At 40.4% G+C, this 144179-nt stretch overlaps 1 protein-coding gene across 1 annotated transcript; it reads right to left on the bottom strand.

The window, feature by feature from the left end:
* Nucleotides 1–67640: 67640 nt before the first annotated feature.
* Sdhaf3 (succinate dehydrogenase complex assembly factor 3) lies at nucleotides 67641–115968 on the bottom strand. The gene is made up of 2 exons (XM_041675683.1): nucleotides 115702–115968; nucleotides 67641–68195 (listed from the first exon to the last, which is right to left on the bottom strand). The coding sequence occupies exons 1-2, from the start codon at nucleotides 115873–115875 to the stop codon at nucleotides 67992–67994; spliced, it is 378 nt and encodes a 125-aa protein (XP_041531617.1). The 5' UTR covers nucleotides 115876–115968; the 3' UTR covers nucleotides 67641–67991.
* Between the last annotated feature and the right edge of the window lie 28211 nt (nucleotides 115969–144179).

The raw sequence follows: 144179 nt of genomic DNA, 5'->3' as shown, positions 1-144179 counted from the left end.
AACACTATTCAATGCAGCCACCATCTACACAGCCCTGTTCAATGCAGCCACCATCTACACAGCCCTGTTCAATGCAGCCACCATCTACACAACACACGACACTGTTTAGTGCAGCCACCATCTACACAATCCTGTTCAATGCAGCCACCATCTACACAATCCTGTTCAACGCAGACACCATCTACACAGCCCTGTTCAATGCAGCCACCATCTACACAGCCCTGTTCAATGAGGCCACCATCTATACAACCCTGTTCAATGAGGCCACCATCTACACAACTCTGTTCAATGAGGCCACCATCTACACAACTCTGTTCAATGCAGCCACCATCTACACAACCCTGTTCAATGCAGCCACCATCTACACAGCCCTGTTCAATGCAGCCACCATCTACACAGCCCTGTTCAATGCAGCCACCATCTACACAATCCTGTTCAATGAGGCCACCATCTACACAACACACAACACTGTTTAGTGCAGCCACCATCTACACAACACTGTTTGAGTCACTGACAGCGTCATGTGGGACAGAGGTCTCCTAAGTCTCTATTACCTAGTGACTATGGAGCTGTCTTGGTGGGTGTGTTTACTCCCTGGGCCATGCATACAAACATCCATCATCTCTAGCCAAGGGAACTGAACCCTGAAGGTCAATCCTGGTGTCCCCACATTCATAGTATGATAAACTACTCTATTATGGGCCCTGCAGCATATTCAATGTAAGTCAACCAATCAGATTGGTAGATTGTATGAAAGAAAATTATATATTTTAATTAAATAAATACTAATTATGTTCAGAACTATTTTAGGTACTGAGAATTCCACGACACAGGGTGGAGGCTGGTAAGAAACTGTTCTTACTCAAATACATCTACGTAATAATAAAAACAAAGGAAAAGAAGTAGGATGCATATTCACTAATTGAAAATAATGCTATAAGGAAAACTACAACAAAGAAAAGGAATCAAAACACTGGAGAAAGTCAAATGCCAAGAGGGCCTTTGAGAAAAGACTGAGCAATGCAGGTATCTGTACAGAAAGCGAGAGGAAGGTGTATACCTTTGTTAGGTCTGAAGAATGGCAATGTGGCCACCAGGGCTAGAATGGAGTAAGCAAGAAGAGGGCCGCTGAAGAGGAGTCAAGAGAAAGGGCCACACTGACCAAGTTTGCTGTAGGAAACAAGGGAGGCCACTAAGGGTCAGCACAGACTTACTTTGTCATCGAGACTCCTGTTGTTTAGATGAACATAGACTATAGGAAGAAACAGAGAGAAGGACAGAGATCCGGGGTGTTGGCTTTGTTTTATTTTTCAAAATCCAGACAAATGCAACAGTGACTTTTGTTAGTACAATGGGAGCAAAATTGTTAACTTTTAAAACTGTTCAGCTCAACATACCATGTATTTTAGCCAAGACTACAAGGAGAAGGGACTGTTTGTGTCCCAACTCTACCCTTAGTCCCTACTACAGGAGAAGCTGAACAGAAGACGCTCTTCTGTTCTGGTTAAATTTATTATAACATGATCAGTAAAGCAATAATCAAAGGGGTAACTGATACCAGTTAGATGTAGATGTTAATACAATTTCCTGCAGCAAGCACCCAGGGAGAGCAATAATTCCCTGTATCCTGAAAGCAAACAGGCAGCCTAGGCTCAAGGTTAAGGGCTATATAGCAATAAAATAGTGGCTCGGGATTGTTTTGCAAATAAATAGCATATGCCTTATAATGGTGATTTACATAAAAGATAAAACCCTGAAGGAGGAGAAAAAGCAAACAGCAGGAAGCAACTTCATCTAAAGCAGGTAGCTGGTTTACAATGAACTGGAGACTTCACCCTGACCCGGAAGGAGATACAAAAGCTTGCTCCTGCGGAGTGCAGTACAGTGGGGTTGAGAGGCTCTTAATTCTTTCAAGGTTCTTTATACAATGCTACATCTACCATCAACTCTAACTCTGCCCAAGACTTAATCAAATAATCTGATGCTCATGACATTTAGTTGTATGACTTTGGTGTGTCCAGTTGTGAGTATAGGCCGTGCAGATCAAAAAATGACTGAATTCTCGCTTTGCGACTTTAAACTGGGGCAGCTGAAAAGGTTGGACCACTGAGCAAGTACGGAAAGGGAAGCAGCGAGAAGCCGTGGAGCTGTATTAGTGGAAGGACAGGTAACAGCATGGACACACAGGTGCCTGCCAGTCCCCCGCTGTTCTCAGTGAAGAGTACCATGTGTCGGTCGTGATCTTAGCTTCCTTTCCTATTGCCAGAGGAATCCTGGCTTGAGGAGAGCTGAGTGAGTTAACTCCTTGCAACTACAGAGCCTGCAGGGCACTGGGGAAACACAGAGTATACACCGAGGCCTCATTTCAGTTTATGATGGAAAGACGCTTTCAAAATCATTTTTGTCTTCCACCTTTCCTCTCCAGTCTTGGAACTGTACATGAGAAACAGTGTTTGTAGGAAGGGGTGGGCTTGCTCTCAATTAGTGGTCCTCATCCACACAATGCCTGACTTATATCTTACAGGAAAAGAAGTGCATCTTCAAACACAACACGGAAAAAAGGCTAGCCAGGGTCTGGTCCTCTTGTAAACATTCTGAGCACTTGGAGTGCGCTTGGGAAATCAGCTCTTTGGTGAACTGTGCCCTTCTAAGTACAGAGGTTTGCTATTGGCCACCACAAGAGTGCAATGTACGTAATTATTTGTTGGGACCTGTGCTGAGAGATTTATGTACAACATTACCGTTAATCCTCAGAATTGGTTTAAGAGGTCATTTTATCCACCTTTTAGGAAGGAGTTTATGAATTGAAAAAGCTGTGTGAGTTCCCTGTGACACAAAGTCTCAGCCCGGCTATGCCTCTGGACCACTTCCGCATTCCCCGCCCACAGGGCAAAGCTGGAGGAGCAACAGAAGTGTAGGCTGGTGGGTTAAGGTTCACGGGATCTGAACTGATGACTTCATAGTGAGTACGGAGTTACTGAATCCCAGGGACACACCTCTACCTGCATCCACCAATATTTAGTAGAAATGTTCAGTTTAATTCCAGTGCCCCAGTTAGTCTCAATATTTAGATGTCTCGGTATCTCATGATGAATGGTGAAGGAGACCGGAAAAGAGAGACTAACAAGATCTCCTGGTTCCAGCTTGGTACGCACACAGTCGTTCTCTTCAGATCCCCCACTGGACCCATGTGGCCATCATCTAACCTGATGGATTAATTTCTCCTTCTGTCTACAAAATTACTCTGAATGTGTAGTAGCGATTCTTTCTTTAAGCGAGTTATTTTGTAGTCTACTCCAAACTTTAATACATCTTGTTTCTCAGATTTGTGCATGCCAATGTCCAAATAGGACAACAGAAAATACTGTTAAGAGCGTTTGCTCATAAAAAAAAATTATCTTGTATGATTATGCTTTTATGAAAATAGCAAGAACGACACAAAAAGTTTCCTGGCTCTGGGTGGCTAATTGGGAGCCAGGAGTCCTCTTTCTCAGGTAACAATCCAAGACACTAAATTATTCATGGATAACTTCCCCAGATTCAGAGGCTGAGTGCAAGCCCCAGAGGACTCCAGGGAAAACCACTAGCGGTTCTCTGTGTATCTGGCTTAATTAACTATCTGGGAGAAAATGTGTTCTACATTTGCTCATAAAAATTACTGTGTGAGACAGAAGTTGAGCCAGCAATATAATTCATGCCCCTACTGACTGCTCTGTCATCTGCTTCCTCCCCACACAGTTTCCCCTCCCACGTTCACAGGGCCTGCAGCCCCTGTTAGGAGGGAAGGGGAGCTGAAAGGATAAAATACCCTGCAGGGTGTATGCCTTCATAGAAACCATGTACTGGGATGCTGGGCCCAACCAAGCTCAGAGTTTGCCTTACAACACTATTGGAAGGAGTCGAGCAAAATGGTGGACCATCCCTCTCTGCTGGGCCTCCTCCTTCCATCCCTTACTGATGAGCACCCAAATTAGCCAAAGATGACCTAAAGAAAGTTGTTTGTTTGGATTTGACGCACTCCTGAATGCTATCTTCTACATATACTCCACCTTGGTTTGCTCCACTTTGATTGTGACAATCACTGTGCAAACATGGCACAGGACAGATCTGAAAGCCAAGTCCCCAGTGCCCTCACTTCAGATGTCATCAGGCTGCTGCCTTGCTGGTGCGATCAGGCTGTGCCCTCCTCTGAATTACTCTGTATCATGTACCGGATTTGTCGGAGCCAAGAGACTCCATTTGCAAGAATCATTTGAGTCCATTTTCACAGTAGGGGATGACTCTGCATTCAGGTGGACACGAAACCAGCTCCATCTGACCAGCCCCAATCACAGGGCATAGGATGATAATGACTTCTTCTCAAAAGTAAAAAGGATGCTATCCCGAATTTATCTAAGTTGGAACTCTGTGAGGGGATGAGTGTACTAAAATCATGTCAGGAATACCAGACCTAGGATTTCATCAGACATGACCAGACCTCACTGGGACCCATGAAGAAGAGGACACCTAACACGGAGATGGTGACAGAACTGGCTGACCTGAGACCGGAAACGTCACTGTGTTTTAAGGAACTGGCATTCAAAGAACTCCCAACTAACCCAGAGACTTTAGCTTAGCCCCGCCCCCACTATCGATATATCCTACTCCAATTGTTGTCTGTCTGTCCTCTTATTCATTCTTTCAATCTCCTATCCATTCATCTGCCTATCTGTCTATGCAGAATCAAGCCTGCCCTTCACCTCCACAACCTCCAAGGTCCTGCCACCCACTGTTCAGCTTCTTGATTCTTGAGCCTTGGCTCAACTCAGCTCCGCAGCAATCCTCCAGCAAGGCTTGTCACTGCTACAGTTGCGCCCCATCACCATTGCGCTTGCCTCTAGTTAGGCCTCTCTGGCCCTCACCGAATGTTGCTGTGGCCTCCTTATCCCTCTGCAAGCATTCTGTAACTGCACATATATGTTTATAGATATAGTCACTGTTTGATGCGCAACGTGTGTTCTAAAAGTTAGTCGCGAAGGTTGGAATAAAGAAACCTCTGTTTGCTTTGGCCAGCGAACCACAACAACTGAGGCAACGTGACAAAGGAAGAGCAATGGGGCCAGCACAGCTTGTGAATTTATTGTTGCTCACTGCATTCTGAAACTGGGAAATGACACGCGTGTTTGTCTGTGTTTCTGATCTGGCACAGTCACAGCCCTTGGCTGCAAATCCCTGCTCGGGGCTTGATCATCCTCTGACGTCCTCTCAGAAGCCAAGGAAGTGCTCTGCTTGAGATTACAATTGTTACAAACACTGGGAGGATTCTGGAAGGGTTCTAGATGTGGCATTTGCAAGCCCTCAGCTAAGATGCCGGGGCACTGCAGGCAAGTCCTTGCGTGGTCAGCTTCTTGACCACAGAAACACCCTATTTTTCTTGCTATTTCTTTTGTAGATAACACTGATAACTATTAGTTGGGTATTTGTACTCATTCTCCATCCCTTCTCCTCTCCCTGAAGTGGGGTAGATTTCTGAGGGGGCTTTCTAGTGAGGGTCTCATTATAGGGTTGTTTAGAGGCCCAACATCGGACGCCACAATTGACATAAAACCTGTCGGGACCACGAGAGGTGCACCCACCCACTGAGACAGTGGAGCTGATCTATTGGGAGCTCACCAAGGCCAGCTGGACTGGGACTGAAAATGCATGGGATAAAACCGGACTCTCTGAACATGGCGAACAATGAGGGCTGATGAGACGCCAAGGACAATGGCACGGGATTTTGAACCTACGTAATGTGCTGGCTTTGTGGGAGCCTAGCCAGTTTGGATGTTCACCTTCCTAGAAATGGACGGAGGGGGGAGGACCTAGGACTTACCACAGGGCAGGGAACCCTGACTGCTCTTTGGACTGGAGAGGGAGGGGAAGAGGAGTGGGGGGAGGGGGAGAAGGGTGGGAGGAAGGGGAGAAGGGTGGGAGGAGGGAGAGGGAAATGGGAGGCTGGGAGGAGGTGGAAACTTGTTTTGTTTTTTTTTTCTCCTTTTCTCAATAAAAAAATGGAAAAAAAAATAAAAACCTGTCAGTTACTGAAATTCTGCCAAAACCAAGACAGGGTGGACCAAACTAAACTGCGATTCCTCCAACGTAGTTTACAAGCAGTAACCAATCTGAAACACAGAACCATTAAACATGACAGATAGCAGTGGAGTTGCGGTGAGGACTTCACTGGTTGCAGTTATAGGAACCACCTGGATGAGGCTGTCTTTGCATTTGGGACTGGAACCTGAGGTTAACAGAGAGGGGAGGATCACTGTGCAGTATGGATGACAGGAAGAGCCAGGGAACTGAACCATGAAAATGAGCTATGTGAGTCCACACTAGTCTCTTACTGTCTCCAAGCCTCCAGCATACATGATGTCCATGGCCCTTAAGAGAACCTGCCCGCCTGACCCTACCCATGAGTCCCATTTAGGAACTACATTAGCTCTAGGGACAACTGGCAGTTGCTGAAGGAACTATATGCCTAAGTGCTGACCACGCAACAATGGAGAAAAGACAGCAACATGCCTGAGCCCAAGGATCCTCTGCTGCCTCCCTACCCATCTCTCAGCATAGAAAGAACATGCCTCATTTTAACTTTCACTTCCCAAATGCTATGCAAAATGGTCCATGTAGCCTCTGCTAACTTTGAACTGTTAGGGATTGAGGATTCTGAAAACTGTATTTCAGCCAAGCAGACATACTACAAATAAACAATGTAAAGCCCAAAACAGTTATTTCTCCTGCTATCCTATCCTTCCTTGAAAGAATCCATCATCACTAGATTTTTGAAGGGTGTAGAGATGGGGATCAAACTCAGAGTCTCATGGATGCCAGGCATGCATTCTATCAATATACAACGTTACATTACATTGCATACAATCATAATACACACATACATATCCATCTACATATCATTCCTATGATATGGATATCATACATATTCATTTATGTAGATTCTTTAGGTCATAAAGAGTGAAAAGCAAACCTTCTTCCCCCACCTATTCTTTATCTAGTCGTCTGCAGCCGTTTCTACCGTACTGTCTGGTAGTCCCGTCTCTCGATAGAGGTTGTCCAGATCACTGACCCTTGGGGCTCCATTTGTGCCTCTGTGCATAATGAATGGCCTCTGAGCTGAGTTCCCCACGCCAAGTTCAGAAAAGATCAAGGCTTCTATCATTTCCAAGGCTTGCATGCTCTTCACACTGGTTACTGCTTACCCTGCTGCCTCCACTGCTCCCCTGGCCTCACAGTTTCTGCTTCTGCCTCGGTGACCTGTTTTCCCACAGTTTAGCCTCTCTCTTAAATTGTCCTGTTACTCCCTCTCTAAGGGAGCTGAGAGATTCAAGTATTTACAGATTTTCAGATTTTCAGGACAGAACATCCAGAGCCAAGCTCATTGCACACATATTTCTGATTCCAATGAGGAATCAAAAATAAATAATGAAAACCAATCTTTAAAATGTTCCCGGACAGCCTAAGATACTCTGTAGAAAAACACAGTACACTATAACACTGGGTAAAAGACACTCAGGCTTGAAAGCTATCTTGAGATATTGAATCTTGGCTTCATTCTGATCTAATGTAGAAATATGTAATTGAAGACAATTACAGCAAACGTAAAGACCCAAAGAAAAGTGACAAAAATCCCATGCTAATTGCAAGTGAAATATGAGAAAGCTGAAATTGCTTATTTGCAGATTCTATGACTCGATTATAATAGTAACTGTTAAAATAGTAACTGGCTAAAATTAAAGTTTCATTGATAAGATATAGGTTAAAATGCATTAATAATATTGTTGGGCATCTACAATGTCCAACTCTGAGAAGATGACTTACTGGCACGCACTATAGTCAGAACAGAATTCCAAAGTGTCCATTTTGGCATAATTATAGCTGTCAGTGTAAGTGTTGCATGCTCTTAACTAATCACACCACCAGGGTTAGCTCTGGAGGTGTTGTCATGGAAATTGTTTCAAGCCATTTGATTCTCAAGGGCTCCCTAACATGCTATTATTTAGCTAAGGAAGATGAGCCATGATTTTTCTTTCTTTAGTGTCTAGGCCTGGGATACTGTTTTATTCACATTTTCCCCAAATTTGGACTTTATATTTATAATTATTTAACACAAATTAAGAACTTTCATAAGCGCTTTTTAAAATTACTTCCTCTAAGGCAAACAAAATTATCAACCCTGAAGTATTAGTTATGGATGAATTAATGTTTTGGATGCCAACTGCATAGTCCATCAAAGTGAAGTTTAACAAGGATGAGCAGATTGGTTTGACTGATAATTTAGGAGATAGACTTCAGTAATTTATAAATATTCAACTCTACCAAGAGGCTAAAATCTGGTGCATCCAGTTAATACTGTTAACTAATTTTAAATTTTTTGTCTTCTTTTGTCTGGGCTTTTTATTCCTTTGGAAAAGGATTTCACCAACTGCTTGTTGAGGACCTGCTTGGCTTATTGGGGAGCTTGGCTTCCCCAATGGGGAAGTAAATCACTTTTCCTTCTCTGCCAGGCCTGCCCTCTGCAAATCACCTTCCTCTCACAATCTGCTTCAGTCTAAGGTCCAATCAGAGAAGTTTGCCTCCAGAGTCTTCACTCAGAATTGCGTCAGTGGCACCGGCCTACAACTCTGAGCAATGCTGTTTCACCCTAATACAGCAGGAGATGCTAAAGAAAGAGGAGGGTGCACCATGGGCTCTGTGTGGTATCCGTGCTACATTCCCACTTCTAAAGACCCAGGGCAAAGGCAGCGCTAGCAACAGAAGTCACCACTCTGTGATATCTCACTCTGTGACAAACATGCTGCTAGGCAGTGTTCACGCTTTGTCACATCTGGTAGCAGTAGCTACCCTGTGGAAAAAGGCCCTGTGTTGTTTCATTTTCATGCATATCAATTATGATAGAGAAAGCTTAAGTCTTAACTTACTAAGACATAATAGAAGCAAGCAGGCAAAACTAGGTCTCTTAGCCCCCCCACCCCCAAGCAAGCATGCACAACTAGGTCTCTTAGCCCCCCCCCCAAGCAAGCATGCAAAACTAGGTCTCTTAGCCCCCCCACCCCACCCCCCAAGCAAGCATGCAAAACTAGGTCTCTTAGCCCCCCCCCAAGCAAGCATGCAAAACTAGGTCTCTTAGCCCCCCCCCCCCCCAAGCAAGCATGCACAACTAGGTCTCTTAGCCCCCCCCCCCAAGCAAGCATGCAAAACTAGGTCTCTTAGCCCCCCCACCCTGCTTAAGCTGTGGGTCTCAATCTCATGTGCGGTTACATAAATTCGGTAATGGTAAATGGTTTCTGGACAGACAAGAACCTTGCAACCATTAAGTCCAAGTGAATTTTGTGTTTCTTCAGACCTCTCTATTAGAATCTGAGGTTTAAAATTACACAGACTTCATTTTTCTCCAATTATTAGACTTATGCGCATGCATTGCTCTTTGAAGGCCAGTCCAACTTGCTAACTCCTTTAGTGGTGTTTGTTTGTATAGCTTTAAGACCGACCACTTGGGGCACCTATCTCTAAGGGAGACGGAGTCTCCCTCTCTCAGCTCTCATTAACTGTCATCAGTTCTTCATCTAGCAGTGGGGCCTTGTGATATTTTCCACACCTGTATAGACTTGTAACTAGGTATTTTCATTGTTTGGATCTTGTTTATGTCATACTGTTGAGATTCCACGACTACCGCTTCCCTGTCTCACATAGAAGACGCAATCTCACAACAGATGTCTTGTTCCTCTGGCTCCTGCAATCATCCACCCTCTTTTCTGCCTAGTTCCCTGAGCCTTCTGCGCATGGATTATGCTGCAGACATACCTATGGGGCTGAGCATCCTCGGTCAGTTGTTATTGAAATTATGTAGACTTTTTAAACACTTTTTATCTTATCTCCTTCCATTTCTGATTTCTGAGGATTTTGGGATTTGTTTTTCTCTTAATATATAAATCATTTTCTGTAATAAGATTATGTATGCATAAATGGAGAGCTTGCTATACATGTATTTAAAAAACAGATGAAACAGAACAAGGAAAGTGATCATAGAGGTAGAAGACAGAGCCTTAGGTGAATTAGGGAGGATGCTTTTGTTATAGAAAGAACGCCTGTGTAATGAAAAGCATTTGTCTTTTGTGGGGCTCTAAATGTTAATGTATCAGGTGTGCTTTAGTAAGCATGCTTGTGTAGGAAGCAGAACATTGTTTGTTACTCTATACTTTATCAATGTGTTCACCTTACTACATGGTTCATTTGAAAATCTATGATAAGAATTATATCTGGCTGTCTTTTCCCCCTGTCTTTACAGAAAGGATTTTAAAAGCATTTTTAAATTATTTTTATGAAATACAGTGCTTAGAAAAAAAACATTATAAAGGAATCCTGGTATGATTACTTACATGAACTTGAGTTCCACTGTTTATATAGTGTTCTCAAAAACAGCTTGGAGACTGTGGACATAGAACAAACTCAGTGGAAGAAACTCAGTGTAAGCTGGGTATGGTGGGAATCCCCCAGATCAACACTCCGAAGTGAGAGCCGCAGTATCACAAACACAAGACTATCTTAGGTGAGGTTTAGGCCATCCTGTGCTGCATGGGGAAACCTTGGCTCACAAAGGAAAGAAAACTCAGTATAGTTTTATGTAAATGTAAACTGTAGGGAAGAAAGAACAAAAGGCAGAAAGGTTAAGGAAGACAGGCAAGATCTTTCCCAACATCTCATCACTTTTGAGTAAACATTCAAATGTAAATAGGTATATGGACCATATTACTAAACAAATTTAAGTAAATATCTGCTTTTAAACATTTAACAAGTTATCAATTACTGTTATTAGCTTTGGAGATGAAGAAATTGAATTTAACTAATTTATGTACCTTAGGGATATAATGAAGACTTAGAGCTAAAATGATAGTTGAAGCCCTAATCATACTTCTGGTCCTAACACTAAGCCTAGATTTATGATTTACCCCAAACACAACTGTGAACTTAACACAATGCAGACCCCAATTTAACCTGAAACCTAGCCATAATCCTAATTATAGCTCTACCCTAACCAAAAATTGCCTTGAACCCTAAACCTTCATGAACCATAGCCTAGACACAAACATAGCTCTAAACTTAAAATCTCTCAAACACTAAACATAACCACAGTACAAGATAAAATCATAACCCTAGACCTAACTACAGTAATAAACATATCTCAAATTCTAGTGAAGCACTATTCCTAGGACGAAGAGTAACACTAACCCTAAACCCTAATCCTAACCCTAACCTTAAACCCTAGTCCTAACCCTAACCCTACTAGTAATTCTAGCCTTAGCTCTGGCAATATTCCTAAGTCCAGGCTTAGCCCTACCCCTAATCCTAGTGCAAGGCCCAGCTGTAGCCCTAGCCCTAGCCCCAAATTTATACCTAACCTAGCCAGCCCTAACTCTCACCACATCCATGACCTAAACCCTAATCCTAAACTTAACCCTATTCAGCCTAAGTTTAACCCCACTCTTAACTTTAATATAGCTCTTGTCCTAACACAAACCTTAACTATAAACTTTTCCCTTAACCTTAAGACTGAGTCTAGTCGCACGCAAATTCCAACCCTAACACAAACCTGAGATCTGACTGTGACCCTAACCTAGCCCTACTTCTAGTTCTAGCCCTAACAAAAACTGTATCCATAACCATAGCCTAACTTTAGCCCTCAAAAAAGCCCAGGGGGGAAATGAATAAGTATGTCTATATATCAGAAAGAGTAAGGTCTTTTACACCATAATACAAAAGTCCAAATCCAAAAGAAAAGTTTTGTTTAATTTATACAAAAACCTTTCAAACTGTGAATTATTTGAAATAATAACCAAAGTCAAAAGACAAAGAAGATCTGTATATTTGCATCCTGTGATTGATGAAAAGTTATATCCAATACTAAAATAGTTTTAAAATGTAGATGGAAAAGAAAGGAACTGGGTAACATAAAAAACTGTCAAAACACAGTAATAGACAGCTAAAAGAATTAGAAATACAAATGCTTAATCAATACATGAAATTATGTAAATATTCCTTCAAATTAAAAGGTTCTGTTTTCTACCAATAAGACATTGATAAAAATTTTACAAAGCATTAAAAGTATCCTGTATTATTACAGCCGTATGGAGACTTGAATAGGAATGACTTCCTATAGACGTATGTGTTTAAATGATTGCTCATTAGAGAGTTGTGCTACTTGAGAGAGATTAGTGGGCATGGCTGGGGGGTAGGGCACAACAATGGCCTTGTTGGAGGAAGAGAATCACTGGGCACCAGTGGGCTTTGGGGTTTCAGACCCCCAAGCCCGACTCAGAGGCTCGATTTCTCTTTCTGCTGCCTACAGATCCAGATGTAGTACACTCAGCTACCAAGTCTGCCTACATGCTGTGATGCATTCTGGTATGAGAAGAATGGACTAAACCTCTGAATCTCTAAGCAAGACCCAATTAAATGCTATTCTTTATAAAAGCTACCTTGCTCATGCTGTCTCTGCACAGCAATAGAACACTGACTAAGACCAGTCGTGATGAGATAGGATTCTAATATACCATTGATAAGAATATGTAAGGCAAGTGGGCCTAATCAACTAAAAGTTTCAATATGTATGACACCTAACCCAGTAATTCTACTGCCAGATACTTATTCTACAAACATTGACATCAAAACATCTAATCACTGTGATATTCATCTATTTCAGAAAATTAATTGCACCATTATACATAAGAAAAATGTGCAGAAAAAGCTAAGCATACATAATTATGAGATTGATTGCATAGAATATTGTGCATACATCTTTTTCAAGTAACTAATTTTGTAATGTTACAATAGCAAATACCAATAATAATTATTAGAGGCTATTTATTAGGTTAAAAAGCAAAGTGTAGAGCAACATATTTAATGCCCATTTTTACAATAACCCATTTATGATGACTTATTTATACATGAATATATATATATGTATACATATATATATCACATAAATGTGAATTAGCACACATTTTCATGGTGTTGAGGTTTAAAAGAATTCAGTAGTTTTATATATATAATGCCATATAAAATATCTCTGATATCTTTATATTCATATTATCATAATTGATAATAGGTTAGATGATAGATGAGACAGATGATATATAGACAAATATACAATATATAAATGACAGGTAGATGACAAAAGATAGATAGAGGCAGGCGGATCTCTTTGAGTTTGAGGCCAGCCTGGTCTACAAAGCTACTTCCAGGACAGGCTCCAAAGCTACAGAGAAAACTTGCCTCAAAAAAAAAAAAGAAAGAAAATGGACAACAAATAATATAGATAGGAAGGTATATGGTAGAAAAATAGATGATTGATTGATATAATTTTCTTCCTCTTCTTCGGCTTTTGTCTTTTCCTCAGTTCTTGGTAAGGCAGGGTAGAGAAAAAGGAATTGATTGAGATGGTGACACCTTAGGCTGACACTGTGAGAGATGGTAGAAATTAGAAGAGAGGGATGCCCCATAGCTACTCCATCATAAAGAACTGAGAAGACTTATGCCTCATTCTTATGAGACTTCCAAGAGTCTTGCAGTGGGGAACCAGTCAGCACTTTCATAGCCTATGAGAACTGTCCAAAGAAAAGAGCTGTCTTCACAGGCCATTGAAGACAAACTCTGAATAGATTAAAGATTGGTGTGGGAGGTCCTTCTGTCTCTGTGTTGCTTTTCTTGGTTAATGAAAAAAGAAACTGCCTTGGCCTGTTGATAGGACAGAACTTAGGTAGGTGTGTAAGACAGAATTGAATGCTGGGAGAAGGAAAGAGTCAGAGAGATGCCATGGATCCTCAGCCAGAGGCAGATGTGCTGAAACTTTGCTGACAGGCCATGACCTCATGATATACAGATTAATAGAAATGTGTTAAATTAAAATGTAAGCGTTAGCTAATAAGAAGCTAGAGCTAATGGACCAAGCAGTGATTTAATGAATAGAGTTTCTGTGTGGTTATTTTGGTTCTGGGCAGCTGGGATGAACAAACAGCACTTCCTCCTACAAAGGATAGCAAAGGATTGTGTTGAACCTCTAGAGTCCATCTTCAATGGTTTTTATCAAAGGATGGGAATAAGGGCATTGTTTTTGTAACAGAGTGTTCCTGAACACCTCTCTAGATGTTTTAGAAGGTACTTGAGACATCTACCTGTCTATATATTATCTATCCACCCATCCACCCACCTACCCCTCTCCTCTCCTAAATTGCTAATGACAAAGAGAACAGGGTGGGAAAGAGTGCAAAATTTTTCTACCTCATATACTCTATATTTTTCAATTTTTTTAAATAAATAATAAATAGGGAGGGAAAATTAATGCCAATCTTTTCTCTGGTTCTGCTTTTCCTTTGGCAAACCTCTCAGAAAGACAGAGATTTGATCTTCACTAATTGATTTCATCTGTCTTTAGGAGAGATGTACATATAGCTATCTATCAACACTTATTTATAAAGTGCACATTATGTGAACAGCATTCACTCTGAGACATGTAGAAAAAAATCAATACTGGATTTTGATTTGGGGAAACATGAGAAATGACTGATATGAAGCAGACGTTCTTGGTCTACAAAGAGCAGTTTCTCTCAATGAGCCAACGTGAAAGTGAGGTGTCTGCTGTCTGAAAGAGACACAGTTTCTCTCAATGGTCCAACGTGAAAGTGAGGTGTCTGCTGTCTGAAAGAGACATTAGTGTAACCAGGAAAGGCACTCAGATCATCACTGCAGGCCGATGACCACTTGTGAGCTTTGATATCCCGTGAGAAAGATGAATCTGTACGTTAGTTATTAGAGAGTGAAAGAAGATAGAAAAATATGAGCAGAAGAAAGCTGATTCTAAATCAGAAGCATTTGAAGACCTTCCAGAAAGTTTTCTTCATAAGATCAGTAACAATCTGACCAAAACAATCTCTCCTTTCCTTCTTGTGTGTGTATAGGAACAAGGACTGGAGAGGTTCATTATAATCAGTCAACAGTCATGTAGTCATGAGTTAAGGCTCCAATTGACACCCTCTGAACCTGTTACCAGTCATGGGAATTAGTACATATCTGTGAAATCCAGACTGCAACATGTACTGATTTTTTGTCAATTATTTCACATTTATTGGATAAGAGATCAAAATTGAAGTCTCATTTAATTATATGAAAATAACAATAGATACAGATCTAACATTTGTCTAATGTCTATTTTTCTTTCTTCCTTTAATCTATCTACATAACACCATGGTATTATAATAGATACAAGTTATGAGGGTTATGAGGATGTTACATAGTTTAAGATACTATATATCTTTTTAATTGATTTTTATTGAGCTCTACATTTTTCTCTGCTTCACTCCCTTTTAACCCTCTCCTGGGTCCCAATGCTCCCAATTTACTCAGAAGATCTTGTTTTTTCTACTCTCCATGTAGATTAGATCTATGTATATCTCTCTTAGGGTCCTCATTGTTGTCTAGGTTCTCTGGGATTGTGATTTGTGGACTTGTTTTCTTTGCTTTATATTTAAAAACTGCTTGTAAGTGAGTACATGTGTTTGTACTTTCTGGTTCTGGGTAACCTCACTCAATATGATGTTTTCTGGCTCCATCCATTTGTCAGCAAATTTCAAGATGTTGTTATTTTTTCTGCTGTGTAGTACTCCATTGTTTAAATGTACCACATTTTCCTTATTCATTCTTTGGTTGAGGGGCATTTAGGTTGTTTCCAGGTTCTGCCTATGACAAACAAAGCTGCTATGAACATAGTTGAGCACATGTCCTTGTGGCACAATTGAGCATCCTTTGGATATATACTCAAAAGTGGTATTACTGGGTCTTGAGGAAGGTTGTTTCCTAATTTTATGAGAAAACAGCACACTGACGTCCAAAAGGGGCTGTACCAGCTTGCGTTCCCACCAGCAATGCAGGAGTGTTCCCTTTTCCCCACATCCTCTCCAGCATAAGTTGTCATCAGTGTTTTTGATCTTGGCCATTCTTACAGGTGTAAGATGGAATCTCAGAGTTGTTTTGATTTGCATTTCTCTGATGACTAAGGATGTTGCACATTTCCTTAAGTGTCTTTCATCCATTTTAGATTCCTCCGTTGAGAGTCCTGCTTTCTCAGAATCAAATTCACTGAGGCTGAAACTGAATTCCAGGACTGGCAGCCCCTAGACAATCTGCTCACATGCCTCGCAAGAGTATTTATCCAGATGTTACACCACCCAGATGTTCTGGATGTAGATTCCCTCCAGGGTTTACCTGTTCCTGCTACTTCAGCACACAGGAGGGAGAGGTGCCCATGGTTGGTATCAAGAATTATAGATGAGCTACATGGAGCTGTCCAGGTAATTTTTCGGGAAGCTTACCTGGAATTCCTGCCGCTGGTTTTAACCACTTTGGAAAGGTTTAATACCTTTCCTAAAACACTTAGGCTATTGTAGAATATTTCACTATGTAAACATGCATCACATTTGTTTATGCAATAGAATATTCCTTTAACTGTGTAAAGGTTGGTTCTCTTTGTTTATGCTGCATTTATTTAATGGCATAATGATATGATATGTTTATTTGTGCTGCATTGGTTTAACCATATAAAGATGTGTTGCTGTTTTACCTTGTCTGCCCAAGGCACCCACTTGGTCTACTAAAAAGCTAAATGGCCAATAGCTAGGCAGTATAGAGATAGGGAAGGCTGGTAGGCAGAGAAAAAAATAGGAGGAGTCATCTAGAATGAGAGGAGGGGGAGAAGGAGAAAGAGGAGGAGGAGGAGGAGGAGGAGGAGGAGGAGGAGAGAGGAGAAAATGAGAGAAGCCAGGCAGTTGCCATCCAGACACAAGACGCAGTGAAAGTAAGATATACTGAAAGCAAAAGAAGAGTAAAAAGCCCTGAGGCAAAAAGCAGATGAAGAAAAATAGGTGAATTTAAGTTAAAAGAGCTACCTGGAAACAAGCCTAAGCTAGGCTGAGCATTCATAACTAATAAGATGTGTCCCTGTCATGATTTGGGAGCTGGCTGGTGGCCCAAAAGGAGAACCCTGGTACTGACTGTCACGCTGCAAATGAGTGACTCTCAGCTCATATTTCCATCTCACAGTCATAATGTCTTAGGAATTCAGAGAAATGTGTTAATTTATAGAGAGAAAAGGATTCATAGATAGTATATACGGAAAACATATAGAGAGAAATGGATTCATAGATAGTATATACGGAAAACATATAGAGAGAAATGGATTCATAGATAGTATATACGGAAAACATTCCTTCAAACTGTCTTTCTCAGAGTTCATCAAAAATTATGAAAAATAATCTGTTTGTTGTTCATGATTACCCTGCTCTGAGCACAGGGTTAAAATTCCTTTTGACAGCTGTGTTACACAGGCTCCCATGAAAACCAGAGGAAAGTAAGCAGGCAAGATTTTATTTAACGTCTATATACAGAATTACTAACTGATTTAAAAAAAAATAAGAATTTTGCCAGTTAGGAATAAAGAGAATGTTGAAGAATATCGAACCAACATCCAGGACAGGAACAGGTTTGGAAAGTCACCTCCAAGATCTAGACTTCACTGGACAGAGCATAATTGTGGGTCACCGGGTGGCAGGGCTTTTCTCTGGGGTTTCACGTGAGGAGGCTGTGTTAGAGACAGTGACCCCTTGCTGAGGTGACAATGGAGATGCCACAGAAGCTGCCAAGGGGAAATTCCATGTGCCATTCACCATCAGCTACTCCTGGATCCTGGCCATTCACCATCAGCTACTCTTGGATCCTGGCCATTCACCATCAGCTACTCCTGGATCCTGGCCGTGAAGAAAATATGTTCAACTCCAGGAGTTTTCTTTCTCTCACTGTGTTCCTCCAGTCCTCATTTCTGACAAAGCCTGACATCATGCCAGCTGTCAAAGGAATGCCCATTTCCACTGCTAAAGACAGAAAATCAAAGTTAATATTCAAGTTGATTCAACAAGTTTCTAAAGATAGGCTCTATTTGGTATATCTGCACAAAAACTTTTTTGTCCCTGTTAAAATCACAAACTCTTATTTAGGTGGTATTAGTTTTGGAGCATGGGGTCTCCTCTTTTCTTCACTTATGTGTCCGTGGAGAAGAATCTTTCTGGTCTCTCCACTGCTGCATTCATCCTCAAAAGTGGGAAAGGAATTGGCTACTTTGGAGGAGTGAATGAGGTCACGAGCCCAACATCCCCGACTTATCTTTATGAGTCATCTTGCCTTCACAACAAGTTCATTTTCATCACCGTCTTGTGAGGCTTTGTGAGATGCTGCCTCTGCAGGGGATGTGCCAATGACTGGAGGGCACGTCAATGAAGTGAGACAGATATGTCAAATCAGGGCAGAGGGTGGGATGGAAGCCATCTTCAATTCAGCGTTCATTGCTACTAAGAGAAGTAATTTCAGCCTCTAATTAGGTCTGTATGTACACTTTTCAGTGGGTTCTAAATTCTTATAAGAAAGATAAAAATCTAATGTGTTGGTCTAGATAAGAGCCCATTATTAAGCCAATCAATTTCTTTTTTGTTTGGTTTTTTTTTTGTTTTTGTTGTTTTGTTTTGTTTTTGTTTAAGACAGTGTCTCTCTAAAACCCCAGGTTGTCCTGAAACTCACTATGTATACCAGCCTGGCTTTGAGCTCATAGAGATCCACCTGCCTCTGCTTCCCAAGTGCTGGAGTTTAATGGTGTATTTAATGGTTGATTTTAAAGTCAGGTTCCAACCAATTTCTTTTTTTTTTAATTTATTTATTTATTAAGGATTTCTGCCTCGTCCCCACAACCGCTTCCCATTTCCCTCCCCCTCCCCCGATCAAGTCCCCCTCCCTCATCTGCTCGAAGAGCAATCAGGGTTATGAAAGGAGACAGAGACAGAGATCCAACCAATTTCTTAAGGAGAGCAGCTCTCTGAATTCCCAGTGTAGGCTTCCAACTGTGCTTTGAGCAGGCTCTAATCTTAACCCTCTGCCTCCAAGCCCCCTTAACCGAGTTGGTATAGTGCACATTTCCCCTAAAGGAGTATTTACACTGTTTGCCATGCCTTCTCATCTCCAGTTCTCCATTCCATTCCTGTCCATACACAGGCACAAACACATGAAAACATACATGTGTCACTTTCTAAAATGTTTGTCAAGACCTGTCACTAGACGTGGCCATATAGTAAAGACGCGTATTAGCTCTGCCACAGGGAGAGGAGATTTTACCCTAAAGCAATGAGTAAAGTATCCAGCATCAGATCCGACAGTTGCTTAAGAGGACAGCCGAAAGCAGAGGCACCAACTGCTACCAACCTGCCTTCCGAGCTGGCCAGATGTTGTCACATGAGAATCATAGCCCCTCATCTCAGGGTTCCAATGCATTTTTACATAAATTTGCTAACTGTGTCCTACCACAACCACCAATAGTCCAGGCGAGAGAGAGAGAGAGAGAGAGAGAGAGAGAGAGAGAGAACGAGAGAGAGAGAGAACCATTCAGGATTTGTCTAAAAGCCAAAATAAGCACATGAAACCTTATTATGCAGAGTGTGGCAAAGATCATGGAAGAGTTACAGAAACATGGGGACTCATCAAAAGGGGAATTCTACCTGCTTAGAGACAACAAGAAGGGCTTCAAGGCAGTCTGCATCCGAGAAGGCTTTATAGGGTAGATATATATTGGGCACCTGGAAAGAGTAGAGGCCCAAGTAAGTAGAGAATGGGGGGTAATCAAACATCTGGTGATCTTAAAGCCCTGATACCTATGCAAGCAGACTGTAGAGACTGTTTGCTATGAGATTGTAGTGCAAGACAGCTTCCCACACTGGGCAGAGGACAGGCACTCAATGCTGGTGAAAAGTAAAGTTCCAAGATCTGGTGGTGTAACTCAGCAGCGGAGCACTTGGCCAGGAGATCCTGGGTTCCATCGCCAGCGTGATGTCATTTTGTAACCCACTGGCTTTTGTTGGGTTGCTTACGTGGGCATGAGTGGAGGGCTATCTACAGGAGCATGGGCAACTAAACAGTGCCCACCACTGTGGCATGCCCATTGCTGCTGGATTTTTCTCCCCTTCACCATGATTCAGTAGCATTTTATATACAACCTAAACTTAGATCTCTTGACAGATACAGAAGCCATAAGTATCTTTTCCCAGTGTGCTCCTCGTTCCTCATGTCTGAGGCAACCTTCGCTGAGTAGAAACCCACGTTTGCTCGTATGGATGATGCTGCGGGTCTGACTTAAACATTCGTTTATCATGCTGGGACTCTGCAAAGCTAACATTTCTTTTTAGAATGCGAGTTAGACTCTGGCACTAGGGGGCGCTAAAGGACGCGTGAAAGGACGAGAAAAAGGGTCATGCTCCAGCCTATTTACTGTCCCTGTTAGCAGTGGTCGACCAACTTCCCCACCCTAACAACCACAGCTCGACTCAGTGGCACAGATGATGCCAGTTTGCATTGGTGCCCGCTCACTAAAATGAGTGTTATGACACTCCTTCCCACACGCCAGGACCAACAGGCTGAGCCCTGGGACACCTTTCACAACAGGGGTGAGCCAGCTCCACACTTCCCCCCAAACTTCAAGTTCCTCTTCTTTGCCCAGAATCGTATTGTTTTCAGTTTGCTTCCTAGCAGGCTAGGAAATATATGTTCTTTATAATTCTGTATTAAAATGTTGCTACGCGTCTTAAAATTTCTGACTAAATCCCCATTAATAGTGATCAGAATCTATGTAAAGTCAAAAAGAGAAATTCTGTGGTATTTGTAGTGCAGGCACTTTAAAGGTACAGGTTAATTTGAAAATAACTCATTTTGGAGCAATACTAAGTTGACCGTCTATTAGAACGGGGTAGCTGTAGCTGTATGGACTCATTGCCAAGTCCTTTATTCCAGGGCTCCTTAAACTTCTGCCACTCATGGCCCCTTCTCACCTGAGAAATTTTGTACAGTCCTGGGAATACAGATAAAATAGGTATGCAAATCAATCAAATTTGGGGAACTCTGGGCTGGTGAGCTGACTGACAAGTAGGGAACCTCACTAAATTCACTTGGTTAACTTTGAAGTTTGGATGAACCTGAAAAATTAATTTTTTTTAGACTTTCCAAATTTAAAAGGAGCTTGGATATTTTAAGTATTCCACTAAAAGAGTCTGATTTTTTTTTTTTTGGTATGGGCTGTGAGATTTCCCTGTTTACTTGTGATTCCCTTAGTTTGAGTTGTCCGTTTCTTTTGGTTAGATGAGCCAAGGGTCTGTCAATTTTGTCTCCTCAAAGAACCAGCTCTTCAGTTCATTGATTTCTGTATCGTTTCCTTTGGTTCTGTTTCATTAACTTCTGCTTTGATTTTTTTTTATTAATACTTTTTGCCTTCTACTGGGTTTGAGTTTGGTTTGTTTTTCTTTCCCAAACTCTTGAGTCGCATCAATATGTGATTTATTTGTCATTTTCTGATCTTTTTTAATGTCGTCACTTGGGGCTATAAACATCTCTCTAAGCACTGCTTTTCATGTGTCTCAGGAGCTTTGTTGTCTTGTTTTCATTATTATTTATTTCCAGGAAATTTTTTTTATTTCTTACTTGACCCCTTTCATAATTTAATAATGAATTACTTAATAGCCATGAAGTCTTGTACTTACTAGAGATTTGTTTGCTGTTGTTTTGTTTTATTGTCTTAAAGTCATAAAGAAAACACAGAACTATTTCAACTTTCGTGTATTTTTTGACTTTGAGATTTGCTTTGTGTTCCAGGATATAGTCCTTCCATGGGCTGCTGAACAGAACATACATTAACTGGCGTTTGGATAGAATATTCTGTAGAGCTCTCTTTGGTGCATTTAACATATGACATCATTTGATTCTATTATTTCTCTGCTTATTTTTTTGTCCGTATGACCCGTCTATTGGAGAAAATGGAGTAGTGAATTCTCAAATTACTGTGATCCTACCACAGTCAGGGTGTGTATTGATGCCCGTGGCCTAGGGTGACACCAAAGGCCACATGAATGCCTGGGGTCTAGACCACAACCTGTGGCCATGTTGGTAGCTGAGGACCATGCCACCACTGTGGCCATACTGTCCTGGCTAGCCACCTATCCACACAGGCTAGCCATCCTTTCCACATGGGGCCATGGTGTTGTTGAAGCCATGGCTGCTGCCTAGGGCCATATCTGGGTCTCCATGGCCATGCAACAGCCAGGGTCTGGGGGTGGTGTCTGTGGCTCCTGTTACCATCAAGGACTGGGCAGATGCTGAGAGCTCAAGAGCCACCTGAGACCATGTTGGTGTCTGCAGTGGTTTGACAGAAAATGACCCCCAGAGGGAGTGGCACTACTAGGAGGTGTGGCCTTGTTGGAGGAAGTGTGTCACTGTGGGGGCGGACTTTGAGGTCTCTACTGCTCAAGTTTCTTGCAGTGTGACAGTCAAGATCATGTTACCTTTCCAGCACGTCTGCCTGAATACTGCCGTGTTCCCTGCCATGATGATGCTAGACTAAACCTCTGAAACTGTAAGTGAGCCAACCCAATTAAGTGTTTTTTATAAGAATTGCCTTGGCCATGGTGTCTCTTCACAGTGTCCAAGGCAGTATTACTGCCAGCGAGCCATACTGCTCTGGATGGCCTTTGCTGCCAGTTGGGCTATGGTGACATTGGAGCCCAAGCTGCTGCTAAGGGCCATGCCTGGGCCTGTGGTCCTGTGCAGCTGGGGCCTGTGATTATATCTATGGCCCGTGTTACCACAGGGGCTCATAGGAACCATGCATGTTGGAATCTGTGAGTCGTACTGACCAGCCCTGCCCCTTACTGTCTTTGCGATGGCCGGCTCTGCCCATCCTTAGACATTGCAGCAGGAGAGCTGGTCATGCCACCCATGGGAGAACGGGTCCCCACATTCAGGAGAGATGGCGCCACCCCATCGCACAGGCATGGGAGAGCTGGCCGCTATGACATGGACCTAGGAGAGCTGGCACCACACCTTGCCTGAGGGTCGTGGTTCCAGTGTCCCAGACCAACCAGCTCAGCTACCACCCAGACCCACACTCTGGGCCTTCAATTGGCCCACGCTAACATCTACCACATCTATAACCTGCCGGGATGTGTGAAGGGACGGGTCCTGCTGAAAGATAACAGCAGGATCTCCATGACTTGGGGCAACAGCAGGATATCCGAGAGGCATTTCAGTGAGGGTCCAGTGACGATGGTGTGCCAGAGGCCTTGAACCAGAATAGTGACTCATGGGTGGAACTGATTGGGCAAAAGGTTACACAGCATGATACACTGCAGCAAGCATTGCTACTGGATGAATGAAAAGGTGCTGGAAATATGGAGGAGCAGGGTGGGTTGGTGTGTGTGTGAGCGCGCGCATGCGCGCGCGCGCGTGCACACATGTTTGATTTGGGGAATTCTTTGGAGGATCTTGCAGGGGTAAGAGGAGGATATGGAGAGACTTAGAGGTGAGTGGGATTGGGATGCATGAAGCGAAATTCCCAAGCAATAAAGAATTATGTCTTTAATAAAAGAAATAAAAGGGGAAAAATCCCAAAATACTATCGGGTTGTTATTAATCTGTGTCTTTAATTCCAGTGGCACACTTTTAAAGACCTTGGTGCACCAGAGTTTAATGTATATATGTTGAGAATTGTAATGTTTTTTTCCTTTATTGAAAATAGATTTTTTTTTCATACACTATATTCTGATCATTGTGCCCTCCCCAGCTCCTCCTCCCAGTTCCTCCCCCACATACCCTGCCATCTGGATTCAAACCCATTCTGTCTTTCCTTAGAAAACAAAGAAACGTGAAATGAATAATAATAAAGTAAAATCAGGTAGAATAAAAACCAAAAATGTTGGAATGGGATGAAACGCCAGCAGAAGAAAAGGAGCCAAAGAAAAGGCACAAGAAATGTATATGGATGAGGAGACACCCATTTGCACACACGGGAATTCCTTAAAACACAAGTCCAGAAACCATAATATGTACACAGAAGGCCTGCAAGGATTTAAAAAACAACAACAACACCCTGCCTTAATATTATCATTTTGAGACAACGAAACCTCCAAAGATGCAATAGAGCCCATTTCCCATTGGCCATTCTGTTAAGCATGGAGCCTAAACTTAATAGTGCTTGGCTTCCCCAGTGAGACTTCCTCGGAGAAAACTAATTTTTCAATTTCAAGTAGAGATCAATTGGAGATAAATTCTGGGTTAGCAATGGGGGCGTGTGTCCACTTCTCCTTTCTGCCCTGGGACCCTAAATGGTACAGACCTGTGCAGGCTGTATGCGTACTGCCACAGTCTGTTAGTTTACACATGCATCCATCATGCTGTGTCTACAAGGCCTTGTTTCCTAGGTGCCTTACACCCCTCTGGCCTTATCATCTTTCTGCTTACCCTTTTGCAGAATTTCTTAAACCCTGAGGGGAGAAATTTGATGGAAAAATAGCATTTAGAGCTGTGTGGTCCAAGGTCTTTCTCTCTTCTGTCAGTTAGCCTAAAGCCTCAGCAGAAGCCAGGCTTATTCAAGGTTTCCCATGGTACCCTATTGGTCAACAACTTGATCAGGTGAATCCTGATACTGGAAGATTCACTTGGTGACAAAAGATGTCCAGTTGGGCTTCTCTCCCATGTTATTTGGCAATTTCATTTAGACACACTTCATATATGTAAATATTTTAAGAAACTTCTATTGTATTGGGTTTCCATACTCTCCCTCAAATGGACCTTAATTTTAACTGTCTTTCCACATAGTCCCTCCCTCATCCCCTCATCCACTCCCCTTCCCCACTTGATCCTCCTTTTCCAGGCTCCCACCATCTATAGCCATCTATTCTATTTTCCTCTCCTAACGCATTCTATCTGTTCTACCTAGTCCCTTACTCTGTCCCAGAAATCTATGGTTCTAAGACTATAGCTTGTTGATTGACTTAACAGCTAGCATCCACATGTAAGCAAATGCATTCAATGCTTCTCTGGGTCTGGAATACCTCGCTCAGAATGATCCTTTTCTAATTCCATCTGTTTATCTGAAAATTTCAAGATATCAATTTTTTAATGGTTGAGCAATACTCAATTATACAACATTTTCTTTATCCATTATGATTTACATAGTGGCTGTACAAGTTTGCATACCCAGCAGCAATGGATGAGCTTTCCCCTTAGTCCACATCCGTCAATAGGAATGGTCACTGTTTCATTGCCTTTAGTCATTTTGACAGGAGTAAGATGATATCTCAAATAATTTTGTGGTGGTGAAATTTTTACTCATTGGCTCTTTTGGTGGATCCACCACCCAGCTCCCAAATAAATCACATGGAGGTTTGTTCTTTCTTATGAATGCTCTGCCTCAGCTTGGCTTGTTTCTTGTCAGCTTTTCCTAATTTAGATTACCCCATCTATGAACACAGTTGAACAATTGTCCTTGGTATGATTGAGCATCCTTTGGGTATATGCCTAAGAGTGGTATGGGAGTCTTGAAATAAATTGATTCCCAATATTCTGAGCAACTGCCTTACTGAGTTCCAAAGTGGCTGTACAAGTTTGCACTCCCATCAGCAGTAGAGGAGTGTTCTCCTTGCTCCACATCCTCTCCAGCATAAGCTGTCATCAGTGTTTGATCTTCACCATTCTAACAGGTGTATGATGGTATCTCAGAGTCATTTTGATTTGCATTTTCCTGATGGTTAAAGATGTTGAACAATTCCTTAAATGCCCTTTGGCCATCTGAATTTTTCTGTTGAGAATTCTCTATTTGGATCTGTACCCCAATTTTAATTGGATTATTTGGTATTTTTGGTGTCTAGTTTCTTGAGTTCTTTGCATATTTTGGAAATCAGTCCTCTGTCAGATGTGGGATTGGTGAAGATCTTTTTCCATTCTGTAGGCTGTCATTTTACCTTATTTACTATGACCTTTGCCTTACAGAAGCTTTTCATTTTGGGGGAATTCCATTCATTGATTGTTGCTCTCAGTGTCTGTGCTATAGTTATAATTAGGAAGTGGTTGCCTGTGCTAATGTGTTCAAGGCTACTTCTCACTTTCTCTTCTATCAGGTTCAGTGTAACTGGATTTATGTTAGCATCTCTTATTCACTTGGACTTGAGATTTGTGCATGGTGATAGATATGGATCCATTTTCATTCTTCTACATGTTGATATCAAGTAATGCCAGCACCATTCGTTGAAGATGCTTTCTTTTTTCCATTGTACAGTTTTGGCTTCTTTGTCAAAAATCAGGTGTGTGGATTAATGTCACGGTCTTCAATTTGATTCCATTGGTCCACCTGTCTGTTTTAATGCCAATACCAAGCTGTTTTAATTACTATAGCTCTGTAGTACAGCTTGAAGTCAGGGATGGTAATACCTCCAGAAGTTTCTTTGTTGTACAGGATTGTTTTAGCTATCGTGGGTTTTGGTTTTTCCACATGAAATAGAGTATTGTTCTTTTGAGGTCTATAAAGAATTGTGTTGGCGGGCTGGAGAGATGGCTCAGCAGTTAAGAGCATTGCCTGCTCTTCCAAAGGTCCTGAGTTCAATTCCCAGCAACCACATGGTGGCTCACAACCATCTGTAATGAGATCTGGTGCCCTCTTCTGGCCTGCAGGCATACATGCAGACAGAATATTGTATACATAATAAATAAATATTAAAAAAAAGAATTGTGTTGGCATTTTTGACGAGAATTGCATTGAATCTGTAAATTGTTTTTAGTAAGATTGTAATTTTTATTATGTTGATCCTACCTACCCAAGAACATGGAGATCTTTCTATTTTCTTCTTCAATTTCTTACTTCAAAGACTTAAAGTTCTCCACAGCGCACTATTAATAATATCCAGAACCTGAAAACAACCTAGATGCCTTTCAACCAAAGAATAGATAAAGAAAATGTGGTGCATTTACACAATAGAGTATTACTCAGCTGTAAAAGACAATGACATCATGAAATTTGCAGGCAAGTGGATGAAACTAGAAAAGTATCATCCTGAGTGAAGTGATCCAGACTCAGAAAGAGAAACACAGAGTGTACTCACTCATAAGTGGATATTAGATGTAAAGTAGAGGATAACCAGGCTACAATCCACTGCTCCAGACAAGCTAGGTAACAAGGAGGACCCTAAGAGGGACACAGGGATTGCCCTGGGAGGGGGGGGGGAAAGATGACATTATGTTTTAGCATCCAGTTTAGTTTGTTCTTTTTTGTTAAGCCCCCTTTCCCACAAATCCCATCTCAAATCATTGTTACCACCATTCCAATTGGTAGAGAACAGTGTAGACAGACTCCTTTGCCTTCTTTCTTTATTTTTAACGTTTATGCATCAGTATTAATATTTTGCATATGTTGCATCCTTATTTTGAAAAATGCAAACTTTCTTTTTCCAAACTATGGACATGCCCATACATGAAGGTGGTGGATGGCTCAAAAAGAAATATCAAATGAAGTAATGGGGGCCACTATAAGAAATTGAAGCAGTGTGCAACATTGCCCAGAAATATGCCACTAGGAATATATGAAGCTTAGGGGTTTTGTTTGTTTTGTTGTGTTTTTTTATTGTTTGAAAGAAAAGTATTGCAATGCATTTTGTGAGGCAAGTTTACAACACTACAAGTTTTGAATAAGAAGAAAAGAGAAAATAAATAAATAAAAACACCAATACTCAGATTTATAAGAAAGATCATAGTCTCCTAAGTTCATCTAAGCCATAGGAATGTCTCGCTTATCCCATGTTAGCTGCGCCAGTCAGTGATTACAGAGAATTACAAGTTGTAGAGGCTTTATTGTTTATTGCTGGTTATGATCTTAATAAAGTATAATTATGTATTACCAGCAGGGTGTTTTTAACTGTGACTATTGTATAGAAACAAATTTTGGTATCTTTCAGAAGCACATGAAGTTTTTAACCCTCTGCCCTGCCCATTGTTGTATAACTTCAGTCATATTGGACCTTTTAAACACAAATTGTAAACTCAGCCAAGCTGTGATAAGTAAATTGCTTACTGTTTATACTGTGGTGAGCTTTTCATTTCAGCAGACAATGCTTTCTTTTCCAGAGAATAAAAGAAAACAAATCTTCAGATGCAGTGGTCTTCTGTAGCATCTCATCTATGGTGTTTTGTAAATTCTGGAGACATTTTGACTAATTTGTCTTAGAGCTGAGATGTAAACTTTGCTTACAAACATTGCTAATTCAACTCCTGCTTATGGTATTCTAATTTTCTGTGAGCACACTAAAAGCAAAAAAATAAATGTGAATAAAATGTTTAAAAAATTATTCCATCTACCTTTTGCCTCTGGACTTTTACCTTTCTCTATTTCTACACATCTTTCTTTACTTCCTACTCTGTAGCTTGCTGTGTAGTAGGATGGCTGACTCCTGGTGTTCTCCTCTCCTTGTTCTTTCTCCCTTGCTCCTTACCCCTCTTTTCTCCTTCTATTTATTCTCTCTTCCTGCCAGCCCCACCTATCATTTTTCTTGCCTTGCTTTTGGCCATTCGGCTCTTCATTAGACCAATCAGGTGTTTTAGACAGGCAAAGTAACACAGCTTCACAGAGTTAAACAAATGCAACAAAAAAGAATGCAACACATCATTAAACAAATGTTCCACAGCATAAACAAATGCAACATGGGAAGTCCTTCTGTATATGTGTTGCTTTTATTGGTTAATGAATAAATCTTCTTTCAGCCAATGGCTTAACAGAGGAAAGCCAGAGGAAAGCCAGAGGAAAGCCAAACAGAGATATAGAGAGAGAAGGAGGACGCCATGTAGCTGGCGCTGGAGCAGACAGATGCCGGACACCTGACAGAATCTTGCCAGTAGGCCACAATCACATGGCGATACACAGATTAATAGAAATGGGTTAATTTAAGATGTAAGAGCTAGCTAGAAATATGCACAAACTAATAGGCCAAGCAATGATTTAACTAATACAGTTTCTGTGTGACTATTTAGGGTCTGAACAGCCAGGAAACAAAAGAGCAGCCTCCCTTTACAAAAATAAAATTCTGCAACAGTTTTGATTTGCATTTCCCTGATGCCTAAAAACATGAACATTCTTTTAAGTGTTTCTTAGCCATTTGAGTATCCTCTTTTGAGAATTCTCTATTTAGCTCTGTATCCCATTTCTCTTTCACTTGGAATTCTATGTCTGATTAAATTGCTTATCTGATCTTAGTTTAACTTTGGTATGTGGTATATATTGATAAAATTATCCATTTCTTTTAGGTTTTCCAATTTGATGGACTGCAGGTTTTTAAAGTATGTCCTTATGATTCTCTGGATTTCCTTGGTGTCTGTTATTATGTCCCCTTTTTCATTTTTGATTTTGTTCATTTGAATCTTCTCTCTCTGTCTTTCAGTTGATTTGGATAAATGTGTGTCCTCATCAAATCTTATTGATAGTTGCTGTGGGAGCACATTCCAGTCCTTCAGCCAATAGCCTTTAAGATACCAGCCCACTTGGGCGTGGTCTCTGATACTCTAAAAGCAGTTGTAAAGCATGTGCCTGCTCTCTTGCTTCTGGCTTCTGCTTCTTCCCGCCTGCTAAACTCTGTTCTTTGTGAAGAGGACTGTTATCTAGGACAGTTATCTGTAAGTTTCCTTTAAATAAATAACCCTCTTATTATTGATAATTCTGAACTGGTATGGGATTATTTTGTGACTTCCATCATTAGATAGACACAATGAATCAACTCTTCTTAGTTTCATTGATTCTTTGCATTATTTTGTTCCTTTTATTTTTTTCATCCCTGAGTAAGTATTTCCTGCTGTCTACTCCATTTGGGTGTGATTTCTTCTGTTTGCTCTAGTGCCTCTTAGAACCATTTTCATTGTGTCCTGTAAGCTTGGGTATGTTGTGCATTTGTTTTCATTTAATTTAAGTAAGTTCCTTCTTTATTTCGTTCTTGACCCATTTTTCATTCAGTGGTGAGTTGTTCAGTTTCCATGAATTTCTAAGCTTTCTGTTGTTGTTGTTGTTGTTTCAATCCAGCTTTAGTCCATAATCTGATAGGTGCAAGGTGTTATTTCAATTTTTTTTTATTTTTATTTTTTGAGACTTGTTTTGTGTCCAAGAATGTGGTCAGTTCTGAAGATAGTTCCATAAGGTACTGAGAAGATGGGAAGATGGTACATTGTTTTGTGTTTGGGTGAAATGTTCTGTAAATATGTTAGGACCACTTGTTTTATGACATCACATAGCTCTAGGATTTCTACTTAGTTTTTGTCTGGATGACCTGCCTACTGGTGGAAGTAGGGTATTAAAGTCATTCACTATCACTGTGTGAGGGTCAATGTCTGATTTAGCTTTAATAGTGTTTTTTTTTATGAACTAGTTTGGTGCATGTATTTTAACAATTGCAATATCCTCTTGGTGGATTCTCCCTTTGATGAATATGTACTGTCATTCCCTATCTCTTCTGGTTAGTTTTGGTTTGAACTCTACTTTGTAAGGCTGTAAAATGGCTACATTAGCTTGCTTCTTAGGTCCATGTGCTTCAAATATTTTTTTTTCTGTCCTTTTTCTGTGCAATGATGACTATCACTGACCATTAAGTCTGCTTCTTGGATTCGACAGATTTTGCATCCATTCTGTTTGTCTGTATCTTTTTATTCAGGAATTGACACCATTGATGTTGAGAGATATCAGTGAACTGTGTTTGTTGATTCCTGTTACTTTGTTCTTGTGGTGGGGTTTTTTCCCCTCTTTTGGTTTGCTGGCCTTATTCCTTGTGATTGGGGGTGTTCTTGACCTCTTCATTTAGTTTCCCTCCTAGAAACTTCTATAGGGCTGGATTTGTAGGTAGATTTTGTTTGAAATTGTTTGTTCATTTATTTGTTTGTTTTTATCATGAGTTGTCTTTCTCCATCTATTGCGAAGGATAGTTTTTCTGACTTTTGTTGCTGAGCTGGCGTCTGTGGTCACTTAGAGTTAGTAGAACATCCTTCAAGCCCTTCTGGATTTTTAAAGTCTCCATTGAGAAGTCATGTATAATTCTAATAGATCTAAATTTATATGTTATTTGGTCTTTTTCCCCTTGAAACTTTTAGTATTCTTTCTTTGTTACTGTTTTTACTTTTATGTGCTGAAGGGAATTTGTTTTTTGGTCCTATTTGGTGTTCTACATGCTTCTTCTACCTTGATAGGCACCTTTCTTTTTAGGTTAGAAAAAATTTCTTCTGATTTTGTTGAAAATGTTTTCTGTGCTTTGACATGGGTTTTTTCTCTTTCCTTTACTCCTATTATTCTTATATTTGGTTATTTCATAGTGTCCAAGATTTCCTGGATATTTTATGCTAGGATTTTTTAGATTTAAAATTTCTTTGATCAAGAAATACCCATGTCTTCTCTTATTCCTCAGTGTCTTAGATTCTCTCTTTCATTTTTTGTATTTGGTTGGTGAGGTTCCTGTTTGAGGTCCTAAATTTTTCATTTCCATATTTCCCTCAGCTTGTGTTTTCTTTATTGATTCTATTTCAACATTCTTGTCTTGAACTGTTTTCTTCCTTTCATTCTGTTGTTTATATTTTTTATAGATTTCATTAATGGATTTATTTATACTCTCTTTAAGGATCACTAATATATTTTTAAAAGACTGGTTTAAAATCCTTGTCTTGTGCTTCAGCTGTATTGGCTTTCTTAAGGCCTACGGCAATAAGGTTGCTGGACTCTTGTAGAGACACATTATCCTAGATGTTTTGGTAGTTTTTAAACTGGCTTCTAGGCAACTAGGTTTGGGTAAATTACAATTCTAGGTGCTGATGTCTGGTCTTGTCTTCGTTGGGTAGGTTTCCATTCATTGATCTCTGTTGCTCTCACTCTTAGAAGAGTATGCTAGCTGTGGGTTGCCTGGTAGGGAATACTTGTGATATCCTGCCAGGTGTGGTACTGGAGGGTTCTGTGTAGAGTATGTTTCTAGGTACTGGGGGCTGAAGCTGAGAAATGAGACTATTGTACAAGGGGATGTGGCTGAAGGGGTCCACGGGAAAGAGGAAAGTGGGCAGTGACACCAGGATGTGCAGAATCTCCTGGGAATGAGGACAGCTGAGGACAAATATTGACAGCTGGGAGTCTGCTACAGAGCTGAAGATGAGGTTGGGGGATTGGATTTGGAGGGGAGGAGGAAGCGCTAAGATTGCCTAGCTATGTCCCAGGTCAGCATGGCCTGTGGGTTCCCAGGGAAATGTAATGTCATCTTGGCTAACTTTCCTTGATCAGAATTCTATGCCCTTCTTTATAACTTCTTATCACTTTTAGTTTGGTATTGATTTTGCCACATATTAGAATGGCAATTCCTGCTTGCTTCCTGATCCCATTTACTCAGAATATTTTTCCATCCTTTCACTTAATTCCCATCTTTAAAGCTAATATCAGATTCTTGTAGACAACGGCAAGGTGGTGTTTTCTTCCTTAATCCATTCATTCAGCGTGTGTTCTTTGATTGAAAAGTTGTGGCCATTGCTACTCAAGCACTGTTTAAGTTATTATTGAAAGGTCTGTGTAAAGAAAGACATTTGGTGGTTTTAGTTTATTTGGGATTTAGTTTTCTCTTTTTGCTGTTTTGTTATTGCTACTGCTGTTTTTGCTTCTTCTATTCATATCTTCTGTCATAATTTGTGTCCAGTAATAATAATTTCATTTGTTTTTCCTCCACATTATCATAAGTACATTTATTGCTCTGACTGACTTGGTGAACATAAATTCTTTTCTTCCTAATGTTTTTAGTTTAAATATAATTATATAACTTTCCTTCTTCCTTTCCTCACTCTAGTTTCTCCCAATTACCCATCCTCAGTGCCCTCCCATGTCCCTTCAAGTTGATATCTCTTTATTTTTATTATATGTGTCTATACATAAATTTATAAAAATAGAACATACTGAGTCTGTTTTTGTTAGTGGTGTATATGGTTTCAAGGCTGACCGCTTTGCTTTGGACAACTAGTAAAGAGGCTCAGCCCTGCAGAAGCTAATTGTCCTTTTTCCAGCATCCATTGGTTGCCTGTAGTTCAGTCTGGGGGTGAGTCCCTGTCACAATACCCCTTTCATGTTAACATGCCCACTGATATTTCTGTAGTCTTGTTTATGCAGCCATTTCTAGCAGAGACTGTTTTTATAACAGACTCCCTGGTATTCTGGCTCTTACAATCTTTACATCTCCTTTTCGGGAATGTTGCCTGGGCCATAGACACAGGAGATGTGATGTAGATATATCCACTGAGCCTGAGGTCCCTGAGATCCATGATCTCTGCATTATTGGTAGACATGAATTCTTTTAGCCTGTTTGTATAATGGTAAGTTTTCCTTCCTTCAACTATGGCAGATAGTTTTACTGGGTACATTTGGGTTGGCATTTATTACCTTTTAGAACTTAGAGTACATTTCTGCAGGCTTTCCTGACTTTCAAGTTTCCATTGAGAAATTATTCTGATGGGACTTCCCTTATATGTAACTTGTGTGTGTGTGTGTTTTTTTTTCCTTGAAGCTTTCGATACTCTTTCTTTCTTCTGTATTTTCAGTGTTTTAACTGTGCTATCCTGTGGGGGTTTCTTTTCTGATCTTGTATTTGGTGATTGATGTGCTTCTTGTACCTGTATCTTTCCTTGGTTTGAAAAGTTTTCTTTCATGATCCTTTTGAAGGTCTGATTCATGCTACTGATGCAGGATTCTTTCCTTCTTTGCCTACAATTTGAAGTTTTGGTTTTTGTAGTGTATCATAGTCCTTGCATGTTCTTTTCCTGTGACTGTTTCCCTTTGTGTGTGTGTGTGTGTGTGTGTGTGTGTGTGTGTGTGTGATCTAATTCCTCTATCTTATCTCAGGCCCTGCTATTCCACCTTCAACTTGGTCCATTCCACCTGTAAAGCTTTCCCTGAGTTCTCTATTGAGTTTTTCAACTTCATCTTCACTTCTCTTGAATTATCTTCAATATTTCTATTTCTTTATTGAATTCCATTTTTAAATTCTGGATTTTCTTCATCAACATTTCATTCATCTTTATGATTGTGTTTTCTTGGGCATCGTTCTGATCTTTATGCTCCTTGAGTTCTTTGAGCTGCTTGTGTCTTCTTTGAAATCTCTGAATTCTTTGATGAATTCTTTATTATTTTTTTAGGTTCTGTGTCTTGGAGTTCATTCAGGTACTTCTCATTGGAGAATATTTCTATGGGACTAGTGGATTTGGGAGGACATACTTCCTTTCATATTGTTTTGTGTGAACTTGTTTTGTTCTTTGTATGTTTGATGTGGATCCAGAAGGCTGGGTTAGTACACAGGATTGCCAAACAGCCTGAACCTGGAGGTTGGGAAAGGAGCAGTCCAGGCTCATCTAGACCGGCTTGTGAGGCCAGAGTGGGTTAGGCGATGGAGGCGGGTATGGGCAGGGTGGAGTCAGGCAGATTCAACAGGCTCCATGGGAGCACAGAATGGACAGTTGGGACTGCAAGGTGGATCTGGTGTAAGCAGCCATGCAGTAAATGCATGGGTCTAAATGGAAGATTCTCTGTCCCACCCTATCCTGCTGCCACTTCTAAATACTCACTCAGATGCTTATATTAATTATTAATGCTCAATCGATAGCTTAGGCTTATTACTAGCTAATTCTTACATTTTAAATCAACCCATTTCTACTAATCTACATTTTAACACAAGGCTTGTGACATGTTACCTCATTTTCTATACTTCCTGCTCATTTGGTGACTTGCTAGCCTCTCCCTGACTCTGCCCTTCTTCATCCAAGTTCTCAGTTTGATTGTTCTGCCTAACCTTATCCTGCATGGCTATTGGTCTAACCACTTTTATAATTAACCAATGAGACATTTACACATTTACACATTTACAGCACACGTAAAGATCATCCCACCGCACACAGGGGTTAATGAAGAGAATGCAGGTAAATTACCCAAGTCTCCACGTCTCATGGGCATGCCAGAGGGTTCCTGGTATGGAGGAGCCTGTGATCTGCTAAGTACAAAGAGGGGTAAGAGAGGGACTAGGAGGAGGTATGATCCCAGGCAAGCAACTATAAGGTGACCAAAAAGGAGACATGTGCAGTAGAGCACAAATAGGTTGTCTGTATCTCCATACCACATAGGTAGGTTATGAGGTCTCTTTCAGGTCCTTGATTTTTATTGGTTTTCCTTTATCCCATTTAGTTTAACCAGGGCCCATTTATATGATTATTGGGTTGAAAGTGTCCATTAGATTCTAGTAGGGTAATCTGTGGATACACAAGTAACCAAATTTCCCTGTTCACTGACTCTAAGAATAAGTCACCAATAAGGGGTCATGTCCCTCCTCCATCTATACCTGACTTCAAACAGAAAATTTTGAAATAAAAAAAAATGTTAGCACAACCCAATCTGAAGATAAATTACATTCTTGCATGGAAGAAAATATGGTAGAAAAATATTAAAAATATTTTTTTCATAATCTAACTAGTATGTTTTATAAGAGCGAAAACCACTGTGTGTACAGTGTTCTCACACGTTCAGCTACACTGCCTCATGTAGGACCATGCCCCACCTCTTCGAAAGATGGACTCTATCCCAGTCTATTTATCTTTTCTCTGATGATTTTGTGCCAGTACCATGCTGCTTTTGTTACTACAACTCCATAGCAGAAGTAATTACTAGAAAAAGACACGGCGGTATACACCTGCAGGAGGATTGTATAGCCTGGCCTAGGCTATGTGGTAAGTACCAGATCCACTTAGGCCGTGAGTTACCTTAAAAGACGAAAAACAACAAGCAAACCTTGATGTCAGCAACTTCAATACCTCCGGCGTTGTGCTTTTGTTTGGGATTGCCTTGGCTGTGCAGGGTCTTTTGTGCTCCCGTGTGGAACCCGGGATTGTTTTTCTAGTTTCTGTGAGGAAAGTCATGGGAACTGAAATAAAATGCGTTTGACTTTGTAGATCGCTTTCAGTCTTCTCGGTTGTTTCAAAATATGAATTCTGCTGATCCCTGGACATGGGAGGTCTCTCAACGTTCCAGTATCTTTTTAATTTCTTTCCTTTTAGTATTAAGGTTTTCATTAGAGAGGTTTTTAATCTCCTTGTTCAACTTTATTTCTATATATTTTATTTTTAGAATATTGTGAGGAATGTTAATGGGATTGCTTTTCTGATTTCTTTCGCATCAAGTCTGATATCAATATATAAAAAAGGCTACTGGTTATCCTATATGGACTTTGTATCCTGCTACTTTGCTGAAAGAACTTATCAGATTAAAACATTTCCTAGTGGAGTGTGTAGGGTCCTATAAAAACAGGACCACATGATCTGAAAATATAGACTGTTTTATTTCTTTCTTTCCTATTTATATCACTTTTATTTCCTTTTCTTGTCTCGTTACTTTAGCTAAAAGTTTTTTATTCCTACTGAATGGAAGTGGAAAGAATGGATATTATTGATCCCTTTGTGATAAATGTTAACTATGTTTTATTTCACATGTAGCCTGGGGTACATCAGAGGTACATCCTTTCTGTTTCTATATCTTCTGGGAATTTATCACAAAAGGATGTTGAGCTTTGTCAAGGTCTTTTCTAGAACTGCTTAGATAATCACAGGTACATTTTGCATACTAACTTACTCAAATGATTAGAATGAAACCAACTTAGCCATGGTAAATGAACTTAGTGGGTTTTTTTTTTTAATTCAGTTTAAAAGCATTTTGTTGAGAACTGTATTGGGATTTATCAGGGATGCTGGCCTCTGTTTTTGTTGTGTCCTTACCCAGTTCTGTAATTAGAATAATAATGGCTTCATGAAGTGAGCTTCAAAGGGACCCTTTCTTATCTTCAGTATAATAAGTTGGGAAGAACTGGTTGTTAGTTTATCTTGTATTATCTGGTAGAATTCAGCAGTATGTCTATCTGGTCCTAGCTTTTTTTTTCTAGACCTGCTTGTGAGGCCAGAGTAGGTCAGGAGATGGAGGCAGGTGTCAGCAGGGTGGATAGATTATTATTACTTCAATCTCATTGCTTATTGTCAGTCTGTTTAAATTGTTTAAATCTTCTTAGTTTTTATTTTTGGTATGTCATACATATGTAAACATTTACCATTTCTTCTAAATTTGCCAATTTATTGAATCATGGGTTTTTAAAGTATTCCTTATGACATTCTCCAAATGTCATTATTATCTGTTACTATATCCCACTTTTCATTTTTAATTTTCTTATCTTCTCTTTCATTTAGAAGGTTTGTGTTGGGGTTTGTCAGTCTTGTCTTTTCAAATAGCCAGCTTTTAGCTTCATTGATTCTTGTGTTGTTGTTCAGTTTGTATTTCATTAATTTCTGCCCTGATTTTTATTATTTATCCATCTACTAACTTGGAGTTTGTTTGTTTATTCTTAGACTTTGAGAACACTATTAGGTTGCTCATTTGAGGTTTCCATGATTTTTTATGTAGGTACTATGAATTTCCCTCTTAAAACTGCTGCATCTCAAATGTTATATTAAATTGTGACTTTATTTTTATTTGTTTCTAAGGTTTTTTTTTTTTAACTTCTTCCCTGGTTTCTTCAATCATCCGCTGGTCACTGAAGACTGTGTTGTTTGGTCTCCATGTGTTTAGATAGTTCCTGTTCTTTCTTTTATCATTGATATCTAGTTTCATTGCACGGTGATTTGTCTGATAAGATGTGGGAAAATGTTTTGATTGTTTGTGTTTATTAAGACTTGACTTGGGCTGGAGAGATGGCTCAGAGGTTAAGACCTGCTCTTCCAAAGGTACTGAGTTCAATTCCCAGCAACCACATGGTGGATCATAACCATCTGTAATGAGGTCTGGTGTCCTCTTCTGGCCTACATACAGACAGAAGATTGTATACATAATAAATAAATATTTTTTAAAAAAAGACTTGACTTAAAGATCAGAATGTAGTCTACTGTATAGAAAGGTCTATGGGCTACTGAAGTGAATTTGTGGTTAGCAGCTTGTTGGTGGAATGCTTTCTCAATACCAACCCTATATTATCTATTGTGCAAATCAAGGCTGAGGTTGCTTTATTGACTGTTTTGCTGGGTGATCTAGAGTTATTTTATTTAGATCCATATCTGTTAGCTTATGTCTAAAATAAACTTTTTGTTTGCTTTGTGAAATCAACTTTCATATATATAATGGTGTGTGTGTGTGTGTGTGTGTGTGTTTTATCTTCTTGCTGGACTTACTCTTCACTGCTGTGCAGTGACCTTGAGCATCTGTATTCTTTAACTTTGGTTGGAAGTCAACTTTACCACACGTGCGTAGGACTGGACACACCTACTTGTTCCCTGCTTCCATTTGCTTGGTATACAGTTTTCCGCCCTTTGACTGTGTGACTATTCACCAATGAGTTCTGGTTTATTTTCAAACAATCAATTTTGACTTTTGATCAAATCAGTGGGTGTGCATTCTTAACTGAACAGTTAAATCCATTAACAACTGGAATTATTATTGAGAGACACTTGCTGATTCCTATCATTTTAAAATTTGTTTTCACAGCTGGCTAACATAAATTGTTTATCCTTTATTAATCTGAGAGGCTTGTATGTTTCCAGAATTGTGCTCTTTATTCTTTTCTAGTTTTCCTCTGTCAATCTATTCTTCTCAGAAGATTTTGTTTTGACTCTGCCCCTGTGTCATGACTGTCTTTCTCTTTTCTGTCTATAGAATCTCTTTAAGTGTCCTATGATCTTACATTAGTGGTTATGAATTTCTGTGGGTTATATTTAACCTGGAAGGTTATCTCTCTTCATTTATTTAAAAAGATATTCTTATTATAAAGATGACTATTCTTAGATGAATATAGTCATCTTTTGGGCAGTTATTTACTTTCAGGGTATGAAATCTATCACTCCATGTTGTCCTGGCTTTCAGAGTTTCTCCTGAGAGGTTTGATGTGATTCTGAAGACATCCCTTTGGAAGAATTGGGCCTCCTTCTTCTCTTGGCGCCCCTTTATGGTGCCTTTTTTCTGTGTTCCATTAGCTGTTCAACCATGTGGCTGGAGAGATTCTCTTCTGGGCTTGTCTCTCTAGGGTTCTAAAAGCTTCTGGCATGTCCATGTCTTTCCCCATATTTTGAGAAACTCGATGCTATAATTGCAATGAGTACTTTTTCTATACCTTTAGGTTTTTTCTTCTTAGAAACTTAATGTTTTCCATCTATTGTTTGAAAAGTGTATGCATGTATGTAATGTGTTTTGACTTTGTTCTCCCCATACCATGTTGTAGGAGCTGCGGGCTGTGTTCCTGCCGCCCCAGCTCCTGGTTGCCTGGCTAGCTTTAAACCCGAAATAACAACATACAAACTATATTCATTTAAACACTGCTTGGCCCACTAGCTCTAGCCTCTTACGGGCTAATTCTCATATTTTGCCTAACCCATTTTTAGTAATCTGTGAAGCACCAGTCTTACCGGGAAAGATTCAGCATGTCTGACCTGGCGGCTTGCTTCATCGCGTCTCCCCAGGAGAGGGGAGCATGGCCTCTGAGCTCACTTCCTCTTCCTCCCAGCATTCTGTTCTGTTTACTCCTCCCACCTATGTTTGAACCTATGAGGCCAAGCAGTTTCTTTATTACTTAACCAATGACCTTCCTCCATCAATACCACCTCTCTCCAGTGCTCCCTAAAATGCACGAAAAAGCAATTAAGTACTTCAGTTATATCCTAAATAACTCTCAGAAACAATGGAATTAGGATACAGTTAAATATACTTTAAGAGTATTAAAGGAAAAAAAATTGCTTTTAAAGATATCTCCCCTTCTTTCTTGTGTGTGTGTTTTTCTCTCCCTCTCTCTCTCTCTCTCTCTCTCTCTCTCTCTCTCTCTCTCTCTCTGTGTGTGTGTGTGTAATGTGCACAAAGGTGCCCCTGGATGCCAGAGTAGGCATCAGATCTCCTGGGGCTAGAGTTGCAGGAGTTGTGGGCTGCTTTACATGGGTGCTGGGACCTGAACTCAGGTCCTCTGGAAAAGCAGCAAGTGTTCTTAACTGTTAAGCTATTTCTTCACACACACACCCCAAAAAAATATTCTAAGGAAATAAAGCAGAAGAGGGAATCAAGAAAGTGAAAAGTGCCACAGAAATAAGAGGGAAGTGAGTTGAAAACAGGAGGAATAATGAAATCAAAACAGGAGTAGAAAATGCAGAGCAATCATAAAAATCTAACAGCAAAAAATACAAACCAAAACAAAACAACTAGGAAGTAACAATGTAAAAGAGAAAACACGTAACAAGATTTTTGGAAATACAGAGTAGGCCTATATTTCTCTTTTGTGGGATGCATTTGGAGTCTCTTAGTCCCTGGATTGTTCTTAGGAGTTGCCTCTGCCGGTGGAAGAGCAGGCTGCTTATGTGTAAGTTCTGGCTTGTTAAACTGCAAGTCTGTGTATGTACAAGCTGCAATCTGTCTGTCTCCCCTCACAGGCTGAATCTCTGCACAAGAGTCCACCCTCCCACGGGAGCGTCCCCATGCCCTTCATAAATTGCCAGCACAGGACAACAGCTACACTGATAGCTACTGTCTTCCGCGTGTGTTGAGGGGTCATACTGTCTACACAAGGCTTTCCGGGTCTGAGGCTCCAACAGGGCGGCGCGTGTATTCGTGTTTACCTTGGCAGCTGGATGCTCCTTCAAGGCTCGGGCTGAAGCTGGTACTTTGTAGCTGTGCCGGAGTGAGTTTGTATCCAGTGAGTTGATTTTTAGGTCTGCTCTGGTGGAGTGTTCAAGCAGTTCACAGGAACCTTGCCCTCTTAGTACACAGAATGGGGTGCCTTGGGGAACTGAAGACAGAGTAGCGTCAAGCTCCCTACACTCTTCCCGACAGAGTGGTTGAATTACAGCTTCTCTTAGGACCAACTCCGTGCTTGTCCTGGTGTAAAGGGCAGACTGCAGTGGCTGGTACCAAATCCCTTCTCTTTTGCCTGCTTTACACAGCTTGGGATTATGTCTAAAACTGTTTTTGTTTTTACTTGTTTTTTTATTGAAAATATTTTTATTTTATTTTCTCTCTCAATAGAAAACAGGAAAAGAAACTTGGTTTTTGTTGTGTTTTCTTCTGGAAACTCCTTTTCTCTTTCGTCTGTGGAACAGAGTCTGGAGATAAGGGGTCTTTTCTTCTCAAACCCTATGTTCCGTGCTCGGAGGCAGATTTTGAGGTTCCCACACAGACCTAATGGTCCGTGCTCCTAGGCGGGATCTGTGGTTCCCACACAGATTTAATAGTCACGGTTTCTTATCTGATATTTGGCTGGCTGTTGCTTACCAGGGGCCTGGCTTTCCTTTCAGACCTCTCACCGGTTTCTGGCATCACAGGTCAAAGGTGACCTTACAGCTTTCTAGGAGAAGGAGAGGGCCCTTAGTCCTGTAGTCTTGGCCTTATAGGCATCAGTGTCCTGGCCTCACAAATCCTTTTGTCGTGAGTTAGTTTTGCCTTGAGAGTGTATAGTTAGCACAGGAATATTCAGCTCTTTTTACGGGGAACATATATTTCTATTTTTAGTTACTATACATTCTTTTGGTTCAGATATTGTTTTATAAACTAATAATTTTATTTAAACTTCAGAGTATCTGTCTTCTCACTGATGTTTTAAACATTTTTCCATATCCATTATATTATTGTCTTATTAACTTTAATTTCTATCTCCTTACTTCTACTTACCATTCCTGTGTTTTGTTACATTTTATTTTCTTTTCCCTGCCATCTACTGAGTGGAAAAACTTTTCTTCTATTTGAAACTAAAGGATCAGCTTAAGTTTCTCAATAGTTTTTCTTGGACTTTCTTCGTAAGATGAAACTCTTGGTCATTTACCCCATGTCCTCTGTGTTCTGAGAGGAATGGGGACAGTTCCAAGAAGAAATTTCAGAAAAAAAGAGTAGGCGTGGCATCCATTAAACTCCTAGTGAGGGAAGGGAGCTGAGGGCAATGTGAAACCAAGGCAGGGACCGCAAGATCAAGGCTGTTGTATCATCTCAAGGAAACCACAATCTGGCCCAGACCTGGGGATGAAAATACGATGTAGATAAACTGATAGGTGTCAATAAATTCTCCTGCTGAAATGGACTTCACATGAGAAACTCATGGTTAGACAAATTTTCCTTTTGTTAATTGAAAACTTTTGATAGGTCAAATATGAAGTAGCAACTGTCTTGTTAGAATGGAATTCAAACCTGAGAGAAAGGGTTTAACAAGGATATTATTACCTGTAGTGAGCTGGCACTGTTGCCAGTGGACTTCCGAGAAACTAAGTGATTGAAGTACAGTGTGCTGGGGTGAAAAACAAATACCACCAGGAAACATTCAGTGTTATGGAAACCATTGCCTCAAGCCTGAGGAAATATATTTCTAAGTAATTCTATCCACATTCAGTCTCATTTCATAGATGCTATGCCAGTGATTAAATTTTGCCTGTTTTCCTTGCTGGGGGTGCATAGCCAGCAGTTAGAATGAAGGAAAAGTAAAATCACAGAAACCAAAGGAATGGAAAAATTAATCATAAATCAAATATCATTTACCCTCAGGAAAACAATGTAATAAAATAAATCCCATTTCTGTAGTTACTGTTCTAACCACCTAGAAAGTTTTGGAGACTACCTCAGGATACTAAATATTAGGTAATAAATGTTTAACTCATTATTCCTGTGTTACCATTGTTATGGATTTTTCCTTCCTTCCACGTTATCCAATATGATATGCTGACAGCAGTTAGGGGTTTAGAAAAGAGCATAAAAGCATGCTCCATAGTGACAGTGTCAAGTCCGAGCTGAAGCCCCACCGCTTCCTCTGCTCTGACTGCATAGAAGTCCATTGAGATTCAAGGCTTTGGGTCTGGTTAATTTCAGTGTGTGATACTCTTCTCTTGCACGTTATTTATAATAAACTTTTAATGCTTAAAATCTTAAATGGTTTTAATTTTGTTATGACTCCATAATTACAGTCTTCAAAGTCAGTATTTATTGAAGTTTTTAATTCCGCTGGCATTGCTGATCTCCACCATGGCCTGCATTACCCTGGCTGATGGGTTTTAAAGAATATATCTGGGTTCCTACCCTCAAGGTTGTTGTGAGCTGAGTATAGGAAATACGTTGGGATAGAAATTTACGTGTACATTTTTCAAGGGAGTACAGAGGACTCAAATTGTAGAGGGATGAACTCTACGACACCTCTACCCAATGTCAGATGGAACCCTTGTTCTCTGTAGTGTTGCCCTATGAAAAATGTCAGGACTTTTGACAAGCATCACAGAGCGAATGTCAGAAACAGAACAACAATTCAAATTGGATCCACCTGTGAGCAAGGTAAAACCCAGTTCATTAACTCTCCAACTCCAAACCTCAGATTTCTCTGGCTCTATTCTAGGAGGGAAAAGAGAGGGAGGGAAGGAGAGAGAACTTAAGTCAGACCCACCTACCCAGCTCCTCATTCTTCTACATTAATAAGCAACCAGAAATAACCAGGCATACAGAAAAAGGCAGCCGTGTGAGAGACGTCTAAGGTACTTATCCTGCACATCAGGTGAGGACAAAAACAAGGAAATGAAGTGGTCAGCCCCTAAAGAAGCCAGAGAAATGTCACAAGACTTCTCATCCATAAAGTAAGAGCAAGATGTTAAGAAAGGGAACTTGATGGTGGAAGGTCATTGGCTAATAAAGGCACTGCCCTGGCCCATTTTATTGGTTAGAGGATAGGTGGGAGGAGTAAACAGAACAAAATGCTGGGAGGAAGAGGAAGTGAGCTCAGAGACTCCACAGCTCTGCTCTCCGGAGCAGACGCCTCAGCAGAGATGCCTGAGAGAGACGCCTGAGAGAGACGCCATGCTCCCGGCTCCTGGGCAGACGCACGCTAAGAAGCTCCGACCCAGGATGGACTAGGCTAGAATCTCCCCGGTAAGTGCACCTTGGGGTGCTACACACAGATGATTAGAAATGGGCTAAATTAATATGTGAGAATTAGCCTAGAAGAGAATGGGCCAAGCAGTGATTAAATGAATACAGTTTGTGTGTTGTTATTTCGGGGCATAAGCTAGCCGAGCAGGCGGCCAGGGTGCTGAGAACTCAGCCCCGCCGCCGCCCATACTACTTCAGGAACTAGTTAAGAGGATGGAAGAAATATAAAAAGTTTAAGGACCTGGATGGAGGTGGGTGGTCCTTGGACTTCCCACAGGGCAGGGAACCCTGATTGCTCTTTGGGCTGATGAGGGAGGGGGGACTTGATTGGGGGAGGGGGGGAATGGAAGGTGGTGGCGGGGAAGAGATAGAAATCTTTAATTAATAAATAAATATTAAGTAAAAATGATTGAGGATGGGGAAAAAGTGAAAATAACTTGAAAACACAGAGTAAAAAAAATCAGATATAGAAAATATGATGCTTTTAAAAAGACAAATAAAAGATGGGACTAATAAAGACCCCCAAGAAAAGTGGCTGGAAAGTGTGAGACTCCTTCTTCGGGGATTGTTGACCGCTGGCCCATGATGGTGGAGAAAGCGGAAGTGGGGAACTGGATTCTGCCAGCTGTTGATATCATGGTGATAACCCTTCTGAAGAGGACTTCAGTGAGACAACTCAACTTTGTTCCAGAATATAGGAAAAATATAGGACTGGGAAGCCAGGGGAAAAACCCTAATTTGAATTAAGTGGCCTGCTCCTATCCTGTTGGTGGATTAGTAGAAGCACAGCCCCATCAAAATGACTAGAGCATTAACCTAATTATCATATGGGTAAGGGAGAAAAGAATTTACAGGGAACTTTGTGAAGGGTTTATCTTGAGATAAAACAGGCATCCAGGCCTAGAGATATCCGCCAGATAAGGGTAGGGAGGGAGCAGGAAGCTCCTCTAGGTGGGGAAGGACTCCTCTATATTGCCAAGCTTGGAGAGAGCTGCCAGGTCTGAGATCAAATAAGCAACACACTAGACCAAACTTTAGGCCCTTGTTATACAACTGGATGGTTTGTTTTTCTTCTCATATTTTTTTGAATGAGAGCTCCTGAAAAGAATTTGTGCTTTCAGAGACAGACTGACTGATTAGAACTACCCTACTGTCTCATGGGTCTTGGTCCAAGATGCCACATGAGGCCCCCTGGAGGGTCGGGTTCTATCTGATTCCAGTGCTGAAGACTACTGTTGGATCCCGAGATCGGGAATCATGGGCGGGGTGACTAAAAAAGAAAAGTCAGTCCCTCATCTGGTCAGATGTGGAGAACAAGAATTCAGACAATGATTGGTTCCAACTGGAGTCCAACAAGGAAGGACCCAGTGGTTTGGAAAATGTTGGTACATCCATTGTTGTGCTTTCCTGTTGCTTTAAGGGACAAGCCTCGCCCACTCCCATTACCTCTGACCTACCTGCCGCCATCTTGGGCCCTTCCTTTTCTGCTTCCTTGACGTGCGCTTTTTATTATAAGGAAGACCTGGGAATGTTATGGTTTTGGTCCCTTTAAGAGACAAGCCACACCCATTCCCCTCCCCATCCGCTGAGGCAGGCTGATCTTCAGCTTCCAGCCTGAGCTCGCTCTCTTTTCCATCTTCCTCTCGGAGAGGCAGCTTCGCTTCTGCCTCTCTCCCCACTTCTCTCTTTCCCCCTTCTCTCTCTCTCTCTCTCTCTCTCTCTCTCTCTCTGTCTCTCTCTCTCTCTCCCTCTCTCTCTGTCCCCCCTTCACCCTTCCTCCTCCATAACCCCCTGAATAAACATTCAACCTCGCCCTGCATGTCGTGTCCATGTTTCTGTCTTCTGCCCGCCCACCATGTGTCTCCCTGCCTGGAACCAGCCATTGCTCGGGGACCAGCAGCCGTCTCTGCCTGGGACTGGCTGCTCCCAGGGCCTGCTATCTGCCGCCACATGGCCCGCCGCCACCACTCAGGCCGCTGCTCTAGGACCGGCAGCCATTTCTGCCTGGGACTGGCTGCTCCCAGGACCCGCTGCCTGCCACCACATGGCCCGCCGCCACCATTTGGGACTTACAGCATTTCTGCTGCCTACTGCCATGGGGATCTTGCAGCATTTTTTAAAAAAGAACAACATCCATGACTTCCTCAAATTAGTTGAACATTGAGTTTGAAATCTCTATCACATATCCCACTACCACTCCAGACATTGCAGCCCCTGGACTGGACAGGAAGGCAGCAAAGATGTACAGGAGTGGCAAAATAGGTCTGACCAATCATTTCAAAACTGTGTGGATCAGAAATGTGGCCCAGTTTGGACTAGCTCATTCCCTGGCCCTGGGACTGGACCTGGCAGTGGAAGGCCCTGATCTGATTTCAAAGAGTGTGAGCACAAAGAGAAAACCAAGCAATGAAGGTTCAAGCTACCGAGGAGGACAGAGGGACTTTGGATAAGCTGTGTTCCTGCTTTCCTGTGACTCATGATTCCTTCACAGGTCACATCTGGTAGGTACAAAGTAGCTATAGCTGGAAGCGGAACACTCAACATGAGACAGTAGGGTAGTTCTAATCAGTCCATCTGTCTCTGAAGGCAAAATTCTTTTCAGGATCTCTCATTCATAACCCACTCTTTAATAAAAAAAAATATGAGAAGAACACTCAACAATAAGGTCACAAAGTTTCTAAATTATTCTCTACCAGGAGGTGAAAAACCTGGGTCTTGAAATAGGCAATTTGTATCCCTTAGAGCCCTGGCAGCTCCCAAGGCACAGGGCATAACATTGCTTTTCTGGTTTCTGAAGACAACCTGTCAATAAAAGCTGCTTCCAATGGAGGAGGGAGGGAGGGGGAAAGAGGGAGGGAGGAGATCTGTTGTGCTGTGGAGAGATTGGAATGTTACAGGTTCAGAGACTAATTACCTTATCTTGGATTATCTTTGTTCCATAGAACAGTCCTTCCCACCTCAGAACTAGCATCCTACGGCTAATAGATAAAAACCTTTGGAATCTATTAACTTAGCAGAACGCTAGCCTCCATTAACCCAGAAGCTAAGAAAGGTATTGAGTAGCATCTCATAGGAATTGAAAAGCTTCTCCCACCTTGCTGTAACCACTTCTCTGGTCTACCCACCAATCTGTTTAAAACTTGCCTTGATTAATGATTTTTTTATTATGTAAAACTATAAAACTTCATGAAAATTCTTCCATGTAAGAACATGGAATTTGGGGTAACCCAAATATATATTCCCAAATCAAAGTCACTCCAAATGACTCCTGAATAAACTATTTTTCCCCTTTAAGATGAAAGCTGTGGTTTATATGTTGACAGCCGGTAAAGACATTGTCAAACCTGATAAACTGAGTTCAGTTTCTGTGGCTCATGTAGTGGGATGGGAGAATTGATCCCTTCACATTTTCCTCTGCATGCACGCATGTCTTACAGCATGTGGGCACGTGTGCATCAGCACACACACAAATAAATTTGGGGCAGATAGTCTTTTCCTTTTCCAAATTCGGTCCAACAAAGCCATCCCAGCCAAGCCTCTCTGGCCCCGGCCTCAGCTATCATTACGAACCCTTCCATCTTCACACACAAGCGCTGGAGGTCAGAGTGAGGCCACACATTCTCCTGGAACTTTCCAGTAATAAAAGATTTTGTTACAGGACAGACAATGATTCATTTAATGGATGACCAATTTAAACTGGAATTAACACCAAAAGCAAGAGTAGAAATCCAGTCAGCTGTAGCTTCACACACTCATGTTAACTGAGTTAACTCATGGGTTTTTTATATTATTATTATTATTTTATTTCAAGTTCGGGCACTCTTGTTGGTTTTCAATCCAGTGGCCTCCTCAGCTCAAGTGGGTATCCATTTGGAATGATGCTCCGTCCCATAACAAGGAGCTTCAAGGTGAGGAGATGATCTCATCCTTATACTAAAGTCATCCTGAGACACAAGTGACTGGCTCTCCTAAAGTACACTTTCAGCTTTTCTTCTTGGATGTACTCTTTGATTAGTCTGAGAGCCTCACATCAGTCTTGGCTCACTTCAAAAATTCACTCCTCTACACTCTGGTCCTTGAAGGCAAGTCTGACAGGTGTTTCCCCAGAGTCAGCTGTGTCTCAGGTGTTCCTGGACTGTCGGTCTGCAAATAATGACATGGAGACTGATTATGAATTATGAAACCTTTGTCACTCTCATAACTTAATTAACTTATACTTTTTAATCCACATTCTGCCACATGGCTTGGTTACCTCTCCTGGGTATCGCATGTCCAAGTTGGTCCATGTCTCCCAGCATCTTTCTTCCACCCTTCTTCCCAGAGTTCCCTCCTTCCCTGGAAATCCTGCTATTCTCTCTAGGCAGCCTATTATTGGTCATTCAGCTCTTTATTAAGCTAATCACAATGACACATCTTCATACAGTATAAAAAATTCTGCAACATTTTCTCCCTTTTGTCTAAATAAAAAGAAAAGGGTTTAACTCTAACACAGTAAAACTATTTATAATAAGAACAATTATCATGTAAGAATTATATCCAGTCCATTTGTATTCTGCAATTTCAGAGAAAATACCTTATCACCTATCCTATCTTAATGAGTCCAAAGTTTTAGACCTAAACTATTCTCTATCATAACGTGTCTTACCAACCCAAAACTATCCTTTTAGACCTCAAAACAATTTCTTAGATTAACAACTTAAGCTTTTATGACTCTCAACCTTATTTATTCTACATCTTTGTTGTGAGGTTTTTAACAAGGAAAACTGTACTATCTAATCTTCAACCCCCATCAAAGACCCAAGAAGGATATAATATTATCTGAGTAAACAGGAAGTGCAGAGCAAGCAACTTCCAAACTATAGAAATGACAGAGACATTTGGCTGCCTGGACAGTCACCATAGGTTCTCTGCACTGTTGAGTCATTCATTTTTAACTTACAGACCTAGAATATCTGACAGACTTTTCTGTGAAGCAGGAATTTTGAAGGACTGTCCAACCTTATTTTGGCAAAGCTCAAGAGTCACCTTCTTTTGTGTCCTTTTTGTCCATTTTGGACAGCATACTGTCAACAGTTGAGGCAAGGACAGTTTCTTGGCCAAATGACTAGTTTTGCCATGTCAAAAGCAAACTTTATATGGAGGTTCTTTGATGCCCAACAGCCTTTTCTGAAGTATATTGGTGATACCAGGAGTAGATGTATCTCACGTCATGAAAAGCCTTATGTTATTAAAACATCTTAAATGCCACATTCTGTAGGTCTCTGAAGTCTTTGAAGACCACCTACTATTTAAAATATATGTTTAATCATGAAAACATATCTAACATGACTGTACATTTTATTTTTATAGATGACTATTAACCTGCATTTCTTTTTTATATTGTTGATTTATTAATACTAGGAATCAAAATTTCTACTTTCTCCCTTCCTCCCACTTCCCTCCCACTCCTCCACTCAGCCTTCCCCTCCACTCCAGTCCTAAGAGAAGGTGGGGTACCCTGCCCTGTGGGAAATCCAAGGCCCTCCCCTCCATCCAGGCTTAGGAAGGTATGCATCCAAATAGACTAGGACCCAAAAAGCCAGTACATGCAGTAGAAACAAATCCACATGCCATTATCATTGACTTCCCAGTCTGCCCAATTGTCAGGCACATTCAGAGGGTCCAGTTTGATCCCATGGTCATTCAGTCCCATTCCAGCTGGCTTTGGTGTGCTCCCATTAGTTCAGGCACACTGTCTCAGTGTGTGGATCAATCCCTCATGCTCCTGACTTCCTTGGTCATATTCTCCCTCCTTCTGCTCTTCAACTGGACCTTGGGAGCTCAGTCCATTACTCCCATGTGGGTCTCTGTCTCTATCTCCCTCTGTCGCCAGACAAAATTTCTATGGTGATATTCAAGATCAGTCTGACTACAGGACAAGGCTAGTTCAGGCACCCTCTCCTCCACTGCCCAGGGTCCTAACTGGGGACATCCCTATGGACATCAGGGACTCCCTCTAGAGTCAGGTCTCTTGCCAACCCCACAATGCCTCCCTTAATTAAGATACCTTCTTTCCTGCTCCCATATCCGTCCTTCCTCCATCTCAACCATCCCACTCCCCCAAGCTCTCCCCAACCCTCCCCTTCTCCCTTCTCTCTCCCCCTCTCCTTTTCCCCCACCCCATCCCACCCCCATGCTTCCAACTTTTTCCTGGCGATCTCGTCTGCTTTCAATTTCCAGGAGGATCTATATGTCTTTGTTTGGGTTCACTTTATTACTTAGCTTCTCTAGGATAGTGAACTATAGGCTCAATGTCCTTTGTTTATGTACTCACTAACGAGTGAGTACATACCATCTTCATATTTTTGGGTCTGGGTTTTCTCATTCAGGATAGTGTTTTCTACTTCCATCCGTTTTCACGCAAAATTCAAGATGTAATTGTTTTTTACCGCTGAGTAGTAAATGTGTAGATGTGCCACACTTTCTTTATCCATTCTTCCATTGAGGGGCATCTAAGTTGTTTCCAGGTTCTGGCTATTACAAATAATGCTGCTATGAACATAGTTGAACAAATGCTTTTGTAATATGATTGGGCATCTCTTGGGTAAAATTATGCAATGGGAGAAAGAAAGCATCTTCAACAAATGGTGCTGGCATAACTGGATGTCAACCTGTAGAAGAATGAAAATAGATCGTATCTATCACCATGCACAAAACTCAAGTCCAAATGAATTAAAGACCTCAATATAAATTCAACCACACTTAGCCTGATAGAAGGGAAAGTGGGAAGTAGCCTGCAATGCATGGACACAAGAGACCACTTCCTACATATAACCCCAGTAGCACAGACAGTAAGAGCAACAATGAATAAATGGACCTCCTGAAACTGAGAAGCTTCTGTAAAGCAAAGGACACAGTCATTAAGACAAAAAGGCAACCCACTGAATGGGAGAAGATCTTCACCAACCCCACATCAGACAAAGGCCTGATCTCCAAAATATATAAAGAACTCAAAAAACTAGACATTAAAATTCTAAATAGCCCAATTAAAAAATGGGGTACTGAACTGAACAGAGAATTCTCAACAGAAGAAGTTCAAATGGCCAAAAGATACTTAAGGACATGTTCAACTTCCTTAGCTATCAGGGAAATGCAAATCAAAACAACTTTGAGATACCACCTGTCAGAATGGCTAAAATCAAAAACACCAGTGATAACCTATGCTGGAGAGGATGTGGAGTAAGGAGAACACTCATCCATTGCTGGTGGGAATGCAAACTTGTACAACTACTTTGGAAATCAGTGTAGCGGTTTCTCAGAAAACTGGGAATCAACCTACCTCGGGATCCAGCAATACCACTCTTGGGAATATAACCTGCATTTCTTAATTATCCTAAACAGTTTGTAATGATAGCTTTCAAAGACTAGAACTTTACATTATGTTTTTAAGTGAACTGCATAGGTACAATACTTTAAATAATAGTAGAAACATATATACTGTATGTATGACAAAAATGAGTTTAATTTTCTACCAATATACAAAAATCCATATCAATGTAAAATATTTGAGGCTAGTAATTGTTTTTTAGTTTAAAAGTAGATTCAATAATCTACCCATTTATCCTATAATTTCTATATCCCTTTTTTCTTTTTTTTCAGAAAGAGATTCCTGACTATAACTTTCCTTGCTTAGTTTTTTTCTGACCATGATTAGCAACAAACTTGCAATCAACACCCCCTAAACAATGACAAACATTCATAATCCACTGAGTGATCCAAAAAGAAAAAACCCACTCCATCTCTTGGGAATGTGGGTTTTGTGTTCTCTAGAATGCTTCCTGTTGTCTGGGGGTGAGGCATTTTGGGGGGACCCTGGAAAAATAGAGATAATGGTAAAGTCCTGATAGAGCTAGTTGTATTATTATTTAACTCTTTGTGTGATGGGAAAGTGTAGAGTTTATCTGACTTCCTGACTGGAGTAGTCTAGGAGGCCGGACCATTTTAGCTGGCAGCATTGAAGTTGTTCTGGATCCAGAATTTTGAGGGAAGTGCAACAGAGGCATTTAAGAGGTTGAATCACCTGGGACAACCACTTGCCTTCATTTGTGTCTGATTTTTTTTTTCCTGAAAACACACAAACTTTTAAAGGTAACATATATATCTGCATTAACACAAATATGGGATATGTGGTATACACAAGTCAGCTAAAGATAATTTCCTGTTGTCCATTTGACCAAGTAAAAGGCATATGTTAACTTTATTAGTTTGTTTGGACTGTATAACCAAACCTCTATCCATGAAATATAAAAAGAAGGCATGTAATAATAAGTCATGCCAACAAAATTTATCATGTCTCATTCAGTCTCAGAACTATTCCCATGTAGAGAGATCAGTATATACATCACCTGCCTTGTAGCTTTTACTTTTGGGTTATTTTTACATCTGTAGCCAAGATTTTCTAGAAGGTTTCCCCCAATCAAATCTTATCTTTATTAATTTTGAAGAAATACACAGCTTTCTTTCCCTATGGAAACAAAAGCATAACTTCTCCCCCAATACAACACATTTTGTGACTTCCATTATAAAGTTAAAATATTCTTAAAATATATAGGTTAATTTAATTTAGCAGTTTTTCTACACTTCAATGCCTCTCATCAGTGTTTGTCCTTTGCCCATCAGCATTCAAAAAAATAATGTCAACAAAGCAACATACAGGGTCCAGGTGCCCTGTGTTATGGTATTTCCCATCCTTTTGTGGCTTAATCCTTTTATGTTACTTTATTCTCTTTTTACAAACTCCACTTTATTATTTTTAAACTATTTATTTTTTTCTATGACTGTCTATCCCCATTTTCTTTTCTTTTTTCAGCACCTAAGCACCTTTTTAAACATTTTATATCTGATCAGAGGTTTTCTCAATCTGTATCTGACTTCCTGCATCTCTGCAGCATTGTCTGACTGTGTGAGTCAAAATTTAAACAGCTGGTGGGTACTGTGGGAGCTATGTTTACAGCCCCAGCTCTGGAAGTTTCTGAGCCTACTTTCTGGAGTCCCTGTGAGCAGCTGCCTACCGCTGGGAGTGCCGCAGGGGAGGCGCAGGCAGTGACTGCTGCAGCACCAGCTGGTGTGACTTCTTTAGTGTGGTTGTACCACACGTTGAAGTTGCGTAACTGCTCTGTGCCTTTAACGCCTTTGACATCCAGGGAAAGACTACCTGCCCCTTGAAACCTTCTCCTGCTACCCTCTCCAACCTTTTTACTGTAACTTCCTGCTCTATTTCTCTGATTACAACCACTGCTTCCCCTTGGTGACATACAATACTCTAATCTTCATTATACTTCATTATACTTGGTTTGCAAGCTCCACGAACATCACTACCCTTCTAAACACTTCACTGTTTAAATGAGACTATGCTGCTTGTAGCTAATATGTCTGCCACTCAAATTAAGACTGCCTTACAATTAAAAAATGATACCAAGGCACCAGGAAGGTCATGAATTCGTTTCATTTAATTGCAGACTCAGAATCAATTTTTTAGTGACATTAGGTTGTTTGAAACCCTATAGTAGGCCATCACCTTTGATCAAGTTAAAACTGCTCCTTCCTGTGTGGTTCTTTGCAATATGTCCCATATGGTCTTCATTTCAGTAAACTCTAAAGCAAGGTAGCCGACAGCTGCAGACCATGAAAACAACCTAGCAGTCCAGGCCAGACCCTTGTTAAGAGATTCTGTGCAGCACGTGGGACCTTTAAAGGAGCCACCTTGCTGTCAGAGGCCTGATACCATGACCCCTGGCCACTGCTCTTCTCCACGCCTCAGTCCTTCCTCCCAAGCCAACTGAGCCCCCGGTCACATCAGCACCCATCAGCACCCCCAGCCTCGCACAGACTTGTAAGTGCTTCTGTTGGTACATTTTGGTTCCGTATCTTTATTGTGACTATGAAAGCCCCAGTTTCCCACACCAGGTCTCTCTTTGCAAGAGAGAAGCCTCAAAGTCAAATTTGAAAGAAACTAACATCTAGCCTTCTGAGCTTTTCAGCTAGTAGTATTTACCTGTTCCCTGGCTCAATTATTGTGACAGCTCTCTGAAGCCATGGTACAAAGTATTATAAGAGAACAAAATGACCACGTGCCAATTAGATAGACGTGAATAAGGACATTTAGAGAGCAGTAAGAACTAGGAAGGGTAGCCTTTCTTGAAGTCATTTAGAAACACAGCTGGGGGAGAAAGCATAGTTCCCCCAAAGTCTAACAATTCCAACCAAATACAACCCAGCAGGGGGCATGAATCCTGGACAGGAGTAGAAAGAGGCATCAAAGGTTCCCCAGGGAGAGGTTTGGAAAGGGAGGGACCATATGCAACTGATGAAATGTATGAGAAGCAAGCCCATGTATTTAATTGGTACCCAAACTACAGTTCATCAACTATAAAGCACACTAAATGTCTTAGTATACTTTCGAGCCTCACGCAGTAGCCAGCAATCCACAGTTCCTCTCCTAATACATATATACAAACACAGCCACTTATGCGTATATTTACCTCCCAAAGAATGCTGGGTAACATTTAGTTTCTAATAGATACGGTGACATCTGGTCCTTGTAGTAATCCAGCTACATGCAGTTGTGGCATAAAAATAAGTCTTCCTTTAACCTTGGTTCACCTATGCTCTTTAAGATACATACACTGTGTTTTTGGCTGCCAACTTGACTACATCTGGAATTGACTCAGTCCCACCAGTCTGGGCATAGTTGCAAGGGATTTTTTTTTTCTTAATTAAATCATCTAAAGTCAGAAGACCCACATCTAGTCTAGATCTTTTAAAGGAAGGAGATCCACCTTAATCTGGACCGGCCTTCTACTGACAGCCTATATAAAGGCCATGGAAGAAAAATGATTGCTCTCTTTGACTGCTTATTCTCACTTGCAAGCCCACCATTTACTGGCATTAGAGACTACTTCTTCGGGATTCTGGTGTATATTGAAGACCAACTGAGATGCCCAGCCTCATGAACTGGACAACTACTGATTCTTGGACCTTTTATTGGTAGACAGCCATTATTGGACTAGCTGGACCACAACCTATAAGCCAGTCTATATAGTCTTATATATAAGCTCTGTTCCTTTAGAGAACTCTAATACATAAGCATGTAAGTTTTTATATCTCTGTTCTAATTAAAAATAGACTACACATGTTCCACAAATGTTTTGCATGTAATGCGTATTGACCAGTGTTCTAAGTCCCTTGACCACATATCTAAATCATGTACACCAAATGCTATGGTTTGACTATGGTGTGTCTCCCTGAAAGTGTATATGCTGGACTCGGGTTCTAATGCAGCAGTAGTATGTTGAAATAGGAGCGGCGGGTTGCGTCCCCAGCACCCGGCCGCCCGCACGGCTAGCTTTACCCGAAATAATTACATGGAAACTGTATTCTTTTAAACACCGCTTGGCCCATTTCTATCTAGCCTCTTCTAGGCTAGCTCTCGCACCTGGACTAGCCCATTTCTAATAATCTGCTGTAGTCCACGAGCTGGCTTACCAGGAATGATCTTAACCTGTGTCTGCCTGGAGTGGAAGAATCATGGGGACTCACTGATTCCGCTTCTTTCTCCCAGCATTCTGTTCTATTTACTCCACCCACCTATGTTTTATCCTATGAGGGCCAAGCAGTTTCATTATTGCTTAACCAATGAAATCAACAGATTGATATATGACACTCCCACACCAGTAGTAGGAAGTGGAGTCTGGTGGGGGGTGTTTGGGTCATAGAAACAAAGCCCTCAGGAATGGACAGATGCCTCTGTTAGAGGAACCAAGTTTTCCTACCAGAGAACGGATTCATTTCCACAAGAAGTCCAAGGAAGCTGTGGTGGTTTGAATAAAAAAGGCCCCCATAGGAGCATAGGGAGTGGCACTATTAGGAAATGTGACCTTGATGGAGCAGGTGTGGCCTTGTTGGAGGAAGTGAGTCACTAGGGGTGAGCCTTGAGGTTGCAGATGCTCAAGCTACACCCAGAGTGGCAGTCTCGTCCTGCTACCTGTGGATCATAACGTAGAAATTGTAGCTCCTTGTCCAGCACCATGTCTGCCTGCACACTGCCATACTTCCCACCATGATGATAATGGACTAAACCTAAGACAGCGCTGATTAAATGTTTTCCCTTTTAAGAGTTATCTTGACCATGGTGTCTCTCCACAACAATAGAAACCCTAACTAAGACAGAAGCCTTCTGAGACTGCTAGCTGTCTAACCTCTTCTTGTTGCCCTGCAACATAGTTGTTCCCAGAAAATATTAATATAATTACATGAGATGTAAGAACATGGTTTTTGGGTTTTTGTGAGATTTTCAGTTTATAATAGTAGAAAAATTGGTCTCTCTTACAGTTCCATCATTGGCTCTTGGCCCTTGCTAAGACAGTACGTGATAGTTAAGGTGAAAAGTTTAGATACAGATTCCTTTGACACAACTCTTGGCTGCAGCAGTTAGCAACTGTGTACCTTTGGTCAAGTTATTTAATCTTGATAAACTGTAATCCTCAATTTAGAGATGATATATATAATTACCCCTGACTGGTTCATCTGAAGAATAAATGGTCTAACACATTTGTGTTTAACACAACCTGCCACCTAGAAACCTCCTAATAAGTGGTAGCTGTTGTTGCTGCTATTATTAATTTTGCTCCTAACATCAGGCTCCAGTTTTCTCATCTTAACGTGGTAGTGGGTGGGAATGACTTAATTGCTGTCTCCTTGGAAATGTGTACATGTAGATGCTCTCAGTCAGCCTTCCCGGCTCAGGCTTATCCACAGCTATTTTAAATATTGAGAACGTGCAGTTCTTGTTTCCTGACTTGGCTTTAGCTTCACCCCTGTATCCACCACTGCAGTGCCCAAGGCTTCAATTCACTAATTGCTATAACGCACAGGACAGAACGCTCTCCTTAACTCTGCCAGCAACAGGTCTCTGCTGCACTTTTCAGGGAAGGGCCCACATGGTTCTGCTTTAAAACAAAATGAGGCTTTTAAGCCAGACCTAGTTCTGATCATCTGAGTCCTGTATTGTGGTATCTTTGGCAGTAGACACCACCCTCAACTCCTGAGAGACAATCAAGGCCTATACTGATAGTCTATATTGTTTGGATTATCCTGACCAACCATTCAAAAGGAGGGTTTCTTGTGCCGATACTGGGGGTTTTGTTAGTCTATGCTTCTAATAGGTAAAATTGTCAGTCCAAGTGGCTTAACTTCCTTTAAGATATAGATAGATAGATAGATAGATAGATAGATAGATAGATAGATAGATGATAGATAGATAATGTTTATAATTCTACGCAAATATAAAATAGCATTATTCCTTGAGGTTTTATCAAACAAGCTTGCTGTTATTTGTTCTTTATCCCCCTTCTTCTATATTAGCCTCCTCTACAGATGGAGTTCCATGCATCCTTCCCCTCTTCAAATCACTTATATCTTTCTAGTTCTCTCCCAAACTCCCCATCCCCTTTATATTTTCCTGGCTTCTGTGGTTACTCCATGCCATAGATTCACATCTGAAGATTTTGAGCTAGGAACTGTTGATAATAGAGAACATGAAATGTTTTTTTTTCCAGGTCTGGATTACCTCACTCAATATAATCATTTATAGATTCATCTATTTACCTGAAAATTTCATGATTTCAATTTTCTTTATACTGAGTAGTACTACATTGTGTATATGTTCCACATTTTTATTACCCATTATCCGTAGAAGAATGCTTAAGTTCTTTCTACTTCCTACCAATTGCAAATAGGGAGGTTTTGATCATTGCTGAGGTAGTATATGTGGAGTAGGATGCCAAGTCCTTAATAAGAATTAAAACTGAACTCAGGTGGGGTGGAGGAGTGCATACCTTTAAATAATCCAACACTCAGGAGGCAGAGGCTCCTGATCTCTATGAGTTCAAGTCCAGTATGGTTAAGTTCTGAGTTCCAAGACAGCCAGGGTTAAAATAAATAAATAAAATAAAAATGTCTTATAAGTGAAAATTAAACTGAGTTCTGAATTTATATAAACGCCAAACCAGCATAGCAGAAAGTTGATGATTTTTCATAAGGGGAGTGAAAACTATAATTATTAATAAGATATGAATTAGAATAAGGAGGAGGAGGTGGAGGTGGAGGAGGAGGAGGAGAAGGAGAAGGAGAAGGAGAAGGAGAAGGAGAAGGAGAAGGAGAAGAAGAAGAAGAAGAAGAAGAAGAAGAAGAAGAAGAAGAAGAATCTGTTTCTTGAGCCACTCTCTGCAGCGCTCAGTTACAGCTGCCCTAGAAATTAGCGCATCAACCAAGTGATAGCTTTGCCAGCGATGCTCTAATCTCTTTATTCAACAATGACTGACTGGGTGTCCACTGCTGTCTCTCAAAGTTTATCTGCACAGAGATGAGTGACATGGTCCCATTGTTCCCATTAAACTCTAATCCCAGGAAAGGGCTGGGCACTGGGCACACACACCAACAGCCAGCCTGAGCCTGAGAGATAAAAGCTCTAAACAAACGCATGCATGGTGCCTAAAGGAACTGGGGAACGCATCATAGAGGTGACACTTGCCCTGCGTGTAGGGACAAGTTAGAACTGGGTAGAAATAGAAGGAAGGAATTAATTTGAGACAAAAGTAATAGCATTCAGGCCAAAAAAAAAAAATCACCTCAACATTTTGCTAGCATAGCCAAAGGGATCACTGGTCACATCCAGATCCATGCCCATGGCATCCTAGAGAAGCACTGGGAAACAAAGGATGTAACCTCTGCCTTCTGATACGACAGGCCCTTCAAGTAGCCTGTCGCTTGCTCAGGAAAGATATGCCAAGCAGCAGAGACCGAGTCCTTCAAAGACTTCATCATGAAGTCTGGGTCAAAGAAGGTTCAATTCTACTCCCTCAACTTTTCACCTTAAAGAACTATTTTAGCATTAAATGTCTTCTATAAATACCAGGACCCAGAGTCAGGAGTCGGGCTCTGCTGCTGAGGCCCAGGGGACTGCTGCTGCTTAGATGATGAGAAGAGGACCCCCTGTTTCTTCCGTCGGGCAAAGCAGCTTTCTCTCACTAGCAACAGCTTTTGGACTACCTGAGAGTTAAATGAGTATGTCAATCCATACAAGATTGGTTCATTTGCTTTTTATGCAGAGCTCAGAGAGAACTATGCCAATTACTTCCACAAATAGCAAGGAGCAATCCTGTTGAGGAGTGCCTTTAATATAGCTATTCCTTCCAGAAGAAAGCCTTTCTACCTTCCCTTCTCCCTCCCTCCTTCCTTCCCTCTCTGCCATCCTGCCCTTCCTCCTGTCCTCTCTCTTAGGAAAAACTATTCTAGGAATTAAGAAGTTACAACTCAAATAGGAAGATCCCACTCTTCCTAGGCTTTTGCCTCCACCAGCAGCATGGTTAGCAAGAACAATTCTTAACATTTGCCGACTGCTTTTTTTTTTAATCACAAATCATACTTTGTGAGACAGATATTCACTTCTGTTGTGTAGCAAATGGGGAAACTGGACCAGATGATGTTATGTAATTTACAGTGGCAAAGGTCCATCTCACATCATCTCCACATTTTCCATAGTGCTCCTTGGATTGGTCTTAGCCTGGTTAAGATCTGGCTACAGAGGTTTGTTTCTCACAGGCACCAGGTGGTGCCATCTGTGGCCTTCTTCAGAGCTGAAATGCCATGCTATTCCCTGGCACACTGTCTGCTCTTTCAAAGGGGTGGGTATCCCAGTTTCCAGAAGATGAAAGTCTAAATGCATGCTCAGCTCACCTGCCTGATTTCTTTGATTCTGAACCAATCAAGAAAAACTAATTTTCTTCTAAAATTTTAACATAATGTTTTTAATGTACAAGAAAGGAACTGAGCACTGTTCTCCAGATGAGTGTTTGCTGTGGCTTTGGTATTCTAATAAAATGCTTTGTTGATATTTTTATGAATGAGAGGGGTATTTCCTTTATTATCTGATGTTTTACAGGAAAACCAGAGACATATATTTAGTGCATCTGTTTATCTGTGTATTTACTCAAAAGCACTATAAATACTCCATCTGAAATTCAAATTTAAGCAAGTGTCTGCTTTGTTGTGTTTTGCAGTTTTCCTGAATCTGTCAAGTCTCTCCACACTATCCTCCTTGTCTTCAACACCACCCCAGAGGCTGTTTTCAGCCCAGCTGCTGGTCCTATCACTTCCTGACATGATGGTACCAGCAGATCCCTGCTGGTTTCCATTCCCTTCTGTATCCCTGCCCAAACAGCAGATATCAGGATGCTCTGCCCTCAGGAAGGAAGTAGCAAAAGAGTGTTCTTTTCAAGACTCTTGCCTTGCTAGGTGTGGTGGCACACACCTCTTGCACTTGGGGCGCAGAGGCAGGCTGATTTCTGATAATTCAAGTCCAGCCTGGTCTACAAAGAGAGTTCCAGGACACCCAGTGCTGTTATGCAGAGAACCTAAACACAACAACCCTGTCTGAAAAAAAAAAAAAAGAATCTTTACTTGACACCCCCGCCCTTCTAGGTATGAGTTCAAGATTTGAGTTTGAATATTAAAATCTTTTCTTATTGATATGAATTTTGCTACTGAGTGTTCAGTTTGCCGCTCATCTTTGCCCATCCTGAAACCCCCTTTCAGATTGTCTTTGCTTCAGGAGCAGCAGGATCTTTTTTGTGATGAAACATTTTTTGAGCCAAGATCATAAAATACAAACTATTTGCTCAGCTACTGACTTCATGAAGTCCTCACAGTTGGGTCTTTGAAATTTTTTTCAAAGAATAAAATGACTAGACATGTGGCTCTCAGGAAGTCTTGGGGTTGTTTTCATGTCACTGTGGTCACCAAGTGAAGGGACATATTTTGTAAAGGTTTTCCCGGAAGTTGATAAGGTTTCACATGGCTTCTCTGAGCCCCAGCTTTTCTGGTCTTCCCACATCTTCCCCATCCCCACGACAGCAGAGGTTCTCAGATGCTTTCAGGTAAAAAGCACTGGTTGATTTCTTGTATGGTAGCCTTGCTGCTGAAGGAAGTCAAAGAGCAAAACCCTGCACGCCACTTTAAGATCTTTACCAGGTTATTGAGTTCAGAACTGGGGTCAGAGGGCACAGAGAACAGAGAAGATGGGAACTTACACACAAAACTTTGCGCTCACCCTTAGCAACTGCATTGCTTCAGCAGAGTGGGGTTTCAGCTGCACAGGAAGTCAGCCCCCTTACCGCTGGCATTTCCTATAAGACGCTCTGTGGTCTCACACTAATCATCTGCTGTACTCTTCAGACTTGACTGTTTTCTTAAATTAAACCTACCTCACCCGCAAGTAGAAGGCTCGGAGGTGCAGACTAAACCATGCCTGATAAATATTCAAAAGAACGGGATGAGTGTGTTCTTTCCTATCTCCCCTGAATTATCAGTGTTCTCTGAACTATATGCCTCGACACAATTAGCTTCCAATCCACGGAAGTTGTTAAACTATGCTTTGGGTGGATGGGTTTTTAGTAACAGTTACAGTGAAGTGAGTCTCATTTGTCAGAGAGAGGCAAAAGAGTTTCCTCAGTTTAACTAACACATCTTTCTCTGTTGTTATATAACAATTATGTCCCTTCCTATGCCTTTCTGAAGTCTGTCATTCTGAAGATTAAATGAGCACCTGGCCTTTCCTATAGCAAAACCTGAAGAACCTGTGAGGAAAGCGAAGCCAGGTGAAAGATGGAACAGTAGGAAATAAAGAGCACGTGTGCTCACCTAATGTTAGTTCGTGTGCTGCATGTTGTGTGTACCAGAGTTCCTGCAGGGGTCTTCAGCTACAAGCAATAACACAGCCGTTCATTGCAGTGTGGCTTCAGAGCACACTGGCTTAATGCTGTGGAGTGAATCCTCTTGACATCTTTAACCACTCCTCTATTTGGGACTTTCTACATTATTAAATTTTCTCTGATTCCTTACCAAGTTACTAGTTCTATACATTACTAAACATATTTACTGAGAACTTACAATGGGGTCAGAGCACAAAACAGCATCCTCCCCCTTACGGAATGTGCAGTGTCTATAGGAAACAGACTAAGCAGCAGCTAAATGATGCAGGGTGTTATCTTTGGCTCTAAAAGACACAGGCTAATGTTGGAGGTCGAACGCCCACCTTTCCTGCTCTAAAGAAGGATGTTTTCGTTTGCTTAGCTGTGGTTGTTTTTTGTTGTATTGCATGTGTTTTGTGTATGTATTCTGGGAGAAAGAATGAAGTTGGGGAGGTGGGTAAGAGCTGAGCGACGTGGGACGAAGGAGAAAACATGATCAAAATTAATTTGATGAAATTTTTTAATTAATAAAATATATATTATTAAAAATAAATGAATAAAAATTGTTATAAAGTATCAATCAATCTAAATCCAATTCATTTAGATGTTTTTAGACTTATGTTTAACTCAAATGGCTTTCAAGTGAGTTCGTCTACATGTTCATTATGACATACATTTTACATGTAAAATCATAGGTTCATGCAGCTCCAGTTTTGATTTTTTAATGTGAGTGTCAGTCTGAACTGACTATGCATTACTATGCCCTTCATTATTTTCTTCTAGTTGCTTGGCAACAATTATTTAACACTTGCCACCTTTCAGTTTTTAGGCTAAGACAATTTGCAACTCTCAAAGGATGTGCAATTTGAAGTGTCTGATATTCAACACTATTTTATTCTTTCTAAACCAATATGTTAACCTTATAATTTGTTCAACAATAGCATATTTTTTACAGGCTCATAATTGTTTCTAACCAGCTTCAGAAATTTCCAAATCAGAAAGGAGGCCGGATAAGTGGATTTTGTTTTGAATTCACTAAGGCTGAGAGTCAGGCTGCATTATTTGAACGAAGGGCACTCTGGAAAGGAAGGCATGGGAAGCATGGTGAAAGATTCCACTTTATCTTCCTCACATAGACAACTCCGGAACTAACTGAAGCCAATTCCGCTAGAAAGCCTGTCATGGTTTCTTCTATCAAGTCTTCCAACGAGAATAAATAGTGACTAGGAGTCATAACATATCTTGCTTATGGTTTCCCTACCTCTACCACTCCAAGATCCTCTCCACCTCCCCTCCCATCCAGAGTCACCTGCTTTCTGTCTCTCATCAGAAAACAAGCTTCTAAGGGATTATAATATAATATAATAATATAAAGAAAACAAAAGCTAACACATTAGAATTGGTTACATGCCTCACGGCTAACCTGGAAGTCATCTCCAATTGATCTCATTGGGAACAAACCACTCTCAAGAGTATGTCCTGTGCCAACACAAAACTAACTCAAAGGCATATTTGGAGGCTCTTTGTCTCATAATGTCATCTCAGGGCATCTTTTTAACCTTCCTTTCATATTATGGTCTCCAGTTTTGTTTTTTTTTTTTTTGCGGGATTCTTATGTGTGCAAATAGAATTCTTATGTGTCTCTGCATCTGTATGTGTTTCTTATGATATCTCTTTGGCTCCTTTTCTTCTGTTATTTATTTAGTCCTATTCTAGTTTGTTTGGTTTCATTTTATCTGATTTTATTATTATTCCTTAAGATGCCTGTTTGTTTTCTAAGGGGGTATGCATTCAGACAGAAGGGGAGTTGAAGAGAAACTGGGAGGAGTTAGAGGAGAGGAAGCCATAATTAGAATATATTTTACAAAAAAAATCTCTTTTCAATAAAAAAATCTTATTTTAAAAAATGACTTTGATATTCCTTGTACTTTACAGTTCTATACAATATTTAAGGAGAATATCAGTTAAGAATGAAAAATTGCAATTTTTAATTAATGTTTTAAAGTATACAACATTTGAAGATAAATTAATATGCTTGTAATTTTCAGTCTTTTAATCTTGAAAACAAAGTACCTCAAAGTCTTCAGTTCTTTCAAGAAACTTATACAATTTCCTCCACAAAGATTTATATATCTTTTAGTAAATTGGTTTCTAAGTAGTTACTATTTGTTGACAAAAATTCTTTTCCATATTTGCTGCATTTAGAGCAATGCGGTTGACTTTTGTACAGCAATTTTTGCATCTAGCAAACATTAGAACCTTATTCATTCTAGGAATTTGTAACTTGAATTTTCTACATTAAATCTCATGTTATCAGACATTGCCAATTTTGACTTGAAAGGAAGTAATGGCAGACCTTTCCCTGAATCTCACAATGGTGACTGACAACGGTTCCTATTTGCTGGACATCCTCTAATTGGACGGAAGTGCCCTTCACACCCAATTTAAGAGCATTTTTTTTTTACGTTTAGCAAATGCTTTTTCTGTATCTCTCAGCTGATCATAATTAATTCACCTTTATTTTGATTATGTGGAATGTGATAGCAATTTATATTCTAATGTGGAAACAGCTTTGGATTCTTGGCACAAACCTGACCAGGTTGTGAGTTGTCATTTGCTGGATTTGTCTTGATAATACTTAATTAGGATTTTTGCATCCATATTCCTAGGTGAAATTGGCTGCTAGTTTTCCCTCCTCATTCTTCACTGGATGTGTGATGAAGTCAATCAGGAAGTCCTCTTTTCTTTCTGCTCAGTGAAGAAATTTCAGTGTAGGATTGTTTCTTGATACTTGGCAACACTCTTCCCAAACTTACTTAATTGTTCATTTTTCTCTCTGGAATCACTGTAAACTTGTGACCAAATAGCTCTGATTGCTGTAAGAACTTTTGTGTTTTTGTCTGTGTGTGTGCTTATCCATTTTGGTAAGCTTAATTTTTGGAAAGTTTGTCAATTTCTTCTGGTAAATGTATTACTTTTAAGTTGTTTGTAATATCTTATCAGCAGAAATAGTTGGATCCTTCTTTGCTCCTGTATAGTTACTTTTTCCTTCTGTTAACATTTCTAGGATTTTTCATAGGATATGATCCATTATAGATTGTTTTTAAAATTAATATTTTAAATTTAAACTTTTTGGTTTAATCTTTATTACCTTCTGGTTTTGTGTTTTTCTAAATTACTAAGCTAGGTATTTCCTTTTAGTTTTTTGAGATAGGGTCTCTCATGTAGCGAAGGCTGGCCTCAAACTTACCTTCTAGCTGAGAATGACCTGGAACTCGATCTTCTTGCCTCTGCCTCTTCCCAAGCACTGGAATTATAGGCGTCTGCCATCCTGCCTGGCTAAGTTGCATACTTCTCGGATACAACCTTTCTTTGAGCCTGCTAAACACGCTGAAGTGCACCGGTTCACTCCATGTGCTCTTTTAGATGCAGTCCATATATTTTATTGGACATTTTCACTGTCGGAGAGTTCCAGTTACACTCCTGGTTTCTTCTTTGACATGTGATTAGTTGGAATTATTAGCTTTCTCAAGTATGGGGCTGCTTAATCATTCTCTTACCATGTAAATGAAACTTTGAATTATCTTCCTAGTAAACTTCTAGCAGTGTTCTTGCCATAACTTTTGCCACACACCCACATATATAAGTATCCACATGAGTATGCATGTGTGTATGTATTTGTACATATAATTTCAGCTTTCTTTTGGTTTGTATGTTATTCAATCTTTATATTATGCTTCAAATACAATTTCTCGTAGCAGCATAAGCCGGCTTCATTCTTTACCACTTAAAAACTGCCTTTAGTCAGATAACGTATCCTTTACCTTTAACAAACACAATGACATCTATCTTGAGTTGTCTCAATCACTGCCGTCCTTCTGTTATCAATGTGGTTACCTTTAGAGATTTACTTCAGTTCACAGTCCTGGTCGGAGGTGGAGGAGCCATAGCTGGTAATGGTTGGCCTTACTAACAGAATCCTGAGGCAGCTGAGTTATCTCGTGGAGAAGAATGCCTTGTATTCTGCCTCTGTCTCTTCTTATAAAGTCATGAATATTCAGTCATGGGAGCTCCATCCTGCAGCTTCTGTATAACCCTTGAAACCCTCCCTAAGGCACACTGCCAGTTCTTTCTTCTTCCCAGCAACTTCTGAGGATCAGCCTCCAGCACGAGTTTTAATGGAGACAACCATTATCAAATCAGAGCATCTATTTACTCTTATTTTTCTATTGATCTAGACCCTTTACTGTTTTCCTTATTTCATTTTCTCTTTTACTAGCTCCAGACTTATATGCTAATTTCTGCATGGCCGTTTTAAATGGTTATGCCACAAATCAGTCATCTTAAAGCTAACCAGCATTACTGCTTGCCTTTCAGAGTATCCAAATTTACATGGGCTGCATTGCTACCCTTGTACTATTCTCCATCTCTGTTTAAAACCCAGAAGTGCGCCGGGCTTCAGGGTCTAAAACATGCTTTCGTTCTTTTGAGCAAATCAAGTTTCAAGGGCAGCTCAGGTGAACGTAGGAGAAGCCACAAAGTTACAACAGACAGAAATGGTTGAAAAGGATGGAAGAGACCTAGAGCTACATGGCGCTTCAGAGGGGGAGAGGAGTGGGGGGAGGGGGAGAAGGGTGGGAGGAGGGGGAGAAGGGTGGGAAGAGGGGGAGATGGGTGGGAAGAGGGGGAGAAGGGTGGGAAGAGGGGGAGGGAAATGGGAGGCTGGGAGGAGGGGGAAACTGGTTTTTTTTTTCTCCTTTTCTCAATAAAAAAAAAAAGAATTTCTAATAAGCAAGCCTCTAGGGAAATGTAAAATCTAAGGTGAATTAGATTAGCTGATACATTAGGTTTATGTTAATATCATTCAGTTATTGAGAGGGGAAGAAAAATAAATTTTTAATATGATTGGAAATATATACAATTTGAAAAACAGACTTGAATTTTAGAAATAAGGTTTAGTTCTGTGTAGGAGGCACAGTGGTCCTTGTGCTCACAGATAAGCTAGGAGAACTTGGAAGGTGAACACACTGGGCTGTTCCCTCAAAGGAGGGGATGCACAACCTGTTATCAGCCTGTGGGGTCAGACAGGGTTAACAGCCTGGTGACCTAGACCACACTGCAGCTCCCCAGACCCTTTTTGTCTATAGAACCTTTCTTACAGAAGGGGTCATGTAGTCAATCTATAGAACCTACCTTACAGAAGGTGTCACATGTAGACAATCTATAGAATCTACCTTACAGAAGGTGTCACATGTAGACAATCTATAGAACCTACCTTACAGAAGGTGTCACATGTAGACAATCTATAGAACCTACCTTACAGAAGGTGTCACAAGTAGACAATCTATAGAACCTACCTTACAGAAGGTGTCACAAGTAGACAATCTATAGAACCTACCTTACAGAAGGTGTCACATGTAGACAATCTATAGAACCTACCTTACGGAAAGTGTCATATGTAGACAATCTACAGAAGGCTCTTCCTCTATTGATCTCCACTTTTTGGAAGTAGGTCTCACTGATCCCGGAACCCACAGGCTGGCTGGAGAGCCACAGGGATGTGCATGTCTCTGTGTCCTCATCCCTAGGTTCACAGCATGCAGTCCCATGCCTGCTCTTCATGTAGGTTCTAGAGATCTGACCTTGAGTCTTTGTGCTTTCCCAGAAAACATTTTACCAATGGAAACAGCTCCCTGGTCCAACTTCTATTGCTCCAGTATCCAATCAGTTGCCCAGCTTACACTCAGGTCTTGATAGGTATTTTATTTTTAAATGTATACATCAACATAGTAATTTTCATCTCCCCACCCTTTAGGCAATAAGTGAAATTCTCAAGAAATGAATCTTAAAGCTCTTCTTAAAACTTGCATTCTAAGTGACTCAAAGAGGACGTTCTGAGTGTAGCCAGGAGTGCACCATTGAAGGAGACATGGTGGGACGTTCAGAATGACAATACACCTAATGATAAACTTACTGAAATTCACATCTACTGGTATCATGATTTATTTATTTAACTGATGAAACAAACCACGAGCTAATGCTTGATGGGAACAGAATTTAAAACATTCCTATACAAAAGAGAAATTTTCAGTACAATTCCAAAGTGTGTTCTTCTTTACACCTTTTAGTCCAAAATTTAAATTCCACAAAATTACATTCCACACAGCAAATACATTATTCCAGTGACAGCAGAGTGTACCCTTTGTGATCTTGATCAATGAATCATTCAGACTGTCCAAAAATAAGATACTATTTCACTAAAGCGGCAGTGATATGTCTTAAAGAGCCAATGAGAGACGAGGTATAAGGTTATAAATTTAACATGCTTCTTTAAGATTTATGTATCACAATTTAGGCTTCGTTGACTCGGTGATACTAAACTGCCGATTGGGTTTAGTAGCCTCTTGCATCAGCTCTTGCAACTGTCCAATCTGCTCATCACGAAAGTCATTGAGTTTTTCTTCTGGGAGAGAGGTGCCGAAACAAGCTATTCCTGTTGAACTTTGTCTGCTGTCCTTAGCTTGTTGCTGTAACACCGCTGCATAGGCCTAGTAAAAGAGACGGAAAAAGGAGACATTAGAGAGTGGAAACACTGCGGCTCCCAGGGTCATGGAGTACTCAAGTTTCCAGTTCCTAGGTCACCAGTTGGGCTCCAGCACTACATTTACTGCAATTGATTAAAAAGATACAAAGTCATGGTTTTAGTCTTCAGACATAATTTCAAATATATCTTATTTTCAGCATTCTAAAGGTTTTACACACATTTGGGAGAGTCCTTAATCTGCAAGCTAATAGCAGAAGTCTACTGTAGAAACATTCAGTGCCACCTGGTAGCACACACCTTTAATCCCAGCACTTGGAAGGCAGAAGCAGGCGGATCTCTATGAGTTTGAGGCCAGCCTGGTCTACAGAGCAAGTTCCAGGACAGCTAGAACTACAAGCACAGTCCATGCCAGATTCTAGGGCCAATTCTAGATCTAAGATGAATCCCAGTGCTGACAGGAGAAACAGACATGGCTCCTATCCCTAACCCAGAAGCTATCTCCAACTGACAATCACTCAACAAAGGGAAAATTAGTTTCTTCAACAGAGTCTCACTGGGTAGACACATCATCGTTAGGGGAAGGCCTCGTGTCCAGAAGTAGATGGGCACCACGAAAGGAACTCAATGGTATTTTTAGTCTCAAGATGCTTGTTTAGGCATACATTTTTTAACCTTACTGGTCTTTGCTTATATACTATGGTTTGTGTTTTTTATGGGTTTGGTGTATGTGTTTCTCATGCTTTTTGTTTGTTTTGTTTTAATCTGATTTGTTTTGTTATTGCCTGTCTTCTAAAGAGATAAAAAGAAGCCACGGAGTGGAAAGAATGGAGACGCTGGAAGGATCTGGGAGGAGATGAGAGAGGGAAAACAGAGATCAGAATATATTGTATGAAAAAAATGTTCAATAAAAAGTAAATTGAAAAATGGGTTAGGGGTCTGAACAGAGTTCCCAATAGAAGACATAAGACTGGCCAAGAAATACCTCAAAAAGAGTTTGTCATCTTTACCAATTAGGCAAAAGCAACTAAAACAACCTTGCGATTTCATCTCACGCTATCAGGATCTAAGATCAACAAACCAACCGAGAATAAACACAGGTGAGGTTGTGGGTAAAGGGATCCCTCGTTCATTGTTGCTGGGAATGAAACTAGTACAGTCACTCTGGAAATCAGTATGGAGAAGAAAGTAAATTTACCATATGACCCAGCTCTAGCACTCCTGGGCAAATGCCTAAAGAACTCGACATCCTCCTCTACAGCCATGTGCTCAGCAATGCTTACTGTCACCCTTTGACAAGAGCTATGAAACTTAGGATAATGAAGATGTGCTTCATGTACACTAAAGAATAATATTCAGCTGTAAAAACTGAATCATGAACTTTGCAGGTAAACGGATGGAACTAGAAAGGATCACATTGAGTGAGGTAACGGAGATCCAGAATGACAAATGACTCTCTCTATTTCCCCTAGGCCCAATCCCCGAGTCTCACCGCAGTTCTGCAGCAGAGCACCTGTGACAGCCTTCACTGCACCCCATCTTATCTCCTGTTGATACCACAGACCTTCCCTTCTACCCTCCATACCCCTACTTGTTGCTTTGGCCCAGTTCCCAACTGCAGTAGGTACCACCTGCTAACACAACCAAGGTCTGCTCTTGCCAGGAAACAAGTAGGTCCAGGGTGGATATACATACACCTCTACTCCTGCTCCTCTGGATCCAGTACCCCTGTCTCATCCCTGCTCTGTAGCAGAAAACCTGCTCCAGTCTTCCTTTCCTCCCTGATCCCATCCCCAACTGAATCAATTAAGAAAACACAAACAGGGGATAATGGAAATGAAAGGTTTGAGAATTTGAACAAGAACTACAGAAGTAGGCTTTACCAACAGAATACAAGAAATTGAAGAAAAAAATCTCAGGCACAGAAGATACAATAGAAGAAATAAATACAGTGGTCAAAACTGTAAAATCTAAAAAGTTCTTGACACAAAACATCCAGAAAATCTGAGACACTGTGAAAAGACCAAACCTAAAAATAATGAAACTAGAAGAAGAATCCCAGTCAAAGACCCAGAAAATATTTTCAATAAAATCATAAAAGATTGCTACATTCCACAGAACTATACAGTGAAAGTACAGCTGGCGAAATCTCTAGGCTTACCCACAGGAATCACAAGGATTCCAGTGGAGGAAACCCAACTTCCAGAGCTTTGTAGACTTCCAGAGCTTCTAAAAAGTTGCTGTCATTTCTGTAAAACCCCTGTGAAGCCAAGGTTGTCCAGTCTCTTCATACCTATTCAATATAGTACGTGAAGTCTTAGCTGAGGCAATAAGGCACTTGAAGGACATCGAGGGGATACAAATGGGAAGGAAGAAGTCACAGTATCTTTACTTGCAGACGATACAATAGTGAACATAAGTGATACAAAGAAACACTGGGAAACTCTACAGCTGCTCAACACCTTCAGCAAAGTAGCTGGATACAAAATTAAAGCACAACAATTAGTATTCCTCCCATATTCAAATGACAAAAGGGCTGAGAAAGAAATCAGGGAAACAACACCTTTCACAACAGCCTCAAATAATATAAAATATCTTGTGATAACTCTTATCAAGCAAGTGAAAGATTTATATCATAAAAACTTTATTGAAGAAAGAAATGGAAGATATCAGGAAATGAAAAAAATCTCCCATACACATGCATCAGTAATATTAATATAGTAAAAATGGCCATTCTGCCAAAAGCAATCTACAGATTCAATGCAATCCCCAACAAACTTCCAACACAATTCTTTACAGATCTTAAGAAGGTAATTTTCAGCTTCAGATGAAAACACAAATGACCCAAGATAGCTAAAACATTCCTGAATAATAAAAGAAGAGTGGGAAGTCACACTATCCCCTATTTCAATTTGTACTGCAGAGCTATAGAAATAAAAACAGCAAGACATCGGCACAAAAACAGACATATTGATCAATGGAATCAATATGAATATCTAGACAGAAGCTCATGCACCAATGGACACTGGTTTTTGATAAAGAAGACAGAAATATGCACTGGAAAAAAGGAAGCATCTTCAACAAATGGTACTGGTCAAACTGGCTATGAGTAGTTAGAAGAATGCAAAAAGATCCATATCTATCACCATGCACAAAACTCAACTCCAAATGGATCAAAGCCCTCAACATAAAACAAGATACACTGAACCTAACAGAAGAGAAAGTGGGGAATGGCCTTGAATGCAGTAAAACAAGAAAAGACTTTCTGAACAGAACACCATTAATGCAGGCATTAAGACCAACAATTAATAAAAGGGAACCCATAAAACTAAAAAGCTTCTGTAAGGCTAAGGAAATAATTATTCAAACAAAGTGGCACCCTACATAATGGGAAAAGATTTTTGCCAACTCCACATCCAATACAGGTCTAATATCCAAATTATAAAAAAAAAAAGTTCAGGAAACTAGGTATCAAAAAACATAATCAAAAAAAAAATGGGATAGAGTTCTAAACAGAGAATTCTCAATAGACGAAACTCAAATGGCTGAGTAACACTTAAATGTTCATAATCTGATGATGGAAGTTACAAAATAATCCCACACTAGTTCAGAATTATGTATAATAAAGCTTTATTTATTTAGGGGAGACTCAGAGATCACTGCCCTAGATCACAGTCCTCTGCAAGAACGGGGGACAGGAACCGAATCTAGCAGCCTGAAGCAAGAGCCATAAGCAAGACAGTAAGTGTATGCTTCACAGCTGCACTTACAGTATAAAAGACTGTGCCCAATTAGGCTTGATCTTAAAGGCTATTGGCTGAAGGAGCTCCCACAGCACCTCCCCCTTTTGTTTAAATAAGAGAGTTCCAAACCCAATACAAAAATTATGTACATTAGGAACAGATATCAAGTATAAAGTTAGAATTACAACCAGCATAAACAATATTAAGCAAGGAACTTTTTTTTTTTTTTGGTTTTTCAAGACAGGGTTTCTCTGTAGCTTTGGAGCATATCCTAGAACTAGCTCTTGTAGACCAGGCTGAACTCAAACTCACAGAGATCTGCCTGCCTCTGTCTCCTGAGTGCTGGGATTAAAGGCATGCACCACCATCACCTGGCCATATGCTAATGTTTTAATAAATATTATATCCTAAGGAGTCTAAGTCTTGTATTGGAAATGGTTTGGCTAGATCATAAGAAGAAAGTAACTAATTAGATTAGATAGTCTTCAACCCCATCGAAGGCCTGAGAAGGGATATAATATTACTTGACTAGGCAGAAGGTGCAATCAAGCAGCTTTCCAAAATGTGTAGTAGATCACAGAAACAATTGACTGCCTGAGCAATCACCCAAAGTCTCATTTGCAATGTTGAAGCAATCAACTTTGGCTAAGGTCTAGCGTAATTGACAGACCATTTTCAGAGGCAGGAAAATTTTTAGAACCATCTTACCCTAACTTGGCAAGATTTGGCAGTCTTTTTTCTTGTACCCTACTTGTCCAGTCTAGACATCGTGCACTTTGTCAGTGGTCAAGGCATGGGCAGTTCCTTGCCCAAAGGCCAGTTGTACCAAGAAAAAAAGAAAACCCCAAGTGGAGTGTCTTTGATGCTTAACATTCTCTCAGGAATAGATTGGTGCTGCCAAAGGCAACAGTGTTTTGCATCAACAGAACCCCAAGTTATATAAATGCCATATTCTACAGATCTTGAAGTGGCTGAGGGTTTACCTATCTATGCAGAATACAATCTCTATGTATTTAAAGAACCTAATTAGTCTGACTAAAAGTATTACAAACATGAATGACTATTGACTTTTAATACTTAATACCTAAATAACTTATAGATTAAAGCTTCATATCAGAATATTAAACAATGTTTAAACAACTGTGCAGTAAAGGAGGACACAGTCATTAAAATGTAAACAATGTATAAATATCTTGATCAGAGGTAGAAATATATAATACAATATGATAAATGTATCCTAAAATTGCATCAATATACAAAATGTCTTAACTAGAGGTAGAAGCATGAATGCATACAATATGATAAAATACATAGGTGTACAAATATTGTAAACAGAAATAGGCGCATATTCAATATAACAAATACAATTTAAACTTGTATCAATATACAAAGATCTATACCAATGTAAATTATCCATAAATAATGGCTCTCCACAAACTAACAGCAAGGCCCCAATTGAGGACAGCACCCACACAACTCACTGGAGAAGTTGAGCTAAGGCCTACACAGTGCCCTCAGCCCCATGTTCTACTGTCTTTGACAAGGAAAGGTACTCTGCAGGCTACCTAAAGAGAAGCTTAAACACAAATTCAGCCACGAAATTTTGATCTATAATCTGTCCTGCCTGCAAAATATATTAAGACAATGGTGGCACAAACCTTGTGGGAGGGATCAACCAATGTCTGATTTAAGGCCCACTCCATGAGATGGAACCCATAACTGACACTCCTTGGGTGACCAAGAACCAGACACTAGATAGCTCAGAGATCCAGGGTAAGTCCAAACACTACTAGTCCAAAACAATAAAATGACTTGTACTGATATTCTGCTACCCTCAGGACAGTGCCTTACTCAGCCATTTAGCCATTGTCGGAGAGGACTCCTCCTCCCGCAGATATACAAAGACCTGCAGCCAGATATCACACAAAGATTCCCTCAGAATGCATACCTCTAACGGAAATGTCTCTACCGAATCCTTCCTCTCAGAGCTCAGGGTGCCTGTGGAAGAGGAAGCAGAAGGAGGGGGACAGAGGGTAGCAGGTAAACAAGGCCCTCTAAAACAACTGAGCGAAGCTCACATGAACTCACAGAGACTGAAACAGCAATCATATGGTCTACACAGGTCCACACCAGGTCCTCTGTAGACATACTATAGCTTTCCGCTTAGTGCTTTCATGGGACTCCTGAACGTGTAAACGGAGGATCTCTGATCCATGTGCCTTCTCTTGGAGCTCTTTTATTGATCTCATAGCTTGGTTTGTCTAACTTCAATATGACTGTTTTTGTTTTATCTTATTATACTTTGTTTTGTTTTGCTGTCTCTTAGAAGCTTTCTCATAAGAGACAGAAAAGAGTGGATCTGTGGTGTAGGAGGTCCTTTGGGCCTGATGATAGAGCAGAACTTAGGTAGGTGGGGAGACAGAACTGAATTCTGGGAGGAAGAAAGGAAAGTGAGAGAACTGCCATGGAGCCGCCAGAATCAGACATGCTGAATCTTTCCCGGTAAGCCACAACCTCATGGTGATATACAGATTAATAGAAATGGGTTAAATTAAGATATAAGAGTTAGCCAATAAGAAACTAGAGCTAATGGGCCAAGCAATGTTTTAACAAATACAATTTCTGTGTGGTTATTTTGGGTGTAAGCTAGTCAGGCAGCAGGGATTAAAAGCAGGCCCTCTCTCCATCAACAGATCTGGATGGGAGAGGAGGTGTGGAGGAACTGGGAGGAGTGGAGAGGGGAAACTTTATTCAGATTATGTTATATGAGAAAAGAATCTATGTTCAATAAAAGGGGGAGGGAGATAAAGACAAAGGTCATATGTGATGTCAGGGTGATGGGTTGAGGGAGCAATACAAAGGAGAACAGCAGAGTAACAGTGATCTAATTGGGGAAATGGGGAAAATGGTTGTGGGTTGTCTTAGGGCCACTACATCCATGACGAAACACCAGGACCAAAGAAACTTGGGGAGGAAAGGGATTATAGGGCTTATGCTTCCATATCATTGTTCATCAGTGAAGAAAGTCAGGCCAGAAATACAAGCAGAGCTGGATCACGGAAGGCTACTGCTTACTAGCCATGCTCCCCATGGCTTGCTCAGCCTGTTTTCTTACCGAACCCAGGACCACCAGCCCAGGGATGACACCACCCACAATGAGCTAAAACCTCCCCCATCGATCACTAATTGAAAAGACTCCCTATAGGCTTGCCTGCAGCTCTATCTTGTGGAGGCATTTTTTAAATTGAGGTTCTTGCCTCTCAGATGACTTGAGCTTGTGTCAAGTTGACATACAACTATCCTGCACAGGGGAAATATAGAAGGAGGGAAGAGGGTAAAATAACAGTGAGGATGTCTGAAAAAGTCATAAGGACTTTTTCAAGAAGTCCTATCAATCTACTTTTTAAAAAAAATCTTATAATACACATAGGCTGTGTATAAATACACATATATGAAATTCTTTCATCTGGGCTAAGGCTCCATCCAAGAGTAAAAACCCATCCAATAAAAACCCTAACACCAGGCATGAGAAGTACTCTTTTGAGTTGTCAGAGTTATCCAAGAGATTCTCAATACACTATAGGCTCTTGCTACTACCCTTGGTTATCCCCCTATTTGCTGAAGGCATCATGCGCTGCAGACGTAGGGGTGCAGAGGCCCCTGAGCCAAACAGTTCCTGAAAGGTTCCTGAGTACTTACAGTTCCCAATTAGGGAAGCAGCCAACAGTCCTACTGAGCTATGATGCCTATGAAGTACAACAAGGATTATCTGACACAATAACCCTATGGGGACAGTGGTGGCATGCATATGTTGGTGGTAACCAGCAGCTCTCTCATTGGACTTCAGGCCCACTCAACTGGTAGTAGAGACCTAGGAAATTACCCAGGGTAAGTAAGGTCATGGATCTTGGAAGAAAACATACAATCACTACTTTACTAAGCCAACATAATCCCTAACTACAGTCTAAATAATTGTCCTTATACCCACAGATAGGTGTAGTCCTCACCCCCTCATCAGGAAAACTTCTCTTTGTAAAAGATGGAGACCACTACAGAAAACCACAGCTAATCAGGATGCAGGGTTGTGGTGTCACTACTATGAAATAACTCTTACAACTAAGGCTCAAGGAATGTTCCAGAAAATGGGGTGGAAAGATGGTAAAAGGCAGAGAAGATTAGAGAGCTTGCTGTGGGATTGTATCTCCTAGCAATGTCAGAAGCTACACCCAAAAGTCTCATCAACACAGCTGCTTAGCATGAGCTCAACAAGGACAAAAATAGCCATGCTAACCTGGATCAGGGAAAACCTAAGAGGCCTCAACCCTACATAAAGAACCAGGGACAACTTAGAAATGCTGAGAGCAGGAGAAATAATTTTTCTCAGGAAGAACACACTAATTGTTATCCAATACCAAATGATCATCCCTGAAAACACACACACAAATAACATTATACAGACTTAGCAGATTGTATTTATATATTTAGAAACATATGTTTATACAATATGTAACAATAATTAATGAAAAAAGAAGTCATGAACTTGAAAGTGAGCAAAGGGGGGCATGGAGGAGGTTTTGAAGGTAGGAAAGAGAAGGTGGGATGATGTAATTATAATATCAATTATTTTTTAAAATGTAATTTTGTTCTAAAGCAAAAACTGCTTATTGTTTAAGAAAGTATAAAATTAAACATACATAAGAAAATTGTAATCTTTAGAAAAAGATTCATAGAATATAAATATAAATTTTAAGTATGCACAAGATACTCCAAAGGTGGTGAGGAATTGAAGGGAATTATTTCCAAGTTTTTAAACACTGAGCATTGATATAAAAACACTGGTGAAAAACTGAAGTCTGGCTTATGTTCAAGGTTTCTCAGGGCATCCGTGAGTTAATGTGACTTTGTGTACTCATTTTTCGAGTCTTTCCATTGTGCCTCCTCTTAAATGAATGTTAGTAAATGGTTTCACAGTAACATGTGATCATATTTACTCAAGTGTCTTAAACCTTTTGATATTTGATAACTTCTAACAAGACCTACAGCCAGTCCTTTTTGGCCTCAAACTTTAAGAGTTTCTAGATTGGCCCTGAAATATTTCAAAAGAATCAATTTCTTCTTATAAACAGCAGTTATATGAAATTCTCAGACATCTGATAGTACCAGGATAAGGCTATCAATAATAGTTCTGGGAATAACCTTAAAATACTGTGTCACAGAATTCATTCAAGTTCAAACAAATACAAGTTCAAACAAATATATGTATATATATATATATATATATATATATATATATATGTGTGTGTGTGTGTGTGTGTGACCCCGTTTTTTGATATATATATATATATATATATATATATATACACATGCACACACACACAGTTTCCTGCTGAGTCCATGTAGTTTTGCTTGTATGTATGTGATTTCAAGATTGTAGTAGTTTGAATGAGAATGGCCCCATAGGCAAATATATTTAAATACTTAATCCCCTGTTGGTAGAACTATGTAGGAAGGCTTCAGAGGTGTGGCCTTGTTGGAAGAGGTGTGTTCCTGAAACTACCCCAGTCAGCAAGCAAGCAAGCATGCGCTCGCTCTCTCTCTCTCTCTCTCTCTCTCTCTCTCTCTCTCTCCAGTTAGCAAGCAAGCAAGCGTGCTCTCCCCCTCCCTCCCTCTCTCCCTCCCTCCCTCCCTCCCTCCGTCCCTCCCTCCCTCCCTCCCTCTCCCCCTTCCTCCCTCCCTCCGTCCCTCCCTCCCTCTCTCCCTCTGTAATGATTTGAAAAAAAAATGGCCCCAGAAGGGAGCATCACTACAGGGAGGTGTAGCTTTGTTAGAATAGGTATGACCTTGTTGGGAAAAAAAATTGTTAGGTATGACCTTGTTGGGAAAAAAAACTTGTGTCACTGTGAAAGTGGACTTTGAGGTCTCATTTGCTCAAGGTTCTCAGTGTGACACTGGGACCACTTCCTGTTGCCTGCAAGATGTAAAACTTTCAGTTATTTTGCCAGCACCATGTCTGCCTGCATGCCGCCATGCTTCCTGCCATGATGATAATGAACTGAACCTCTGCAACTGTAAGCGAACCACCCCAATTAAATGTTCTCCTTATAAAATTTGCCATGGTCATGGTGTCTCTTCACAGCAATAGAAACCCCTAACTAAGACGCACACTCCCTCTCCCTCCCTTCCTCCCTGATGTCTCAACATATACGTTCTCAGATACTGCTCCAGTGCCACGCCTTTCAGCCTGCTTCCATACTCCCCAACATAATCGTTATGGACTCTACTGACCTCTGAAACCAGAGCTGCACATTAAATTCTTTATTTCAAAAGTTGCCTTGCTTGTGGTGTTTTGTTCACAGCTATAGAAAAGTAGCTGAGGTAAGGACTAACAACTTGGTATTGGATAACCAATGAGGGATGCCTCTCTGAGGAAGACTAATTCTCCCTATCACAGAAGCCATTAGTTTATTTCCATCTCATTCATTTCTGGCATGAGTTTGATTATTTCTTCTGTCTTACTGCTTTTGGGTTGCTTTTATTTCCTTGCTTTTCAAAACTCTTGAGGTTCATCACTAAGTTATCTATCTGTGCTTTCTGACTTTTAAATACAGACACTTAAGAGTTTTGCTTTTTGAACTGCTTTCCTTCCCCGGAGGTTTGCTTATGTTATATTTTCATTTAATTCCAAGAAATTTTTATTTCTGTCTTAATTTCTTCAATAGTACATTCCATCTCCATTCACTAGCATGTTTTTTAATCTCCATCAGTTTGAAGATTTTCATCTGATTCTTTTGCTACTGATTTCAAGTTTTAATCTGTAATTAAATACAATACAATCAGATATCATAACAAAAATAATAAGATCAGTAACTTAAAACAGATCTGGAACATAGAAGAAAAATAAATAAACACATTCTTCCAACTGAAAACAAAAACAAACAAACAAAATAGCAGCTGAGCTTCAGAAGAATTTACAGTAGAAGTCTACCAGACTTTCAGAGATCTGTAATCAACACTTCTTAAATTACTCTAAAATAGAAGGAACACTCCCAAACCCCTTCTATTAAGCCAGTACTACTTTAATATCAAAACCAGATAAACACACATACATATAAAATACAAAACAACTGAAAACTATAGATCCTAGATGAACATAGATACAAACATTCTCAACAATATACTTGCAAACCAAATATAAGTACATATCAAAAAGATCATTCACAGTTATCAAATTGGCTTTATCTCAGTGACTTAAAATTGCTTCAACACATTCAAATAGACAAATGTAAGAAATCAAAAATGAACAAAAGCCACATGATCATCTCAAGGGATACAGAGAAGACCTTTAATAAAATCCACTTCCTTCAAAAGCAGGAAGACTTTTCTTTAAGGATATGGCCCTTGTAGACAGACTGTGCTGGAATGGATGGCCCACATAAAGGAGGAGGTGAGCAATATAAATTGGACTTGATGGGCTAGTTAAAAAAGTGCAGGGACATGAAGTTAGGAGGATGAAGTGGGAAGTAAATATGATCAAAATCATTGCATAAAAATTTCAAGAGCTCAACAAAGATAACGTATTTTTTAAAACTAACAAGGATCCTAGGCTAGAAAAGTCAGCTAAATACCTTTAGGAGAAAATAGTGACATAGATTTAAACCGTTGCTTAGTATAAAAGTTAAATCCACCAGAGGCAATGAGAATCCATGAGTAATTTTACTTTTAAAAATTATTAGCAATAACTAAAATAACTATAAATTTCAAGGTTTACTTGGAAGGCTTTTGCATTTTTTCCTATTTTGCTGTATCTTAAAGTTCAAACCCTTGTAAGAATATTTGTATTTATTCTGTGATTGTTAGTGTGTAGTGTGTACGGAAGTCAGAGGACAACTTTGTGGGCTCAGGTCTCTCATTCCCGCTACATGGGATCCACGAATCAAACCCAGGTTGCTGGTTAGTTCAGTTTAGCTTTGTTTGGGGTAATATATTTAGGTGATATAAAGTGCTTGAAGGGAGGTAGGACTCCTCACAACAGAACCTGGAGCTGGGCTCACAGTGGCACAAAGCTGTATTCCTAGCATTTGGAAAGTAGCGGCCCCAAGAACAAGGATTCAGTGTCAACCAATGATACAAACAAATTTAAGAACATTCAGAACTATGGGAAATCAAAAACCAAAGAATCCAATTCCTTGGCTGAGTGTGTGGTAGCACATGCCTGTAGTCCCTGCATTTGGGAGATGGAGGCAGGATGAAAGTTTGAGGCTAATCTGCACTACATCAGACGCAGTCCCAAAAACCAAAAGGAGGGATAGAGAGGCGGCTGAGCGGTTACGGTCCTGGCTGCTGTTTATAACACACACTACTCTGTTGAACTGGGCCTTTGGATTTGGCTACAAAAGTACTCTTACCTGCTAGACTACAGGACGTAGGGTTTTTTTTTTCTCACTGTGTGTGTGCAGTACATGAGACCCAAGCACTTACTGTACCCTATAGTTTAACTATAGGCACAATGAGCCTCAGATTTGCAGCACATAGCCACATTCTTTCACCTTGCCCCCATCGCAACAACTGCCGCTCTGGGTCCCAGTCTTAGGAGTCTGTTGTAGACACCTGTGTAAAGGCTCGGGCAGTGCGTCACCTGTGCCTAGTCTTTCTCAACTAGCACACTTCCTCCAGGATCATCTCTGTTGCTACTGATAGCAGATCCGTCTTCGGGAGGCTAAACACTGTGAGAGTCTAGACATCTTCGTACCTCTTCACCTAAAGAATGCTACCACACCTCGGGCATTCTGACTGGTCTGCAGTGGACACAGAAGTGCCAATATCTTCAAGAGTTTACTATCAACTCTGAATAAATGTCCATAGCTGAGATTTCAGGATAGCACCGTATTTTGCTATTACTTTGGGGCACCACTACACCGTTTGTCACAGTCGCTATACTTTGCCTTTGGAATATTTCATGTGCAAATAAATATTCTAATTGCTTCACATCCTCACCACTATTTTCTGAGTCTTGCTAATATCCTGTCCTTACAGGTATACCATGAGATTTCACTGTAGCTCGGCTCCCATTTCCTTAGCGATCCTGATGGTGAGCCTCTTTTCTCTCCTCTGTCACTGCATATTACAGAAATGTCTACCAAGAGTTTGCTCTATTTTTTAAATTGGGTTATTTGGCTTTTAGTTACTGATTTGTAGGGCCTCCTTACACACTATGAACATAAATCCTTCATGAGAGGAATGGTTTCCTTCAATTCCTTAGGTAGTCTTACCATTTTATGACTATTTTCTTTGCTGTTCAGAAGGAAGCTTTTGGATTTATATTGTCCCACTTGCCCAGTTTCAGATTTATAGTGGGGATTTTTAGTGTTATTGCCGAACGTTCTCACTACCTCTACTTCTAGAGGTCTTACACTATCTGGTCTACTGCAGTGCCCGGTCTAGCTGACAAGTCTTTAACCAATTCCGAGTTGGTAATTTTTGGATGGTGTAAGATTCCCAGTTTCATCCTTTCCTCTGTCGATCTCCGGTGTTTGTCCAACACCCGCTGCTGAAGACTGCCCTCTCTCCACTGGGCATTCTTACTGCCTCTGACAGACACACGGGGTTTCCATCTGGACTCTGCTCTGTCTTTATGCAGTATTACAGTATTTTGATTACTGTATCTTTATAATGTAATTTGAAATCTGAAACTGTGTTGTGTCTGGCTTTGCTCACTCTCAGAATTGGTTTTGACTACTCAGGACATTTGTGATTCCATATGAATTTATGATTGTATTTCTCTATCTGTAAAGAAAGTCATTTATTGACCCTATCCTATAGCAATACTGATGAATATCTTGCATATCACCATAGAATCCTCATCTGGTGATGGATGGAGATAGAGACAGAGACCCACACTGGAGCACCGGACTGAGCTCCCAAGGTCCCAATGAGGAGCAGGAGGGAGAACATGAGCAAGGAAGTCAGGACCACGAGGGGTGCACCCACCCACTGAGACAGTGGGGCTGATCTACTGGAGCTCACCAAGGCCAGCTGGACTGTGACTGAAAAAGCATGGGATAAAACTGGACTCTCTGAACATGGCGAACAATGAGGGATGATGAGAAGCCAAGGACAATGGCACGGGGTTTTGATACTACTTCATGTTCTGGCTTTGTGGGAGCCTAGCCAGTTTGGATGTTCACCTTCCTAGACATGGACGAAAGGGGATGGACCTTGGACTTTCCACAGGACAGGGAACCCTGACTGCTCTTTGGACTGGAGAGGGAGGAAGAGAGAAGTGGGGGGAGGGGGAGAAGGGTGGGAGGAGGGGGAGGGAAATGGGAGGCTGGGAGGAGGCGGAAACTTTTTTTTCTCAATAAAAAAAAAGAAAGTCATTTATAGTTTTCATATTTTTTTAGATTTATTTATATAGAAATACTTTGCCTGTATGTGTACTTCATGTGTGCCTAGCACTGTCAGAGGACAGAAGAAGGTATCAGACCTCTTAAAACTAGAGTTACAAATGGTTGTAACCACTATTCAGCGCTTGCAACTGAGCCTGGGTCCTCTACAAGAGCACACGGTGCCCCTAACCGTTTAGCCACATCTTCAGCCCCATCACTGAAGTTTTTATAGGAATTAGTGTGTAGATTTGGGTAATGAAGATATTTTAACTATATTAATTTTTCCAGTCCATGAACCTTTCTGTTTATTTTTGCTTTCAATTTCTTTCAGCTTGATTTTTTCATATTCTTAGTTTATCTTCAAGTATTTTCACTCTTTGCTGCTGCTGTAAATGGGTTCAATTTCAAATACCTATTAGGGCACAGAAATGTCTGATTTTTATGTGTTCATTTTGTATTCTATGACTTGGCTGAATTTGTTGATTAGCTCTAATAGTTATTTGGTAGGTGTTGAAGGTTTTTCTTACAGTCAAAGAACTTTATAGTTAGAACCGCACAATATATACTGTCATTTGTAAAGCTTATTTCACTAAGCAAAATAATTATATTTCATCCATATTGTTGTATGCATCAATAGTTATTTTTATTATCAAGTAGTGTATGAAGGTATGTTATTATACTCACATATTGGCACTGAATGCTTAACTTGTTTCAAGCTATTACCAATAAAGTCACTGTAAATTTTTTTTTTTAAAAATCAGTTAATCGATAAGTCAAAATAATGTTCCTTCTCCCAGTCTGATTTGGTTGTACTTCTCTCTCTTGATTGTTCTGTCCAGGTCTCTCATGTTTTAAATAAAGCAATGAGAATGTGATCCTGTTGAGGGGAAGTGCTCGGTTCGGGCATTGAGATGTACTCCTTGTCTAACATGGCCTAACTGATTAAAGCAGACCGCAGCTTTCAACAACTGAAATGAGAACCACAGTCTCACACTCATTCCTCCAATAACAACGCAATGACGGAACAGGCTGAACTGCACACCAAGAAGAGCGCCATCAGGACTCACAAGCTCACGCCCTTCCTACTCCTCGCGTTCAAGGTCCTGTAAAGACGAGAGCAGGAGAGAGGCGGAGTGCTGGAGAACACAGGGTCCATAAGAAGTTCCTCTGCTTCACACAGTCTAATCTGCAGTGTTGATACCATTAGTCAAAGTAGTCATACAAATTATTAACATTCTCTAAAGCAACATGCTAGGAAACATGTTTCCAATATCTTCCCTTGCAATGAGTAGTCAACACACTGTCCCCCTTTTACAATTAAAAAGAAAGTTCCTTCGGTAAAATATAAAATACTCTTAGGGAGCAATTAAACTGCTTTGATCATATGCTTCTTTTTCAAATCAATTATGGACAGATATTTAAAAGAATAATAATTTACACATCACAAGATAAAATATTTTCAAATTGCCAAGAGGTTTACATTTTAAAATACATTTTTGAAATTGTATTTTAAAATACAGTGGGATTTTTCAGGCTTCCAAACACTGAAAGCCTCTGTCTAGTACAGGAATTAGCTTCATACTTGGAAGTTTAGATAGATCCCACCTTACTGCCTGTCCTTAGAATGTCTGCAGACCTGAACACAGTGTCGCATAGGAGAGATGTGGTGGTCAAAGAGGAAAGAGAGAAAGAGGGTCAGAGAGGGGATAAGATCAGCTTATTCTAAGGCTTAAGATTTAGCAAATCTCTCCGCCTTCAATAGGGAAAATAAAAGCCATATTGAATATAAGCCCTACTCTTAGTGACAGGAACACTTAGGTGATTTGGATGTTGTGCAAAGACCACAGATATATTCACACACACTAAGGGATCTATATCACTAAGTAACATAATCTTATTGGACCACTGTCATGCTTACAGTTATCAATTAAAATGTCATCATGCAGTGCATAATTATACTCAATTTTTTCATTTTATTACACATATACATATCCATTTGCATCCTATATTATATATGAAAATATTTGTTCAAATCCTTTTTTTCTTTAGACAGGGTCTCACTATGTAGACAAGGCTATCCTCGAACTCACAGAGATCTCCTTGCCTCTGCCTCCTGAGTACTTGAATTAAAGGCCACAATGCCTGTCCTCTCATATACTTAGCACAATTAGTAGTTCCCTGATAAAACCTAAGCAAAAGAAACTTACTGTTTTAATTATTCCTTCCTCTGAGTTAGACCAAATGTGAGGTGGAGTCTCACAGACTAATCATTTGGGTCTTTTCCTCAGGAAACATTCAGGTGAGGGTACAGATCACCTAGAATGTACCAAACCCTGGGAAAGAGGAAAGAAAGGAGAATAGAATAAAAAAGAAAGAAGGGAGGAGGGAGGAAGAAAAAGGAGGGATGATGGGAAGGAGGGAGGGAGGGAACATGAACTAAAATCCCAGAAGCGCCATGTGTGAACCTTCTCCAAGCGGGTTGAGGAGCACACCAGTGAGAGCGGGCAAGCTGGAAGGCAGCAGATCCAAAGCCATGTGATCTCAGCCCACTAACAGTCACTGAGTGACTGTGTCTGCCCCAATGCCGTTACAACCGGAGTATGTTAACTCCACAGACTCCTAGCTCAGCCAGCCCGCAGGCTAAGATGATGTCAGCAGCTGACCACTGTGCTGCAGCCCCTCTGTCTGACCTGTCAATGTTTTTCAAGTCTTTTGACGTCTTTTTTTCTTTTTGTATGTGTGTTCTAGGTTGCTTTTCTGTTGTGGTAAAACACTGGCCAGACTCAGAATGTCCAGATCTAAAAGGAACAAAGACAACACACCCCTTCCTCTAAAGCAGAGGTTCTCAACCCTCCTAAAACAGTGACCCTTTAATACAGTTCCTCATTTGTGGTGACCACACCCACAAAATTGTTTTCATTGCTATTTCCTAACTATAACCTTGCTACTGTGATGAACTATAATGTAAATATCTGTGATTTCCGATGGTGTTAAGCAACCCCTATGAAAGAGTCATTTGACCCCCAGGTTGAGAACTTCTTTAAAGGCTCAGACCCCACTGCAGAATAGGAGGTAGGAAGAGTATAAGAGCCAATGAGGTGACTGACTACATGGAAATGTTGTCTTCAGGGCACAGCTGGGCAGCTGCACATACTCAGAGCGGCTGTGAGGCTGATACAGATGTGTGCAAGCTAACCTAATGAAAGCCCAGCACGGAGAGGGAAGTGGGACACCGAGTTCTACGCTAGCGGAGGACCTACTGACAGTTCGTAACTGCTGCAAGAAAAGGGGTCAGCTTTCTCTGAAAATGTGCTCCACACATCCAGGAATATTTGGGCAGCATAAACTGGACTGGACTTGAGGAGGGAGGACACAAGGTTGGGTGGGAAGGGAAGTGGGGATGAATCCAGGAAGATTTGGAGAGGGAGAGTGAATATGATCAAAACGTACAAAATTTCCAAAGAATGAAAAAAACAGTCTGAGCAAAAGCAGCTTAGGGGAGGAAAGGGTTTCTTTAATCTTACCAAGTCATAATTCACCATCAAAGAAGTCAGGGCAGGAACGAAAGCAGAAGCATGGAGACACGTGGCTCGTGGCTTACTCCCTGGCTCACAATCAGCCCAGGCCCACCTGTATTCTGCTGGCTGAAAGGGTCTGGGCCCTCCTACACCATCACTAAAACCACCAGTTCACAGGCAACGCCACAGGCCAGTCCCTCAAATTAGCTCTTCTCTTCCCAGGTGACTCTAATTTGTATAAAGCTGACAATAAAGCCAGAACATTCTTTTACTATAAAAACTTCATGAAATTAATATGCTAGAACATGAAATTTGGGGTGACCTAAACTTCTGTCCTTCGGTCATGGTCAACTCATATTTGACTTCAGGAAAGTCTATTTCTTAGTCTCTTTGAGGCAAGAGCTGTGGGGTTTTTGTTTTAGTCTGTCATTTCTTTGAGGGTTTTTTTTGCTTTGGGGATTTTTGTTTGTTTTGCTTCTTTTATTTGTTTGTTTGAGACAGGGTCTCTCTGTACAGCCCTGGCTTAAACTCAGATCTGCCTGTCTCTGCTTCCTGAGTGCCACCAAACTAGCTTTTTGCGTTTTTACAGCATCAATGGAGAAGGAAAGGAGGAGGGATGGAGATGAAAGGAAATGAAAAGAAAGGCTTACAGCAGCAGAAATTAATGTGTTAATCTACAGCAAATTACAAACACTTTTCTGCGTTAAAAAAAGTCTTATTTAGGCAGGAAAAGAGGGCAGAAAGTGAGATACAGAGGGTCTGCTATAAACTCTTACAAAATTAGTATATAAAAAAATCCAGTTGGTGAAAAGCAACTTACAGACAGCTAGACACCTAGAACAGGCTGGAGGCACTGCACAGAGGTACTCCAGAGTCTAAAGATGCCCGTGACTCATTGTATAATAACACAAAATACACATCCCTGCATGAGTGAGGATTTAAGATGCTTACTGGTTATTTTAAAAATGAAGTCGTATGCAGAACTACATATAACAGATATGTACATGCAAGATAAAGCCCACACTATACAAATGAGCCCAAAAGCCCGAGCTATGTGATATATAAGCCTAACCCTGTGCAGAGTAAGGCTGTCTAAGCTGCTATTTCTTCTCTGGCCTGCTGCCTTCTTTAGAAACGTACCTCCTCTTACCCTGTCCCTGCTCAGTTCCTTGTTCTGAGACGCACATACCTGGACAGTACTCTGGAGGTACCCTGACACCAGCAGATGCTACTACTTCACAAATTTCTTAATATCTTGAATGCTCTTGTTTTCCAACACTCAGCTCACCCCACCCCTTCATTATCTGCTCCAGGAAGCCACCTACAAATTCAAAGTCTAGTTTCAGAGGCAGAAAGCTCTCTTTCTCTCTAGTATCATATTTACAATTACTTACCATGACTCTCTGCTGGAGGTTTTCTGTTAGACAATGTTTAGCACATCATCAAGATAGAACTATGTTCATACAAAATCTCGGTACAACATCAGCAAAAATGGCAGAGTGGAGAATTTCAATGGGATCTCTCCATAGAGCAAGAAGCAAATGGCCACAAACTGTAAATACACTTTCCCAGAATTCCAGAAACCAATGGAAACTTTAGCAATCACGTGTCTAGTCAAGAAGAAACAGTAGAATCTTGAGATTGAGCTTTGAGATGCTCTAAGTCTCATTCCATCCCATGTTCTCCAGAGAAGCAGAGGATTTCAAAGACCTTGGCCCAAGATCCAGACACAGGTACAAAGTACCAGGAAAAATACAACAGACCTTATTCTCAAGAACTGGACTTGTCTGTTCTGACCAGTTTGGTGACTGCACGGGGTGGGGGGAGGGCAGCATAAAAAGACTGCCTTTCTCTTCCTCTCCAGGAACTTTCCCAATGCTGAGGGAAGCCAAAGAGCAGTTCTGTGAGAAACATGTCAAGAATGTAGATGTCCCTGCTCCCTGGGGCAAGGGATAAACTGCCAGGAGCCACCACCAGGCTAACGAAAATTAATGACACAAAGGTGCAGCCTAGAAGCCTGAGAGAGCACGGGCTTAGCATGCACCTCCATATCTCTGGAAGTCTGATGTCCCTGCCGACATTTCTACAGGCGCAGCCTAGAAGCACCTACACAACTCTGGGAATCTGATGTCCCGGCCTACATTTCCACAGGTGCAGCCTAAAAGACTTAGCACGAGCTTAGAATGCACCCACACATCTCTGGGAATCTGATGTCCCTGCCGACATTTCCACAGGTGCAGCCTAGAAGACTTAGCACGGGCTTAGAATGTACCCACACATCTCTGGGAATCTGATGTCCCTGCCGACATTTCCACAGGGCTTGGAGGAGTTGATCCAGTGCACTGCATAGAAAGAGTCCTCACAGGAAGACTCCCTAAACAGGAATTTCCACAACGCACTCTTTAAGAGTAGATTCATTTTGTATCATTGTAAAACATCCAGATGTTGGGACTATTACAGAGGCTGGAAAAATTACATAAATAGTGTACAAGAAACTACAGAACCTGGAAGACAGGCATGCTTTTTTGCTAAGAAAGGAACTTATTTAATGGAAAACGAGTGACTGCTTTATACTCTGTTATGTTGGTATTTCAGCAAGCAGATTTCCTTTATACAGGGGAATTAACAAAAACGTTAAAGGAAAGCCACGTATATGGACTTCAATTTTTCCAATAAGTAATGTTTTGCAATACATGTTGGATGCTACCTATCATATCTTAAATTTTTTAACATAAAGCAATAGGTAATGGAAGTATATATTCAAGTTCTTTTTATCATTCCCTTCTCTTTTAATCAGTATACATTCAAGTTTAAGTTTCTTAGAGTATGTTCATTCCACTAAATCAAAGAGTTTTAGTATTATCATGTGAAAATTTACTGAAAAAAATAATGGATATATTTTTAAGCTAAAAATACACAAGCCAGTCAATAGAAATCCATGCAAATTGTATCTAAGTCTATGCAATTATTCTTATGAATGCTAACGCCTCTAATGGGGATTGTAAGTAAGTGAACAGCCTTGGACAACAAAGAGAATCACTTGAAACAATAGGAAGGCAATCAAAAGAAAAACATACACACTTTAAAGCTGGAAGAGCAGGGGTGGAGGCCCTGCACTTGCATTTCATTCTAAATACCCAAGCTCCACCAGCAAAAACAGCAGCCTCACAGATGGCTAAGATACATATACGACATACCAAAGTCGGTCAGACATAAAATACCAACTTTCTTAGTCCACCACAGCACCACAACAAAACCAGAACTGAATCCCTATCACTCGTTATCACACACTTAAGTGTATGGACACATGAAAGCCTACACTATCCAAGTACTCCTTTACAGAAAATCCACTCACTATTACAGTAACATAGGAATCTGTCAAAACGCCTAGATATATGCCCCATTTATAACAATTTTCAGAAAATCCTTTGAATCAAATCTCTACAAGTTCAAATAAAACTGCAGAGGAAAATGACTTATTCCTAAAAACTTCGTCCAGGTTAAAAAAGCTCTTTGGAAAGGAGCAGAGGGAAAACATTTTTTGGAAATAAAACCATTAGTCTTAAAGGGGTCCAAATGTACCAGGCTTTAGTCATCGTCTGTACACCACTTCCTTATAGAAATCGCCTCACCTTGGTGCTGGACAAGTGTCTGTCTTCCGTTATCTTTATCCTCTATCGGTGCTTATATTAATTGTATCCATAGACATGGCAGTGTGAATGTGTTATAAACCGGCACTGAATTAAATGATTTACAACTCGTACTATCTAGATTAATTAAACTGACAACAAAATGAATAAAGAGTTTAAAAGACACCTATCATGAACAATCTGCAGCACGAGGAAGCAGGGGAAGAAGGGTTCAAAGTCTGAGACAATCCTGGGCTACAAAGTGAGACTCTGTCAGACACACACGCACATACACACACATCTTTGGATCAAAATGAGATGATTAACATAAGCACCACTAAAGGTAAGGATAAGATGCCAGGCACTTGTCTAGCTACAGAATAAGCTGACCAAGCATTAACAAAGTAAAAATAACAGCACTAACGTTCCCTTGATATCAACGAGGAGAATGGCCCTTCACATCCGTGGTCTCCTCAAACACCGCACTTCCTATCTTCATGATTTAAAAAAAAAAAAAAACTGTCAGAAAATGCCAACAAGAGAATATTCTATAAAATAAATAGTACCCTCTGATCTTATCAAAGTCATCAAACACAGAATATCTGAAAAATTCTCGCTGTTCAGTGGAGGCTAAGGAGACAAGACAGCTAAATATCGTATGAGCGTCTAGATGGGATTATGAGCCAGAAACAGGTCATCAGGTAAAAACCAGGCCAGTGTGAATAATGGACTTTAGTTAAGAGCGAAGTATCAATGTTGCGCCAACACTCTTCACATGTGTACTGGTACTGAACCCTTTCAAAAATGGCTATATAATCAGATCTTTTAAAAAAACTCCACCTATTTCCTGGATAGCCCAGTAAAGTGGTTTTTGCTTGTGTGTAAGGAACTAAGTTCTATCAAAAACGCCAAGAAGAGCAGCAGGTGTCTATGACATGGGTCCTGGAGAGGGAGACACAGGATGACAGCGGGAACCCAACGGCCAGCCAGTCCAGCTGAAAGGTGAGTCCCAGCTCAGTGAAAGCCCTGTCATGATAAAAGTGGTGGAGGGCTAGAGAGATGGACCGGTGTTTGAGGGCACTGGCTGTTCGTCCAGAGGACCAGGGAGACCGTGACATAACTGTCTGTTTCACAGGATCCAACGTAGTCTTTAGCCTCCAGAGGCACCACACATAAAAGGAGTGCATAGATGAACTCTGGAAAAAACATACCTATGTGTAAAATAGTAAAAGTTAAAACAAAAAAAAAACTAAGGTGGAGAACTGGGAAAGGCACTGTACGGCCACACTGCCAGTCCAGCCAGAGAGCATGTGTGCCTGCATAAACATGTGCACACAAAGGGCCACCTAGCTGTGCTCACTCAGCAAAATCTCAGCCCGATCGGAAATACCTGGGGTGGAAATTTACATTCACTACTGATAACAATTCTTCCCTTCAGTAGATGTCAAATTCTTTGACATTTCAGAATTTATAAAACAATAAATATTCACATAAATGATACATGCTTCAAAAGTATGGAGATAGAAAATAATAATAGTCACCATAAAAATGAAGAGATGTGACACTTACTGTCCATATATCAGCAATTCCTTACTAGATGGACTCTCACAGTAGGGTATGAGGGATACAAAATGACCTCACAATTTCTGATTCAAAGCAGCTTATAATTTAGTGCTGCAGCAGACAAGGGAGAAAGTAATTACCACTGAGGAATAATGAAAAGGAATGAGTGTGTAATACTTGCCATAAATAGAAATGGACACAGAGTGCCATGGGAATGGTTCAGCTGAGAAATGAGACCTGGTACAGAAAAGGTCTCCAGAACAAAGTTTCATCTGACCTAAATCTAAAGGAACAAGAAGGAAGAAATAAAGGGAATCAGTGAGATGGGGATGGGGCATGGACTGGGGGGGTGTGGAGTCGGAGGCAACAGATGACAACAGGCATAATGATACATGTGAATTGTCATACTGAAATACATCACTTTGTATGCATGCTAACCTAATTTATATGAGTATTATGCTAACCTAAAAGTTAATTTGACATTAACAGATAAGGAGTAGGCTGATGTGGCATTCCCCTCTGTATGTTGTGAATAACGTTGGTTAATAAAGAATCTGTTTCAGACAGTGGCTTGGCAGAGTAAAACCAGGTGTGAAAACTAAACTGAATGCCAGGAAAAAGAAGGCAGAGCCAGGTAGCAGCCATGTGGCCCCTCCAGAGACAGACACCAGATAGAACTTTACTCGGTAAGCCACAGCCATGTGGTGATACACGGATTATTGGAGATGGGTTAGTTTAGGATGTAAGAGCTAGTCAAAAATAAGCTTAAGCTATTGGTCAAACAGTATTGCAAATAATACAGTTTCTGTGTGATTATTTCAGGAGTCTGGGCAGCCAGGAATGAACAAGCAGCCTCCAACAACAGATTGGCACTCCAGCGTGGTCAACTATATCCACGTAGAACCTGACAAAGCTTAAAAAGGAATTCTAGACACAAAAGAACAGAGTTAAGCACGGCTTAACACTGTGGCTCCTCTAGAGAGGTTTTCCTGATTCAGCGGTAGCAGAAAAAAATGCAGTTTCGAAACCGCAGCTTTCTGGGCCCTGTTGCCATTGAAACTTTGGCTCTTTCAGGAGGTTGAGCATTTAAATGGGGTTTGTGGGCAGCGTGCTGCAAGTTATTTGATGACAGCATGGGCCAACTGGTTACCAGAGTTGAGGTAATGATGGTGTGGCTCCCACCTGGCAGTCTCAGAGGCATTGAACAGACTTCCGCCATGTTGAACTGGGCAGAGCAAGCAGGCAGGGCCTTGTTTGCCCTAGCAATGCCGCTGCTTAGGTTTTTGAGAAGCACTTAGCATTTTAAGAAGCAGTCCTGGTCAGAAAAGGTTTACAGATATGCAATAAGGACAGATTCAGACATAAAAGTTCTCTAAATGAGACACAGTGTGTTTAAAAACTGTACATAGGCTTGGGATAGAGAAGAAAAAGAGTATAGAGAGTTATAAAAAGAAGTAAATGGTTTTTTAAAAAGCAAAACAAAATCTTTAAAGAAATAGAATACAGACAGTCATAAATTAAAAGGAGTGAAGAAAAATAAGGCACATAAAGATAGAAAATGCACAGAGTCAAGATTATGTATATTATTGTGTTTTCTTTGAATTTTTTTTTTTTTTTTTTGATTTTCGAGACAGGGTTTCTCTGTAGCTTTTTGGTTCCTATCCTGGAACTAGCTCTTCTAGACCAGGCTGGCCTCGAACTCACAGAGATCCGCCTGCCTCTGCCTCCCGAGTGCTGGGATTAAAGGCGTGTGCCACCACCGCCCGGCTTTCTTTGAATTTTTTTACTGTTGAGAGACATTTGATTCTGGGGACTGTAAAGCTAAACCAAGATATTTATTTTAAAGGTTTTTTGACTTCAAAATTTGAGTCTAAGGATATGTTGCTTTGGAAAAGAGGTTCTTCTTTTGTTTCCTCAGAGGATGAGAACCTGTGGATTCATTCCAGGCTAATGTGGTTTTATGGACCAAGACCCCCTAAAAGGTCACCATGAAGACCCCCCCAAATTACCTTGCCCAACAAAAAGCAGGAAGCAGTTTGGAGAGAACTATACCCAAATTCCCAAATAGTGTTTATAAATGTTTTTTTTTTTTTTACATTTAAAGAAGAATATGGATACTTTTCATTGGTTTAGATCTTGGTTTATTGATACAAATTTAAGATCAATTTTGTTTTATATATATATGTGTGTGTGTGTGTGTGTGTGTGTGTGTGTTTCTACTCTTGATTAAGGTTTTGTGTTTATACAGCCCATTTAAAAATGTGATGTATAATCAAGAAATGAAGGTTAATATATAGTCATCTATAATAGTTAAGCTTGTAGTCATGTTAGTTAGAGTTTCAGTTAGGTATTCTTCAAATCTTTCAGAGACCTTCAGAATGTTTTAAAAACTTAGGACTTGGGGCTGGAGAAATGGCTCAGTGGTTAAGAGCATTGCCTGCTCTTCCAAAGGTCCTGAGTTCAGTTCCCAGCAACCACATGGTGGCTCACAACCATCTGTAATGGAGTCTGGTGCCCTCTTCTGACCTGCAGGCGTACACACAGACAGAATATTGTATACATAATAAATAAATATTTTAAAAAAAAAAAAAAAAAAACTTAGGACTTTTCATGACAATGAGACACATCTGCTCCTGGCAGCACCAATCTACTTCAAAAGGAAGATGGGAATCAAAAAGGCTCCTATGGAATCTGTTAGCCATTTGGGCAAGAAACTGCTATTGACTGGACTGCTTTATGATATGCTGTGTGAATCAGACATGCAGGACTCACAGAGAAATAACTGCTGAACTTGCCTAAAGGTGAGACAGTCCTTTGAGGCTCCTGCTTCATGAAAGAGTTTGCAAGACATTCTGAAGGACACAGAAGAAAGTGACTGACAATCTGCCAATATAGGTGAAACTGTCTTTGAAATTTCTTGCTACATGGAAAAGTCTGCTAGATACTATGGGCCTGTAGGCTGAAGATGGATGCCCCAATGGTACAGAAGAACTTTGGGTGACTGTCCAGGCAACAAGATGTCTTTGTCAATTCTAGAGTTTTGGAAGTTGCTTACAATATACTTCCTGTTTACTTAGGTAATATTATATCATTCTGGAGTCTTTGATGGAATTGAAGAATAGTTATAGTTTTCCTTAGTTATGATAAAAGATAAAGTAGATATAAATATTGTAACTGAATTTTTGCTTGATGCCTGTCTTGTTATATGTAATTTTTCTGTGTTAAAGTTAAAACCTTCCTTTTGATTTAAACAGAAAAGGGGAGGTGATGTGGGATTCCCCTCTGTAAGCTGTTAATACCATTGGTTAATAAAGAAACTGTTTTGGCCTATAATAGGGCAAAAGAGTAGAGCTAGGTGGGGAATACTGAACTGAATGCTGAGAGAAAAAAGGCGGAGTCAAGAGATGCCATGTAGCCACCAGAAGGGAAAGACATGAGCTGCCGAATGGAACCTTGCCGGTAGGCCACAAACCTCATACTAAAATATAAAATAATGAAAATGGGTTAAATTAAGATGTAAGATCTAGCCAATAAGAAGTTAGAGCTAATAGGCCAATCAGTGACTTAATTAATACAGTTTCTCTGTGGTTATTTCAGGGCTGAGCAGCCAGAAACAAACAAGTGGGGCCTAAAACAGTAGGCCTAAAAACAGAGATCAGTAAATAGAGGTGATGCAAGCTACCTTGTCCAAGGCAATGCCCACAACTATCAAGACTACTAAGCAGCTAGCACACAATTTTGAGACAAACAGAGAAATTGGATTTATTTTGCTTTGTCTTAATTTTACTTTACCTTTAAAACTGGAACATTTCAATACAGTAAACTTAGAAACACATCATGAATTTGACACGTCTTTCTAGTAAGTCACAAAAACAATTCGGTGCAAGAGAAAGAGCCTTTCAACAAGTGAGACTGAAGTAACTGGACATCCAGAACAGTAAAGCAAAGAAATCCGAACTCAACCCTGTATAGCACATGCAAATTAATTCAAAATCAATTGCATCAAATGTAAGCTAGAAAACCCTCAGGAAAACAGGGCAATAATCTTCAGGGCAGGTGAAAAGTTGATACACTTTACACCAAAAGCCTGATGCATGAAAAGAAAAACCTGATAAACTAGACCATCAAAAGTAAACACTTTTGTTCTAAAAAGACTCTTTTAAGAGAATGAAAAGTAAACTGTAGAAGAAATCAACGCACACCACTGACAGGACTGGAATCCAAAACGTAAAAACTCTGAACAGCCAACAACAATCTGGCAAAAGGGGCAAAAGGTAGTAGACACTTCACCAAAGCAAACAAGCAGACAACCAATGCATATAAAAACATGCTCATCATTTTCATAGTCTGGCACAGCAAATAATATCCCTAAGGTGATTAATCTTGTATTTCAACTTAATGGGACTCAGAATTATTTACAAAAAAAAAAAACTTATATATAAGAAAGGTAGAGTCAACATTATAATGGGGAAAAAAAACCCAAAGAGAAAACTCAAAACATTTCCAAGGAAACCAGGAACAAGAGCATGTGAGATGCCCTGAGTCCAACACCCAGGAGCACATACCAGTATTTCCTTCATAAAACCATAGCACATTTCTTGTTAACAAAAAAAAAATACTGTTATCAAGTGTTGAATTATATAACAATCCTTCATCTTCTGGTTTACAGAGACTCATTCACATCACATTCAGTTTAAAATGTCTCATGAATTTCTATTTGAGGCCTTTTGTGTTTTGTTTTTTTTTCCATTTTTTTAAACTAGGAATACACCTTTATTTTTATTTTAAATGTATGCTGTTTGGTTGTATAAGTCTGTGTATCATGTGCACACCCACTGCAGAAGATCAGAAAAAGGAGTCAGATAATCTGGAACTGGAGCTACAGATGCTTGTGAGAAACCATGTGGGTGCTGGGAGTTGAAACTAGACAGTGCTCTTAACAGTTTAGCCTTCCCTCTAGTCCCAAGAGGCTCTTGTTTTTTGTTTTTGTTTTTGTTTATACCAGTGTTGGGTCCCAACAGGCCTCTGGTATGCTGGATGGAATAATCCACCTCTGAGGCAAGCCCAAAGTAGTAATAATTTCATAAGACAGTTGAATTAGTGCTGTTGTCACGGTGTAGTCAGTAGTACATGAGACACAGCACACACAAGGTCTTGATTTAATAAGCGGTTAAATTCAGAAGACAACCACTGACAACCCCAGCCTCTCTTTCCCAAGCCCTTCCTGACTCAGTGTAGCTAACACCGTCCTTCTAAGACGGTGTACAAGGTGATGTTGATGCAGCACGTTTACTCAGACACATGCAGCTCCGGGCACAGAACACATGGTCTAGAATAATTCAAGTATTTGTCTTTACTGCTCTATCAGCTACTTAGTCTTCTAGGCATTTGTCCTGTGATATGTTTTTGCCTATAGAACATACAAAGCAGTCAGTCAGTGCATGCATGTACATGGGAAAGTACAGATCAGGTACATGTGAAATATGTAAGGCAAACTGAGAATACAGAAAATACGTACAATCATTTGTTCCTGCGACAATCATTTTGCCAATTAGTATATGATGCACTGTAACTATTTACTTATTGTTTGATAATACTTTTAATTTTACAATTCTTTTGGGACTCAATAAGCTAGCAAAAATGGTATATCTTGAATGAAAAAGCACAAAATCTCCATTACTAAACAATTTCATGGATAAACACACAATACAGTGCAAATCACTGGCCACATACAAACAAACACATTTCTACCGAGCATCAGTAGAAAGGTAATTTGAAAATATTTTAAGGTTGTACATAGTCAACATGTACAGCTACTACTGTGTGAGAATTTCCTGGGGAGATGCAACATTCATACTTACTCATACCAGACACAGAACCCATGGCAGACCAAAGTACAGATACTACCGAACTCCAATTTTGTGAACCAATGGGTTTTATTGGGGTTACTTAGGAGAATATGGGTGAAGGGCCCTAGCAGGTCCAAACATGGCAAACATGACTCTGGCAGGCCTTGCCCTTCCCCTCATTACCTCTGCCTTTCTGAAAACAGTTAAGATTACATTCCTAAAGCTAGCCACCAAGGTCTACTCCGTGGTGGCCACTTCCTCCCCTAAGGATGACTAAAAACTTCTAGCTATCAAAAGCATCAAAGTATTGAAGTACAGCAACTAAAAATTCCCCTTTGGCTGCCCTAATTAACATGTCCAAGCAAAATTCATCCTAACTCAACCTAACATAGGGTTTCCCCTTTTACCTTTATAAACTGTCATTTGCCTAAGGGTCACGTCTATCTCCTCTCTATCCAGAGGTAGTCCTTTGTCCCCTTGGGGTAAATATCCCTTCCCATCTCCCTGGTTCCTTTTCCCTTCTCCCTTGTCTTCTATCTCCTGTTTCTGTCTCTTATTCCTTGCCCCTTGCCCCTCTCGGGCAAATAAATCTCCTCTGTGCTGAGAACTTGGTCTTGTCTATGTCGCTCCTTTCAGGGTTTACTTGCAGAAGTAGAAATGACTCACAGACAGCTGGATCACCGAAGCCCACCCCAGCATAGGACAGCTCAGAGCTGGGAACCTGGAGCACACTGCTCAGCCTGCCGGCAGCTCAACAAGTTGAAGAGTGTCCTTTCCAGGAGCCTCAGCTGGGCTAAACGGCTTCCAGGCAGCTTGTCTAGCCTCAGAGTCATCTTTGACGCTCAGCTTCACTTCACCTGAGGTGGACACTCTCAGCTTTCATTGCTTACTCTGGCAGGGAGCTGCCTAGTAAATCTGGTCAGTTTCAAGGACTTCTTGAAGCTCTTTTGAGTTGTTTACCTTTCTGCTTAAGGAGCATCCCTGCAGGAGGGAACATTTCAACCTCAGAGGAGGCTGTCACAGCACAGCTACAAATAGAACACTTGCATATTACAGTGGAAAACATACTTTTTAAGAATCAGATCGACTTACAAGCTTGACATGAAAGCTAATTTCTGTCATTTTTATCCTTGCTTTTGTGCACATAAAAAAATAAATGAATAATTGCTAAATTGATAGTAGAAAGAGCTGTTTGGTAAATATTTAAATGATATATTCTAACAGCAGTACAATAAATAAATAAAATTGCTTAAATAAAAAGCCAATTAATTAGCTTTAATAACATCTTGATTTATCTTATCAAACTCATGGAGTCGCAGATAAGCTGTTAGAAACAGTACTGTGAATGCTGCTGTAAATTAAGTTTTTACAAGCTTAACAATGAAGACAAAATTATTTGGTTTTAAAGTGGTAAAACCAACACACATTTAAAGAAGAATGCCAAGAGAAGTAACATATTCCTACTAAATGGAGAGCCCTTAGAGAGGAAGCTATTTCATCTGCGTTGCAGTGTATGTATTATTCAAACTGTCACAGCCCCAAACAATGTATTGTCAAGTTGACATCTTCCTAAAATCTGTCCTCTACTACAGCACAAATGCTCTCTCAAGATTTCGCACCAAGACTGTGATGGGTGTCAGCTCTTCAGCATGGCTGCAGACTCTACAGCATCTACAGAATTCATCTGCAGGCCAACCTAAATGGCCTACAATGAGACTGAGCTTTTTATAACCTAGCAACCTAAATTTTAGGTGCATTTTGTTCAAATCATTGGTCACTACTTAACCAAAATACTGGACAAATAAAGAAACAAAAAGTTGATGATTCCACCAGTCAGTGTTTAAGAGAATACTTTTAACCTGAAGACTGAGTCACCACTAGAGGCCAACCAGTTATGAACACACAGTTTAAGAGACTTAATCTTGAAACATTCCATAACTGCGCATTCAGCTTCAGGGAACAGTAACGGTGGTGGGGGTCTGGCTCTTGTTTAAAATAGGACATGTTCACATGGATGCCAAAGTAGAAGAAAACCGAAAAGCATGTGATTTGGAGCCTTCATAATAACCCTAAACAAGAACAATTGATCAGACAATTTGTTTTGCAAAACTTCCAAAGAGAGTTCATCAAACTGGAGACAAAAAATAATGCCTGTAAAAATATTTAAGTTTGGGTTGGAGAGATGGCTCAGTGGTTAAGAGCACTCACTGCTCTTCCAAAGGTCCTGGGTTCAATTCCCACCCACATGGAAGCTCATAACTGTCTGAGGCCCTCTTAGGGTGTGCAGATGTACATGCAGACACTGTACTTATATACATATATACATAAATAAATAAATCTTTGAAAAATTAGGTTTAAATGTTTAGTACACTTAAATACACCAAAGAGGCTGGTACCAAAACATTTCTATTGAGAATTGATCCTGAGCTTCTCTGCCTGTCTCAGTAATCTCATGGAAGTCAATTTTTATCAATCGTAAAATGTACCTTCAAAATGACTGCAGGCAATTTTAAGCAATTTGAAAAAAAAAAACATATTGCAAAATGTATATTCTTCAAGAGAAAAAAAAGGAATAGCATTCTAGAAATAGCTAAAAGAACAGAGGTGTGGTCTATGAATAATTATTTTATATTTTTGCAATGATCATGTAATCATAAATTTTACCATAAAGTACCCAGTTATATTTTCATAACTTAAAATTTTACTTTCAGTAACAATTTTCCTAAATAATTACATTACAATTCATGCAACAAAGCCCAGTTTTCTAAGTCAGCTGACACGTATTTCAAATGTATGTAAATGATATTTTTGTGCTTGTTTCATTCCCTATGTGCATCCTAACTTGACAACAAATTATGCAGAAATAAATGACGGAAGAGGGAGACAGAGGACAGGCCAAAGGTAGAGTGGAGGGGTGGGAAGGCGGTGGGGAGAGCAGTTATGAGAGCAGCTGGGGGTCTGGATGAGAATGGCCCCATAGGCTCACAGACTGAAATGCTTGGGCATCAGGGAGGGGCCCTATTTGAGAGGATTCGGAGGTGTGGCTTTGTTGGAGGAACTGTCACTGGGAGTGGGCTTTGAGGTTTTAAAAGCCCAAACCAGGCCTGGAGTCTCTCTGCCTGCAGATCAGGATATAGCTCTCAGCTACTTCTCCAGCACCATGCCTGCCTGCATACCGCCATGCTCCTGCCATGAAGATAATGGACTAATCGTCTAGAGCCGTAAGCGAGGCCCCAATTAAATGCTTCTTTTCTAAGAGTTGCCTTGGTCATGGTGTCTCTTTGCAGCAATAGAACACTTGCTAAGACAGGAGATGAATACGTTCAAAACACATTGTATGAAATCCTCCAAGAATAAAAATACTGTTAAAAAAAGAAAAGACACCCATCCCCTTGACCCTGCCAGCTGTGGTGGGCAAGGGAGCTGACCCCTGCCCCTTACCAGCTATAGCACTCTGGAAAGAGGACCCTGTGACTCACCTGGGCAGCACAGTAGAGCTGACCCTATTGGCAGAGGTGTGGGGGAGTCAGCCCCACAGCCGAGCATGGGAAAGCTGTCCCCATTCCTTATCTTCCATGTGGCAGCTTAGGTGGGGGAGAGATGAGCACCCATCAATGCCTAAGGCAGGTGGAAGAGCTGGCCCTGATGTCAGAAGAGCAGGAGAGCTGTCCCTGCCCCACGTCAGCTGCAGCGCTCAGGAGGGTGAGCCTTACACCTCACCTGGGCACCACAGGAGAGCTGGCCCTGAAGGTGTAGGTGTGGGAGAATCAAGCCTGAGAACAAGAAAGTGGGAAAACTGGCCCCCAACGTGCTCATCGGTGCAAGGGTGAATCAGCCAGGTAGTGCAGGAGAGCTCACCCTAGGTAATCCTATCTGTCAGAACGCCACAGCCAACAATCTGCCGTGCCCAGGTATAGCTGCATGTGTACTCTTCAAATTTTCATGGAAGATATATTTTGTTCTAAAAACATGACAAACATCAACTCGAATACAATTTACACTTGATGTTTATTACCCGCTGACTGGAAACAGCAGAAGACAGAGCTGAAGCTGAAGAAATGGGTCCGGGACTCACGGCTCTTACTGTTTTTCAGTGTCCAGCACCCAACTGCCTGCACCTCCACCTTCAGGGCATCTGACACCCCTTCTAGCCACCAAAAGTATCTGCACGCTCATGCACATACACACAATAAGACAAACAAAACCCTATCTTGTTAGGGTTTGCTTTTCTTGTACTATTAATCAATTATTAATGTATGTACATGTGTGTTATTAATTCATGCACACACGCTCTTGTGTGTGTATGTGTGTGTGTGTGTTCTCTGTGGATGTAATCTCAAACACAGTCTGTCTGACCTGACCACAAGGGCCTTGGTCGGCCTACAGAGCAACTCTGCCAGCCTTATTTTAGTATTTTTGTTGTTGTTTGCTTTTTACTACACACAGTCATTAGTGTCTAGGGGGTACCTCAAACACAGCGGGCATTTATATAAAAATACATTGAATGAACTAACTTCTCCAATTAAGACCAGGAAAATAGAAGGAAGATTTCTGACAGGAGTGCAAGAAAAAGAACGGAAAAATCAAAGTAGTAATGAAACCATAAAATGACTAAGCAAAATTCTAGGTAGCTTAACACTACAGATCACATTGAACCAATTACTAATCTTTAAAATAAAATCATTTCACACATTACACATTTATCTAACCGATATCAAGTAACTCTCCTCAGTTTCTCTAAGAAAAGAGATTTATTAAAACAGTTGCATAAAATGCTACTCAGGGATACTCATGAACCCTTCAAAATGGATTAAAACTAAATAGAAGACATAGAAAAAGCAACTTCATTTCAAAGTCAGTAAATATACGTAAGCTATGTAAAGAGAAACAGCATATCTTAAATAATTCATGAATATTAGTACTTGAAATAGGGTAGATAAATATTACAAATTAAAACCAAGTTTTCTGACTGCCTGGCTGTTTTTCTATACAAAAGGATTTTCTGCCACCGTGTGGAAGGTTGTGAAATTACACATAATTTAAAAACTACTTTAACTAGTTTAGTCCCAGGTTCAAATATATCTAAATCCAGTTATAAACTACTTCAAAGCAAATGTCAAATCCTATGTAAACCTGTGTACAGGATCCATCTCTCTTCTTTCTGAATAAAATTGTGTTTTATTTATAATAAGGATTTTATTTCTAATAAGGATAGATACTATATGACTAACACTCAATTTCAGGTTTTACCCATATTACATTTTTTTGGGGGTGGCGTGGTTGATACAGGGTATCTGTGTAACACCTCTGGCTGTCCTGGAACTTGCTTTGTAGACGGCTGACCTCGAACTCAGGTTACAGGTATGCTCCACTACCACCACCTGGCTTCCATATTATTCTTTAAATACTGTTATTTCTCCCTACATCAGGCACTTAAAATACTAAATTAGATAAAAGAAAAGTAATACTATACTACTCAAACTTACCCTGAATAATTAGGAATCTCAGATCTCTGGTACCATTTTTTAAATTTGGTTTATTTATTTTGCTTTATGTGTATGAGTGTTCTGCCTATATGTATGTATATATACATAAGCACCATTCATGTTTCTGGTGCCCTCAAATATCAGAAGCATCATATTCGCTAGAACTAGAGTTACAGATAGTTGCCAGCCTCCATGTGGGTGTGAGAATTGAAACTGGTTCCCCTGGAAGATCAACCAACCTGGAAGATGGCTCTTAACCACCAAGCCAATCTCCACCCCCTCCCCACACGAGTTCTTTAAAGATCAAATACGTATTAATTTCCACACAGCAAGAGACTAAACACTGACCAATCCAGGAGTTGAAGTATTTGGGGAAAGCTCAGTATTGTGTAAAACATAACTCATATTCTCAATTCTTGATATAAATTTTCAATCTTTATAAATGCTATAGTAAACACAACTGATTAGTTAGCTTTTGTGCAACTGGGGACATTAGCATAGTCACTGGCTTTTTTCCTAAGGGAAGAAAGTTTTTTTGTTGCTGAACCTGTGTTGTAAATAAAAATACATCCCTAGTAATTTTACAGCACGAACTGAAGGAAGTCGCTGTTCTTGTCCTCAAGGAGCTACCGTATACTAATGACAAAGTGCGCACAGCTACAGGACAGTGCCGGAAGCAGTAAAGACCAGATGAAAGCAGGCTTTTAGGAAATCAGAAGACACTTGACTGTCAGTGGAAGACGTAAAAAAGACAGCATAAAATCATGGAACTAGGGCTCTTTTGAAACCATTTTGGACTCAAACTATAGAGAAAAATCTAACCATTTAGGCCGAGTGAATTGTGAGAAACAAAACTACTGGGTCAATTACAGAGCAAGAATCTCAACTGAATAACTAACCACAGAATCTATGACAGCAAGTACTCATCGACAGGAGGGAAAGGTACTCCGGGGTCAAGAGAGGTCAGTAGGAAAACAGAAACCAGTTTTTTAAAAGGCAGTAACATGATCAAAGTCACACTTTTTGACAGGCAAAAGAGAGTATTGCAAGATCACTTCCAAACCTACCACACACATTTGGAGGTACAGCAACTGGGGTGAGAACAACAGATCGGAATTCTGAGATCATAAAAAGGGGTCACAGGATTTCACAACTCGTTGGATATGGGAGAGAAACACGAGTAACAAAATTACGTAATCTGTTTTCGTTGCAGGACCCTCGAATCTCTTGTGTCATCCCCACTTTCTTACTAACCCTCTTCCTACTCCACATGAGCACCAAAGTCACCAATATTCACTAGACACCACCCGCAGGGCCTGACCAACTAGCATCAGGATAGCAAATACTATCTTATTTGATTCTCAACCTTAGATGCCGTATTTACAGAACACTGTGACTTGGAACAGTCTAATTGTCCAACAACAAACACTCAGTGACTACCTGTTAAACAAGGTCAAATAATCACTGATCTTGAGATTCTCCTGCTCAGTCTCCCAAGTGTCTAGAAAAACAGGCTACATAAAACACAAAGCATGCATTAATGGACTACTCATATTGTTTTAAGACTTCTTGTCAATAGAAAATCATTAGTAATTCAATTTGGGAGAATCCAGAAGTTCCATGTGGATCTTTTGATCAGAAGAGGGTAGAGTCCCTATAAGACTACCTAGTTCAAGAATTAATTATTTATACTTCTAAAAGAAAGTAGGAGATAGTAGAGTCCAAAATCCAAAGCATAAAAAATAGTAGGCGCCTAAACAAACCTACGGAAAGAAAGAAAGAAAGAAAGAAAGAAAGAAAGAAAGAAAGGGAAAACTTCCACTTAACCGACAGCGCAGTTAAATTTAATATGGCAATCATGTTTCTCTCTTTACATTATAATCTATCATACTTAGGTTACATTAACAAACAGTTGTAGCTATCAGGGTGGTGTGCATGCCTTAATCCTAGCACCTGAGAAGAGAGAAGCAAGGGCAGGCTGATCATTCAAAGTTCAAGGTCATCCAGGTTTATGCTTGGAGTCTCAGGTCAGCCAGAGCTATACAGACAAAGTCTGTCTAAAAGAAGAGAAAGAGAGAGAGAGACAGAGACACAGAGAGAGAGAGACAGAGAGAGAGAAAGGAGAAACAGCTGTGTTTGCATATGGTGGTGTAATAGTCGTCCATTTCTTTAACCCTAGCACTCAAGAGACACAGGCAAGCATAGCTCCTTAAGATTAAGGTCAACCTGTTCTCTGCATAGTAAGACCCTATCTTTAAATAAAGCTGAGCAGTACTGGCTCACACCTTTAGGTAGGCAATGTAGTGATTGTTTGTATTTTCATAAATAATACTTGCCTGAAGATCAGCGTACAAAGCTAAGCCACTAAGGGAAGGGAGGGGTGGCACACACCTTTAAATCCAGGACTTGGGAGACAGAGATCTCTGTGAGTTGAAGGCTACCCTGGGCTACTCAAGATCGATCCAGAAACAGATCCAAGTGGTGGCAGCTCACACCTTTAATCCCAGCTCTAGGGAACTGGAGACAGGAGTGATGTGATTGGGCAGAGAGAGGAAAATAAAGAGGAAGAGAGAGGAACTCAGTAGAGTGTGGAGTCTGAGGTTTGGTGGAGACACAGTGCAGTCTGGGCAGTCTGAGGATGGCCCCTTTGGTCTGAGCATTGGTAGTGGAGTGTGGAGTCTGAGGTTTGGTGGAGACACAGTGCAATCTGGGCAGTCTGAGGTTCGCCCCTTTGGTCTGAGCATTGGTAGAAGTAAAAGGTCTCTTTAGTGGCTTACTGGTTTGCTTCTCTGATCTTCAGTTTTAACCCCTATATCTGTCTCTGGGTTTTATTCCTGCTACAAGGCAGGCAGATCTAGGAGTTTTAGGCCAGCCTGTTCTACAGGGCAAGTTCAAAGAAAGCCAGAGAAACCCTGTCTCAAAAACACTAAAAAGAAAGAAAAGAAAAGAAGAAGGAAGGAAGAAAATAGTTATTTATGACTAATTGTATTTCAGTATTCAAACTAAGAGGAGCATAAATTATCATTAACATCTTCTAAATATTAAAAAAATCAATAAGCTCCTTATTGATATAATCAGATTACTTTTAGTAAACTAATAAACATATTCAAAAGTATCATATATAAGCAATTTTATAACTACAGATTATATGCAAAATTTTAAAGAAAAAGAAATTATTGAGATACAGGAATCCTGTTGTGTTTTCTAAAGACAAAAGATAACCCCAGTTGGGCTGGAGAGATGGCTCAACCGTTAAGAGCACTGGCTGCTCTTCTAGAGGACCAGGGTTCAATTCCCAGCACCCACATGGCAGCTCACAACTGCCTGTAGCTTCAGCTCCCTGGGAACTGACACCTTTACACCAAAATGCACATAAAATAAAGTTAGAAGAAATTATTAAAAAATAACCCCAATTAACACTTCGCACTCTGTACAATTTCACCCTCCCCCCTGCTACTATTAAAATACTTAGAGTTTTAAAATATACTTGAATTCAATCTTAATAGACAGAGTCCTCAGATGCTCCTTTAATTTGGGCTCATGAGAATATTTTCATAGCATTCAGGTATAAGGGAATGGAGTTAAAATAATGTGGTGTGTCTCAATTACCAAATGTCAAATCTTCACTTGTTCTTGTCATCAAACAGAAATTAAGTTCCCTTCTTTCTAGTCACACCCATCAGCATTTGAAGACGCGCCCTCGTTAAAACACAATTGATATATGCAAATGGATCTACACAAATAAACAAAGTATGGGTTGATTATTCACTTTAAAAATGACTTACAAAAGAACTTGCTTAAATAATAAGTATGCCAGCATATCTAAAGCAGTTCTATTTTCCATAAAAATATATAATCAACTTTTCAGAAATATACTCCACTACATTCTCTGACCCCCATTGTTTTTGTAACCATCCCATAACGGAAAATGCATTTAGTCCAATTCCAAAAGCTCCCATAGTCTATCACAGTCTCAACAATGTTTAAAAGTTCATAGTCTCTTTTGAGATTCACACAATATCTCAACGGCAATCCCCTATAAAATCAAATCAGATACTTCCAACATATGATGGCATAGGATATACATTACCATTCCAAAATGGAGGAGAGGGAGGATAGTAAGGAAATACTGGATCAAAGCAAGATCTCAAACCAGATGGGAAACCTCCAAGCTCTGTATCTCCATGTCTAATGTCAAAACGTTCTCCAGATCTCCGACTCCTTTAAACATTGTTGACTTGCAACACACTTCTTTCTCTTGGGTTGGTTTTACTCTATTAGCAGCTTTCCGCGGCAGGTATCCCATGAGCCTGGCATCTCCAATACGTCATCATCTCCATGGCAATTCAGGCTTCAACTTTACAGCTTCACACAATGGACTCTCTACACTTCCATACAGGGACATCCCTGACACATATCTGGGCTCAGCGGCTTTTCTTAGTCACAGAGGGAGATTCCATAATCCCTTTCTTCTATGCTTGACTCTAAAACCAGAACCACTTGGCCAAAAGTTCTGCTGCTTGCTGGGGTTGAAACATGGTCCCCTTGCTCAATTACATCCTCACAAAATTTCTGTTTTCCATGGTTTCCTTCACTGCCTAAGCTTGACCGGCTTGGACCTTACTCTGTAGAACAGGCTCACCCTGAACTCATAGACCTGCTGCATGTCTTTGTCTCCTGGGTGTAGGGATTAAATGTGTGAATCATTACACCTGGACCTCAGTTGTTCATTAATTTATTTTCATAAGCTTAAATGGATGGGGGTCTTGCCTTGCGATGATCACTCCCTTTATTCTATTTCTTAACCTGCTTATCTCCTTGAACACAGGACTTAGCTCCACTCCACATCCTGGTGCCCTTTTCTTCCTCAAGTTGTATATTTTGTACTTTTCCTTGCTCAGCGTGTGCCTTTTCATAGATCTTCTTAAGAGTGACTACAAATGATCACATGACAAAGTTTATACTAGGCTATTTGAGATTTCCTCTGCCAATACAATTAATCAAAAAACTCTTCACTTTAGCCTCAGGCAGACTGTTAGAACAAGGGCAAAAAGCAGCCACATTCTTCACCAAAATATTACATATTAAATTCTTCCCCTCTGAAACTTCTTCAGCCAGGCTCCAACAGTTCAAATCACTCTCAGCACACCACTGTCTTCCATGCTCCTACTACTATGGCCCACTAAGCAGTGCTTAAAGCATTCCATTGTTTTACTAACATGTTTCCCCAAAACATGGTCAGGTCTATTACAGCAAAACTCTAGTCCCTGGTAACAACTTCTATCATAGCTGGGGGTTTCTAATGCTGTTTAAAGATATCATAACCATGGCAACTCTTATATAGGAAAATATTTCATTGGCACTGGCTTCCAATTTTAGATATTTAGTTCATTATCATGGTGGTGAGAAACATGGCAGCCTGCAGACATGCTGGAGAAGGAGCTAAAGGGTCTACATCTAAGAGCTTTTTTGCAGGCAGCAGGGAGTGAATTGCAACACTGCACATGGCTTGAACACATATGGTCCTCCAACAAGGTAACACCTAGTCCAAGACGGCCATAGCCCCCCCCCATAGGGCCACTTCTCATGGGCCCAAGCATTCAAACACATTGATATTCAAACCACCACAACAGCTATGCCTAGATAAACGATCCAAATTTGATGATCTAGAAATGATGTATTTTGGACCAACCAACTCAAGTGAGACAAGGAGAAGAATTATGAGGACCCCAAATCATCACTCTTGGCTTCGTCCTGTTCTTTTCAGGGTTCTATCCTAAGAACAAGTTCCCAGTCCCTGGCATTTCCGACATAGGCCAGAAAGCTAGCAATATGAATGACAGGCAAAAGCAAGCTTACAATAATGAAGAGGTGAGGTTGTCACAAGGACACAGCTGCTGCAAGCATGGATGATGATGAAGAGGGGGGTTCTGCAAAAAGAATGGCTACAGTAGCCTGACAACTCTAACAATAATGAAGAGAAGACAAGAAGAAAGGTCTAAGGAAGTAGTTATAAAGAAATAAAACTGAATTACCTGTTTCCACGGAAGTCTACAGAGTAAACCCTTTGATAACATGTTTCTGCTCACCTTAACTATATAATTAAAGAAGTGCTCTAGAAACCAGCAATTTGAATAAAATGTACCATATGTTATGAGCACCCTGAACTACACTCAAAGATGCACATCTTCCCAAACATTTCAGAGTAAGAAGTTCTGGCACTGGGTAGCTTTCTCTCAGTCTCCCAGAGGTACTGGGAGACTAGCACAAGGCCCCTTCAAAATAGCACTGACCACTGTCACTGCCTCCATGTTCCGAAGTTCCCGCTGCAGTGTTTGTATCCTTACCTAAAGGAGGGAACTGCATCTGTGTATCTGCAGCTTGTCAAATGAGTAAGAGACACAACAAACTCTCTAGGCTGTGCTGGACCAGGGTCACTAAACAAGATGGCTCTTAGAGAGCTCACAGCTCAAACTGAGCTAGAGAAGTGTTCTTGTCACTCATGTGACCACGGTAGCTGTTTGTGGAGTTATATGCCAGCTATGCGTCTACCACCAAATGAGTTCTGTATACAAAGGCAGTAACAAAGTATATGCATTTTTTTTATTATGGGGAGAGTTTTTAAGCAAACTATAGACCTGCTCACGGGTAACAAACTGAAGTGTCACTGCAGCAAAGTCCTGAAACATCTAGCACTTTAAAAATCAATCCAAATAAAGCATAAACACTTCAGTGTTTTAGAACACAGAAAAGCAAAGCATACCTTTCCCTTTAGACATGACTCTATCACAGTGATTCAGGATCAAAGAAGAGCAAAAACTTGTAAACAAGGCAAATACGATCCCCCCTTGGGAAATAAGCTAATTAAATCTGCACACAAGGAGAATAAGCTGACGTCTCTGAGGCCCAGAAGGTGAGTTAATCAGTTTAATCTATTAACAGATATAACAATAATGTCAAGCCAAAGTGGGTAACATTAAACAGGACAGAGAGAAAACATTGTTATGAGTCCACCACTGTCTAGGAAAAAGCGAGCAATGAAGCGGCAGGAGCCTTTTCTGCTGCAGATGCAGTGAGGCCTGCCGAAAACATTCCTCTGCCCACTCCACTTCTCCTTACTTTAAGGTCATGTTCACTAGGAACAAAAACAGGCAAAGAAATCAAAAAAAAAAAAATGCTTTTGGATTTGGCAGTCAATTCTGACATAATTGAACATGAAGTCTTCATTTATTGCACTTAATGTAAATAGTCAATTTTTTTTTTCAGCAAACATAATGTATTTGATTACAGGTAACATGTACCATCTCAAATCCCAACGGGATATTTTGTAATGTTCACTGTAGACTCCTTATTAGTCTTTAGAAAATCTAGAATAATTTTTTGTTCTGAGATTCAACTGAGAAATGGTCCCCTGGAAGTGAAGGGAAATATTCTGAGTTCTAGAAAAAGACATGCTCTTCACTAGTCCCCAGCAGAAAGAGCCAATTGGCAATAAGGTTTATATTTCATTGTTGTATAAGTTTAAATGGCAGGAGTCTGAAACCAACAATCTGAAGTCTCTGAGTATCTTGGTAAAGTCCAATCCAGAACACAAGATCATCACTGGGCCTGATAACCAGATCTCAGGGGTGGCATATGCCCACCTCAAGTCTCTTCCTTAAGCCTACTATACCAGCTTCCGAGCCACAAAGGGGGCACGTTAACACGTCTTTACAAGACAAAATAAATATTAACTAACCTCCCATTTGGCCTCATTCTTAGCCTACAAAATGTTTTAAAAGTAAAAAGGTAAATACAACACAGTACAATTATTAAGTAGCAACTTAGTTTTTTACCAAATTAAGTTACTGAAAGATCATAGAATATTTAAATACTATCAATACATTCTAAATACTTATTCTGATTAGATAAAGAGTAAAACACTTTAATTTGAAGCTACATGTACCTAGCATTCCATTTCATTTCAAAAATTCAGCAGGAAAATATAGAACTGTGCAGGTGACATCAATATTTTACAAAAATATGAAAACTCCAAGATTAGCATACAAAATCAAGAAGACGAAGGCAATAAATCTTTATAAAGTACTAGTATTTAATTCTTTGAATGTGCCTGACTCAAGGCATTAGTGAAACAGAGAACTGGTTACAAAATTATTGAGTGTATTTATAAAGTACTGGTATTTAACTCTTTGAATGTGCCTGACTCAAGGCATTAGTGAAACAGAGAACTGGTTACAAAATTATTGAGTGTATTATTTGATTGCATTTTAATGTAACATTTTCTTAAAGGTTGCTTTAAAGTAACATGTTTACTAAAGAAACGCCATATATGGAGATAATCTGGAAAATCTCAAGTTCAGAGAAAACACTAAAAGCACCCTTCATTTTATCAGCCAGATAACAATTGCTCACATCTAATTACACCATGGGCAGTTGACATTCATTCTAAAACCCTTTCCAATAGCTGCCTTCTAACCCACCCATCATACTGCTACATAAGAATTATTTTCTACTATTGGGAAGCTACACTGCTTTCAATGCCTCACTAGTACTATATCTAAGCAATATAACAATTTACATTATTCATATGTAAATCAAAAAAAGGTCTGTTAGACTCCCTTTTGCCCATCCTTGTTTTGTTTTGTTTTGCAAGTCAGGGTTTCACTGTGTAGCCCTGACTGTCCTGGAAAAGCTCTGTAGGCCAGGCTGACCTGGAGCTCAGAGATTAGCTTAGCCCAGCCTTTGCATTCCTTACGGTGTGAGCTACCACTGCTTTATACAAAGTCACAGAAATCCTGAGGGCTGGGATTAAAGGTATGTACAGCTACCACCCAGCCCATCTCTTACATTTAAACTATTAGTGTTTTTCTACCAAAATAAATAAGCTTTTTAAAATATTAATGCCATCAACCACTTATTTTTTTCCTTTTTGTGATTCCCATCAACCATATATTAAATTTAACTATTTCCATTTGCCTTTTAAATATTTTTAAACTCAAGAGTTATGAAATTTTATGTTAAATTTGATTGGATTCTAAAATATATTTTATTATCAATTCTTTGCTTTAAAAAAAGTCCTCAAAGTTAACAGAGATGAAAGAAAAAACAAAACATGAGACTGCCTGTGTAGAGTATAGACTAGATTACACCATTTGATTAAACAATTAACATATTTCATAATACAATTGTATAAGAAGAACCAGCACTCCTGGTTTGCCATTAATTTCAAGGGCAAAATACATGATATTTTCTATTGAGACAACAGAGGTCTAAAAAAATTTTTTTTAATTTTTTTTTTGGGGGGGGTTGATTTTTCAAGACAGGGTTTCTCTGTGTATCTATGGCTATCCTGAAACTCACTCTGTAGACCAGGCTGGCCTCGAACTCACAGAGATCCACCTGCCACGGTCTCCCTGAGTGCTGGGAATAAAGGCGTGTGATACCACCACACATGCCTTAAAAAATATAACTTACATGACATCACTATCCTATAAATCATCATCATTCAATAAACCACCACACATAAAGATGCTGCCATGAGTAACGTGCAGAATAAGCAGAGACATACCCAAGCAACCCACAGTAATTCATTCCTTTTCTCCAGCAAGCTAAAAACAAACTACAAGACTGATATTCAAAAGCAACCACCTAAAATCTTTGTAGGATAGTCCTTTACACTGTGTGAATATATTCATGGTGATTGGTTAAATTAAGAAGATACTGGTCAACAGCCGGGCAGGATAAAGTTAGGGGAGAGCCAAACAGAATGCTGGAAAGAAGGGCAGAGGCAGAGGAGTTATAAGCAAATGCAGAGAGAAGTAAGAGGGACATGCTGCACTGAGAAAAGATAATAAGTCACGTAGCAAAGCATAGATAAACATAAATAGGTTAATTAAAGTTGTAAGAGTTAGCTAGTAATAGGCCTGAGCTATTGGTCAAGCATTTATAATTAATATTAAGACTGTGTGGTTACTTGGCAGCAGCTTGTGGGACAGAAAGTTCTTCTAACAGGTCTTCAAATTAGGTGAGGCAGGAAATTACTAAAAATAGCAAAATCCAATCAATTCTAATTATACTAAGTTAAACAAAGTTTAAATATACATGGCATGCAACTTAGCCATTTCTTTTTACCTTATGATCCATTTAAAAGTCACACAAAAATAACACTTCAGATGAGTTACAAAGGTTACATGCACTCTTGATTGTAAAATACTGGGTTTAAATTTTTGCTGATTCATCAACTACAGGACTCTTCCCCCCCCCACACACACACAGGCACACATACACACACATACACAGACACAAACACACAGGCACACACCCCATAGAACACTTTTTTCTTCATTCCAAAAAATATGTAAAACTAGTATACCAGGGGAGAAGATGAGCCATTTTGACCCTACAAAAGCATTTCAACTAATGCATTCAGAAGGAATATTGGGAACAGATAATTAGCAATGGAACACAACCACAGCATATAGCCATGAATGCTGAATTGGGCAAAGTTTAAGAAGAAACAGGACACTTGTGTAGCCTCAGATTCTTCATCCAAATATTTAGTAATTTTAACTCACAGTTTGGAATTCCAAGACCATGGCACTAGCAACTACCTGGCACTGGTGGAAGTCTTTTGACTGTTGTGGTGCTGGTGTATGTAAGAGGGAATGATCATATCATACAGCACGTGGCTAGACAGGAAGTAAGAAAGATTCACACATGAGGTTGTGGGGTGTGTGTGTGTGTGTGTGTGTAACTAGAGAATCAACTCAGGACTTGGCTTGTTTGATGGAGGAAAGTCATTGGTTAAATAAAAAGAAACTGCTTGGCCCTCATTGGTTAGAAGATAGGTGGGAGGAGTAAACAGAACAGAACGCTGGGAGGAAGAGGAAGTGAGTTCAGACTCCACAGCTCTCCTCTCGGGAGCAGACGCCTGAGAGAGATGCCATGCTCCGCTCTCCCGGGCAGACACGATTCAGCTCCGACCCAGGATGGACCTAGAATCTTCCCGGTAAGACCGGTGCTCACAGATTATTAGAGATGGGTTGATCGGGATATCAGAATTAGCCAGTAAGGGCTAGAGCTAAAGGGCCAAGCAGTGTCTAAAAGAATACAGTTTGTGTGTTGTTATTTCGGGGCATAAGCTAGCCGAGCCAGGCAGCCGGGATGCTGGGGACGCAGCCCTGCCACTCTTATTACTACACTTGTTGACAGAGTTTCTGTCCCTCCCGGTCACATACTAGGTAAGTACTCTACCACTGAACTACACCCCAGCCTCTTCTGGTCTTATTTTGAAATGAAGTCTTGCTAAACTACATGGGCTAGCCTTAATCTTTCAACTCTTTTGCCCTTCACCCTGGGGTAGACAGGATTACAAGCACTCAGTCACCACACTTAGCACAGGCTGCTGTTTTTCTTTGTTTTTTGTTTTGTTTTGTTTTTTAATATAAATACTGGCTCCAACAGGAATTTCCAGTATTTCTAAACCTACATCAGTCTCTCCCATTAGTGATGCCCAGTGAGCTTATGGACTCACCCTGGCTTGCACCTCTTAAAGCTTCTACTCACTCTCAACATGCCACACCGGGGATCAAACTGTCAGCACTCTATGAACTTCTCAGATCGATAAGCTTTCCCTAAACCACAGCATCACTTCAATCAAAGGATCATCGCAGTACCACGATATATACTCTTTGCATAATGTGCTGAGGATAGTGCACCTCATTATAATCTTCCAAAACTGCACAACATTAATCTAATCATGAGTAAGGAACAAAGAGACCCAAATCGATACATTCCTCTAAGTAACAGCAAAGTACTTTTCAAAAACGTGTAAAATGAAGAAACACGGAACAGTTGGCAACAAGCTACAGCAGATTAAAGAGGGGGAAATGCCTAAATGCAGAATGGAACCCTGAAACAGAGTAGGGGTATTTTTGAAAGCCGTGGTACACTGTGAGTAAGCCCTGCAGTTAAGAGTTCCCCAGCAATGTTAATTTCTATATTTTGATTAATGTCTTGGTTATATGTATGTTGTCACAAGGCGAAGCAGGGTGGTGGGTTTTGTGAACTCTACATTGTCTTTGTGTCTCTTCTGTAAGTCTAAACTACTTTAAAATGTTTTTGAATATTTTATTTAAATAAAACAATGAAATTGCTGTCATCAAGCCTCCTATGATGATGAACACATTTTCCCAGTTACCTTGTACACTTTCCTTCAGCTTTTTGTCAACTTAAGTACTACTGTTTCCTACATTTTCCTTAAACATTCCAAGTTCTTAAACTTTTGGACTTCTCCACGGAGACTCATTTCTTCTCAACACAGATAGTCTTCTTGTCTGGCCTCAAAGTAACTCAAAGATACAAACACCTTAATATATTATAGCTTCAATATAATAGCACAGCATAGTGGTGAATGTCTTTAATCCCACCACTCAGGAGGCAGAGGCAGGGCAATCTCTGAGTTCCAAGCCAGCCTGCTCTACAAAGCAAGTTTCAGGCCAACCAGGGCTACACAGAGAAACCTGTGAATAATGAAATAATAAATAAACTAGCTGAGATGCTTACTGTAACGCTGTTATTTTACACATAAGACTGGAAGAATGGAAAAATTAATTCGTGTAACATTTAGTAAATGTTGAGGCCTGAATTTAAAACTAGGTTTTCTGATTCGAAGACTAAATACATATTTAAAGAAAGTGCTTTGCATTTAAAAAGATTAAACCTCCCCAGGTCCAGAAAACCAAATTACATCTAATAAGCCAAGACTTTTAAGAAAGTTCTAAATTTCTCTCTTTAAAAATGTTAACTTCCGCCAGCATTTTCCCCTTCCCCACGTGTAATCTTTAAGTCTTTCTATGTTTATCTAATTGACCTGTCAAGTAGAAAACTTACTAAGGCCCTAAAATTACAAATTAACAAACGGTAGAAACAAGCCTCTTTAGTCTGAAAGCTAAGTAAAGGCATGAAGTTCATTGCACGGGCTGTCACGGACAAACCAAAAGGACAGCAGCCGGCGACCTTGGGGTGGTTGACAGTGGGTGCTGTGGTAAATTCTGAGACACCCCACCTTCATCAACACCTGGTAACCTCAGACTCTCAGAGTTGATCTGAACACCGGGGGAACTGCACGTGCCCACGCAGAGAGCCTGTGGGAGACGCTGCGGGTTCGCGACGGACTTGGGGGAAGCGCTGCTTGACCAGTTTTAAGGCTGTTTAATTCAAACACCCTGTCTGGCCGTGCACGGACACCGGGAGCTGTTAGGAAGCTGGTCTTTGAACTGAATACCACAGAGGAAGCCCAGGAGTCTGGGTTAAGGGGGCGGGGAGGGGGCATCACTTGCCTCCCATTCCTGCAAGAAGCGCTGGGCCTCGCCAGAACCAACAGTCTTATGTCTCCTAAACTCGTCCTTCACGTACTGATCGCCCAAGGCTTTGAGGTCCGGGGGCAGAGCCCGGTGGAGCTGCAAGATTCGCTTATACAAGGCTCGGACACGCGAAACGTGCCTGCCCGGCATCGCGCCGCGCCCGCTCGACCTGCCGCGCCTGCGCAGAACGGTCCCCCGGCTCTGCCCCTTTGGGAAGTCACCTGAGGCGGCGGAAAAAGACGCGCGACCCTCATCCGGTTTGGTCCCTCACCGAATCATGTCCTTCCGGAAGCCCGAATTTTGGTGCCCACAGAAAAGTGCCCTGTCCCTCTCTGCTAGAGGCGTGGCTTTTGAGTAATCACTGCAATTTCTCGGAGTCCCTAGAGTGACGCTATCAAGTCCAAAGTCTTGAGTGAGTACGTTGTTTTAACTTTCAGAGCTAACTCACCGTCGTTTCCATTCCTCTTTCTTATTAAAGCTTTGAAAAACACTTCATCAAAATCCGTCTCCTCCCAAAAGCTTTCCTTGGTTAATCCAGACCGTTGGGGGCTACTGGGCGTTTTCCTGGGAGCAAGGTAAGGATCAATGTGCTTTCATCGCCACTTCCAACAGCCCACCCCCTTGGCACAGTGCAAACTACAAACATAGCTTCTCCCGGGTAACTAACACAACGGAGCGCTAGTTAGTGCAGGCAGGTCAAGCAGGCTGTGGAAGAATCACGAGAGGTGTTTTAAGTGTATTTCCACCGCCACGACAATGGGAGTTCTTATTAAATAGTGTGAGATGAATACCAGGAACCTAGACTTCCACAAGTCCTAGCTTGTGTAGAGATGATAAGAAAATTTTAACTTTTCTGGAGCCAATAACTCCTTATTTTTTTCATCCCCATTGTATTTTTAATCCTCCAGCAAATCCTAATGGCTCCACCACAAAAGTCATGTAGAACTCAAACGTTATTTCCACCGCATCCTGTACCATAATCATCTTTACTGGATAGCTTCCTTATCTGTGTTCCTGCCTCTGGCCACGTGAGAACTCAAACGTTATTTCCACCGCATCCTGTACCATAATCATCTTTACTGGATAGCTTCCTTATCTGTGTTCCTGCCTCTGGCCACGTTGAACTTCAGTTATGGTCTACCCAGGTGTAAGTTAGATAGTGTCGTTCCTCTCCTTGACAGATCCTGAATGGCATTCCATTCGTGTAAAACCCAAAGTCTCTCTACCTCTGAGAATTTAAATGGTCTGTTTATTCATTCCCTAGTTTGTCAGTTCCAGTCATATTGGCCTTGGGGTTCTTTATCTTGAAAAGGCCAGGCACACTCCCAACCGCTCCTGATGAACATTTGCTTGTAGCTTTCTCTTATATGATCCTCTTAGCTTACTTTGCTCAGACCTCTCCTAACAGCCTTACTTGAGACTATAACATAACCAAGCCACATCTCTCACGCTGTTCCTGCCGTTTTCTTCTCCATAATATTTGGTACACAGAATTTACATAGTGACTTGTTCTTGTTTCTCACTAGAATACTCAAGGAAGGCATTTTTCAGGAGGGGTGTTGCCCACTGGTGTATCTCTGCTCTAGACCTGAAATAAGCATACAGTAAATACTGATTGCATCGATGCCTGAGTTTAATCAATGCTGTTGAGCACCTCAGGGATTGAATGCAGGTAAAACATGAGTGTAAGAACTCGGTGGTTCTTTCACAGATACTGGATTTCTGTCCGTGTAACAACCATGAAATCCAAAAAGACAATAGCTTCAGAGATTTTGCTCATTTCCAGGCCTCACTGTGGTGTCTCACAAATAGGAAGTACTCCAATATTTATTACTTTGAATAGAGTTTTTCCTTTTACTTAACTTTAAGGAAAACATTTAACTGAACGAATATAGAATATTTTAATAGATTTAATTTGATATTTTGACAAACCATATTAATGTCAAGGGTTGAAGAGCAATGTGATTATTTCATTTTAGGAAATATCCTAAACATATTCCATCTGTTAATATCCCTGTAAATTGAAAATTTGGTTTCTTATTCTAGTTTACATTTTTTTCTGGTTTTCCTTCAGGTTAAACTGCAGCTATAATAAATATTTCTTTCAGAGCCAAAGCTCTCTATAAAAATGTGGGAAAATATTCTCTCAGTGAACGAATAAAAGAATTGATTCATCCTCAAGGAAGTAGAAAAGATCCACAAATCACTGGCAAATCAATGATCAGAAATGGAGGTGATCTTCCAGAAAGATTCTATGACAGTGGTTTTTAACTTTCCTAATGCTGCAACCCTTTAATACAGTTCCTCACGTTGTGCAGACCCCAACCATAAAGTTATTTTGTTGCTGCTTCATAACTGTCATTTTGCTGCTGTTGTGGACTGTAATGTGATTTGAGATTCCCCTGTGTACACCATTGGTTAATTAAAAAATAAAAAAAGCTGCTTTGGCCTATGACATAGCAGAAGAGAGCTAGGCAGGGAAAACTAAACTGAATTCTGGAAGAAAGAAGGCAGAGCCAGTGAGACACCATAGAGATACTGCAGGAGACGGACACAGGAGACAGATGCGGGACAGAATCTTACCAGTAGGCCACAACCACATGGCAATACATAGGTTAATTTAAGATATCAGAGCTAGAAATATGCATAAGCAAATAGACTGAGCAGTGTTTGGTATAATACAGTTTCTGTGTAGTTATTTTGGTTCTGGGCAGCCAAGAACAAACAAGCAGTACAGTCTCCACCAACAGATTAGTGTGCTAGGACAGATTAGTCCAACATAGGACTGACACCACCCACGTAAAACTTGAAAAAGCTTGAAAAGGAAGTCTAGACAAAAAGAATAGAGTTAAACACGGCTTCTTGATAACCAACATTTTTTTTTTCCTGATGGGTTCTGATAGCTGGCTATGAGCAGGGCTATGAGCAGGGCGCCACGGCTCCTTTAAGAGAGGTCTTCCTGATTTAGCATTAGCTGCAAAAAAAAAAAAAATGTGCAGTAGCTTCGTGGTTCACCAGGACAAATGGCTCTGACTCTTTCGGGAGGTCCAGTTATGGAACGCTTGAATGGGTTTTTTTTTTTTTTTGTATTTCTTTTTCTTTTTTTATTGCGAAAAGAAGAAAAAAAAACATAAACAAAAAACAAATTTCCACCTCCTCCCAGCCTCCCATTTCCCTTCCCCTCCTCCCACCCTTCTCCCCCTCCTCCCACCCTTCTCCCCCTCCCCCCACTCCTCTCCCCCTCCCTCTCCAGTCCACAGAGCAGTCCGGGTTCCCTGCCCTGTGTTAAGTCCTAGGTCCTCTCCGTCCATATCTAGGAAGGTGAACATCCAAACTGGCCAGGCTCCCACAAAGCCAGCACATTAAGTAGGATCAAAACCCCCTGCCATTGTCCTTGGTGTCTCATCAGCCCTCATTGTTCGCCATGTTCAGAGAGTCCGGTTTTATCCCATGCTTTTTCGGTCACAGTCCAGCTGGCCTTGGTGAGCTCCCCGTAGATGAGCTCCTCTGTCTCAGTGGGTGGATGCACGCCTCGTGGTCCCGAATTCTTTGTTCATGTTCTCCCTCCTTCTGCTCCTCCTTGGGACCTTGGGAGCTCAGTCCAGTGCTCCTGTGTGGGTCACTGTCTCGATCTCTATCCATCACCAGATGAAGATTCTATGATGATATGCAAGATATTCGTCAGTATTGCTCTAGGATAGGGTCATTTCAGGTTCCCAATCCTCAGCTGCCCAAGGAACTAACTGGGAACCTCATCTTGGGCACTAGGGAGCCCCTCTAGGGTCAAGTCTCTTGCCCACCCTAAACTGGCTCCCTTAACTAAGAATTGTGGTTCCGTGCTCCCCTATCCACCTTTCCTTTATCCCAATTCTCCTGTTTCCCAGGTCCCCCCTCCTTCCCTTCTACCTTTTCTCTCCCCATCTCCCCTTACCCCCATCCCACCCCCCCCCCAAGATCCCATTTTCTCCCCGGAAATTTGGTCTACTTCCCTTAGCGAAGAGGACAACTATATGTTTTTCCTTCGGTTCACCTTCTTCCTTAGCTTCTTTAGGTTCACCTATTGTAGACTCCGTGGTCCTTATTTATGGCTAGAAACCAATTATGAGTGAGTACATCCCATATTCATCTTTTTGGGTCTGGGACACCTCACTCAGGATAGTGTTTTCTATTTCCATCCATTTGCATGCAAAATTCGAGAAGTCATTGTTTTTTACCGCAGCGTAGTACTCTAGCGTGTATATATTCCATACTTTCTTCATCCATTCTTCCATTGAAGGGCATCTAGGTTGTTTCCAGGTTCTGGCTATTACAAATAATACTGCTATGAACATAGTTGAACAAATGCTTTTGTCATTTGATAGAGCATCTCTTGGGTATATTCCCAAGAGTGGTATTGCTGGGTCCAGGGGTAAGTTGATCCCGAATTTCCTGAGAAACCGAAACACTGACTTCCACAGTGGTTGCACAAGATTGCATTCCCACCAGCAATGGATGAGGGTACCCGTTCTTCCACAGCCTCTCCAGCAAAGGTTATCCTTGGTGTTTTTGACTTTAGCCATTCTGACAGGTGTAAGATGATATCTCAAAGTTGTTTTGATTTGCATTTCCCTGATTGCTAAGGAAGTTGAGCACGACCTTAAGTATCTTTTGGCCATTTGAACTTCTTCTGTTGAGAATTCTCTGTTCAGTTCAGTGCCCCATTTTTTAATTGGGTTAATTAGCATTTTAAAGTCTAGTTTCTTGAGTTCTCTATATATTTTGGAGATCAGACCTTTGTCTGTTGCGGGGTTGGTGAAGATCTTCTCCCAGTCAGTAGGTTGCCTTTGTGTCTTAGTGACAGTGTCCTTTGCTTTACAGAAGCTTCTCAGTTTAAGTAGGTCCCATTTATTCAATGTTGCCCTTAATGTCTGTGCTTCTGGGGTTATACATAGGAAGCGATCTCCTGTGCCCATCTGTTGTAGGGTATTTCCCACTTTCTCTTCTATCAGGTTCAGTGTGTTCGGACTGATATTGAGGTCTTTAATCCATTTGGACTTGAGTTTTGTGCACGGTGATAGATATGGGTCTATTTTCATTCTTCTACAGGTTGACATCCAGTTGTGCCAGCACCATTTGTTGAAGATGCTTTCTTTCTTCCATTTTATACTTTTAGCTCCTTTATCGAAAATGAGGTGTTCATAGGTTTGTGTGATAAAATCCGGGTCTTCTATACGATTCCATTGGTCGACTTCTCTGTTTTTATGCCAGTACCACACTGTTTTCATTACTGTAGCTCTGTAATAGAGTTTGAGGTCAGGGATGGTAATGCCTCCAGAAGATCCTTTATTGTATAGGATTGTTTTGGCTATCCTGGGTTTTTTGTTTTTCCATATAAAGTTGATTATTGTCTTCTCCAGATCTGTGAAGAATTTTGATGGGATCTTGATGGGGATTGCATTGAATCTATAAATTGCCTTTGGTAGAATTGCCATTTTTACTATGTTGATCCTCCCAATCCAAGAGCAAGGGAGGTCCATCCATTTTTTGGTATCCTCTTCAATTTCTTTCTTCAATGCCTTAAAGTTCTTGTCAAATAGATCTTTCACTTCCTTGGTTAGATTTACCCCCAGATATTTTATGCTGTTTGTGGCTATCGTGAATGGTGAAGCTTCTCTGATTTCCCTCTCTGCTTCCCTATCCTTTGTGTATAAGAGGGAAACTGATTTTTTGGAGTTGATCTTGTATCCTGCCACATTACTAAAGCTGTTTATCAGCTGTATAAGTTCTTTGGTGGAGTTTTGGGGGTCGCTTATGTACACTATCATATCATCTGCAAATAACGAAAGTTTAACTTCTTCCTTTCCAATTCGAATCCCTTTGATCCCATTATGTTGTCTTATTGCTATTGCTAGAACTTCAAGCACTATATTGAAGAGGTATGGTGAGAGTGGACAGCCTTGCCGTGTTCCTGAGTTAAGCGGGATGGCTTTGAGTTTCTCTCCGTTTAATTTGATGTTAGCTGTCGGTTTGCTGTATATAGCTTTTATTATATTTAGGTATGACCCTTGTATCCCTAATCTCTCCAAGACTTTTAACATAAATGGATGTTGAATTTTGTCAAATGCTTTTTCAGCATCTAATGAAATGATCATATGGTTTTTTTCTTTCAGTTTATTTATATGCTGGATTACATTGATAGATTTTCGTATGTTGAACCAGCCCTGCATCTGAGGAATGAAGCCTACTTGATCATAATGGATAATTTTTCGGATGTGTTCTTGGATTCGATTTGCCAATATTTTGTTGAGGATTTTTGCGTCGATATTCATGAGTGAGATTGGCCTGTAGTTCTCTTTCCTGGTTGAGTCTTTGAGTGGTTTTGGTATCAGAGTAATTGTGGCTTCATAAAAGGAATTTGGTAATGACCCTTCTGATTCTATATTGTGGAATACATTAAGGAGAATAGGTATTAGGTCTTCTTGGAAGTTCTGGTAGAATTCTGCATTGAAACCATCTGGTCCTGGGCTTTTTTTGGTAGGGAGGTTTTTGATAACAGCTTCTAATTCTTCGCGACTTACAGGTCTGTTTAGATTGTTCACCTGGTCCTGGTTTAGTTTTGGTAAATGGTATTTATCTAAAAAAGCGTCCATTTCTTTTACATTTTCCAGTTTTGTGGCATATAGGCTTTTGTAGTAAGATCTAATGACTCTCTGAATTTCCTCTGTGTCTGTGGTTATGTCCCCCTTTTCATTTCTGATCTTATTAATTTGCGTGTTCTCTCTCTTTCGTTTGATTAGTTTGGATAGGGGTTTATCTATCTTGTTGATTTTCTCCAGGAACCAGCTTTTTGTTTCATTGATTCTTTGGATTGTTTTCTGTGTTTCTATTTTGTTGATTTCAGCCCTCAATTTGATTATTTCCAGTCTTCTACTCCTCCTAGGTGAGTCTGCTTCTTTTTTTTCTAGAGCTTTCAAGTGGGCTGTTAAGTCTCCAATATGTGCTTTCTCTGTTTTCTTTAGGTGGGCACTTAGTGCGATGAACTTTCCTCTCAGGACTGCTTTCATAGTGTCCCATAAGTTCGAGTATGTTGTTTCTTTATTTTCATTGAATTCAAGGAAGACTTTAATTTCTTTCTTTATTTCTTCCTTAATCCAGGTATGGTTCAGTAGATGACTGTTCAGTTTCCATGAGTTTGTAGGCTTTCTGGGGGTAGCATTGTTGTTGAATTCTAACTTTAATCCATGGTGATCTGATAAGACACAGGTGGTTACTAATATTTTTTTGTAACTGTGTAAGTTCGCTTTGTTACCAAGTATGTGGTCAATTTTCGAGAAGGTTCCATGAGCTGCAGAGAAAAAGGTATATTCTTTCCTCTTTGGGTGGAATAATCTATAGATGTCTGTTAAGTCCATTTGCTTCATTACCTCCATTAATTCTCTAATTTCTCTGTTAGGTTTCTGTCTGATTGACCTGTCCATTGGTGAGAGAGGAGTGTTGAAGTCTCCTACTGTTAGTGTGTGCGGTTTGATGGCTGCCTTGAGTTTTAGTAATGTTTCTTTTACGTACGTGGGTGCTTTTATATTAGGGGCATAGATATTCAGGATTGAGACTTCTTCCTGATGAATTGTTCCTGTTATGAGTATAAAATGTCCCTCTCCATCTCTTCTGATTGATTTAAGTTTGAAGTCAACTTTGTTAGAAATTAGTATGGCCACACCTGCTTGTTTCTTAGGTCCATTTGCTTGATAAGCCTTTTCCCAGCCCTTTACTCTGAGTAGGTGCCTGTCTTTGTGGTTGAGGTGTGTTTCTTGTAGACAGCAGAATGTTGGATCCTGTTTTCTTATCCAATCTCTTAGCCTGTGCCTTTTTATAGGTGAGTTGAGCCCATTGATATTAAGTGATATTAATGACCAGTGGTTGTTAACTCCGGTCACTTTTTAAGTAGTAGGGTTTGTGTGTTTTCCTTCTTTGATTTGCGCTGGTGAAGAGTCTCTAGATGTCTGAGTTATTGTGGTCATTGTTGGACTCCTTGGTTAGTGATTTTCCTTCTATTATTTTCTGTAAGGCTGGATTTGTGGCTACGTATTGTTTAAATTTGTTTTTATCCTGGAAAATTTTGTTTTCTCCATTTATAGTGAATGAAAGTTTGGCTGGATATAGTAGTCTGGGCTTGCATCCGTGGTCTCTTAGTTTTTGGAGAACATCTATCCAGGACCTTCTGGCTTTCATGGTTTCCATAGAGAAGTCAGGTGTAAGTCTGATAGGTTTACCTTTATAAGTAACTTGGCCTTTTTCCTTTGCGGCTCTTAATATTCTTTCTTTATTCTGTATATTTTGTGTTTTGATTATTATATGGCGAGGGGATGTTTTCTTTTGATCCAGCCTATTTGGTGTTCTGTATGCTTCGTGAACCTTCATAGGTACATCTGTCTTCAGGTTGGGAAAGTTTTCTTCTATAATTTTATTAAGTATATTTTCTGTACCGTTGAGCTGCACTTCTTCTCCTTCTTCTACTCCAATTATTCTTAGGTTTGGTCTTTTTATTGTGTCCCATATTTCCTGAATGTTTTGTGATGAGAGTTTGTTGGACTTGCTGTTTTCTTTGATCAGAGTGTTTATTTTCTCTATGTTATCCTCAGAATCTGAGATTCTTTCTTCTATCTCTTGTATTCTGCTGGTTATACTTGATTCTGTAGTCTCTATTCGTTTACCTAGATTTTCCATGTCCAGTCGGCCCTCTGTTTGTGTTTTCTTCTTTGCCTCCATTTCAGTTTTCAAGTCATGAACTGTTTCCTTTATCTGCTTGATTGTTTTTCCTTGGTTTCCTAGGGTATCATTCACTGATTTACTCAATTCCTCGAACTTTCTATTATACTTCTCATCCATTTCTATAAGGGCGTTTTTTATATGCTGTTTAAGGGTGTCAATCACTTTCATGAAGTCAGTTTTTTCTACTTCTTCTTGATTAAGGTGTTCATGTCCTCCTGTTGTGGGGTCACTGGCTTCTGGTGGTTTCGTGTTGTTTTTCAGATTGTTGGGAGAATTCCTGCATTGGCGTCTGCCCATCTCTTCCTCCCAATACTCCCCTTTGGATCTTCTTTTATAGGATCAGGTCTTCTTGCCCACTGATGTACCTTCCCAGTGATGTCACTCCCCAGAGATGTTTCTCCACAATGATGTTTCACTCGGTGCCCAGAACGAAACTCCACGCTGCTTGGTTAGCTCACGAACAAAGGGCCCACCCTGCTCGCTGCGGGCAGGCTATGGGAACAAAGGAGCTACCAGCCACCTCTATGTCCTCCCGGTTCAGATTCAGTCCCAGCGCCCTAGCAGGCTGGGCAGGGAGGCGCTATGCCCCAAAGGAGGGAGGGAGACAGGGGGTGTGGGGATCTGGATGTAAGCTGAGTGGGATAGGAAGAGAGAAGGGGTTTGGGCAGTATAGCCCCTGTAGGATGGCCAGGAAGTGTGGGCGGGCTGAGGTATGATCCCAGCTGCCACAGCACTCACTCACCACAATGATGTTTCACTCGGTGCCCAGATCGAAACTCTGCGCTGCTTGGTTAGCTCGCGAACAAAGGGCCCACCCCGCTCGCTGCGGGCAGGCTATGGGAACAGAGGAGCTACCGGCCACCCCTATGTCCTCCCGGTTCAGATTCGGTCCCAGCGCCCTAGCAGGCTGGGCAGGGGGGCGCTATGCCCCAAAGGAGGGAGGGAGACGGGGGTGTGGGGATCTGGATGTAAGCTGAGTGGGATAGGAAGAGAGAGGGGGTTTGGGCAGTATAGCCCCTGTAGGATGGCCAGGAAGTGTGGGCGGGCTGAGGTATGATCCCAGCTGCTGCAGCACTCACTCACCACAATGATGTTTCACTTGGTGCCCAGATCGAAACTCTGCGCTGCTTGGTTAGCTCGCGAACAAAGGGCCCACCCCGCTCGCTGCGGGCAGGCTATGGGAACAAAGGAGCTACCGGCCACCCCTATGTCCTCCCGGTTCAGATTCGGTCCCAGCCGCTTGAATGGGTTTTGTGAGCAGAGTGCTACAACTTGCTTATTGGCAACATAGACTTGCTGTGTGCCTGAAAATAGTGCTGTGAGCATGGCTCGCACTGAGTGGACCTCTGCCATATTAGACTGGGTGAAGCCAAAAGGTAAAGCACCCTTAGTTCTAGCCTGGCCGCTTAGCAAGCATTTTAAGAAACAGCTCTGGACAGAAAAGGATTTCAGATACACAGTAGGGCAGATTCAGACATAAAAGGCCTCTAAATGAGGCACAGTATGTTTAAAAAAATGTACATAGGTTTGAGAGAAGAAAAAGAGTATAGAGAGTTTTTAAAAAGTTTATCATTTTAAAACAATAAAACAAAGTCTTTAAAGAGACAATGAAAGTAATAAAAAAGAGTACAGACAGCATAGATTAAAGGAGTAAAGAAAAATAAGGCACATAAAGATGGAAAATACACAGAGATTATGAGTATTATTGTGTTTTCTTTGAATATTTTGACTGTGAATGAACTAAGTACAGAAAGATATTTCATTATATGGGCTGTTAAGCAAAACCAACATAAATATTTTAAAGGTATCTTGACTTTAAAATTTAAGTCTAATAATATGTTGCTTTGGAAAAGAGGTTCTACTTTTGTTTCCACAGAGGATGAGAACCTGTGGATTCCTCCCAAGCTAATGTGGTTTGTTGGACCATGACTACCTTAAAGATCTTTATGAACCCCCAAAAAGAAAATGCTTCACCCAATAAAAAGCAGGAAGCAGTTTGAAGAGAACTACACCGAAATTTCTAAATACTGTTTATAAATGTTTGTTTACATTTAAAGGGTGATATGCTATAGAGATGGATACTTTGCTTTGGTATGGATCTTGGTTTATTGGTACAAATTTAAGATCAATTATGTTATATATATATATATATATATATATATATATATATTTCTGCTCTTGATTAAGGTAGTGTTTTTGTGCAGCTCATTTAAAAATGTAATGTATAATTAAAAAATGTTATAGATAGTCATCTATAACAATCAAGCTTGTAGTCATGTTTGTTAGCTTTTCTAGATATATAGAGATATATTTCAGTTAGGTAATTTTCAAACCTTTCAAAGACCTATGGAATATGTCATTTAAAATATTTTAAGAACTTTGGACTTTTCATGACAATGAGACACATCTGCTCCTGTCAGTACCGATCTATTTCAAGAGAGGATGATGGGCATCGAATAGGCTCCTTATTGAGTTTAATAGCCACTTGGGAAGGAAACTGTTCTTGCTTGATGTTATGCTGTATGAACTGGACATGCAGGACCCACATAAAAGTGACTGATGAAGTTGTCTAAAGAAGTTGAGACAGTCCTTCAGGGTTCCTGCTTCATGAAAGAGTCTGCCAGATCAGGCGTTCTGCAGCACACAGGAGAAAGTGACTGACAGACTGCCAATATAGGCAAAACTGTCTTTGAAATTTCCTTTTTCATGGAAAAGTCTGCTGGATACTGTGGACCTGTAGATGAAGATTGGATGCTCCAATGTTACAGAAAAAGACTGAGTGACTGCCCAGGCAGAGATGTCTCTGTCAATTCTAGAGTTTTGGAAGTTGCTTAGAATGTCCTTCCTGTTTACTTAGGTAATATTATATCCTTCTGGAGTCTTTGATGAAGTTGAAGAATAGATAGTTATAGTTTTCCTTGTTATAATAAAAGATAAAGTAGATATAAATATTGTAACTGTAATCCTTGCTTGATACCTGTTTTGTTATATGTAATTTTACTATGTTAAAGTTAAAACCTTCCTTTTTAATTTAGACAGAAAAGGGGAGATAATGTGGGTTCCCCTCTGTATATCATTGGTTAATAAAAAGGCTACTTCAGCATATGATATGGCAGAGTAGCACTAAGCATGGATAACTAAACTGAATTCTGGGAGAAAAAAGGTGGAATCAGTGAGACGCCATGGAGCTGCTGCAGAAGACAGACACGGGAGACAGATGCTGAATGGAACTTTACTGGTCAACCACATGGCGATACACAGATTAATATAAATGGGTTAACTTAAGATATCAGAGCCAGCTATAAATATGGATAAGCTAATAGGCTGAGCGGTGTTTTAAATAATACAGTTTCTGTGTGGTTATTTCAGGTCTGGGCAACTGGGAACGAACAAGCAGTCTCTGCCTATAGTAATGTAAATATATGATATGCAGGATATCTGACATAAAATCCCTGTGGGTGTCTGGACCCACAGGTTGAGAACTACTGTTCTAAGACAAGATGGTATAGTTAAACCTTAATAAAAGGAATCAAGCTGTAAAAATGAGTGTAATGACAGATAAGCTCTTTTTCACAATGAGTGAGACAGTGCAGTATTTTAAGAATGAAACTTTCTCTGACCATTCAACTAAGCTTTCCTCTTGTGGTCAAAGAACCCACAAATGGAAGATAAGATTTGAGTAGAATTCCTGGCTGTTAATCCAGATTACTTACACTTCATTTTCACCACAAGAGGAAAATTATAATTGGAAGGGCATGGAAAGAGTAAGATTTATATAGATCAGCTCCCACAAAGTAGAGCTGAAAGAGACAGGTAGAAATGGTGTTTGACAAGCAGAGAGGAGTGTTGACTAAGAAAAGAGAAATGGTGAACAAGGGGGAAACAAGTGGAAAAAACAAAAAGAGAACATCTGCCTGGGGCAAGCTGCATTGATCCTTTGTGGCATACTCCGGTCTTTATATTAAAACGTAGAAAATAAGCCTTATTATCAAATAATATTAAAAACATTCCCAGGGCTGGAGAGATGGCTCAGCAGTTAGGCGCACTTGCTGCTCGTGCAGAGGACCTGCTTTTCGTTCCTTGCACTTTCGTTCCTTGCACGCATGTAGCAGTCCACAAGCATCTGTAACTGCCATTCCAGGGCCTCCCCAAGCACCTGTCCACAACCATCTGTAACTGCCATTCCAGGGCATCCCCGAGCACCTGTCCACAACCATCTGTAACTGCCAATCCAGGGCGTCCCCGAGCACCTGTCCACAAGCATCTGTAACTGCCATTCCAGGGCCTCCCCGAGCACCTAGTGTACAGATTTGCATGCAGGCCAACACTCAAACACATAAAACAAAAGTGGAGCAGTACTTTATCCTGGACTAGGGTTTGAATTCAGGGCCTCCTACAAAGAAAGCACTCTTCGACAGAGCTGCATTTCTTCTCCATTTTAAAAAGTGTTGTATTCTGAAACAAGTTTTCACTAAATTACCCTGGCCAGGTCTTCTATCCTCTACGGATTGCAGTCTGACCTTGAACATCTGCCTCTGTCTCATAAATAGTAGGGGTCCCAGGTGTGTGGCTAGTGGCAGCTAAATCTTTCACCCAATGGTTTTCATGAACTTAAAGGCAGAGAGATGATGCAGGCTGGTCTAACCACAGTGTGTACTGATAATCACCTCATTCAACACCAGAAGTATTCCTCCCTTCCTACCTTGAACGCTGTTTGTCACCACACTGAGGTGACAGATATACAAAGAAATGAATTCTTAGATATTTTTACTTGGTATCTAAATATTTCTAGATATTTAAGGACAATAATGAGGAAGTAAATAAAATTTCAAGTTAATCATGAAGTTTAAAGAATGAAAGAAACAAATTCATGATAAATCTGTTCTATGACCTTGGTGGTGGCAGCACATGCCTTTAATCCCACCAATAGGGAGGCAGAGGCAGGTGGATCTCCAGGTTTGAGGACAGCTTGGTCTATATAACAAGTTCTAGGATGGCCAGGACTACACAGAGAAACCCTGTCTCGAGAAAAAAAAAATCTGTTCTATGAAAATAAATTTAGACAATAGTCTGTTCAGTATATTCCTGAATATCTAAACATGTTACATAAAAAATAACAAAGAGAACTGCATGCAGTTATATCTGGATGGAAAGACTCTAAATCTGCAAGAGATGTTTTTGAAATATTTGAAATTGTTTATTAACTAGGGTGAGGAAATAAGCCAAAACTCTGGATAAATTTTATTTTTAGTAATTTAATACCATGTGATAAGCTCTGTTGATGAAATGGTCTTTGCACAGATGTTTATATAAAATTGACAAGTTTAATACACATTCCTGATAATAATAATTTTTTAATGGAAACTAGTGGATTCTGTAGCGCAAATATTAGTGTCTTCGTTAATAGGATAGCACCTGACAGGCAAGATTTTGTACAAAGAGGAATGAAAAAAATAAGGTCTTTGTTTTCTTAATTGTGCAAAAAGGGATAAACTAAAAGATTTTTTTTTAAGTTTCCAATGAAGATAAAAGGGGTGAAAGAGAAAGCAATGAAAACAAGATGTTTCTGAGTTTATACTTTAATTTTTACTTTTTAAGAGTAAAAAATGTTTTTATTAAAATAAAATTTTTGTTTATTTATTTTTGGCTTTTCAAAACAGGGTTTCTCTTTGTAGCCCTGGATATACTAGAACTCACTACATAGACCAGGCTGGCCTTGAACTCAGAGATCCACCTACCTCTGCCTCCCAAATGCTGGAATCAAAGGCACGTACCACCACAGCTGGCTTAAATTTATTTTTAAAGCTTACATTAATATTGAAAATAAACCTCTAGAATTATTTGTGCCAGTTATTTTGACCATGTAATACAAATTTTGTTCTGAAGTTTGTCATTTACACCTGTTTTCTTCTCACCCATAATTGATTTTGGAAGATGAAAATAGGTTTTTTGCTTTGATAATTTCTAATTTTATGGAATGATAAGGCTGGTATTCTGAATAGGTATGCCCCCTATGGAGTCATGTGTTTGAGTGCTTGGCCCATAGGGAATGGCACTATTAGTAGGTGTGGTCTTATTCACATAGGTATGGTCTTATTGGATGAAGTGTGTCACTGTGGTACACGAAACTTGGTACTTGTACTATCTCTCATCTGTATCTTCCCTCATCCTACATACCTCCCACTGGCACCCTTGATCCATATCCTGCCTTGACTCGTCCAAGAAATAACCTTCCATCTCTGTCGCCTTTCTGTATTCTCCTCGTGGTATTACGCAGTTGAACTCATAGTTATGAGACTGCTTAAAGCTAAAAACAAATCTCAATCCACGCCGTTAATCCCAGCACTCAGGAGGCAGAGGCAGATAAATCTTTGAACGTGAGGCTAGCCTGATCTACAGGGTGAGTTCCAGGACACCCAGGGCTACACAGACTCTGCCATGAGCAGGGGGTCTGAGGTGAAGGGAGGTCTCAACCTATTCTACCCTCCTATCATTGACTTCTTTTCATTGACATACCTGAAACTATATATCCCCACGTTTTTGACCTCCGTGCCCATTCCCCTATTTAACCACACACAGTGCTTCTCTACGTCATTTTCTCTTAGTTCTATTCACTCATCCACTTCCACACATCTGTGCAGTCGAGGTGACCCCACTTCCAAGGCCCCGCTACTTATGAGTCCTTCCTCAGCTACAATTCTTCCACCTCTCCAATGGGAACACCCAAAGATTCAACACAACCTCCTATCAGAGCGTTCTCCATGTCTCCTGCAATTGATGATTCTCTGCCGCCCCCACCTGGCCACAATTGCACTAAATCCCTCCAGACACGGGATTGGTACAAGGAGAATGAATGACCTGTCACCCCTTCAGAGCATCTATATCATGACACTCATCTTCCTCCTGTGACCTTTTCCTCTCTCCTATTCTTCAGTTTACCTCAGTTCAAAACTTGGGCGGCTTCTGTGATATCTTTTTCTTATTTTGTTGTTGTTGAGGAATCCTTGTTGAGACTTTTGTTTGTAAATCAGTAAACTTTTCTGTCTTTACTCCACCTGTCTGAATTCTATCGATCTTTAAAAGATTGTCAGGTTGGATCTGTCTTTGATTATTTTTCCTGTTTCTAAATAATGAGGTCTATAAAAGTTAAATCCATCGGTTTAAAAACTGGTCTCTCTTGGCACTGCGATGTGCCTGCCACCTTTGTGGAGGCATGTCATGGGTAAACAAAACTGGTTTTCTTAGCTTGCCTTTACGTCTGTTTCTTTTTCTGTTCACTAATAAGATGTAATGTCTCCACTAGACGCCCAGACCATTCCCAGACAGTTGTGGGAATTGTCGCCAAGTTTGATGCCTCTCCAGAGAAATGACTATGGAAAACCCCTATTCTGCCATCTGGTTAGTGTACTTGGCTTCCTGATTTCTTAAACAAGAATTATACCCAATCTCCCTCCTACAAAAGAGCACAGTGGTTCTTCTTTCTGTATCTGGAAGAGTTGGTTTTGAAATGACAATCACATGCAATCTTGCTAAGCCTCCTGAATCAGGATAAATCCTGTTGATTGACTCACAACATCAAGAAGGAAATGGAACTCTTGAGTCAGACTGATTGTTTGAAAACATGTTCATTGTCATCCCTCATATTGGCTGAGAAAAAAATATTAAAAAATTGAGTAAAATAGTTTTTAGTTTGTCCATGATATAGGCATGATAACAATGATCAAGGATTATTTATGAAATGAAAAGAAGACCCAAATAGTCCTGAAAACCACATTATTTTGTGCCGTTTCCTCCAAAGCTTGACTCCTGGAACCATGGCTGGAGGACAGTGAAGGGATGACGCAAAGAGAGACACCGGGGAAATGACAGGCAAGTAGAGAAAGCCTGAGGTCAGGTAGGTCACCTGATGGACTGGCACGAAGGATCATGTCAACCAAGAGCCCCACTGTATGAGGTATAAAACAGGGCAGGGTTGGCTGGTCTCTGCAGGAGAGCAGAGTCGAGCTGGAAACATCCTGCAAGAGGAAGCTACCATGGATAGCTTTTGCACACGCTGAGCAATCATTTATAAACATTGGCGCCTGGACCAGAGGAGAGCTTTGCCTCTCAGATACTACCATGGTAAAAAAGGTTTGCCAGTTTCCCAAGGGTCTCAGGCCTTGGTCCTCGATATGACTGGCTCATACTAAACACATTCATTTAAAACTTCATTTTCTTTACATATCCACTCAAGTCTTCTTCTGCTCCCTAAAATTTAGCAACAGTGAAACAGTAAACAAACAGGGTTACAGAGATAGTTCACTGGTTGAGAGAGGACCAGGGTTCAACTAGCAAGACCTGCAGTCCATCTGTCACTCCAGAGGATTCAGCATCCTTTCCTGGCCTCCACTGGCACTGCATGCACTTGGTGTACAGACATTTGGGCAAAACATCTGCACACAAAATAAAAATAAAATTAAAAAAAAACAAACCTCTGAGAACATGGAGACCACTCCAGCCTGAGAAGCAGGTGGTGTAACAGCAGATTTTCACCTTCCTTGCCTCGCCTCCAAATCCAATCCCCCAGTCTCATCCCCAGCTCTGTATCTGCCCACATGGCACCGCCTCCTTCCTTCCCCACCCCCATCTTCAATGGGTTATTCAGATTTACCCCTCCAAACATCCTTGCCCTACTCACTGCTTTATCCACGCCCCAATTTCCATGACATTCCCTGAAAACCTACAGGCCTCTATGGTCAGCAAGACAGGAAGGTTAACTGCAGAACTTCACCTCTCCCTCCATTTCTCCAAAGCCAGCCCCCCAATCTCATCCCCAGCTCCATAGCAGAACACCTGCTGTGGGCCTCTCCTCACTCTCCGCCCCCAGTCTCAGAGACTAAGCAGATCCTAATGGAACATCCTGCTTCTCTCCCTCCTGTGTATGCCCTCAGCTCTAGCCCTCCTAGTCCATCCCCATTCCTAAGTGTCAGCTCCCAATACCTAGAAACAGGTTTTACCTGGATGCCCCAGTGGCCACACCTTTAAGGAGCCTAGAAGAATTTGCTACCAGGCAACACACAGATACCACACTGTCCTAAGAACCATAGAGGGCAACAGAAACAGAATAAAACACCCACCCAGCAAAGACAAGACCGGATATCTATCGGCACCTGGAATTATAGGCTTCCCAAACACAGGTGCCTAGATGCCAACATAAAAACAAAATCAGTAACAGTCAGAACAATATGTCTCCCCTATATCCCAGCAACCTTCTGAGAGCACCCTGAATATTGCAGCATAGCTGAAGCACAAGAAAAAGACCTTAAAATGAATGTTGTATGCATGTGATATATGATACGGTCATTAAAGAGAAAATCAATAAATCCCCTAAAGAAATCTATGCAAACACAAACAAAGGAAGGAAAAGAATAAAACCGTTCAAGACCTGAAAGTGGAAATAGAATTTTAAAAAATAACCCAAGCTGGGGAAACTATGGTAATGAAAAATTATGTTAGGAACTTCAGAGACAAACCTCACAAACAGAACTCAAGAGATGGAAAAGAGGGGGGCTGGAGAGATGGCTCAGAGGTTAAGAGCATTGCCTGCTCTTCCAAAGGTCCTGAGTTCAATTTCCAGCAACCACATGGTGGCTCACAGCCATCTGTAACGGGGTTTGGTGCCCTCTTCTGGCCTGCAGGCATACACACAAACAGAATATTGTATACATAATAAATAAATATTTTTAAAAAATTTTAAAAAAGAGATGGAAAAGAGAATCTCAGGCATTAAAGATGTGATAGAAGAAATGGATACTTCAGTCAAAACAAAATGTTAAATTAAAACATTCCTTTCACAATAGATCTAGAATATCTGGGACACTATGAAAAGACCAAATCTAAGAGTAATAGGAATAGAGGAAGGAGAAGAAGCCAAGATCAAAGGCAGAAAATTCCCCTCTACCTAAGAAGGAGATGCCTATCAAGGAACAAGAAGCTTACAGAACCAAATTGGCACATAAAAACCAAAACACTAAATATACAGAACAGAGAGGAAATGTTAAAAGCTGCAAGGAAAAAGGACCCTGTAACATATAAAGGTGGACCTATTAGAATAACCCCTGACTTCTCAATGAAGACTTCTTAGCTAGAGCACTAAGACAACTGAAGGAAATCAAGGGATGCAGATTAGAGAGGGAAAAGCCAAAGTATCTTTGTTTGCAGATAATATGATGGTGACCCTAAAAATTCCACTGGAAAACTCTACAGCTGATAAATACTTCCAGAAAAGTAGCTGGATACAAAATTAACTCACAAAAATTGTAGCCCTTCTATATACAAATGACAAATGGACTGAGAAAGAAATCAGAGAAACATCACCGTTCACAATATCTTCAATAATATGCAATGTCTTGGGGTAACTCTAACCAAGCAAGTGAAAGACTTGTATGATAAAAACTTCAAGTCTTTGAAGATAGAAATTGAAGAAGATATCAGAATACAGAAAGATCTCCCATGCTTATGGATCAGTAAGATTAATATGTAAAAATGGCCATCCTATCAATGCAATCTTTAAATTCAATGCAATCCCCATAAAAAATTCCAACAATAATTCCTCATTGTAACGGCGTAAATGAATGCAGACAGAGTGTAAAAATATATATATAGCTTTAATGTAGAAATAGACTTACAGAACCACCGTTCCCGCGGAGACCAGGAAAGCAGAAGCAAGCGCTCGGAGCTTGCTCGCCAAATTTATAGGCAGACATTAGCCCGAGGCGAACACGCCCCCTAAGGGGCGGGACTTATCCCTACATCTCCCCTTTTTGTCTAAATAAGACAGAACTAAACCAAATACAACTACATACAATAACAACAAATAATAAATATAACAAACAATATTGAGAACAAAAGCTTTGCTAAACATTCTATCTCAAGGAGTCCAAATAATGTAAAGAGTAACTACAATTATATAATCTTCAACTCAGTCAAAGATCTGAGAAGGGAATAAACACTACTCAACAAACGAGATATATCCAAAATGTGCAACAATTGACAGAGACAACTGACTACCTGGGCAATCACCCAAAGTCTCGTTTGCAACGTTGAGTCAACCAATTTTGGCAACCAATTTTGGCTAAGGCCTAACATAACTGACATACCATTATTAAAGGCAAGGAACTTTTCAAAACTATCTTACCCTGTCTTGGCAGGATATGACAGTCCTGTTTTATCCATTGATGCACGCTCTGTATCTGTGTCAGTGGTTGAGGTATGGGCATTTCTTTGCCCAAAGGCCAGTTCTGCCAAAATAGAAAGGCTCCAGGTGGAGTGTTTTTGGTGCTCAACATTCTCTCGGGAATAGAGCAGTGTTGCCAGGAGCAATTGTGTCTCACTATCACGAAACTCTGAGTTAGATTAAAGGCCATATTCTACAGCTCTTTGAAGAGGTTGAAGATTATCTATCTATACTGAGTATAATCTCTATATATCTAAAGAACCTGATTAGTCTAATTATAAATGACAAACTTAGATGACAATTAGTCTATATAATTCTCAATATCTATCTAACTTAAAGACTAAGACAATAAACGACTGTGAAACAAATGAGGACAATGACCTCCAAATATAAACAATGTACAAATATACATTGCAGTAGGTAAATATATATCAATACACAAATATTATATAAGTATCTTAATCAGAGGTAGAAATGTACACTGCAATATGGTAAATATATACAATATATATATCAATACAATATATGTCAATACATAAAAATGTTTTAAACAGAGGTAGAAACATGCATGCGTACAATAGTCCGTATAATTTAACTTTGTTTCATTATACAAGAATTGATACCAATATATTTGTCTAAAAGCAGTAACTCACAATTATAAATCTATTATCCCATCATTCCCTCTTTTTTTTTTTTCAAAATGATCCTTGAGCTTATAAAATTCCTCTCCCAACCCTCAATCATATACTAATTATAATCAACCCCTAAATGATGTCCCTAAACCCAAGGGCAAACTTTACTGGGAGAGGGGACGTCGTTCTCTAGAATTACTTCCAGCTGTCATAGGGGCGACGTTCTTTCTGGGGGATCCTGTGAAAGTAAAATGATGGTTAAATTTCAAGATAATGTCTTTTAAAATTGCAAATAGTCTCTGAGTATTTTCGTGCAGGTCTGGCCAAAATGTTGTATAAGATGTGCACCATTTCAGCTAACCAAGTTGGAACTGTCTTGTGCAGCTGGTACCAAAAGCAGGTCTTGTAGTAGCGCTATCAGTATCATGACGTCATATCAACCAGGTGGAGTTGTTGTTATGGGGCCCCATCTTCTTCCTGGAAACTTCAAATGTCACTTCAGGAAAAACTCATTGTTCATTATGAAAAACTTAAACATTAATCATATAGACATATATATATATATATATATATATATATATATATATTCAATGAAAGACATGATAGATATATTCAATGAAAAGTATGATAGATATGAAGAGAAGCAAAGATGTTTTCTAAACTCATATTTCTTTCTGTCCCATATCATGGCTCTTGACATGAGACAGAAACTCCAGAAACTCTGGGTTTTTCTCTTACTAACAGGCTTGGAATTGGAGAGGGACTGAGCCAGAGTCCAACTTCAAAACCAGCTTTATAAATTTAGAAATATGGTTTAATATTACTTACACAACCCATTCAGTTGTCTTGATATTTCCTATTGGGCAGGTATTTTTCCATCTGTCAGTATCCAAACATCCAGGGTCCCTTGAATTTCTCAAAGATGAGTGTTTTCCTGTGGATATAAGAACAGAACCCTGCCCCCATTATATATGTTTTTCTTACCACCTGTATGAATATCATCGTTGTGGATGAGTTGTCATTTCTCCTTTCCAAGAGGTTTCTCCTCTTCAAATCGAAACTTTATTAATTTTGATGGTATCCACAATTTTTCTTCTCCTGTGGAAACAAGAGCAAAACCCCTTCCCCAACGTAGCACATCTCCTGGCTTCCACTGAGAGGTCAGCACATCTTTGAAATAAATCGGTTGATTTAGTTCAGCAGACTTTTCCATTATCCAATGTCTTTCTGCTGCTGTCGTTCCTTTCTCATTAGCGTTAAGAAAATTCAAGGTTAATAAAGCATTATGTAATCTATTTCTGGGGGTATTTTCAGTCCCTTTCTGTTTGTTCAGCATATCCTTTATAGTACGATTTGATCTTTCTATAACTGCCTGACCTGTAGGATTATTTGGTATACCTGTAATATGTTTTATATTATAATAATCAAAAAAGCGTTTCATTTTCTTAGATACATATGCTGGACCATTATCTGTCTTTATTTGCGCAGGTATACCCATGATGGCCATAACTTCCAATAAATGTGTGATTACTGAATCAGCCTTTTCTGAGCTCAGGGCAGTAGCCCATTGAAAACCTGAATACGTGTCTATGGTGTGGTGTACATATTTTAATTTGCCAAATTCTGCAAAGTGGAACACATCCATCTGCCAGATTTCATTCCTTTGGGTGCCCTTTGGATTAGCCCCTGCAGGCAGTGGTGTTTGGTTATAGAAAGAGCAAGTAGGGCATTTCTTTACAATCTCCTTAGCTTGTTGCCATGTAATTGAAAACTCTTTCTTCAAACCTTTGCTATTAACGTGATGTTTTTTATGAAATTCAGAGGCTTGTAGCACACTACCAATCAATAATTGATCAATTTCTGCATTACCTTGTGCTAGAGGACCTGGCAGACCCGTATGGGATCGGATGTGTGTTATGTACATAGGGCAAAGCCTGTTCCTGATCAAATCTTGAACCTGGAGGAACAATGAGGTTAGTTCAGTATCATCAGGTATAAATTCAGCAGTTTCAATATGTAAAATAACTCTTTCTGCGTATTGTGAATCTGTAACTATATTAATAGGTTCTTTAAAATCCCTTAGCACCATAAGAATGGCATATAATTCCGCCTTCTGGACAGAAGTATACGGACTTTGTTCCACCTTATCCAAGTCTTCTGATTTGTAACCTGCCTTCCCTGATTTATTGGCATCAGTATAGAATGTACGGGCTCCAGTTATTGGAGCATCACGGACGATTCGAGGAAGAATCCAAGAAGTTCTCTTTATGAAGTTAAGCCGCTTGCTTTTTGGATAGTTGTTATTAATGTCTCCCAAAAAATTAGCACAAGCTCTTTGCCATGGTTCATTATCTTCCCATAATTTCTTTAGTTCATCAGCAGTGAAAGGCACTATAATTTCTGCTGGGTCTATGCCTGCTAGTTGACGAAGTCTCAGCTTGCCTTTTATAATTAACTCAGAGACTTTTTCCACATAAGTTTTCAGTTTCTTACTTGGTTTATGTGGTAAAAAGATCCATTCCAAAATAATATCATCTCTCTGCATTAAAATTCCTGTAGGAGAAATTTTTGATGGTAGTATGACGAGAATACAATCGAGCTCTGGATTCACCCTGTCCACATGTGCCTGTTGTAATTTTTCCTCAATCATTGTCAGTTCCTTTTCTGCTTCAGCTGTTAATTCTCTGGGACTGTTTAAATCTTTATCACCATCCAAGGTTTTGTTCAAATGAATTATTAAATCAGGTGTTATTCCAATAGCTGGTCGTAGACTGGAAATGTCTCCTAACAGTCTTTGAAAGTCATTAAGAGTCCGTAGGCGATCTCTCCTAATTTGTGCTTTTTGTGTCTTAATTTTTTGCAAACCTATTTTATAACCTAAATAATTAACAGAATCTCCCTTCTGAATCTTTTCAGGAGCTAATTGCAATCCCCATTTAGGTAAAAGTATCTTTATTTCTTCAAACAGTCTGTTCAAGGTATCCATGTTTGAATCGGATAACAAGATGTCGTCCATGTAATGGTATACTATAGATTTGGGAAATTTCTTGCGTATTATTTGCAATGGTTGGTTCACAAAATATTGGCACAGGGAGGGGCTATTTAACATACCCTGGGGGAGGACGGTCCAGTGGTACCTCCTCGAAGGTTGAGAATTGTTATAAGTAGGCACTGTGAAGGCAAATTTTTCTCTATCTTCTTTTTGCAAAGGTATAGTGAAAAAACAATCCTTTAAATCAATAACTATGAGAGGCCATCCTTTTGGTAATAAAGAGGGCAAAGGAATTCCAGATTGCAGAGGGCCCATAGGTTGAATAACCTTGTTGATGGCCCTGAGATCTGTCACCATTCTCCATTTACCTGATTTTTTCTTAACCACAAATACAGGAGAATTCCAAGGGCTGGTAGATTCTTCTATATGTCCAGCATCTAATTGTTCTTGTACCAGCTGTTCTAAAGCCTGTAACTTTTCCTCAGCTAAAGGCCATTGCTTTGTCCATATTGGTTTCTCAGTCAACCATTTTAGAGGCAAGGCTGTTGGTATCTCTGAAGGGACATCAATTGCTTGTTCTTGTACAGCTCGAATGGCCAGTTTTCTCCGTTTGTAATATCTTTTAATATTATTCTCAGAAATATAGGCTCTAGATTTAGCAGGAATGTTAATTTCGGTATTCCATTGTTGTAATAGGTCACGACCCCATAAATTCATTGCAATATTGGCTACATATGGCTTTAATTTTCCTATTTGTCCCTCTGGCCCTATACATTCAACCCATCTCGTGCTCTGCCTTACTCGAGATAGGGTTCCAATTCCCAGGAGCTGAACATTTACATTCTGAAGAGGCCAATACGGATGCCAAGATTCTGGGGTAATGATACTTACATCAGCACCTGTGTCCAGCAGGCCAGTAATAAAAATGCCATTTACACACACTCTCAGTTTAGGTCTTTGATCATTTATAGAAGTTTGCCAAAACACACGTAACTTATCTTTCTGATCATTATTGCTTGTAACAGTAGGCATGGGGCTTCCTAATTGTCCTGATGAGGCACGTTCTCTGCAGAAACTGGATATGACTGAACCATGTTTGCCATGGGGGCCTGTGAGGCCCCCCCTCTCACGTTTCCCGGCTGTATCAGGTTGCCTTGTCTATCTCTTGTAGACCTGCATTCATTCGTCCAATGTCTGCCCTTTCCACATCTTCTACATAAACCTGAAGGCTGAGTCCTCCTATTTCTGTTATTTCTAGAAGTTGCATTATTATTATTATTATTTCTGAAAGATGCATTATTGTTATTATTATTATTATTTCTGTAAATCCGTTGTCTACAATTCCTTTTCATATGACCCATTTTGCCACAATTAAAACATTTGGTATTCTGGTGTCTCCTTTTACCATTGGAAATTGCTTCTTCTACCCATGCTTCAGTGCCATAATCAAATGTATCAACATTGAGTGTATGCAAGACCCATTCTTCCAACGGCGCTGATCTGAGCTTTAAAGGACCCAAAATCCTTTTGCATTCCACATTTGCATTTTCATAAGCCAAAGACTCAATCATTATACGTCTTGCTTCTGGGTCAGATATCCCTATTTGTACAGCCTTAGTTAATCTTTGTAAAAAGTCACTAAAGGGTTCTCTCTGACCCTGTTTAACTCTGACAAATGATTCCATTCTCTGTCCTGGGTCTTGTACCCTGTCCCAAGCCCTTAAGGCTGCTGTAGTACACATGGAGAGTGTGTTTTCATCCAAATTAGCTTGTTCCTGAGGATCGGAAAAGGGCCCTTCACCTAGAATTTGATCTAGGGAAATGTCAATTCCCTTCGCTTTTTCCTGCTGTTCTAAGAGTCTAGCCTCTTGCCTGAATAAGCATTTCCATTTCAATTGCGGTCCACTCTCCAGTACCGCAGAGCTCAGCTGGAGCCAGTCTGAGGGGGTTGCTCTGCTTGTCGTGGCCCAAGATCTTAGCATCTCTTTAACAAAAGAGGCTTGCATCCCAAAAGTCATGACAGCCTGTTTTATTTCCTTGAGATCATTCATACGCACAGGTTCCCATGTATCCTCCTTGATGACCCTAGGGTTTTTGGAACCAATCACCTTCTCTGTTGTTATTACTGGAAAGGCAGGTAGAGCTGTAGGTAGAGCTTTGTGGAAATTGTCCCGGAGAGACTTACCCACAGATGTAGTTAAAATTTTCCTTTCTACCCTTTGCTCTTCCTCATCAGAATTTAGAAATTCCTCAATCTTTTCAATTCTATTCACCATTGCTTTCTGCAATGTCTGAATCTCCTGTCCAGAATTATGTTCCAAAGCCTTCATTGAGGATTCTAAAATATGAAGTTTGTCCGTTAGAGATAACATCTCATCTTTGGACATAATTTTTATGGCATAAACCGTGCCTTCTTGTATTGACAATCTTTCCGTCAATCTGTCATAAGCTTTAGACAAAATCCGATTGTCACATTCAGCAGTTTTGATTCTCTCAGTTAATGTTTCATTTCCTACAGAAAGGGACTGAATCTTATGGTCCAGATCAGCTGTTCCCTCTTCCATAGTAATGAATTTCTCCTTAACATCAGCCTGAAGAACTTCAACCTGATTCTTGAGAAGATTGTTATCAGCCTGGAGAACTTCAAACTGATTCTCGAAAAGATTGTTATCAGTCTGGAGAACTTCAAACTGATTCTTGAGAAGATTGTTATCAGCCTGGAGAACTTCAAACTGATTCTTGAGAAGATTGTTGTCATTCTCAATTGTTTTTAAGCATTCAATCTCTACCTTAAGAATCCTGGATTCGTCTCGTAAAGACTTTATCATATTTCTATTATCAAACCATTTGGTGCCAATGAAAACTACGAATCCCAGAAGGATCCATATATGTGGGGTGATAGACACCTCTTGTAAAATCTCCCACATGGTACAATTAAAAAAATCATTAAATTCTTGAACAGTAATGTGTTCAGACATTTTATTTATAAAAGAAAATTTTTTTACCTGCAAAGATCGGTTCCTGCCAGTGGTGGTCTCTGTGTTTTTGGAGCCTGTCCTAGAACTAGCTCTTGTAGACCAGGCTGGCCTTGAACTCACAGAGATCCACCTGTCTCTGCCTCCCAAGTGCTGGGATTGAAGGCGTGCACTACCAAGGCCTGGCAGGCCTCAAACTCACAGAGATCTGCCTGCCTCTGCTTCCCAAGTGCTGGGATTAAAGGCGTGCTCTACCACTGCCTGGCCGGCCTCAAACTTGTGATCCTCCTGCCTCTGCCTCCTTCAGCAAATCCTACCGGCGTGGGCCACCACAACCGGCCAAGTCACTTTGTAACAGACCAAATCTGACGCTGTGGCAGCTTTTGTTGCAAAACCGCAAGTACTTGAGCTTCTGCTAATTCAGGCAGTGGGGTTCCGCTGCAAAACTTAGCCAAGGCAGGCAGAATGGGCCTGTGTCGCCGAGTGTGTCTCGGACTGGGCACTGGGGCCGGAGTCACGAACTGAAAAACAGCACTGGGGAGGGTGCTGTGTTAGCTAGCGGGCTACCCGCTTGAGTCGGGGGCAAAATAGCCCGACGTTGGACGCCAAAATGTAACGGCGTAAATGAATGCAGACAGAGTGTAAAAATATATATATAGCTTTAATGTAGAAATAGACTTACAGAACCACCGTTCCCGCGGAGACCAGGAAAGCAGAAGCAAGCGCTCGGAGCTTGCTCGCCAAATTTATAGGCAGACATTAGCCCGAGGCGAACACGCCCCCTAAGGGGCGGGACTTATCCCTACACCTCATAAATCTTGAAAGAAAAATTTCAACTTCATATGTAAACACAAAAAAAAAAACCAGAATAAATCTTTCCTGGTAAGCCACTGCCACATGGCAATACATAGATTAATAAAAATGAGCTAAATCAAGGCATAAGAGTTAGTTAGCCAATAAGATGTTAGAGCTAATAGGCCAAGTAGTGATATAATAAACACAGTTTCTGTGTGGCTATTTTGGGGCTAAGCTAGCTAAGTGGCAGGGACAAAGAAGCAGCCCTTTCCCTTGCAACATATCATTCTTGAGCATATACCTAAAGGATGCTTCATCCTACCAAAGGGAACCTTAATCAACCATGTTCATTACTGAACTGTTCATAATAGCCAGAAGTTGGAAACAATTAGTTGTCCCACAACAGAAGAATGGATGACGAAAATGTGGAACATTTACAGACATTAAAAAGTGAAATCAGCTGAGTGTGGTGGTGCACGCCTTTGATCCTATCACTTGGGAGGCAGAGACAGGGAGATCTCTGAGTTTGAAGCCAGCTGGTCTACAGGACAGAGTTCTAGGACAACCAGGGGTACACAGAGAAACTCTGTCTCAAAAAAAAAAAATGAAATCATGAAATTTGCAGCTAAATGGATGGAACTAGGAAAAATCATCCAGAGTGAGGTATTCCAGACCCAGAAAAGCAAATATGGTATGTATTTACTTATACGTGGATATTAGCTGTGAAGTCAATAATAACCACATTACAATCCGTAGAGCTACAGAGGGTAAGGACAGAGTAAGGGGCAAAGGGGGTCAGATGGATCTCATTAGGGAAGGGAAAGAGAATAGATCCGGAACAGGAGGATCAAGTCGGAAGGGGGAGAGAAGTGTGGGATAAGAGAGGCATATGTGGAGATTCAGTTAAGATTAAGGGTGCTGGGAATTGTACCTGGGACCTCTGGAAGGCAGCCAGTGTTCTTAACTGCTTAGCCGTCTCTCCAGCCCCTACTTATTATTTATTTGTTGGTTGATTGGTTGGTTTATTCATATGAGTGGTGTGTGTGTGTGTGTGTGTGTGTGTGTGTGTGTGTGTACCTGAACATGCACACACACAA

The sequence above is a fragment of the Microtus oregoni genome, unplaced genomic scaffold (assembly GCF_018167655.1).
Source record: "Microtus oregoni isolate MIOR12 unplaced genomic scaffold, Mior012 000026F_ref0000081, whole genome shotgun sequence".
In the NCBI taxonomy this organism is placed as follows: domain Eukaryota; kingdom Metazoa; phylum Chordata; class Mammalia; order Rodentia; family Cricetidae; genus Microtus; species Microtus oregoni.
This window is presented reverse-complemented; position numbering and strand designations above follow the sequence as displayed.

What these genes read in the sequence shown, in the direction of transcription:
- Sdhaf3 (XM_041675683.1), bottom strand. Translation starts at nt 115,875, where the DNA reads ATGCCGGGCAGGCACGTTTCGCGTGTCCGAGCCTTGTATAAGCGAATC. An exon ending in GCTTCTTGCAGGAATGGGAG is followed by an intron (nt 68,196 to 115,701) that starts GCAAGTGATGCC and finishes CTCTTTTACTAG; the next exon opens with GCCTATGCAGCGGTGTTACA.